The sequence below is a fragment of the Candoia aspera genome, chromosome 5 (genome assembly GCF_035149785.1).
Source record: "Candoia aspera isolate rCanAsp1 chromosome 5, rCanAsp1.hap2, whole genome shotgun sequence".
Taxonomy (NCBI): domain Eukaryota; kingdom Metazoa; phylum Chordata; class Lepidosauria; order Squamata; family Boidae; genus Candoia; species Candoia aspera.
Window position 1 is genome coordinate 48,383,424 of NC_086157.1, and position 111,693 is coordinate 48,495,116.

General features: G+C 37.8%; 1 protein-coding gene across 2 annotated transcripts; it reads right to left on the reverse strand.

Annotated features, from left to right (window-relative positions):
• Positions 1 to 1,935: 1,935 nt before the first annotated feature.
• RPS6KA3 (ribosomal protein S6 kinase A3) lies at positions 1,936 to 63,533 on the reverse strand. Of its 2 annotated transcripts, none has more exons than XM_063305166.1 (22): positions 63,169 to 63,533; positions 54,242 to 54,298; positions 39,364 to 39,480; positions 37,989 to 38,070; positions 36,750 to 36,830; positions 34,024 to 34,103; positions 33,454 to 33,560; positions 33,044 to 33,081; positions 32,727 to 32,869; positions 30,925 to 30,995; positions 28,478 to 28,566; positions 28,315 to 28,379; positions 28,132 to 28,234; positions 27,465 to 27,589; positions 26,541 to 26,663; positions 25,857 to 25,946; positions 23,971 to 24,129; positions 22,967 to 23,128; positions 19,729 to 19,805; positions 16,548 to 16,665; positions 11,269 to 11,409; positions 1,936 to 9,294 (listed from the first exon to the last, which is right to left on the reverse strand). In XM_063305166.1, exons 1-22 carry the CDS (start codon positions 63,244 to 63,246, stop codon positions 9,172 to 9,174), a joined length of 2,229 nt encoding a protein of 742 aa, XP_063161236.1. In that variant the 5' UTR covers positions 63,247 to 63,533; the 3' UTR covers positions 1,936 to 9,171. The 2 variants fall into 2 exon arrangements, with proteins under 2 accessions (XP_063161236.1, XP_063161235.1); XM_063305165.1 differs by having other exon boundaries at positions 26,541 to 26,666.
• Between the last annotated feature and the right edge of the window lie 48,160 nt (positions 63,534 to 111,693).

The following is a 111,693-nucleotide window of genomic DNA, read 5'->3' on the forward strand; positions in this document are numbered from 1 at the left end:
CACATATACATTTAACCTACCAATAATTGAAGAACAAATAAGATTGTTATCAGTGTTTAATCTAATGGATGTTGGTATTTTCTGGTTCTGGTATGGGGATTTAGGATTAGTGACGTTAGCAGTATAATACCACAACCCTCTCCCATAGAAATCTTTCCACACAGTAATTACATCTGGGAGAAACTCAGTGTGTAATGTGGATGGAAACATCCCCTCCCTGCCTGTATGCCCATCACATAACAATTAAACTTAGAAATGATTTCCACTAGCACCAGTTGTTCTCCCTGCCCCCTCCCCCACCTTCCTGCTACACAGACGGATCTGCAGATTGAAGCATGCTAGAACGGTATAATCTTGCCATCTCCAACTGCAATTTCATTTGAAATTCATCCCCTTACAATTAACATTAAGGAAATTCCACTAGCATCAATGGGCCCTAATACAGTTATAGTTCTGAGTTATGAATGAATGAACATATTTATTTATAAGATTGGTATACCACTTTGATTCAATAGGACTTTATTTGGTACAGTTATTTTGGAAAATGAGTAAGACAGCTTCTTCTATAATTTTGTGAATATTATGCAGAATATTGTGAGAGAAGCACTAACTGCAGAGTCTGGAGAATAACAGAATCAAACATATAAAACTTCCAGAAAAGAGGGCATTTGGCCAAATAGGCTATTGAAATAATCCAGGCACCAGGATAAGACATCCATGGCATTGCTTGATTTGCCAGGGGAGAGATGTATAATTGGGTATCATCAGCATACTGATGATACCCAATTATCAACAGATTAGCTCACCCAGCGGCCTCACGTAGATGTTGAATAGAAGCAGAGAGAGCACCGACCCCTGCGGCACCCCACACAGTAGAGGCTGAGGGCGGGATCTTTGCCCATTCACCACCAACTGGAATTGACCACGGAGAAAGGAGGTGAACCAGCACGACACTGTGCTGCCCACCTCCATCCTCTGAGTCAATCCAGAAGAATACCATGGTTGATAGTATCGAAAGCCTCTGAGAAGTCAAGTAGGGCAAGGATGGATGTACAAGCCCATCCCACCATTGCCAGCCATCATCTAAAAGTGCAACCAATGCCGTTTCTTTTCCATACCCGGGTCTGAATCCTGTCATGCAAGGTCCTCTGAAGCTGTTGCACAACCACCTTCTCAACCACCATCCCCCAAAAGGGGAGGTTAGACACTGGACAAAAATTGTCTAGTATAGTGGGTCTAGTAATGGCTTCTTGAGGAGGGGAGAACCAAGGCGTCGTTGAGAGGTAAAGGAACAACCCTCTCAGAGAAGAATTCACCACCGCAAGAACCCAGTCACACGACACCGCCTGGGCTGCTTTAACAAACCAGGAGGGGAATGGATCTAACGAGCAGGTGGCTGACCACACAATCCTAAGGACCCTGCCCACTTCCTCAGGCCCAGCAGGTTCAAATCATTCCCAGATAACCAGGCAAGACTCTTCCCCAGGCATCTGTTGTGTAAGAGGAGAGACATTGACCAAGAAAGTAGTATTCTATAAGTAACTTCACTTCCATTGGTCTGCTGACCAGAGACAGACCTCCCTGGCTTTCTCCTAAGGGCCTCTCCTTGGACTCTTTCTCTTGTGACATGGAGCAATGCTGCCTCTGCCTCCCTAGGAGGCTAGAGGAGGAGGAGCAGCAGCCCAACCTCAGGCATGCCTTCTGTCTGTTCTAAAGCATTTAGTCTTCTCTTTCTCCTCTTAACTTCTGTGTGTGATGACCTGTAATGGAAAGCCCTAAATAATGGTTGGCAACTGCATCAAACTCCAATTTGTAGATCTCTATAGTAACAAACATACTTTTTACAAATTTCTTGTAACTTCTATGAGACACAAATGGAGAAATACAACTATTTTGTAACAGACACCCAGAAGGAATAGGAACACGCTTCATAAATGCAGTATCTTTCAAAATTTATTTGCTTTATAAATTCAGTTTCTTCTGAAGACTACAAAACCTCTCTTTTGACAAGAATACAAGCAACAGTATCCTTCCAGGCTCATATGTGGTAATGTTTGGAAACATGATTACACATATACAGTATTTTAAAAACATAGATAGCTCTCAAAAGAACAATCAAAAGTATTCCATACTTTTTGCCTAGTTACCAGCATTTTAGTTGCAATGCCAATGCAAGCATCTGACAGATGCAATTTTAATGTTCTGTCTGAAAGATACAGTACAGTTAAATCTGTTACTATATTTTATATTTGCATGCTGTGCTTAGGAAATCAATATAAAGAATGATTGTACAGAACCATAGAAAAATATTTTCTGATATATATTTTAAAATTCCTTAAGTAGTTACCAGCCCCATCTTCATTAAAATGGTAAAATAATTATATCCCTTATGAATACACTTCTCCCCGGTTTAGGTCAGAAGTATCAAGATACATATACATCAGCGTCAAGATTAAAAGCTATTCATTACTGCCAATCAAGAATTTATATGTTGCAAAGCCTCCCTTTCATTACCATAAAAACAGTGCTTTAGTTGATCTACATTTACAAGAAACCTAAATAAAATCTCCCAGCATTTATGTCTTTATGTCCTGACTCTGCCCTTGTTTACCTTTGCTAGAAAATCTCAATTTTCTTCTGCCTGCTGGAAATGATTACTTCAGTAACAACAGCTAAGCTATTTTGTACTGTGTAGGAGAAGGCAATATTAAACCACTCCTGTATTTTACCAAGAAAAACACAAGGATAAAGTGATTGTTGATAAAATGCTAGATAATGGGCCCATCAGGTTGGATGGCGCTCAACATGCTACTGAGGAAAAGCTGATGATCTTTTGGAGTACTAATGGTATTTATGATGCAACTAGACTAAAGCCTTCTGGAAATGCTGATATTGCCATGTAGGAAAAGAAAATCTGAAGCTGCAAAGACAGAATTACAGTGGGAACATTGAACTTAAAAAGCACGAACATGGGAAAGTTCAAACACAGTAAAAGATGAAAAGAATAAACTACACATTGACATGTTAGGCATCAGCAAATTGAAATGGACTGGACATTGGGCACTTTCAGTCAGAAGATCATACTGTTTACTATTCAGGACATGAAATACTAAGAGGAAAGTGTTGCTTTCATGGTCAGGAAATATATAGCAAAGACAGTACTCAATGACTGAATATCAATTAGATTCCACAGACAATATAATATGATGGTTATTTAAGTTCCACTTATGCAGAAAAGGAAGAAGTTGATGAGTTCTACAGTCAAGTTCAATCCAAAATCGACAGAATGTCCAAACATGTTGCTTGTGGTTGGTGCCTGGAACGCCCAAGCTGGAAATTGTAAAGAAGGAAATGTAGTTCGACTGTGTGGCCTAGAGAACAGAAGCAGAACAACTTACCCATTTCTGCTAATTCAATGATTTCTTCATTGCTAACACATTCTTCAAACAACAAAAATAAGGGCTATATACATAGACATCACCAGATGAACACATAGAAAATAAATTGAGTATATTATTGGTACAAGGAAGTGGAAGAGCTCAGTTATAAAATGCAAAAATGTGGGCAGGGTCTGATTGTGGAACAGATCACAAACTGCTCATATGCAAATTTCAAATCAAGCTAAAGTGGAAGAACAAAGTTAACCAGTTTCTCTGTTGTGATCTTGAGCATATACCCACTGTTTTCAAGGGACATCAGGAATTGCTCTGAAATCCTGCACCTGATAGAAAGCCAGAATACTGTGCAATGAAATAAAAGAAGCTGTTGTTTCAAAGAATGTGAAAAGAGACTGCCAAAGACCAAGAAACAGAAGAAACTAAACTGGACTGATGTCAGTTCAGATGGTAGGTATTCCCGAGAATGGAAGAGAGAACAAAGCCAAGAAAGACAAAAGTCTTAGGAGGAATTTAACAAAGAATTTCACAGAGCTGTTAAAAGAAAAAAGGAACAGTATTTCAATGATATCTTCTAGACATCCAAGATGGAAACAGAGAAAATTAAGAAAAATCTTCCAAAAAATCTCCAAGCTCAGGAGGACATTCTATCCACAAATTGCTATGCTAAAGGATACCCATGGGCAGACAGTAATTGATTCCATGAAGATCAAACAGAGGTGGAAGGAGAATAATGAAAATTCTATACAGTAAGGATGTCAACATCTAAAATACCTTAGAAGATATACCCTGTTTACAAGAACTTCTAGTTCTAGAAGATGAAGTTAGATCAGCACTCCAGTCATTATAAAGTTGGAAGGTAGCAGGAATGGATGGAATATCTATAGAAATATGGCAAACTGTAGAAGAATATTCAATAACGTTTCTACCAAATAATGTCAGTAAATCTGGAGAACAATACAGTGGCCAATAGATTGGAAGAGATCAGTCTACATACCAATAATAAAGGAGATTTAGAGTGTGCAAACTGTTGTGCAATATCCTTGATTTCACATGCTGGTAAAATGATGTTTAGAATCATCCAATGCAGATTAGACTTGTACATGAAAATGAAAAAGTCAGATGTTCAAGCTGATTTTAGAAAAGACCATGGAATGAGATTGCACGCATGCTGGATAATTGAGAAAGCCAAAAATCAGTCAGTCTGTGCTTTGGCTATAGAAAGGTCTTTGACAATGCTGTCATGTCAAGCTATGAAATGTCCTTAGGACAACAGGAATCCCAGGGGATTCCCATTGGATTGACTATGACTAATAAACAAACCAGCAGTCAAGAAATACTTCACAGAGTAGCAGTTGGTAAGGCCTTGGAAAAGATATTCAGATGCTGTGAGGTATATATACTTATAAAGATTAGAATTGTACAAGCAATGGTTTTTCCAGTGATGCTGTATGGATAAGAAAGTTAGATTAGGACAGAAAAAATATTGATGCTTTTGAAATTTGGTGCTCAAAAGACTCGAGAATAACATGGATAGCCAGAAAAACAAACAAAATAGATCATAGAATAAATTAATTCAGAGTTTTCACTCAAGGCACAAATGACCAGGCTCAAACTATAGTATTTTGGACACATTATGTGAAGACCCAGTTCCTCTGAGAGGTCCATAATGTTGGGAAAAGTGAAAGAAAATAGAACAGGAGACCAGTAGCAAGGTAGATGGACTCAATTGCAGCAGCACTGAATGTACTACCGAGAGGCCTAAAAGGCCAGGCTGAGGACCAATCATCCTAGATAGAAAGTCTATCTATGCGGTTGCTAAGACTTGACACTAACTTGATGGCACTTAATCAACCAATTTTAAAAATCATGTCTAGATACCTGTATCAATCATTAGTATAGTATTTGTGCCAAATCATTAACGCTTGGTGATTCTTTATCATGGACTGCTTGTTTGGACAATTGGTTCCTAATAGTGGAGATAACAATATTGCTCATGAAATTCTCACTGCATGTATATTAAATGACCATAAATTCTAAACATCGTGTTTGTAGTGAGTGATAAGGAAATTTGAATATTTTTCATATGAAGTCCCTAAAGAATTTGAAAATTAAAAGTAGTAATCAATGAATCTTGTGGTTTATAGATACTAATCTTTCTCCCTCTTTCTTGTTATAAATACACAGAGAGTCTGGATTATCTGAACGCAAGAATTGAAAGGAGAAAGACTATTTTCCTACTCAGCTATTAAAGAATAGTATTTTAGAAAACATGAATCAGGACAGTCCTGAACACTGAACATCTTATTTAGGATTAACTAGTTTGGAAATCACCTCAAACTGATAAATAAATTTTGGTTGATACTAATATTCCAAGCCAGGGAAGGAAAGCTGCTGCAAGTACACACCACTTCATTTGGTAGTTCCTCTCAGACACTGAAATAATTTTCTTTTTCAATTCAAATTTATATATTTTCTGATATCCTGATTTAAAATGTACAGAATGCTTAAAGAAATCTATTTCTGAAGAATGATGACTAATGGAGCAGACTTTTTTTTACCAAGTTTAAAATACTTTAAAAAGGAACAAGTAAACACTGATATTTTTCTCAAGTAACTTGGAGCAATATGACTGAGCTACCGTAAATATATCAATGTTTAAGCGAACTGTTCTTTCTTAAATGAAAATATGATCTATCTAAAAGATTTCTATATATAAAGTAAAAACAGGAATGTATGATTTCTGCCTAAGAAAAGTAATTCATTTAATTTTTCCTAGGGGCAGATGGAAATTTTATTGTAAGATGAAATCTAAAATTACCAGTGCAACCCAACTGGAAAAACAACTGCATGTTTATTTAGAGGTAAATTCCAATGTGCTCACCAGCATGTATTCTCTAGCCATTGCATTTAAGATCACAAAGTGGCCTAGGACTATAAACTGATTATATGTGGAATATGACTATATATGCTTGAATCCAACTATCCAAAATTATTTTGTAAAGAAAACATTTTGTGTGTGGACACATACATTTATATATATAAATGTATGAATATAAATATACATTTATAAATATGTATATAGACATATGTATTTCTTGCAGAATAATGTTAAATGAAATAAGAATCTTCTGTCTACAGAAGCAGATATTGTTAATTATAAATCTAACTGCATGAGTCCAACATGAATAACATCTTATAAAATCCCCCCATTTGAAAGTGAGTTATTAAAAATTGTTCATGCACACTGAGACAGGAATATTTTTCATGCAAGACAATGAAATGTTAGCAAAGTGAAATTAAAAAAAAAAGTAGGGCAGCAGGCTACTGCAAAATAATTCATTCATTTTCCCAAGGTTGAGATATACAATATGCCTTATATGATATATCTCTGCTTTTGCTTATTAACAAAGAAGCAAAGATTTGTATCTTCTTCCAAAATGGATTAAGCATTTCTGAAGCTTTAGCAACAGCTACAAGCATTTCAGCATTCTTGTTAGATTTAAACCATGTTCAACAACTAGTACATATGTTTAAAGAAATCAAAATAAGGTATCCATTTGAAAAAGCTCAATATTATATCTTCTTTACAACTCCAAAAGCACCGCAGAACTTCTGTTTATGTAGTTGTGAAGTGCACCATAGATGCTTTATGGAAATCATGGCACTGATAAAGTAATTGCGATAAATATTTTAGTTAGGGTTGAAAACTATTGAAGTTCAAAGTGTTAAAAATAGGTTTCTGTTAGAAAACTGCAACAGATAAAATCATATATTTCCATCCATCCAAACTTAGGAAACAGCCCCTGCCCATGTATTTCATGTGGAACAATCCAAATCATATGACTAACTGCCCATGTTACTATGGCACTATGAAGTCACCAATAAATGTGATGAACAGCTATACTTTAACTTTATAAAATTCATGTCATAGTTAGGATATCACCAATTTAGGATCTGTCATTGCAATGAAGTCTTGAGGCAACATGTAGCAAAATTATTAACAAATATTTTCAAGCATGACAGAAGAAAATAGCATTTTAAAACATCAACATATAACCAACAGTAAGAAATAAAGGCCCCTTGGTGGCTAATTAGCAGCATCTATACAAGCAAAGACTTATTTGTGAACTAGTGTGTGAAAAGGATTTTAAAAGGATTACAGTATAAATAAAACTGTGGTAACCTGAAACAACTGCATGAGTTTGTAAGGCAGAAACATGAGGTGAAATCCTGGAAAGTAATACAAATTAATATGAACTAAAAGGAAGACAAGGAAACCACAGGACCCAGTGATTAAAGAGATCACGAGCATTTGATAGGAAAAAAAGATATATTTCATTGCCTACTTTGCTTATGTCTACCACACTGATCTGAGACTTAACTTACTGGCAAAATGCAAGACAATGGAGAAATATTACTACTGTATAAAGAGTAATTTCTTTGGCAGAATTCTGTTGATCCACCCAAAATTCTTCATTTCTTCAGCATACTGTATTTTGCAGTACATAAAAGTTTGATATTTCACAGAAGTATTCCAAGACAATTTGAAGAGGTGAAAGCTTTCCCCATTTTCCATGGAATTTATAAAAAAAGCTCAGAAGTAGTTTCCATTATGTTTAGTATGTGTGTTTAGGATTGCAACCTTAGCATCTTATTATACACCATTTTTCACCAAGGTTGTAATCTACAGACATGCCAAACTCTGAAGGCAGAACCACTAGAAACAGGTTGAAGACACTGGGGCACACGCCATTCAATTTGTATTCAACACTGCTTTTATCTATAGACAGAAAGTGGCACAAGTACAACAGACCTGCTGTTAGTAATTTTTTAGCCACAAAAATTTATCTAACATTATTATTGGACAATGCACTACTTCAGCTTAAACATTCCATTCCTGCCCTCCCCATTTTCTGATCAGCACTGTGCAATAAATACTCTTGCTGTTAAAGCAACGAAGAAGGACCAGTTACAATTAGCATCAGCTGAACCAAAGTTAAAACTATTTTGCCATGGTTTCTGAGGTCCATAAAAAAGACACTCATAATGAAGATATGAATACCCTTTTTGCTTCCATACATAGCAAACCACATACGTGATTAAAAGATGCCATTTATACCATTAAATGCTTTAACAGCTCTGTTCCCAAGATTTCTAACAATGTGTCCATGGGAAGACCCAGGCAGGGAAATACACATTCACAGAATTACATTCAATAGCTGTTTAACAGTCAAGCTGTTTTAGAGATGTCCAACCATACTGATTAACCTTTTAATCAGATTTAATTGTCAAATCAATTAGTCTAAAGAGAAGGAAACAGTACAGAAGTGTACTGTCAGGAGAAGTATACAAAACATATAAAACGCTGGATGGCACAAATTACACAGTGCTAATATAAACATATTTTAAGGTAAGTGCTTAACATAAACTGTCCATCCTTACATGTATCAAATAATTATTTTAAAGGGAGAAAAACATTCCCTATAAAAATAATGCTATATGGTGCAGAGTGCTTTCTTCAGTGTATCTATTGTAACAAGAGGTGTTCACAATTATTTCCATTAATAGTTCTTTTTCCATTGATTCCATTTTTTCCTCCACCTGAAGGAGAATATTTTGTCTTTAAGAGTTTTCAAAAGGTGAAAGCAGGAGCAGCAGCGTAACAGTACCAGCTGGGAGAGTGTGCTTTCAGGTAATTGGGGCATGTGCTACCTGTTGCCATAATTTGTGCTATCAACTCATTGTGGTACCAATTTTTTTAGAGGAGGTCATTTCACAGGGCAGTTGAGGTAATTTTTTTTACTCCTCTTCTTTGAGCAAGTGTAGAACGACCCACTGGCTCCAAAACTGGTGACTGATTGCGATTCAATGCTGAGTATGTAGCTGCCATGGCACCCTAAGAATAAAAAGATTTTAAAGATTGTGAATCATATGTTAAATGACCATATTATAGATTTTAAACAAGTAATAGGTTTTAATAATGTGGAGTTTTAATATTTAAAATGCACAAAATTATACTAATCTATACTGCAATACGTCTCTGCCTTTATGTTTTGCTCCCTATATCCATAATGGCAGAAACATGCATTAATGACATTGCCCAATTATTTAAATTATTAGTTGACAGAGAATGTCCAACATTCTACCATTGTATACTACTCTACTCTTATAAATGTGATTTGGACTTGCTCTTATTTAATGCTAACTGCAGTTCTCAAACAGGAAGAAAGGAGTATTTGTATCTCCTTTATATTATGATAAATACAATAATCTTGCAGAAGCTACAATTACCTATGTACAGTAAGATGATAAGGCACCAATTTATCTGTCTGGGATACCGTATTTGCCTTTGGTATCAATGGTTCCTAAATGTTCTAATTTCTATTAAGCATTTTACAGTTTTATCGTATCAGCTTAGATTTGAAAACAAAGATGTTAGATAAACTTTGTATGGTTTTATTAAACCCAAATGTAACAGCAATAAATTGCCTTTTGAAAAACACCGAAAGGACATATTTATTTATTTACTGGATTTATATGCTGTTCCAATTGTTGTCATCTCTGAATGGCGCATATATACTCTGTGTGTTTGTGTGTGTGAGACATCCATAAATGAGGTTATAAAAATAACAAAATTACAACAGAAATCAAAGTACATCACTCTATACATAACGCTGGGAACATCAATTATATTAGACAAATCCTCCAAAGCCAAAAGGAACTATATTAAAATGTCCTAACCCCCATGGCCTGCTGGAATAGCCAAGTTTCAACGGCCTTCTTATAAGCAGGGTAGGATTGACTTGCCTGGCAGATATAAGTAAACAATTAATTACTGATTTTGTTCCTTGATAATGGAAGTTTTATTATAGGGAAAATGCCTGTAAGGGATCATTAGACTAAGAAAAATACTGTACACAAATTTAAAAGCATTGTTAGAAATGGAAATGATAATAGTACAGGTAGTCCTTGCTTAACGATGGCAATTGGGAGTGGAATTTCAGTCACTAAATGATGTGGTCGTAAAGTGTGATGTCGTGTGCTTAGCAATGGCAGTTCTGGTAGTTCCCCAGTTACCATCGTTAAGCGAGGACAGTGCAGGTCATTAAGTGAAGACCTCACATGATTGTGACATGATTGTGACTTCCAACTTCCTGCCAGCTTCCCTGTTGACTTTGCATGTGGAAAGCCAGCAGGGAAGGCTGCAAATTGCGATCGCATGATCTTTAATGGTTGGAAATACAAGCCACTTGCTAAGCACCCGGATCACAATCACATAACCATGGGAGCGCTGCAATGGCTGGAACTTTGAGGACCGGTCATAAATACCACTTGTTCAGTGCCATCACAAGTTTGAATGGTCGCCAAACAAGTGGTTGTTAAACAAGTACCACCTGTAATAGAAAAAACAAGGGGGTGAACTGCAGATGAATATGCAGCAAATAGAATATTTATTTATTTAACAAGTTTTATAGCCCACTCCAATCATAAAGGATTCTACATAGCCTACAAATATGAAACCAAATTACAAAAGAGAAATACAATTGCAAATGAATTCCTCTAATATGTGCCACCATGCAGTTGCTTGTTGGGGTCAAAAGCATATTGAAATAAAGCAGATTTGTTTCCAGAAGGCTAACAGAGCAGGGTCTGCTATCTCTGGGGAAGAGTTCCACAGAGTAGGGGCTACAACCGAGAAGCCTGCCAACTAATCCACTTCCATGTATTCTCAGGAGGGTGGTATTAGCAGGCTTTCTCTAGATGTCCAGATGGGCATATTCAGTTCTGATAAGATGTTGTCTGGTATATGCCACTACTGTGCCATAAAGGGCTACTCTGAGGAATGGTATGTACAGAGGGTTTTTTTTACCTTCACAAGATGTGGAGCATCTTGCCTATTGAGTTGGTACTGAGGCAACTGATCACAGTGAACTATCCATGGGTGCCTTAGAACTTGGGCAGCAGTCAGTCTCTGATGAGGGTCAACATGAAGCATTTTTGAAACTAAGTCCTGTAAACAATTAATTAAATTGAATAAGCTTTATAAAGTTTACAACAGAAGAGGTTCTGAATCTTAAGCATCATCACACTATTTGTGCATACAGATGATAAAGTATTTCAAATCATTCATATTTCCAGTAATGTCTTCATGTATAAGGATAGATGAATACATTATATCAAGACACATAAGGAAGAAAAACAAAGCAAGGATAATTAAAATAATAAAAGGATGGATTTAATTCAGATATATTTAGCAACATTTCAGAATAGCAGGGATTCCTCAACCCTTGGGTTTGTCTTGGGTCACTGTGAAGACAACCTATGACATTCCCCCATCCCCAAGTGCTTTTTTTTTTTGCAGTGATATGGCTCCCAGTTTGCTTCCGGGTCCAATTCAAGGTGTTGGTCATCACCTTTAAAGCCGTACATGGCATGGGTCCAGGTTACCTGAGGGACCGTCTCATCCTCATCACATTGGTCTGTCCCACCCGGTCATGCAAAGAGAGCACGTTATGGACCCTATCTGTAAAAGAGTTCCATCTAGTGGGGTCTCAGAAGCGACCCTTCTCTGCAGTAGCTCCTGCCCTTTGGAACATCTTTACCCCAGAAGTGAGACAAGCCCCCTCGCTCCTAGACTTTCTTAAGGAATTAAAAACCTGGTTTTGTCATCATGCATGGAGCAGGAAGGGGAACAGTCATTCGTGGGGATGGCTAGTGCCCTAGAAGGGCCTTTTACATTCACGGACTTAAATACAAACTTAGCCATCAGGATTTTATTACATATTATATTCTATTGTCTAGTTATATTTATATATTTATATTCATTGTATTTATACGGACATTGAATTTTAAATTGTTTTGTTGTAAACTGCCCAGAGTCCCTCCTTGTGGGAGGAGATGGGTGGTGATAAAAATTTGATAAATAAATAAAATAAATAAAATATGAGCCCTCTCTGAACATTCTATAAAATCTGGCAACAGAACTGATAATTGGATAATTGGATATAAGATTTCCTTTGATGTAGATACCACCGCCAAGTAATTTCCTAATTTGGAAGTTTTTTAATTGTTTTAGTAAAATGACTTATTGGAACACAAGGATAGGCTAAGTATATGTTGTATATAATACCCCTTTCCTTGGGCATCAGAATAAGAGGTGATGTACTGGTTGAAAAGTTTCTGAGTGACATGTTCTATTTAACCAGTCATCACAAGAATTAACACAAAGAGTGTTTTTCACTATTTGGAAAACAGAAAATCTGTCAGTGTCTATTCCCTCTCCCTTCAAAAAAGAATGGCTTAATTATAATCTAATTAAACAGTAATTATTTCACTATATGTAATTATACTATAGAGCCAGTTTGGTGTAGTGATTAAGGCACTGGGCTAGAAACTGGGAGATTGTGAATTCTAGTTCTGCCTTGGGCACAAAGCCAGCAGGCGGCCTTGGGCCAGTTGTTCTCTCTCAGCCCTAGGAAGGAGGCAATGGCAAACCACTTCTCAAAAATCTTGCCAAGAAAACTGTAGGGACTTGTCCAGGCAGTCTCTGAGAATCAGACATCATTAATATATGAGAATCAGACATCATTAATATATATATATATATATATATATATATATATATATATATATATATATATATGTGGTGTTTATGAGTGGTGTTTGTTGTTTATTCGTTTAGTCGCTTCCGACTCTTCGTGACTTCATGGACCAGCCCACGCCAGAGCTTCCTGTCAGTCGTCAACACCCCCAGCTCCCCCAGGGACGAGTCCGTCACCTCTAGAATATCATCCATCCATCTTGCCCTTGGTCGGCCCCTCTTCCTTTTGCCCTCCACTCTCCCTAGCATCAGCATCTTCTCCAGGGTGTCCTGTCTTCTCATTATGTGGCCAAAGTATTTCAGTTTTGCCTTTAATATCATTCCCTCAAGTGAGCAGTCTGGCTTTATTTCCTGGAGGATGGACTGGTTTGATCTTCTTGCAGTCCAAGGCACTCTCAGAATTTTCCTCCAACACCACAGTTCAAAAGCATCGATCTTCCTTCGCTCAGCCTTCCTTATGGTCCAGCTCTCGCAGCCATATGTTACTACAGGGAACACCATTGCTTTAACTATGCGGGCCTTTGTTGTCAGTGTGATGTCTCTGCTCTTCACTATTTTATCGAGATTTGTCATTGCTCTTCTTCCAAGGATTAAGCGTCTTCTGATTTCCTGACTGCAGTCAGCATCTGCAGTAATCTTTGCACCTAGGAATACAAAGTCTTTCACTGCTTCTACATTTTCTCCCTCTATTTGCCAGTTATCAATCAAGCTGGTTGCCATAATCTTGGTTTTTTTGAGGTTTAGCTGCAAACCAGCTTTTGCACTTTCTTCTTTCACCTTCATCATAAGGCTCCTCAGTTCCTCTTCACTTTCAGCCATCAAAGTGGTATCATCTGCATATCTGAGATTGTTAATGTTTCTTCCAGAGATTTTAACTCCAGCCTTGGATTCCTCAAGGCCAGCTTGTTGCATGATGTGTTCTGCGTACAAGTTGAATAGGTAGGGTGAGAGTATACAGCCCTGCCGTACTCCTTTCCCAATCTTAAACCAGTCCGTTGTTCCGTGGTCTGTTCTTACTGTTGCTACTTGGTCGTTATACAGATTCTTCAGGAGGCATACAAGATGACTTGATATCCCCATACCACTAAGAACTTGCCACAATTTGTTATTGTCCACACAGTCAAAGGCTTTAGAATAGTCAATAAAACAGAAATAGATGTTTTTCTGAAACTCCCTGGCTTTTTCCATTATCCAGCGGATATTGGCAATTTGGTCTCTAGTTCCTCTGCCTTTTCTAAACCCAGCTTGTACATCTGGCAATTCTCGCTCCATGAATTGCTGAAGTCTACCTTGCAGGATCTTGAGCATTACCTTACTGGCATGTGAAATGAGTGCCACTGTTCGATAGTTTGAACATTCTTTAGTGTTTCCCTTTTTTGGTATGGGGATATAAGTTGATTTTTTCCAGTCTGATGGCCATTCCTGTGTTTTCCAAATTTGCTGGCATATAGCATGCATTACCTTGACAGCATCATCTTGCAAGATTTTGAACAGTTCAGCTGGGATGCCGTCGTCTCCTGTTGCCTTGTTATTAGCAATGCTTCTTAAGGCCCACTCAACCTCACTCTTCAGGATGTCTGGCTCTAGCTCACCGACCACACCGTCAAAGCTATCCCCGATATTGTTATCCTTCCTATACAGGTCTTCTGTATATTCTTGCCACCTTTTCTTGATCTCTTCTTCTTCTGCTAGGTCCTTGCCATCTTTGTTTTTGATCATACCCATTTTTGCCTGGAATTTACCTCCAATGTTTCTAATTTTCTGGAAGAGGTCTCTTGTCCTTCCTATTCTATTGTCTTCTTCCACTTCCGCGCATTGCTTGTTTAAAAATAATTCCTTATCTCTTCTGGCTAACCTCTGGAATTTTGCATTTAATTGGGCATATCTCCCCCTATCGCTGCTGCCTTTTGCTTTCCTTCTTTCTTGGGCTACTTCTAGTGTCTCAGCAGACAGCCATTTTGCCTTCTTGGTTTTCTCTTTCTTTGGGATGTATTTTGTTGCCGCCTCCTGAACAATGCTGCCAACTTCTGTCCAGAGTTCTTCCGGGACCCTATCTACTAAGTCCAGTCCCTTAAATCGATTCTTCACCTCCACTGCATATTCCTTAGGAATATTAGTGAGCTCATATCTAGCTGATCTGTGGGTCTTCCCTAATCTCTTTAGTCTGATCCTAAATTGTGCAAGAAGAAGTTCGTGATCTGAACTACAGTCAGCTCCAGGCCTTGTTTTTACCGACTGTACAGATGTCCGCCACCTTTGGCTGCAAAGGATGTAATCAATCTGATTTCGGTGTTGTCCATCTGGTGAAGTCCATGTATAAAGCCGTCTCTTAGGTTGTTGGAAGAGAGTGTTTGTTATGCAGAGTGAATTGTCTTGGCAAAATTCTATCAGCCTGTGTCCTGCTTCGTTTTGTTCTCCCAGGCCATACTTACCTGTAATTCGAGGTGTCATTTGACTGCCCACCTTAGCATTCCAGTCTCCTGTGATGAAAATAACATCTCTTTTAGGCGTGTTGTCCAGTAGGTGCTGCAGATCCTCATAGAACTGCTCTACTTCAGCTTCTTCAGCATTTGTGGTTGGGGCGTATATTTGGATCACTGTGATGTTAGATGGCTTGCCCTGAATTCGAATTGAGATCATTCTGTCGTTTTTTGGGTTGTATCCAAGCACTGCTTTAGCCACTTGACTATTAATTATGAAGGCTACTCCATTTCTTCTGTGGTCCTCTTGTCCGCAGTAGTAGATCTGGTGGTCATTTGATGTGAAGTGGCCCATTCCAGTCCATTTCAGTTCACTGACGCCCAGAATGTCTATCTTTAATCTTGACATCTCACCAATAACCACATCCAATTTGCCCTGGCTCATAGATCTTACATTCCAGGTTCCAATGGTGTGTTGATCCTTAGAACATCGGATTCGCCGTTCACCACCAGCACCGTCGGCCGCTAGCCGTCCTTTCGGCTTTGAGCTAGCTGCGTCATCACGTCTGGGGCTAGTTGAGCTCATCCTCTGTTCCTCCCCAGTAGCATTTTGACCATCTTTCGACCTGGGGGTCTCATCTTCCGATGGTATACCGACATATCTCTGGTTGTACTGATCCATTTAGTTTTCACGGCAAGAATACTGAGGTGGGTTGCCATTACCTTCCCCAGGGATCGCATTTAGTCTGACCTCTCTGTCATGACCTTCCCGTCTTGGGTGGCCCTTCACGGTTTAGCTCATGGCATCATTGAGGTGCTCAAGCTCCAGCACCACGACAAGGTAACGATCCTTTGCTGAAGATGAGTGGTGTACATTTCTCCAAACCTTTTAGCCTCATTCTAGTACTATGTTACTAAAGTGCTAATTGAGATTCAGCATGTTAAAAGATAAGTAGAGATAGATAAAATAATCTGGCCAAGAAAACTCCACAGACTAGTCTAGGCAATCACCAGGAGTCAATGCACACACACACAAAAGACATGATGCAACTTGCTATTAATAATATTTATTATTTGATTTATATCCTGTCCTACCTAATGGGCACTCAAGGACAATGAATAACATACCTTTGCTGTTTCTGAAACAGAATTCCAGTATCCACCACTGAGAGAGAACTTTCCGCTACCTATTCGTGCCAAAATTTCTTCTGGAGTATCATCAGGACCATTTGCAAAGGGAGTATAACTAAATAAAGACAATTTTAACATATCTTTGAAAACTCTTTGAATTTCCCTTATCAAAATTGACATGACACTAAAATAGTACTTAATATAAATTGTAGAAACAGTTTTACATGAGAATATGCAATTTCTTGCTAGTTAGTAACATGAAAAAGGCTTTTCAAAAAGACTTAGGAAACAAAAGTAATGTATTACATATAGCAGCACTAAACTTGTTCTGTACTGGAACACTTTAAAAGTGCTACACTTTGAGCTCTGGCAACTGAATTCTTTGAAAATGATTAGTTGTAGGTATATTTTTTCTCCATATGTGATGCAATTTTAATGCAAAATAAGTAGTAGCTTATGTGTTACTTTGTAACAAATCCAGTGGAAGGACATTTATTTTAATTCACACATTTCCTTAAAAAACATGTATGAAGTATAGACCGAAGAGTTAACATGTGTATCTGCAACACAGAAGCAATGATTTCTACATATTTAACTTAATAGGTGACCTAGAACCTAACAGAAGAGTATTTGCTAACAGAAATGTTAAGGCAAGAATAGAATGAATCTGAGGTTTATATAACCTATTTTTCACTGTAGTACAGCCTGTGAAGGAACTCTTGATTATGTGTCCAAGCAGAATTACAGATATTGTAAATATACTTGGCTATTTACCAATAATTTTGATTCTTCGAGTAGTCACCTGTGAATTAACACAATTGGACTTTATACACAAAACTTGTTCAGAACCTTCCAGAGATCAAGAATTTTGTTGGAGGTCCCTCTCCATTTACTCACATATTCTTGGTGCAGTTCCTACTCACCCTTTTGTTCCTGATACTTAAAACTCAATACAGATTAAAAGAAAAAGCTGCATGATCATTTGAGGTATCATAGTTAAAGTCAAATAATCTGTTGTTCCCTGCGGTCTTCATGGTTTTACACGAATGAGTAGTAGCATTTATCTGAAGCAGGCAGATGGTTACTAAATGATGGCTGACAGCACTGCTTTACCAAAGTCTGCCTCCTGTTGTACTCAAAGATACAATTGGTAATCCCTAATGAACATCAGTGGTTGTATCCATAGTGCAGCGATTAAGGTGTTCTAGGTTATCCTTAGCCTTAGTCATGGAAACTCTCTGGGTGACTTTAGGCCAGCTACTCTCTCTCACTCTCTTCACAGGTTTGTATAGGTAGAACAGTTGGAGGGAACACTATTATTTGATGCCCTGAGCATCTGGATGAAAGGTAGGATATAAATCTATTAAACGAACAAAGGCTCTGCAGGACAACCATCTATATAGCAACTGGCCTAGTCAAATATCCTTTACCAGTCAATGACAAGGCTGCTTTGCCCATCTGCAGTGCAGCCACATTGTTGTGGTGATTTATTTTGACTGTCCTGCTAAGTGAGGTCCATAAAGGAGTAGGAGAGATGATCTCTTTGAAACAGGCTACTTGGTGCAGACAGGAGGACAATATCTACATATGCTGAGAATGTGTCGCTAAGTACAGAACTACAGAGGTATTGATGGACTTGGGAAGAAAATAGGCATTATAGTGTTTTGAAACATACTTTAAAAAAAGCAACACTAGAATGCTGAATAAATTTATCCATATGGAGAATCAGGTAGGAAGGCTTGTAAGTCTCAGAAAATCCTGCATGCCTCACAAAAGATATAGCTCCCAGAAAGGTGTCTTTCATAAAGGCAGCTGAAACAAACATGTAGCCATCAGCTCTAACTGGGTTTCATCAACATAACCAGGCCTAAAAATAAACATATTCATACAAAAAATACACCCTCCAACCCTGTATGAAGTGCTCCAGGATAATTTTAACTAAGGTATGTGAGAAAATTGGTGTTATTCATGCAACACAGAAAATTGGGATGCCATCAGTATAGGCTGAGATAGTAGCAAAGTAGTCCTGCAGAAAGGGGGAAGACAAATTCCAATCCTTCCGCAGGAAAAAAAAGTGAAAATCCCAGAAGTGTCACAGTAAATGGGATCAAAGTACTTTTGTCTTATCTGCAAATAAGAGATATTTTAGTTTACAGCTCCCTTGCTATAAGGAATACCTATGCTATATGTACTATTAGGACTGTATCCTCCAGATAGTCGATTGAAGGAAGGTGAATAGGATAGTTCACCCCAAAAGCCAAGCAGACATACAACTGACAGGACAGAAGCCAAACATTCCATTGCATAGGACAGAGGACGGTGGGTAAATCATGACTGGAGGGTCTGTTGTAGTGTTACGAATCTTGGAACTGTACTTGATGTTTACTGCTGTAACTCAGTTCAGCAATTGGATCAGTGAGAGTATATAGAAAAGGTGGCCTGTCAAAAAAAAAAGTGTCACACTGAATCCCTGAATCCACACATTAGTCTCAGAGATGTAGAATAAGGCAGAATGAGAAGGATGTCATCTGGTTCTATTGTTTGTTGGTGTACAGATTATAATAGGATTGTCTGTTACAATGTACGTAAGTCTAGGCTTGAGCATGACCATAAAGGCAGAGAGTCTCTTGTACACTGCCAACAAAGCTAACACACAGATGTGATACTACTCTCACTACTGGAGACAAAGTTCTGGGAATCTGCAGAGATTAGCAGAGGACTTCCAGGTCAGTTGGGAAGACATCTGTGGTAACTACTGAAGTGGAGCAGGAGGAGCAAATGGTACACCAATAAACAGATTGCCTAAACAACTCTGCAATAGTAAACCTAAAGGGATACCATTTAGAAACTAGTACCAAGTTTAAGAAACATGAGAAGATAATAGCGAGAGCTTAACACAGCCTAACACAGGAGAATATTTGTGTCTCAGACAGATGCTAGGAAAACATAAGTCTGCAGGTGTAAACAACTGGGATGTGAAAAGTGCAGTAATATGAAAGTATGGTAGACTGGAATATAAGAAGAGAACACAAGCAGATGCTAACAAAGGACAGGTTGATATGTGTATGTAAGTAATGTTCCTGTGGCATACAGTTGTTCTAAAAATGCTCTTACTTACAAGAACTCTGATTTACTTTTATATATTAATACAGGACAAAATAAGTTGATACAAACATACCCAGTCAACATTGTATATAGAAGGACACCAAGGCTCCATATGTCACATGCCACATCATACCCTTGCCTTTTTAACACCTATGGAAAGCATATTATTAATTAAATTCTACAGAAAAATCAATTATCATAACTGTAAATATTACTTTTACTACAAAATCACTGAGAAACCGGTTGCCTTATCCATTACAAATTATGCAGTACAAATGTAATAAACAATATTTGAATTATTAAATCAATTTAAGCTCTGTCACTGCAGTAAAAATGTTTAAACTTCATTGCACAACCACTATAGGAGCAAAGAAAGAAAACAGAAACAGAAATAAATCATTCACATAAATAATGGGTAATCAATATAGTACTACCAAAATGAAACAAGAAATAGTTTAGATAAATTCATTTGCAGAGTTATTTCTCCACCTCATGTAATTTATTCAGCTCATATAGTTACATCTCATGTAATTCAAGGAGAAGTAGAAAACCACATATCCAATTTCTTGGTTTCTTTGGTGTATGACCAGCAGCCTCAAATTTTTTAAAAAGGAAAAGGTAGGAATGTTCCATGAACTTTGAGGCTTGGCCAATGCATGTATAGTTCCATATGTAGGATTAAGAAGTTACCTTAAATGGTCTTGGTAGGAATTACCCAACTGCAGACTTCCAGTGGCATGTAGTTCGAATGAAGGAGAGGGAAGTAGCTGCCTGTTTGACCACTTCCCTCTCCTTCATTCGAACTACTTTAGTCAGAGTGGTATTTCTTGAGCCTTTTTTACAGTTTTGTTTTGACTTAACTAAGTGGTTTTTTGTAATCTTTGAAAAGTTTTAATTATGCCTTGTAAAATGAAGGCGAAAAAGTCACAGAGAAAATTCCCAACCCCTCTTCCACTGAACAGTTAGCTTTGATATTCAAACCTCAAGATGACATAGTTCCCACTACTAAGATTCTTGTTATTCAAACTGAAACACCTCTTGTGCCTTCTGATATAATTCAATCGGGGGCTGAGAGTCCTTCTCAAGATTAATCAACTCCTCAGGTGATAGATAAATTGCAATGTGTAACCCTACAAAGGCTAATAATGGCAAATTATTTTCTGAGATGGCTAACGTTTGTAAAGACATTGGCATAGTGGATAAGAATATGTAACTACATGAGATGAATGAATTATAAGGCTTGTATGTGAGGTTATATGATAGGTAGTCCTCGCTTAAGGATGGTAATTGGGGCTGGAATTTCCATCGCTAAGTGATGCAATCCCAACAGTCCCCATTGCTGTTGTTAAGCGAGGATTGTGGATTAAGTGGGGACCTCCTTGCAACTTCCTGGCAGCTTCCAACAACCAAAGTCAGTGGGGAAGCCAGAAGGAAGTTGCAAGTCCCAGGTGGTTTGCAAGCAGGCCAACAGGCAGGTAAGTGGCTGCTGCCAGGTGAGGGAGGGTGTGCAGGTGGCTGCAGTAGCATGTATGAGTGATTTTGAGCCTGGGAGTGGCTGCTGCTGGGTGGGGGAGGGTGTGCAGGCAGCTGAAACAGCGCACACAAGTGATTTTGAGCCTGGGGTTGGCTGCAGCAGCATGCACAAGCGATTCCAGGTCCGGAGGAGGCTGCTGGGTGGGGTAGGGTGTGTGGCTGGCTGTAGTGGTGCGCGAGCAATTTCGGGCCTGGGGGTGGCTGCTGCTGGGTAGGGGAGACTTACCGAAGTGACTTGTGACCTTCCCTGCTGGCTTCCCCAATTACTTTGCTTGTGGGAAGCTATCAGGGAAGGTTGCAAATGGCAGTCACGTGACTGTGGGGTTGCAACCATCTTAAGTGCAAGCTGGCTGCCAAGTGTCCAGATCATGACCATGTGACCGGGGTGGTGGTGCGATGGTCAGAACTTGGAGGACCAGTCCTAAGTGCCACTCATTCAGTGCCATTGCAACTTCAAATGGTTGCTAAATGAGTGGCCACCAAGTGAGGACTACTGTATAGCTTATGTTTCTACGAGAAAGTGAAAAAAAAAACTTCTGCACCAACAGTTAGAAATTCTGGTTAAAGAGAAGTTGTAAGATTATATAAAAGAGTCCACAGAGCAGGCCTATAAAGCATTTCTGTTAGCTAAACTACAGTTAGGAGATTTTTATGCTAATTAAGGTAGAATTTCATTGAATGAAGTATTGGGAGTCTGGTGAAAAAGCCAGTAAGTTGCTGGTACATTGTTTGAAGCAACAAAATTAACAGAGCTGAATTTTTAAATAGTCATTGAGGATGGCCAGATTGTGTTTGATTCTGAAGCCATTAATAGTTAGTTTTTTTTTCTTTTCTATAAATCAATATATTTTGGATAATAAGGGGGACCAATATGAAGCTGATCAACTTTTGGGTCAGGTGGATATTTAGTTTATATCATCAGAAAATATTTGTGGAAAGCTCCCCTGTCACTTCAGGAACTACTGTATTCTGAACAGTTGTTGCAAAATGGTAATGCTTGTGGCCTGGATGGCTTTTCAGGGGAATGGTACAAGGCATTTGCAGATTTGCTGTGTCCTACCCTTTTGTATGTGAATAATGAATCTTTTCAGGATGTTAAATTGCCATCATTGTTTTATGGGGCATATGTAAGAGTGATTTTAAAATGAGGTAAAGATCTTAAATTTTGTGCTAGTTATAGGCCTATTTCATTAATCAAAGTGGATACTAAGATCTTAACTATTATGCTGGCTAGATGGTTGCAGAAGGTTTTACCACATATAATTCACCCTTCCAAATAGGGGTTTACAAAAAATCATCAGGCATCAGACAGTATATGTTTATTAATTGACATATTGGATGTAGCCAAGTATAGAATGGATTCTACTATACTAGTATCTTTAGATGCAGAAAAAGCCTTTGATAAGTTACATATTTCCAAAAGCCATTCCTTTAACATCTGGAACAATATCACTTTTCCAATTTCTCAATACAATTCTTTTAGCCCAATGATATAAACAGTCAGATTCCAAAACTTTGGTATATAATTCAACACTACATTGATGTTTTTAGTTTGGTTTTATTTCCCTTCTCTTTTCTTTTTCTGGTTTCTATCATATGTTTTTAAGTTTAAGGATTGTTTCATTTAGTTTTGTTTTTAGTGTATTTGTCTATATTTTGTATTTTTCTAAGTTAAATTACTAAATTTATTTAAAGAAAAGAGGGAAAAAAAGGAATCACCAGATTGCATGCTTTTTCCTCCAAAGGAAGGAAGGAAGGACAAGTAAACAGTATTTTACCTCTGGAGCAACAAAATTTGCTGTATAACAGGGTGTCATTAAGAGGCCATTTTCTGCTCTCAGCTGCTTTGCAAATCCAAAATCACAAATTCGAATAGATTCTGGATTGCCAGATTCATCAACATATAGGATATTACTAGGTTTCAAATCTCTGTGTACAACCTTAAGAAAAACAAAATGAAAGAAAAATTACCATGATTTCTATTAAAGGCATAGAATACTACCTTACTTACATTCTTGTTTATTTTTATATTTAAAAAGTGTTCAAAGGGATGTTTCCAATATCAGTTCCCTTTAGTTAGTTTGAGTGGTCCTATTTTCAGGTTCTGTGCATGCCAACATGACCATTCATTTTTTCAAATACTTAATATGCATAATTAATTTGACTTTTGTTTTCATCTTTTATCTTTTCAACTTAGACATATTAATTTTTAATTTTAGCAGGTGCAATCTTTTCACATAGATCTGCAAGTATTCTATAGAATTTCCATTAGTTTGGAAATTTTTCACAAATTACAGCTGATTACCATATGCCTAGAGAATACATGAAAGGCATCAGGGAGGGATAGGAAAGCAACTTTCCAGTGGATACAGCAGAAATGATGAAAGAATACACCTATTTTATCAGAGAAATGAATTAAAAAAACCTAATGGTTCATTCCTAAACTGATAAAGGTACTACAGTATAGGAGACCACTGCATAAAACTCAGCTGCAGGCTCCTTCATGACCATTGAAAACACCTGCCAGTTTGCAGATTTGCAGGAAAGCAAAGAAAAAAGAATAAAGTTGCCTCTGCCCTTCTTTGATACACATTGGTTTTAGATGGGAAACAGTTCAGTTGCTGGAGTTCTTGTAATCCCATCCCTTTCTTCTCAATAAATCTTGTTGAGAGACTTTGTGAGAATTCTTCTTAGAAGATAATCAACTTCAGTTTGAGGCAGATGCCAAAGAGCCTGACAGATGATGATTTTAAAAACAGATACCTGACAAAAATAGACTTACCCCTTGTGCATGAAGGTATTCAACAGTTTTTGTAATTGTCAACAAGACAGCACTAGCTTCTCTTTCAGAAAAAAATTTTTGCCTAAGGATTTTGTCTAGCAGTTCTCCACCTTTCATGAGTTCTGTTACCAGATACACATATTTTCCATCATCATATACCTGAAAATTAACATCATTTAAATATTCAATCATATCATGCAACTGAAAGTAATATACAAAATTATTTCACAAAGGAAATGGAACCTGCTGGATCAACCCCAAAATACTCTTTAAAAAACTGGCAATCACCACCTGAAAGACTGTATGATATCTGAAGAACCCAGAAAATATCCCAAGATAAAGAATTAATAACTCAGTTAAAAAAGTCACTAAAATTGAAATAAGACCAAATCATTACATAAAATATTATACAAACACAGAAGGAAGGAGAAAAATAAACAACAAAGTTTGATAGTTCAATCAATAATGTGAAAAGTCATTTTAAAATAATGTCTTCCAAAATGATAGCTGAGTGGAAAGAGATCCTCCCAGTATACAGTATAATGAATGAAAAATAAAAGAGTTCAGGTATCCACATTTATGCATGCGATACATATTTGTTTACTTATTTTAAAGCTTTAATTTCTCAGGAAGAACTGAATTCCATACCTTTAGCATCCATTTCTGCCAAAAAAGGTTTGCATCTGTGTTTTAAATGTACTTTCTGTTTGTGCATACATAAAATGCAGCAAGGTAAATACAAACATTTTAGAGTACAGTTTCCAAAGCTTACGCCAGCAGGTGCTGAAAAATTGGTAGGAGTACAAAGGAGGAGGAAGTCAGAAACTAAATATTTACCTGTAATATTTTTAGGGGTGTTTTGCTTTGTTGTTGTTGGAGCACCATAACGTGTCGTTTATGGTCTATGCAAGACTGTAACTATACATCCTATTCCTGGGGAACTCTGGGGGACAGAAGTGCAGAGATCTGCCAGTATGTCCTAGGCTGTCCCACTTGTGTAAGAACCATGGATATGCTTGGCAAACCTGTCAGTCTATTGATGCCACTACTCACTACCTTGGGTCCTTAGAAAGCCATCCTCATTGATTTTATTACAAATCCATCAATATGCTACAGTATGATCATATAACCATACTGACGATCGTGAGCCTATTTACTAAGATTGATCATTTCATTCCCTGATCTGTGCTTCTGTCAGCCAAGGAAACAGTCCACCTTTTTTGACCTATGTCTGCTAAATAAACAGCCTGCCAAAGTATTTGGGGTCAAAAAGGTTTGCAGTTCACAGCTCCAGAGATGGGCCAGGATATGGTCTAGTGGTTAAGGCATCAGCTAGAAACCAGGAGACTGTGAGTTCTAGTCCCGCCTTAGGTGTGAAAGCCGGCTGGGTGACCTTGGGCCAGTCACTCTCTCCCAGCCCAACTCACCTCACAGGGTGGTGGTTGTGGGGAAAACAGGAGGAAGGAGGAGTATTAGGTATGTTCGCCACTTTGAGATATTTATAAAAATAATAAAGGTGGGATATATATATAGTATGCTGGAGAAAATTAGCAACTTTTCTGACCTGATAGCTAACATAATGTAAAAAACACATTGATATTGATGACTGAATTTGTCATGAGTAAGGATGGCGAGCAGGGGGCTCCCATCCAGACTGTCAAGCGCATGCGTAGCACTGAGGAATTGGTCAGCCATTCAAAGAGACACAGATCGGGACCACCTTAACCTTTGGGGTTTATATGGCTGGGTTTTTCCCACGCTTCTTCGGTTTGTTAGGATTCCTGTTATGTACTAGCAATAAACATTAGAGACCAGTTCCTTGTCTCAGCGTGTTTCCTGGCTGTTAGGACAGAATTACAGTGAAGATGCTTATATTATCTACTCACATCTTTGAGAGTAATAATATTTGGATGCTGTCCATATCGTAGCAATATTTCTATTTCTTCTGTGGGGTCTCTCTTACTCTTGTCTATAATCTAAAGGAGCAAATATATATGGATCAACAATTTTATATTAACAACTAACATTTTAGGTCTTTCACAAAAATAAATAAATAAATAAATAAAATTTTGATAAGAACAACCAGCTTTAAAACAATTGTTTCCTCCTAAGTTTAAAGAGAGCCTTTGGTGTAGTGGTTAAGGCAACAGGCTCGAAACCTGAACAGTGTGCATTCTAGTCTCGCCTTAGGCTTGAAGCCAGCTGGGTGACCTTGGACCAGTCACTCTCTCTCAGCCCTAGCAAGCAGGCAATGGCAAACTACTTCTGAAATCTTGTCAAGAAAACTGCAGGGACTTGTCCAGGCAGTTGCCATGAGTCAAAAACTGACTTGAAGTCACCAAAAAAAAAAAAAAAAAAAAAGTTTAAAGAACTTCATTTTATTTTTACAGTTTTTTACTTCTGACCCTCAAAATCTTTCATCTACAGAAACCCCTAAGCTCCTAACTATCATTATTCTTAGGGTTAAAACTTCAAATATTCTTACAACCTCCTTAACCCAACCCATAATAACCACCTAAACAAAAACACAACCAATAATACTATTTCTGATACAGTCTGACAGGGATTACCTTTACAGCATACTCCATATTTGTGGTTTTATGTATACATCTCTTGCAAACAGAATAGGATCCAACTCCTATATCTTGTTTGACTTCATATCCGTCAGTAAACTGAATGCTGTTCCTGTGCAACTGCTACCAAAATAACATTATTAATTAATAAGTTCTCTTAGCTCTTTGTATTAAAATACCTTAAATGTACAGTATATTCACAAGTAATTTTGTAGTGAATTTAAAATAAAATGAATCTAACTTTTATTTTGTTGCTGGAATGCTCATGTTCAGGCATACTAAATAGTGCTGAAATACATACCAGGAGATAAATGATAAATTTTATGACAAAACGTTGAACGAAGTGATGTTAACCATAACAAAAAAGTGGCTAAATGTTCTGATAAAAAACAGCAGGGCAAAACATATGTCTATAATGAACATTTATAAATGATTTAAATGAATTTGAATCAACATATATCCACAGAGTAAAAAAGGTAGAAGTAGTGTGAGTCTTGGTTTGTTTTGCCAGGGAATGACTGAGATGCTAAAAGCAATTCCCCACTAGTGACTTAGAGCATCTTCACAGCATCACTCAGCTGTTGTGGAAATGATGCAAAGCAACTCCTCACTGCTATTATTTTGGCATAATGATGGCTGGATAACTTTAGAAGGCACTAGTGTGGAAATGATTAGGGCTTTTATGTTTCTTTCATGCTTGAGATTTTGTAAGCTATGATCAACATTGAAAAAATCATATCCACAGAACATCATTTTATCAAACTAGGTTGCTGCATAGTTTTTACTGTTCAAGTCAGCTGTGCAAATAACTGTTCAAGTCAGCTGTGCAAATAGCATTCAAAACTACACAACTGATATTTGTTCTGTGAATATTGGCCTCGATAACAGCCAATCTAAAAGTTCTTCATTAAGAACATTCACCTGAACAATTGAATGCCCACCAGATGTCTGCATTGCTTGATTTTCATCATCTGATGCAATAGCTACAAAACTGAAACCCCGGAAAAGTTGGTGAGCATTAGCACTTGGTGGAATACCAGGTGAATCTGAAAAGAACATATTGATAAGTATGGTTAATAAGTTTTGTAAATATTTAAGGCAGTTCACAATAAAAAATAAGCTATAACAGCAACAGAGATGTTGAAAATAAAGTGCAATAAATTTCAAACATGGAAAATTAAAATTTGGCTGATAGGTGAAATATCTGACGGAATAACCATGTCTTTCTGGAAGGCTAATAGCAAGAGAGAGAGATGGGACTTCCAAGAAAATAAATTCCAAAATCTGGCCAAATTGCAGTATACAAAACATAGCTTCTGCAAAAAAACTTGATGGCTGATGATACATTTAAACTTGATGGCTGATGATACAAGGAGAAATATCTCACATTTAACATAAAATCATGGAAGGGAAATTACAAAGCCAAGGTTATCAATTTCTTTCTATATGTAAGAACTGCATATGATAGCATGAACACTATGGCAAAGTTTTTTAAAAAAAACTTAGTACATCTTTGTGGCATAGAGAAAATTTGAAATCATGCATATGCTAAAGAACAAAAGCTTCCTTGACATAGTATATATCTTACCTTTTGGTGTTTTTGCTGTAAATTCAGGATCAAAATAAAAAGTGTCTTCAGGTCTACCAGTTGCAGGTTTAAATGGTGGATTAATTTCTCTTCTGTACAATTTCTAAAACAAATTTTAACACATTACAAATATATATTAAATGTATTTCTTATAATAATGCTTTTAGTAATTTGTGTACTTACGTTCCAGTCTATTGTGGCAAAAAATGGATGCCTCTTAATTTCCTCAACTCCATCAGGACCTGCTCCTATTAGAGGTTATTAATGAAAACAGTAGCAAAACAACCTTAGAGGACTATTTAATTTATCGTTGAAACCTTATTTAGATAACTATTTAATATTCTACCTAATCTATTTGCAGGATTTCTCTTGAAAAGCATTCGAAGAAGACTCTGAGCTTCAGGACTTAAAAATTGGGGCATTCCAAGTTTGGCTCTGTAAAAGAAAAACATATTGATAGTGTATGGACGTAAACAGTACCATTCCACATTCACCTGTTTTAGTATACAGTATTGTCTGGAGGTTAAATAATTGGTATTAATATTCACTGTTTCTATCACTGACTGGAATGATTTTTCACTGTTCTGAAGCCTGTCATCATATGAGCTTCAGGTCAGGTTGGGATGGTTCAAGGATCTTCCACAGCAGACTGGGAGAGGGGAATGAGAGACGTAAGAAGAGTGAAAGACAACATGGTGAGGAAATTTCTGCTGTTCTGATATTGGATGCTGCCTATTGTCCGAAAATAAATAGTTGAAAGCCTCATAGCAAGCCATAAAATGGCAGCATTAATCAATTTATATGGCTGCCCATCTTGTGAGCACAACTAAGCCACATCATACAAAGCACAGAAAGGGAGTAAGAAATAGTAAGCTAAAGAAATTAAAGGCATGAAATATGAAAACAAGAAATACAGCTACATCAAATTTATATCACTCACTACACTTCATGCTTTTCTATCCTTGTTTCCACCACATTCATAAACAACTTCAAACATTTACTTTAGCAATGTTTTTGTTTTTTAAATAAAAATTTATTATTAAGTTTTGTATTCATTCATTCAGCATCTGCTCATTCTTGTCCCTCTCGTCTTTTTTCCCACATTATATTCCTTAAATACGTTGTTTGCACTGCATTTGACTTATTTTGTTTCTCCTGATCTACCTCTTTCATATAATGTGAACAGAAACACGCTCTTACACACAGCATTTTCACTTCATTCCTTATCTCATACTATCCATTATCCTTCTCTCAGCATTTGCACAAGTTAAAATTTCTCCATCATTCTCCCATATTTACTAAATGGTCTAGCAAAGTGCACACACTTTGTATTTTATCTACTTGCTTTAGTCTTTTGCCATTTGATGATAATGTGCTCCCCTTCTGGCCACTTTTAGCAGCAACTGTGAGAGCAAGTCTTTTTCAATTACTGAACTTCAGCCAAATCCAACAGTTTCCATCTACTGACATTTCTAAGTTCAGGCTCTGGTGGTCTCTTGTCTGGACTACTACAACAGTCTACAAGCTTTTGTTCTCTCTGACATCAGTTCAGAAGTTTCAGTACACATTATTCTGGAACTCTCTAATTTTTCCTATATTTCCACCTACCTCAGAGTCTTAAACTGGTCCCCTATTAAGAAGAAAGCCCAATTTAAGCTCTTGATGGTAGTGTTTAAGGCTCTGCGGTTAGCCTTGCTCACCACCCCTCCCAGTTCCTGTCTTGGTAGGATCTTGTTTAGACAATACAGTCAGAGGTACAGCGGCTTTCTTCTATTACCTTTCTGCATGTTGCTACACCTTATTTGCATATGATTCAAAACCTGAGTCCATTATTAGGAAATTTTCTTCCCTCCTACTCTGGCTACATGCATCCATAGGATGCATTTAAGAAAGATTTGAAAACCTTTGTATTTAATAAAGCCAATTGGCAGATGTGGTTATGAGCCAATGCTGAGAATGTTAGTAGGGCTGTTTTTCTGTACATCTTATTAATAAAGTAAGATGGCCAGCAGGTGTAGAATTTTATAATTGTGTAAGTGCTATTTTTATTGTGATTATACCATGCAGTATAATTGATTTTATTGCTTTTGTGTAATTTTAACTGCTATTTAGGTTTTATTTGTGGTTGGACCATGCCCTGCTAGGATATCTGTTAAAAATAACATTCTCTTTGTTGATTTATATATAACTTGCAACTGAACATAGAGCATACTTTATCTTGCATACCATGCAGGTGCTTTGAAAAAATGTCGCCAAGACAACTGCATGATTTATCCAGGCAGTCACCAGGAGTCAACAAGATGGTGTGTGTATACATATATCATATAAGTTACCATATATTGAGCAAAAATTAGAAGTCAAATACAGATTTATCAAATGATCAGGTATATTTTAGAGTTAGGTTGGTATGTAAGAATCAGGAGAGGTTGTAGGAATAAGCACTGAAAAAAACCCTTGTTTCTTACCTATTCAGTGTTAACAAACTGAATACGTGAGAAAATTCTTCAAGGTTGGATTAAACCAGCAGTGTTTTGAAGACAACAACATGAACAAGAGATAGAATATAGCATGTTACATTTGGTGAGTTAAAAGGGCTAGATAGTTATGTCAAATCATAAAGCACTGGATTGACTGTCTTTACTCTTCCGATGGAGAAGGCAGGACATCTGAAATATGTATTTAGGATATATTAGTACCTTTCAAAATGAGGAAAGAGTGGACATTAGTTATTATAACCCAGAGGACACCCCAGTGGAATATCTGACTGAGACATATAAATAAGAGTGTACTCACTTCAGAATCATAGTCATGGTTTCTTTTCTGTCTTTTCCTTGGAAAGGTAGAGTACCAGTGAGCATTTCAAACTGTATAGAGTAAAACTTACATCAATTATATTAAAAGATATGGAGAAAACTTCGATTACTTAGCAGAACAGAGCTTTTTCATTTTTTCCTCTATAAATGCACATGTTAATTAGGAACTTTACACGCAATTTTCTCTAATAACAGCTTAAATTCTCAAGGGCCTAACTCACCTATATTTTATGCCTCTAATATGTTTATATTCCTGAAATATAAGATATTATTTCCCTAGAACTTGTTTTACTTTTAAGTACAGGTTTTCAATTCCATTCTGTTTTTGAAATTGTAAAATAAAAACAGATAACATTGCAACAGACTTCAAGATCAAAATGTTCTGACCTTAAAACATCCTATTCCATCAGAAGTTGACCAACCTTGAAACAGAAGTTGAACCATTTCTGATAAGTTCATAACAGGCTGTTCTAATGTAAGAACACATACAGTGAGGCTATAATGTGCCTTCTTTGAATTGAGATGTTTGTAACTCAAAAACTTTTGGCACATTTCCATTTTTAATGAAACAGTTCTAAAATATATTTGTATTTTCTTTTCTGCTCTTATACTTTAAGAAATTCAAATATCTAATAAAATGGTTTAGGAATAAACACTAATGGTAAACAAAATTAAGGTGGCTACCAATTTTCTTGGTCATTGCAATTACTCTTTTCCCCCCTCTGGAAAGTTCTTTAAAAACATTGCTTATAAGTTCTTTTGATTATTAGGTGATATCTCAAATCATTTTAAATCTAGGAGCTATTACCCCAAATACTGATTACTAGAAAGTAAAAACTAAAATTCAGTATAGCTGGATATTTGAGATCATTTCTCTGAGAAGTAAGATGAAAAAGCTGTACTTGAACCATTTTCTGTTGTTGCAAAGTATATTTCCCTTCCACTTACTCCATGCTAATCATCACATCTTTTAATGTACTTGTGACAGAAGTACACCAAGGTATGAAATTCTAGTCAGATCAAAAACATGTTAGAATCTCTTTTCTTTCATAAACTGCATAATTATTTTTTTTGTAAAAGCTAACACTTATTTTTTTTCTGTAATATATAAGTAATGTTAACCATGTAAAGAGCTGGTACAGGGGAGTTCAGAATCTACACACACATTTATATTACTTAAGCAAACCTATGGTGAAAAATCTTGCATTACCACATTTTAAAAATCTCAAAAAAGTTGTTTTATTTGCAATTTTTGATGATCAAGTAAATGCTACTGAAAGTCTTCATCAAAATTCAAAAGGACATTTTAATTATGTGTTAAAATAGTTTAAACATTTCAACTTCATTTAGATTTCATTATGGATATAACAAACATGATAAATACTATTTTTGTAATACTATTCCTATAATTCATTCTGTTTAGAATGATTTCCCTTTGTCCTGATTCAACTGATGCATATTGACAGGATTTAGTTGATCCTAAAGTTACTTTTTTTAACTTACAAAATAATAAAAATAGTGCCAAATTTATGGTTGACCTGAAATTGTTAAAAAGTGAGATAATGAGCTCAATTAGTTACACTGCCAGTTTATGTCCCTGGTATATATGCATAATATGTTCAAAATAAATTAATTACCTGCATGTGTATTTGACATTCACATATGGCTTAAGATGAAGATCCTTCTCTTATTTTTACAGAGCTTACTAAGTCAAATGTACTAAAACAAGGTGCTGACTATCAGGGATCCAAAGACTTTATCATCAATGTGTTAAAAACTTACCATTAGCACACCAAATGACCACCAGTCTGCACTCTGCATATGACCTCGCCGATTAACTACTTCTGGGGCCATGTATTCCACTGTTCCACAGAAGGAGTATGCCTTTTTCTCATGATCAATAGATTCTTTGCTTAAGCCAAAATCTGGAAGGAAAAAAGTACAACACATTCAGAAATATTTCTAATCAGAAAATTACTTATTTTTTAAAGTGGGCTATTGATTCTTAGCATATATTTTGCAATCACTCTGTCTTCTTATCAGGTAAAAAGCTAGGTGTCTACAAATCATTCATAGAAAGTAGATTTGTCCTTACATACCTGTTAATTTAATATGTCCTTCTTCATCAAGAAGTATGCTATAAAGAAAATAAAGTTTTAAACTGGTTATATAAATTTTATTGACAATTAAACATTTATTTCTAGGCTACTCATAGTCAGCTGTGATTAGAGTGGCCTATAAGTTCTCTAAAATAAATAATAAATAAAATTAATTTATCAAATTTATAAATGAAACATGGGTGCTTGCAAAGTTTGGTGCTTTTATCAGAAAGATGAAGATAGTGTTGTGCTATAAGTTCTTCCCTTTTTGTATGTCCATATGATGCCATGACACATATACGAAAGGGGAGGGGCTTATGACATGACACCACTGTTGTCATTACCCTTTCCCTCACCTCAAATCCATGGACACTGCTAGTTGAAGCCAATTTGAAATAACTAACTCTTACTTTTCTGGTTTTAGATCTCTGTATATTATTCCAAGACTATGCAGATGGTCTAAAGCAAGTGCTAATTCAGCCAAGTAAAATTTGACATCATCCTCTGTGAACATGACCTACAAAGGAAAACATAATATTTTCATAACTAAAACAGTAAGCAAGTTTTTCAAATTAAAATGTACCATAGTAAATTAAAAGTTGCATACAGATGTTTAGATATACTGTATAAATATGTTTATAAAAGCCGCTATATATAGCATTATTTAATGCTATTTTATAAACTCATTTATATATAAATAGCATTATTTAATGCTATTAAATAAGCATTAACACAAAGCATCTAAAATTCATACTAATATATAATCATGATTAGCTGTTAGAAGTTATTTCAAAGTATATTTATGATCCGTCTATAATAAGAAAATAAAAAGCAAGGAAATGCACAAGAAATGTTATATTAAATGATACATACAAAAATTAAGAAATTTGGAAAAAATCCTACATATTTAAGCACATTTTTAAAATGAAAGTTCTATTAAAAAGGTTCTCAGTCATAATTATAATACAAAGCTTGCTTACCTCTTTGGATAAGCGTGTAAACAAATCGCCTCCCCTGAGAAAGTCTAAAATAAGATATAGCTTCCCTTCTGTTTGAAAAGCTGGGGGAAAAGCAAACAATTGATTTCAGTAAAGTCAAGTCATACAATATCTCTAGCCATGGAGAGGGACTGTTTAACTATTCATATTATACTCCATAGGACACATCTAGATAGCCAAGCCACCATTAGCACCCATCAATTTTGGTGCCTACTGCTGATGTTTGTTACGGCTGCTACTGTACTCCAGTAAGTAACTAGCTGTACTACTGCTGCTGCTGCTGCTGTCCTCTCAATCCTTCCCAAAAATTACCTAGCTGGAGAACACTGAACACTGCCTGCCTACAGGGCCTCCCAGTGCAGGGCTGTAAAAAGCATCATGGCTTTTAGAACTGGCTTGCAGGGAAGCTGCTCCTTTGTCATATGAGGTATTCATATTACAAAATTGTTGTTTTAACATGCTTGGTTATTAATATTTTTTGGAAGTATTAAAATGAAATGGCTAAACTCCAGCACTTCCCATATGAAAATCAAATGTTATGATTTTCAAATAATCCAATAAAATCAATGACCAGTGCTCAAGTTCACTACAAAATTAAAGCCCTTGCCTGTTAATGCAATTAAACATTTATTGTAGATTTTAGTGTATCTGGAAGAGATGCTAGGGAAGCTCTTCTCTATTAAAACATCTCCAAGTTAAGTTGCTGGATCTCAGCCAGAGAGAAGAGAGAGAAATGCTTCTATGAAACATATTATATCTGGTGGAAAACATACATTTGGTTATTTAATCTTGGCAAGAAGGAATAAATTGGTCTGTTCTTGGCAAGGACAGCAATACTGCTCTACATGATGAGTCTATTTTGTTTCATAGCCTTATGAGTTGATATAATTGGGCAGAATTGGGATGGCATACCAAGACCTTGGAAATAGCAGGATGTTATATATCAATCTCCATGTCAATCGATAGTGCTGAGGCAAGTCTTTGATTATCACTATGTATCAGGCAGTATTAATAATACTTTTTAAAGCCACATTGATCTGCATGGTTATTTGGTATGAATGTAATAATACTATATTTTATCATGCTTGAAAAGCAAGAGAAAATGTTTCAGTGAGATATATAGCATCTTTAGGTGTTTCAGAACCTATTTAAACTAAGCTGTATTTATTTACTTTGTGCCTTCAAGTCAGTTTTTGACTCCTGGCGACTGCCTGGACAAGTCCTTGCAGATTTCTCGGCAAGGTTTTTCAGAAATGGTTTGCCATTGCCTCCTTCCTAGGGCTAAGAGAAAGTGACTGGCCCAAGGTTACCAGCTGGTTTTGTGCTCATGGTCTCCTGGTTTCTAGCCTGAAGCCTTAGCCACTACACCAAACGGATCTAAACTAAGCTATATATTGCAACATATTGTCAGTTTCATAAAGGTTTACACACAATGCCTCAGTATGCTCAGAAGCTCACTGTAGGAAAGCTCTGCTTTCCCCTATCAGAAAGGAGGGTGCCAGGTTTCTTGAACAAGGATTTGACAATAAATCTATGCACCTCAACTTTACCCAGCTTAATTTGGCTGCTAGGCTCAGACTCGGCTAAAGTCCTTCAACCCCATAACATAGCTTGGCTAAATAAGAATCTTTGCTGAAATTAGTATGAAGTCATAATGAACAGCTGACTGCCCTTTCAGTGTGAGTGTACAGTTCGTTTTGTGCCCAAAAGTATTTAAAACTGTTGAGTCTTCACATCTCTCCCACGTTTTAATCGACTTTTTGCCCTGTATTAACAGGCTAAGTAGTTCTTCAGACAATATGTTGCAGGTAAGAAGTTTCTATAATAGTACTGAAATATTCAAAAATTCTACAAATTTGCAATCTAAGGAAGACAAGCTATTATGAATGTACACACTGCAAATTCTCACATTCACAGCCAGCCAACCCACACGCCAGACAAGTTCAAGCAGTTCATATCTATGAGTGAGGCAGGCTCTTGGGCACACAGAGTTTAATTACCCCAGCCCTTCTGTTTCTAGACTGATTTTGGAATCCATTTATTTATTTGACTGATTGTTTAATGTCAATCAATTTGTTGATTTTTAGTCAGGATCAATATTCCTTACTAAGATGACACATATTTTTGATGCATTATAGATACAGATTATATAGACCTGTCCTTGGGGAAGGTACGAAAGAGCCATTAAGGAAGAACTTGGCAAAAGGTTACATAGTACAAAGATTGAAGGAAGCATGAGAAAGAAACTTAAAATAACACCACCTTGATTTTGTTTAGTATAACACAAGACAGAAAGAAACTTTGACAGGGTTTGAAAATTCTGTTGTTTATTTTATTTTTCATTTATTTATTTTCTATCCCACCTTTATTATTTTTATAAATACCTCAAGGCGGCCAACATAACAAATACTCCTGCCTCCTCCTATTTTCCCCACAACCACCACCCTGTGAGTTGAGTTGGGCCGAGGGAGAGGGACTGGCCCAAGGTCACCCAGCCGGCTTTCATGCCTAAGGAGGGACTAGAACTCACAGACTCCTGGTTTCTGGCCCGTTGCCTTAACCACTAGACCAAACTGGTTATACTCTACAACAATAAAGTAACATTCTTGGAACTTCAGCAGTGTCTGTTTTTTGACTTGGCCTACCTGAAAGGGTAAACACAGAATTCTAACCATATTGTATTGATTTGCGAAATTTATCAAACTTACCATAATGTAACTTGACAATAAAAGGATGGTTAACTTCTACTAAGATGTCACGTTCCATTTTTGTTCGAACACGATCACGAACTATAAAACATTTAGTTCAAATTAATAGCTACTAAGTGAATTTGGACTTGTTTTGATATATCTAGTTATATCAGCCTAAATGTTTTCCAGAGCCAACGTAATGTAAAAATATAGTAAATATGGTAGTGCAACCTTTAGTATTAGCTAGCCAATCAAATAATACTTGATAGTTAAAACAGACAACCTCTATTTCAGATAGCTAGTAGATAGACAAGTTGTGGCATAGTCAGAAGTATTTTTCAGGATTGTTCAAGAAGACTGGCCATCAACTAATCTAGTCTAACCTCTCCACAGAAGCACTGAATTACAAATCCAAAAAGGAGATCAAGGAGATACTTATTTTATTCATGTACATTCCTAGTATTCATAAATTTAACTAGGGGACATTCTTACAACATGCTAGGCAGGAACTTGTTCTAAACACGATCTTTTGGGCAAGCCCCAAAAGCTAAGTTTTAGTCTTACAGACAAAAAAAGTTAATTATGGCTCACATGAACAATTCTTGATTTGTTTTTTCCTTATTTTAGTTGTTCTTTCCTGATGCCTAACTAAATTATTCAGACATAAGAACTGTTAATGATGTGCAAATCCACCATCAAGATAATAAAGACTATAACACTATCTATAAACTGTGTTATACAGATTCTTACTAGATCACTGGACTATATATTACAAACAGGTTTGTAATATACTAAGAAGTGACACATTACTGATACCATTCACAAAAATGAATTTTCCCAAATAACATTTTAAAAAAGCTTAAATCACTAGCACTTACATTAGACTTTATGAATACTGAAAATTACATTCTCCATTTTAAATTTAAGTCCCTTAAATATATGAATTTTTAAAGGGGGTTAAACTCTTCTCATAGTATATAAATCTTATGCAACAACATCAGAAAAAGAAATTGCTTTGAAATCTCAAACTGTTCATGCCACAAGAACTAAAAAGTCATATTTACAAAGGAAAACTGATTTTAATTACTTTTAATTCTACTAAATTCTTAGACCACTTTTAACCTTGTTTTTTTAACAATAAGAGCCACAATCTGTGTGCAGATTATGAACCTCTTATTCCAAAGCCACTAGTTGCTTGCTGTAAAAATATTTCTGACTATTATTTCTTTAAAGTTATCTATAGGTTGCATAATTTACCTTTCAATGTTGCTTTTTTTAGCACTTTCATTGCATACAGCTGTTTGGCATCAGATCCTGAGATTTTTTTGACAAGGAATACCTGTATCAAGCACAAGTAAAGCCTTTTTAATGGCAAACACAACAATTTTATTATAAAAAATTAGGTGAATTGGCCAACGATATAAAAAGAAGGAATCTGCAAAGCTTTAAAGAATGTGTTTTACAGTGCATGGGAGTGTCTATGAAGTACCCCTTTCTGAATTGTTACAGTAAAGCCAGTCTTTTTCCAGCATCAAAAGCCGCTCCTAGCTGTCTTTACAGGTAAGTCTCGACTTACAACCATTCAACAATGGTCTGAAGTTACAACAGTCTCTGAATGGGTGCTTTATGGCCTGTAAAGCACTTCTGAGCATTGCAAAATGTTGCACCACCACCCCATGGTCACATGATTGCATTAGGGTGCTTGGCAACTGGCTCGCATTTATGACCAGTTGCAGCATCCCACAGTCACGTGATCGCATTTTGCAACTTTTTTGCCATTTTCCAGCAAAAAATTTCCATTGGGGAAGCTTGATTCGCTTAATGGCCATGGTGGTGTGCTTAACAACCTGAGGTTCACTTAACAACCATGGTGATTTGCTTAACTGCCATAAAAATGGTCATAAAATTGGATCTGGTCATGTGGTGACTCAACTTATGACTACAATGACTTATGACGGAAATTCTGGTCCTAATTGTGGTCGTAAGTCGAGGACTACCTGTACATGCCTATGCATGCATACCTACTATTCAAATGTAAAATTCTCCAAATGTTTGATATGTTTCTGGTCTAAAACAAGGTGCCACCTGTTACCTCAATGCTAGGCTATTTAGTACTTGGGATCAGATTCTGAAAAGGTCCTTTGAAAGATGTAGGAACACAAAAGTAGCCTTCTCTGTGACTTTTAAAGCAGCGGTATCTGTTTCCATGATCATATAGCAGCTGGATCTTGGGAAAAGATGAGGCTGCTTTGAGGAGCTGCAGATGGATGCTATATTCATGCTCCTGTATGAGCCAAAGCACTCTGAACTAGAATCCGAAGTACTGCACAGTTTTATTGATGATACATGTTTTATGTTAATTCAATCATTTAAGTGCAAAATTGTGAGGAAATTCACTATGATTTTAGGAAATGTATTAAGTTTATACTGTTCATCATTCATAATTTGCTAACGATCATTCCTAGATATTCAAAATTGAGCTTGGATAGCAAACTAGGAGACAATTAAGGAACTTATAGATAAGATTTGGTAGGTGGAATTTAAAAACTAGATATTCATTTAGGGAATTCTGGTTAGTACAGGCTGAGGCAAATACTGTGGTAGCTTCTACAGACAAAAATATCTTTCTTACCTTTCCAAAAGATCCCTGGCCTAGTACTTTAAGCAGTTCAAATTGTGAAGGATCTGCCTTTTCATGCCCTTCTTTGACATGATATGTTATTGCAATCTCTTTAATATTGCCTTCTTCCTAGAAAATAAAATAAAAATAAGTGGTTCAATTTAATGAATGGAATTCATGTCATTTTTTAAAATAATTTTTATTAAGAGATTTTATATAATAGTAAAAGCAAACATACAATATAAAGAAAAAGAAATAGAAAAGCAAGTGGATAAATAAAAAAAGTAAATAGAGGAAAAAAGAAGAGAAAAAGAAGAATAAAGAAAATATATAAAGGATCGGGTTCCAACAAATAAATTTATAATCAATCCTCCCTCCTTAAGGTTACATCATAATATCCTTCTCATGTTTTTCCCTTTCTAATGATCAAACCATAAATTACCAGTTCATTTTTTCTCGTTTTCAGCAAAAAGTCCACTAAGGGTTTCCAGTCACTAATAAATGTACTTGTTGTCTTCTCCCTAATCAAACAAGTCAATTCTGCCATTGAGTGGTGTTCATTTCAGAACATTTTTAAAAAAAAGATACACGTAATTATGAGAAAATAAACAAGACAAAAACAGATTTCATTGAATATAATTTTGATGCAACAGGGAAAACAGACAAGTGGTCATGATTGATATCACACTATGAAATGCATACTCAGTAAAAAGAAATGCAACAAAATAGAGGCAAGACTATGTAGTTGTGAACCTTTCCAATTTTGTTGTTGTTTATTCGTTTAGTCGCTTCCGACTCTTCGTGACTTCATGGACCAGCCCACGCCAGAGCTTCCTGTCGGTCGTCAACACCCCCAGCTCCCCCAGGGACGAGTCCGTCACCTCTAGAATATCATCCATCCATCTTGCCCTTGGTCGGCCCCTCTTCCTTTTGCCTTCCACTCACCCTAGCATCAGCATCTTCTCCAGGGTGTCCTGTCTTCTCATTATGTGGCCAAAGTATTTCAGTTTTGCCTTTAATATCATTCCCTCAAGTGAGCAGTCTGGCTTTATTTCCTGGAGGATGGACTGGTTTGATCTTCTTGCAGTCCAAGGCACTCTCAGAATTTTCCTCCAACACCACAGTTCAAAAGCATCGATCTTCCTTCGCTCAGCCTTCCCTATGGTCCAGCTCTCGCAGCCATATATTACTACGGGGAACACCATTGCTTTAACTATGCGGGCCTTTGTTGTCAGTGTGATGTCTCTGCTCTTCACTATATTATCGAGATTTGTCATTGCTCTTCTCCCAAGGATTAAGCGTCTTCTGATTTCCTGACTGCAGTCAGCATCTGCAGTAATCTTTGCACCTAGAAATATAAAGTCTTTCACTGCTTCTACATTTTCTCCCTCTATTTGCCAGTTATCAATCAAGTTGGTTGCCATAATCTTGGTTTTTTGGAGGTTTAGCTGCAAGCCAGCTTTTGCACTTTCTTCTTTCACCTTCCTCATAAGGCTCCTCAGTTCCTCTTCACTTTCAGCCATCAAAGTGGTATCATCTGCATATCTGAGATTGTTAATGTTTTTTCCAGCAATTTAAACTCCAGCCTTGGATTCCTCAAGGCCAGCTTGTCGCATGATGTGTTCTGCATACAAGTTGAATAGGTAGGGTGAGAGTATACAGCCCTGCCGTACTCCTTTCCCAATCTTAAACCAGTCCGTTGTTCCGTGGTCTGTTCTTACTGTTGCTACTTGGTTGTTATACAGATTCCTCAGGAGGCAGACAAGATGACTTGGTATCCCCATACCACTAAGAACTTGCCACAATTTGTTATGGTCCACACAGTCAAAGGCTTTAGAATAGTCAATAAAACAGAAATAGATGTTTTTCTGAAACTCCCTGGCTTTTTCCATTATCCATCGGATATTGGCAATTTGGTCCCTAGTTCCTCTGCCTTTTCTAAACCCAGCTTGCACATCTGGCAATTCTTGCTCCATGAACTGCTGAAGTCTACCTTGCAGAGTCTTGAGCATTACCTTACTGGCATGTGAAATGAGTGCCACTGTTCGATAGTTTGAACATTCTTTAGTGTTCCCCTTTTTTGGTATGGGGATATAAGTTGATTTTTTCCAATCTGATGGCCATTCTTGTGTTTTCCAAATTTGCTGGCATATAGCATGCATTACCTTGACAGCATCATCTTGCAAGATTTTGAACAGTTCAGCTGGGATGCTGTCGTCTCCTGCTGCCTTGTTATTAGCAATGCTTCTTAAGGCCCACTCAACCTCACTCTTCAGGATGTCCGGCTCTAGCTCACTGACCACACCGTCAAAGCTATCCCCGATATTGTTATCCTTCCTATACAGGTCTTCTGTATATTCTTGCCACCTTTTCTTGATCTCTTCTTCTTCTGTTAGGTCCTTGCCATCTTTGTTTTTGATCATACCCATTTTTGCCTGGAATTTACCTCCAATGTTTCTAATTTTCTGGAAGAGGTCTCTTGTCCTTCCTATTCTATTGTCTTCTTCCACTTCCGCACATTGCTTGTTTAAAAATAATTCCTTATCTCTTCTGGCTAACCTCTGGAATTTTGCATTTAATTGGGCATATCTCCCCCTATCGCTGCTGCCTTTTGCTTTCCTTCTTTTTTGGGCTACTTCTAGTGTCTCAGCAGACAGCCATTTTGCCTTCTTGGTTTTCTCTTTCTTTGGGATGTATTTTGTTGCCGCCTCCTGAACAATGCTGCCAACCTCTGTCCAGAGTTCTTCCGGGACCCTATCTACTAAGTCCAGTCCCTTAAATCGATTCTTCACCTCCACTGCATATTCCTTAGGAATATTAGTGAGCTCATATCTAGCTGATCTGTGGGTTTTCCCTAATCTCTTTAGTCTGATCCTAAATTGTGCAAGAAGAAGTTTGTGATCTGAACTACAGTCAGCTCCAGGCCTTGTTTTTACCGACTGTACAGATGTCCGCCACCTTTGGCTGCAAAGGATGTAATCAATCTGATTTCGGTGTTGTCCATCTGGTGAAGTCCATGTATAAAGCCGTCTCTTAGGTTGTTGGAAGAGAGTGTTTGTTATGCAGAGTGAATTGTCTTGGCAAAATTCTATCAGCCTATGTCCTGCTTCATTTTGTTCTCCCAGGCCATACTTACCTGTAATTCGAGGTGTCATTTGACTGCCCACCTTAGCATTCCAGTCTCCTGTGATGAAAATAACATCTCTTTTAGGCGTGTTGTCCAGTAGGTGCTGCAGATCCTCATAGAACTGCTCTACTTCAGCTTCTTCAGCATCTGTGGTTGGGGCGTATATTTGGATCACTGTGATGTTAGATGGCTTGCCCTGAATTCGAATTGAGATCATTCTGTCGTTTTTTGGGTTGTATCCAAGCACTGCTTTAGCCACTTGACTATTAATTATGAAGGCTACTCCATTTCTTCTGTGGTCTTCTTGTCCACAGTAGTAGATCTGGTGGTCATTTGATGTGAAGTGGCCCATTCCAGTCCATTCCAGTTCACTGACGCCCAAAATGTCTATCTTTAATCTTGACATCTCACCAATAACCACATCCAATTTGCCCTGGCTCATAGGTCTTACTTTCCAGCTTCCAATGGTGTGTTGATCCTTAGAACATCGGATTCGCCGTTCACCACCAGCACCGTCGGCCGCTAGCCGTCCTTTCGGCTTTGAGCTAGCTGCGTCATCACGTCTGGGGCTAGTTGAGCTCATCCTCTGTTCCTCCCCAGTAGCATTTTGACCATCTTTCGACCTGGGGGTCTCATCTTCTGATGGTATACCGACATATCTCTGGTTGTACTGATCCATTTAGTTTTCATGGCAAGAATACTGGGGTGGGTTGCCATTACCTTCCCCAGGGATTGCATTTAGTCTGACCTCTCTGTCATGACCTTCCTGTCTTGGGTGGCCCTTCACGGTTTAGCTCATGGCATCATTGAGGTGCTCAAGCTCCAGCACCACGACAAGGTAACGATCCTTTGCTGAAGCTTTCCAATTTAAATTAGTTAAAAAGGGAAATAGACATCTGGTATTATTATCAGCATTACAGAAATATTTATATCATTATCTCATGCTACTTCTCAAATGTTTTTTGAACAGTTTTTAATACTAGTAGTTCAAGAAGTTCCTCAATAATACCTGAGTTTTTAAGCTATAGTCCATACCTTATGTATTAAGTGGGTAAAGCAGAAGCAAAATTGCTTCACTTCCACTTTTGGTGCTGTAGAAGGGAGACTTCTGGATGTCATAGCATGAAATTTCAGAAATTCCCATTATGAACAACATGAGAAATGAGAAGCATTGACCTGGACTACTCCTTTCCCTATCTACATTTAGCAGAAAGTCACTGGAGTTTCATGTACTAAAGACGAAGAGTTTCTAGATGACTCTAGGTTCTGCCAAACTGCCTGAAAGCAGTGCTATTTGTAACAATACAAAATATGTAATTAATGCAAACCCACAAATCAAAAAATGTGTTCATGTCTCCCTTTATTCACTAAAAGTGGTCAAGTCTGCACCTCCTCCAAGTTCAAGCAGGGCAACATATATACAAGATGTTAATTTCATAATCTTTTGAAAATAAGATTTGGCTGACCCCAATCATGGCTCCCCACCCCTTCTCCAAAGACAAAATTGGTGCTTGGGAGTTAAAGTGGCTGGATATCACCGCTCTTCAAAATCCAGCTTTCCACTCCTGATTTAAGTAAATTGATGAGTAGCATATTTAGACACAAAGATAATTTATTTAAGCAGCTATAAAGAAACTAGAGGATATTAGCATGAATTAACTGTAATAGCTTAATATTGATACATTAGTTACTGAAACAAATAGCAGGCCTTTGCAGAAACATCCTGATGACTATGATGGTTACCCTTACATATACTGTGCTCTTCACCAGATTTGACTGTATGAGTTTTCTGGACTTTTCCCTCCTAATATTAAGCAAAAGCTTTTTAGACTTACCACATCCATTTTACTTTAAACACCCAGCTCCCAACAAGAGGGTCACAAAACCTCATTCCTACCCATTAGATGAAATCATTACATTTCTACAACTTTTGTGATCCTTGGAGATTTTTTTTTTTTTAAAAAAGAGGCTCCCATAAAGATTACCCAATTCTCTAGTACCAAATGGTGTGATAAAACAGATGTTTTCTTGAATTTTTCATATATAATTCTTCCATTACCACATCCTATGTATGATGAACATGGACATTTTGCTACTAAATTTAAATGAATTCTTCTACTGATATGTTGTTATATTTAGATAAGTCAGATAAATGAGTCAAAAGGCATATTACATCCACCCACAATTTAGACCCAGTTTGGTCACCGTTGCTGCCTAAATAAAAGAATGAGGGTACTGAACAGACAAGAATTTAGAAGATCAAACAGGGATGCCAAAGGAAGTATAACTATGAGAAGTGTAACTCTAGAGACGAAGTATGAAGTGTTCTGTCACAAATAGCCCAGTCATAGTTGTGAAATTTCTCATCCTTTTAGCAGGATGTTAAGAATTCAGATATATTGTCTTCTTGAATCTGTGAAATGATAAATTCAACACAGATGTAAATGGATTTTCTGGTTCTTTTCCATCCCACAGTGTTATATTAAAATGTTCTTGGCATATTAAAGTCTGTTGAGAGTCTAAAAAATTTTAATTTAAGTAATATTAAAGCACAGACTTCACAAAATTACCAGCACTGAGATTTTTATCACTTTATGAAACATCTTAAATGATTTGGGAAATTCTAGTCTAGTGCTGTACTAACTAGCTTGTTAAAAAATCTGGGAAAAAATAATAGAATTATTTAATACAAATATTCAACATCGTTGAAAAGCAACTTACTAAATATAATTTAAAATATTGTTAGCTTTACCAAATTATGTCACAAAATGTACATTTTTTATTTTAAAACATTTGTACTCTGCTTTGTAAAGGGTCAAATAAACTTCAAGAAAAACAAATATCAGCATGAGCAAGAATCCTTAAAAATTCACTTTATAGAAAAGGTAAGTAGACTGCGGGGTGACAGCTTTGTTGTTGTAAAATAATATTTGGAGATTCACAAGGTGCAGTCAGATGCCAAAAAACGTTTTGACTTGGATGGCAATGACACACAATGCAGGCAGCAAAGTACCTGCCATACCACAGTAATTATATGAGGAATTCCACTTTTTAATCTTAAAAAGTATTGAATAGCCAAAACTTTGTGACATGGGGTGTGTGATTGGTTACCATCTTGCAAAGTATCAGCTATTTTCATTTTATTTTTTTTGGCAGCTATGTCATTGTACTTGACCTAGCACTGGAAACTCAGTCTCTAAGTATTAAAGATGCTTCTGACTACTGTATATCCTTAGATCAATAGTTTGTAAACTTATATCAGATTAGATAAAAAAAATCAAGAAATAATATACGTAATGTATTTTTACAAGCTATTTTGTGGAGAGGTCCACAGTATTTTATAGACAAAGAGTATTGTTCAGATGAATACCAGTTATTTGGAAGAACTTTGAAATAAATGTTTGAACCCCTGTATTAAAAAAATCAGGGATTAAGGCTCCTGAAGAGTATTAAATATATTTTAATGCTCTTAAAATGATACTAATTGAACAAAATATTTTTTTCATGTTTACTGGCCATCTAAGAGAAGGTTTTAAAAGGTTTGGTGTTGATTACATTATGCTGGAAGTGTAAAATAATGGATCAGATACTTAAGCATATGATGTGGGCTTGCTCTACTATCTTCTTCCTTGGGTTTAATATCCATAAATTGGTTAATACAGTTTTGGAAAGAGTAATATGATTTAAATATGTGAATGTGATTCTGAATTATACACCAATAACTTGCAACTGACCATTATGTGAAGAACTAGTATGTATTCAGCCAGTGGACAGATACTGGATCCATCCAGTATCCACTATAAGTTACCTATCAAAATAATTTCAGTATCCCTTCTTGAGTGAAAGCCAGACTGAAATGAATAAACAGTACCTCAGCATCCTAAGATGTGCCAAAATAGCCTGATTCTGAATTAGATAGAAGTTTAAGGTCAGTTTACATTAGTGACTGTGGGAAAGTGGAGGATGGGGCTTTTGAAGGTTTATCTCACGGGATGCAACTCAGTCCAGATGTGAACACATGGAAAAAAGCATTTCAAAGAGACTACCTTAATTAATTCAATAACTGAGGCTGGGAATTTACCACTATAGTTTAAAATTCTGTATTTACCCCAAAGTAGCATTAAAGATACCTTCCTGAAATTGTGTTATTCTTGCTTCCAGCTACAGTCTATAGCAAATTACTATTTGAGGAGAATGGCAAAATTCCTTCACCACAACCACAGAGGTATGAGAATTGACTGAGTTAGCATTCAGTGTAATTGAAAGCAGCTAGCTACCAAGCTAGCAAAAGGGAAACATGTAGTATCCAGTACTTCATTATTGTTGTTCCCCACACCAAATATCTTGTCTCATTCCGTATTGTTAGGATAAGCCCTATAGAAGATTAGTGTCCAGTTCAATTTCAGGAAATTTCAGATGGACCAAAATGTTTAGCATGGTTTCAGTCCCATACTTGTTTACATTTGAGAAAGTTTATCAGAAACAGTAGACCTTTGAGTACAGTTCATGCTAATAGTTAAAATTATTTTGTTTCTCTAGACTGCTTATGGACAAGAACTGCCCATTTGGAATTTAATAAAGTCTAAGTCAGCTGGAGAAAAAGCCAAATCTACTCTTTCACTATTAAAAAATCTAACTCTATACAAATAAGTTCAGAAAATTATCAAAATTAGGTTACTAACTTAATTACTTATACTAAAAGCTGCCATAAAATTGTATGCATGAAGTACAGTAGTCATGCATAACTATCTATCAGTTTTATACATGAAGTCATTAAAAGCTACAGGAACACTTACTATCAATTTTAAGCACACAAGCTATTGTCAAATCACTGTGTAAAAAGTAACAGCATATAATCAGAAGTGTGGTTAAAGAAGTATATTTAATTTTTTCTTAATAAGCCATCAGGAACGCCCAAGACCTTAAGCCCTTACTGCTACAATGTTCCAGTAGTTAAATATTTCCTATTAGAACATCATCTATTTTTGTGCAAAGCAACAACAAATAAAAAGGGAAAGAGCTACATTCAGTGTAATGGAAGCAGACCAGCGAGAGCCGATTTGGAGAGTATATGAGAAACTAATGTGAAATTCATCACACTAACAGATGCTTTTTTCACTAATGAATGGGCACTGATACAACCAATAGCTGTTAATGAAGAGGAAACAGAAAAAGATAATTAACAATCTATTGCCTCATAAAGTTATTAAGCATTATTATTTAATTTCACTCAGTTCTCCTACTATGCATAAAGTAGCACAGTGTATAAGTTCCCCATATAACACATTCTGTCACAACCTTATAGTAGCTTTATAAGGAGGACCAGTATGATTTTTCCTAAGCTGCACACTGGGGAGGACAGGATGGAATAAATGGTTTGCCTTAAATTAACTATAGTATTCACAGCCAGGGTGAAATTCCAATCAGGATCTCCCTGATTTATAGCTCATTCTTAGTCATTATGGCTTAGTCATTTGTAGGTCATCCTTAGTCATTGTGAAACACCAACTGAATAGTTTTATATTCCTAGCTTTAAGCAGTTGACATGTTTCTTTCATGTATGTTATAATAATCAACTTTGTTGTTTACTCGTTCAGTAGCTTCCGACTCTTTGTGACTTCATGGATCACCCCACACCAGAGCTTCCTGTTGGTCAACACCCCCAGCTCCCCCAGGGATGAGTCCATCACCTCTAGAATATCATCTATCCATCGTGCCCTTGGTCGGACCCTCTTCTTTTTGCCTTCCACTTTCCCTAGCATCAGCATCTTCTCCAGGGTGTGCTGTCTTCTCATTATGTGGCCAAAGTATTTCAGTTTTGCTTTTAATATCACTCCCTCAAGTGAGCAGTCTGGCTTTATTTCCTGGAGGATGGACTGGTTTGATCTTCTTGCAGTCCAAGGCACTCTCAGAATTTTCCTCCAACACCACAGTTCAAAAGCATCGATCTTCCTTCTCTCAGCCTTCCTTATGGTCCAGCTTTCGCAGCCATATGTTACTACTGGGAATACCATTGCTTTAACTATGCGGACCTTTGTTGTCAGTGATGTCTCTGCTCTTAACTATTTTATCAAGATTTGTCATTGCTCTTCTCTCAAGGATTAAATGTCTTCTGATTTCCTGACTGCAGTCAGCATCTGCAGTAATCTTTGCACCTAGAAATATAAAGTCTTTCACTGCTTCTACGTTTTCTCCCTCTATTTGCCAGTTATCAATCAAGCTGGTTGCCATAATCTTGGTTTTTTGGAGGTTTAGCTGCAAGCCAGCTTTTGCACTTTCTTCTTTCACCTTCATCATAAGGCTCCTCAGTTCCTCTTCGTTTTCAGCCATCAAAGTGGTATCATCTGCATATCTGAGATTGTTAATGTTTCTTCCAGTGATTTTAACTCCAGCCTTGGATTCCTCAAGCCCAGCACGTCGCATGATGTGTTCTGAGTACAAGTTGAATAGGTAGGGTGAGAGTATACAGCCCTGCCGTACTCCTTTCCCAATCTTAAACCAGTCCGTTGTTCCGTGGTCTGTTCTTACTGTTGCTACTTGGTTGTTATACAGATTCTTCAGGAGGCATACAAGATGACTTGGTATCCCCATACCGCTAAGAACTTGCCACAATTTGTTATGGTCCACACAGTCAAAGGCTTTAGAATAGTCAATAAAACAGAAATAGATCTTTTTCTGAAACTCCCTGGCATCAGGTAGTCAGAGCTATTTAAGTTTTTGTGGTCAGTTCTCTGCAGGAATCCAAATTAATGCATCCCCAACAAATGTTTTCTCTAGTAAAGGGGCTGTAATTGGTTCTGAACTTTAAACTGGAATCTACATTCCTTAAGTATTATTTTGTGTTCTCCACTCTGGGATGCTAAGCAGGTAAGGAAGGAAAAGTTTATTTATGCTCAATGATCGCATGACATACATTATCCTATAAACTGCCATGTAAAATATAAATTTAAAATTCAATTCAGTACATCCTTCATAGACAGCAACACACAATGCAATAACAACACAAATCTGCACCAAATGTCAGTAGCAATTACCCAAATTTTTGCAACAAACCCAGATGTAATCACTAGGTTGTCCATTAAAAGAAGGAACACAACTTTTGTCCTTACGCCATAATGACCAGAAAAAGACAATTAAGAATATATCAACTGATTAGACTTTCTCTAACGAACAGGTATATAGACTGTTCGTTAGAGAAAGTCTAATCAGTTGATATATTCTTTGTAGATTGTACTTCCTACAAAGTAGTTCCATTGTATTTTCCTTCTAATAATGCTGATGGCAACATAACATATCTAGCCAGTATGAAACTCTGTTCTGGGTACAGGATGTTAATGTGATAGGAAGTCACCAAAAGGGATATGCTAAATAAGCAGAACAATTCAATTTTGGGACAGAATGTAGATCTTCCTGAAGACCTAAGTTAATGACCTGCTGTTTCACCTTCAACTGTGCTTTCTCAAAGCCTGTTGAGCTGAAAAATTGAATACAGAGGGCACAAAATATTAAATCCAAGTTTATTCTCTTTAACCATGAAAATACAAAACTATTTCAGGGGATCATAGAACCAATGTTTAAGATGGCAAAACCACATGAAAGCTTCCCACAGATATCAAGCCTGACTCCAACCTTGATAGGGAGTTGGATATTCAGCAGGATACACCTAAAAGAGCCCCTAACAATTTCACATGAACTATTTTAAAAGAAAACTCAGTACAATATTTACAGACTACATACTATTCATCAGACAGCTCATCACCATTGCTCTGTAGATATGAATAGCTGCCACAAAATGCTTATTACCACTGTTAACTTACAAATTTTTCTTTACAGTAGGGTCTATGAGCCCCAAAACATCTTCTCAAACCTGGCTGGGATATGGAGAGAATGGCTGTACCATTTGCATAAAGTAGAACCAAAACCAATCTAGGTCTTGACAAGACTTGCGCTAATAAATTTATAAATTGGTGAAAAGAACAGATGGCAGAATGCAGTCCAATTTCACCCACTTCCAAAAAGTTATGGGGTGGCAACTAGAAAGTATTTTTGAGGGCTACACAGATCTGTGCTGTATTTTCATTAAGTTTCATAATTAGCACAAGGAGAAATCAGTTAACGTAAGAAGAGAGCAATTTTTCCCATACTTTGTTTCTGGGAATTGGATGTTTGCCTTCATATCTAACATAACATTTCCCTGAAGATGGGCAGTGTATCCCTCAGCTAAATGTTGGAGGACTGAGCAATGATCTAATAGATTTACCTTATCTAAAACCAGATTGTTCTCTGCCAAGATGTTATCTTGCAGCATCCAGTCTACCAATTTAATATAAAGGAGTCTGGCATACAGCTTACTTATGATACTCAGCAGGCTGTTTGGGCAGTATTCTGATGGATTATTTTTGTCACTTTTTAAAAATAGCAGGATAGTAATAGATTTTCCAAAGTTTATTGTTATTTGAAATATTAAGTCAATAAATGTAAATAATTTAGCCAGTATTGGGGCCCACACCAGGACAACAAATAACTGGTCTAAACTTCCTCTGTGATAGTCTTCAGGGAGATGACAACTGCCATCACGTTTTTTATTACCATCTTTTTGACTTCCACTTAAGATGGCGACAGGTTAACAGCTCTTTAATGAGCTCCTGATTTTTTAATTCATGTAGTTCTTTTATTTAGTTTTACTTAAGTAGATTTAGTATTTCTCTTCATTTATTCAATTCTTTAGCTCCCATCTATTTTTATTTTTTAGTAAGTAGAGTTAATATCTAAATTATTTTTAATTTTTAGTAACTAGAAATAAGATTTTTTTAGAGTACCAGAATTTGTATACAATTTCAAATGCTAATCAAGGATGTGGAATTATAAGCAGAAACAAAAAAGAACCCGAAAAGGAAGATTAAAAGGAGGCACAAACAGGACATTCACTTGAGAGAAAATCCCAAACAAGACAAGGCTGCAATGACTTCTAGGCAACCACAGATAAAGGATTTATTCCAGTTTAAGAACACTGCATGTACTGTAAGTCTCCCTTTCCTTCTCCCTTCTCCCCTTGTAACCTCCATTAATAATCTTATTCCTTGTTAGACTGGGATGTGGATGATTGCCCTTCCTCTGAAAATGACGCTGTAATAGGAGATAGAGGGGAGGACATTGCTTATACCAGGATAAATTTCAAAGGAGACCTGGACTTCGTTGCAAAGAATTGCCTTTTAACAGCTCAAACAGTCATTGCTATTTTTGATCAGCTTTTGGATGCCAATAAAAAAATAGATGAATTAAAGACTTTAATGGAAAACTGTACTTCCAAATCAGTTAAGGAAACAGATAGCAACCCATATGTTTCAAAACTTACCTCTAATCTACGGACAGTACAGACTGTACAAAACTTTCCAGTTAAAGAAGAAATGGAGGAGAAGCTAATTTTGCAGAGACATAGAATTTTGCTTCAAGTTGCTGATATGCCTTTGAATAGGGGCAGGTGGCATAACAGACAAGCCATCTTTTCTCATGCTAAACTCACCCAGTTGCTTCAGTTTTTTCTGGTAAAGCTGAATGTCCTCATTGCTGTTTTCTATGACTGATGTAGTTCTTTGAATTTTTTTTTCTAAAAAAGTGTGCCCAGAACTGGATAAAGTATGCTAAATGGGGTCTAACCAATGCAGAATGTAATAGTATTGTATCATATGATTTGGAATAGATCGATGCAATTTCAAATTGTATTTCTGTTTTTAGCAACTATATCACAATGCAGATTCATATTCAGCTTGTGATCTACTAGAAGCACAAGATACGTTTCATGGATACTGCTATGAAACCAGCTTTAGTCCATCCTACATCTAGGTAATAGTTTTATTTCCCTCAGTGAAGCATTTGTCTCTATTACATTTCATTCTATTTCTTCCACTCTACTTCAATCTAAGAGGATAATTTCAAACTTTGTTTCTATTTTCTAGAGTATTTGTTATCCCAGCCAACTTTGTGTCATTTGATAAGCATTCCCCTACCAAGTCATTAATAAAAATGTTGAAGAGCACTGGGATCAGGACAAAACTATGTAACGTATCACTGATACCTCTCATTTTGATGATGAACCAGTGATACTTTTTGAATGTAGTTTTCAAGCCAATTGTGGGTCTACATAATAGTCAAATCATTCAGCTAAGACTTAACTACATTGCTAAACAGAGTATAGTGGAGTATTTGCCCAAATACGTTGCTCAAGTTAAACTAGGTTATGTTCATAAATTTATATTTAATATAAACCAGCTACTGCTGAAAAGCAGTATAAAACCTTACTACAAAGATGAGAAACATATAATAGGTAGCAGAAGCACATCTGATACTCCAAGCCTATTTACTATAATGAAGGAATCAAACTGAATTTACATCTTCCATACTAATATACCCTTCCCTTATTAATTTAACCATGGTTAAGAACAGAAGATTATTGTTGTTATCAGTGGTGAAGAGTTGAGCAAAATACCTTTTAACTATGAATTCAAGTCAGGTTTGATTATCTCTTTGGGGTAAGAGATCACATATATATATATATATTCCAAACAAACCCAAAGAAGAGAAAAATCACAGCTGTTCTTATATCTACAAAAATGGTCACTACCTTAGATGGCTTTAATTCACATATCAACTATCAGCTATTACAATTAAGTGGAGTTTTCACATTCAGAAATGGCTGCCATCGTAATCTGTAGGCTTACTAGAAATGTTCTGTTGATCACTGAAGAAAAGACACTATACCAACCAAAAATTGGGTATGATTCAACAAAGAATTGCTAAGTTTATATTGTTATGTTGAATATTGGAGAACTGGGAATGCAGAGGGTATTAGCACTTTCAGGAAGATACTAAGCTCAATACATAAATGAACTATCTGTAAGGATTTTCAAGGTGAGAAAATATGGAAAAATAAATTGCAGACTTTATTTAATATTTGCATGATGAAACATACTAAAAAGAGAATTTTAGCAACAGTCACATATTGATTAAAGATTAGTTACAGCACTTAGAAACTGTACTGCATTTTTTTTTAAATCAGATGTCTTATGGAGGTGTGCAAAACATTTTCAGATTGAAACATTCAAACCTCACCAGAAGTTTTCTGAGATTAAAATTAGTTATATTAATCCTATTTTTATTATTTTATTAGAATGTTTCAATACAATAATATATAAAATGAAAAAAATGAAAATGAAATGAAGAAAAAAAGAAAACATTAATCCCATTTTAATATAGTAAAATAATTTTAATCTTATTAAAAGCAACCTTTCACAGGTTTACCAGGGCAAAACACTGAAGTTCGACATTCTAAGAGATTGCATACATGTTAATTTCATCAACTACTACTGCTCTGGCTAAAGCGGACATGTATTAAAAATACATTAATCTATTTAGATTAAACCTTCTGACAGTAAAACATGTACAGAAGTATATTATTTTCTGCTTATCACGTTAATAATACTTTTAGAGGCCTCTCAATCAGTGTCCTACTATTGTTACACTTGGCATAAAAATGTGGAACAATTATATAAAGTTTTACCATCATGCTTAGTATATTAATGTATTTGTCTTATATTATTAAGAATTGAGCTAATCAAGATTTAAAACTAAATTTTACTAAAGTTCTGCACAAAATTATTACCCAAATAATTTACATAAGAATCCTTATTTTTAAGCCTTAGAAGTCACTCCCTATAACAGATTAAAATTATCCAAATAATGTACGAATCTTTATATTCTACTTACTGTTTGTGGATTTAGTTCTTCTTCTCCCATAGGCTCATCTATAATTTGTTGGCCATTCTGCAAAAATCATAATTTAAAAAAGAGTTACTAGAGGAACTTTTTTTATTAGAGTAACTGAAGTATTGTATAAATAATTATATTAATCTTTCCAAGGTTTAACCAAAACCAATTTTGTTTTAGAATTAAAAAATATAAAAGACAGTTACAACAACTGTCTTGCAGGACAATAATTATAAAAAAAAATAGTAAAAGTAGTTTTAGAGAAACTAGGCAATTGCAAGTCTCGCTTACTCCCAATGGTTTGAAATACTTATAGCTCAAGTACTGTAAGATGCAAACACTAAAAAACACTGCAAACACTAAAAAAGGACAAGAATCCACGTTTAAGAATAATCCTCTGAACAGAGAATGGGAGATTAACATGTAATATAAATAAATTAAAAAAAAAGTTGTATTAGTGTACAATAAGGGAAAACAAGATTATAGCTTTACAATGTTTATTCCTTTGAGAAATTAAAACCTGTTCCCTAAACTAAAGAATGGTTAATCAACTAGGCAGCAATTATTTAAAAAATATTTTTAAAAGCAGTCCTTATAAAATGCTTCAAACATTATGCAAAGTTTCAAATAACAGATACTACAACACATGTATAGAGCACCTAGGGAAAAAATGAATATACTTTATTAGCAATTATTTTTACCAATATTCAAATTGTAGCAATTTTTTTGTCAATCAGATACCAGGACAAAAAAGTGCTTATTCCCTTCTATAGTACTGCTTAAAAAATTTTGAATTTTCAATATTTCTGCATAAATATGACCTAACATATTATCTAAAGTCCTAAAATTAGATAAAGAGAACTCAGTTAAACTAATGAGTCCAAAACATTATACACGTTCATTTCTTTATTGAGGAAAATAATCCAAAGCTATGTATTTGTGTGCAGCAAAAATATGTGAACTTCTAGGATTAGCCAGGGCTGCAACTAGGGGGTGGGGGAGTGGGGCCTGTGTCCTGGGCGCTGCGCTGGGGGGGGGCACCAAAATGGGCACGGAATCCATGTCTGCCCCAGGTGACACAGACCCTAGTTGCGGGTCTGGGATTAGCAGTTCATTTGAAGGGAAATTAGAGCCAGGTTGTACTCAATGGGATGATAATTAGGTGTGTGTGTGAGGGAGGTTTTGCCTTTTTTAAAGAACAGAATTCTGGGTATTTACTATCAAAGTCTAACCTTCACAACTTAGGTATGTGGAAGTGTGTCATGGCTTGAACAAAGGAGATTTCTGAGGACCTCTGAAAATCAGTTGTTGATGCTCACCAGGCTGGAAAAAGTCACAAAATTATTTTCAAAGAGTTTGGACTCCATCAGTCCACTGTCCAGCAGATCATGTACAAATGGAGACAATTCAACACCATTGTTTCCCTCCCCAGGAGTGGCTGATCAACCATGATCACACCAAGAGCAAGATGTATAATCCTTTTGGACCTCTCAAAGAACCTCAGGTAATACCTAAGGAACTAAAGGCCTTTCTTGCATTGACGAATGTTAGTGCTCATGAGATCGCCATTAGGAGAACACTGTACAACAATGGTGTGCATGGCAGGGTTGCAAAAAGACAGGCAGTACTGCCCAAAAAAACAATGCTGTCCAGCTACAGTTTATGAAAGACCACATGGATAAGCCAGAAAGCTATTGGAAGAATGCTCTGTGGATGGATGAGATCAAAATAGAACTTTTTGGCTTGAATGAAAAGCACTATGTATGGTAAAAGGCAAACACTGCACTTCAGCATAAGAACCTTATCCCATCTGTGGAACATGGTAGTGGCAGTATAATGGTTTGGGCCTACTTTGCTGCCTCTGGACCAGGACGGCTTGCCATCATTGATAGAACTATGAATTCCGAATTGTACCAACAAATTCTATAGGAAAATGTCAGGGTATCTGTCCATGAACTGAAGCTCAAGAGAAAGTGGTTCACACAGCAAGACAATGACTCAAAACACACAAGTCATACTACCAAAGAATGGTTAAAGCAGAATAAAGTTAATATTTTGGAATGGCCAAGTCAAAGTCCTGATTTTAATCCTTACAGAAATGTTGTGGAAAGACCTGAAGGCAGGTCGTTCATGTTAGGAAGCTGACCAAGATCCTTGAGTTAAAGCTATTCTGTAAGGAGAAATGGGCTAAAAGTCCTCCAAGCCAATGTGCAGGACTATCAACAGTTATCAGAAATGTTTAGCTGCAGTTATTGCTGCCCATGGGGAGCACACCAGTTACTGAAAGGAAGGTTCACATATTTTGCCACACATAAATATGTAGCTTGTATCACTTGCATCAACGAATAAATGAAGAAGTGTAATGTTTTGGACTCATTTGTTTAATTGGCTTCTCTTTATCTACTTTTAGGACTTGTGTGGAGACATGTTTTAGATCATATATATGCAGAAATATTGAAAGTTCAAAAAGGTTCACAATTTTTTTTAAGCACCACTGTAAATCATTCTGGAGTCTGATCTACCACTATGATGTAGTTATAGGCACCTTAAAATTACTCAAAAGTGTTTCCTGTGAATGGCTAGTATTCAGAAGTTAAGAACTTCGACAAACTCGACTACCCGACAGAAGCACAGAAATATGAATATTCTGCTGCACAAAACTTGAAAAAGCCCACTGTGTGTACATATTTCAAAGTCCTTACTCTAGACTTGAAAACAAATCCATGAATTAACAAGGATATACAGCAAGAAAGGCCTGCTTGTGGTATACAGAAGAATGGGTACAATGGATGGCAAAGAAATCATGGCAAAGTGGATCAAAACATTGCCACCTGACAGAAGAACAGGAGGCAACATTAGTTTGTCAGAGCAGTAAGAAAGACTAAAGAACGCTCATCTAAGCAAGAGCACCTGATTTGTCAGCAAGCTTCTCAACTACATTTTTCTTCAAGCATCATGGCTATACAAAGTAAATAATTCCAACAGCCTTCCTAAACAAGGCATCAAGATGTATTTATTTCAAGATTAAACACTGCTTTGAGATATAATTGCAGTGTCAACATCATCCCAGAAAAATACTAGATTCCTCAGCATGGCTTCCTACTCACTTTAATCCTCTGCTTATTAATTCCACGTACTTATACCAACCTTCCTATGTATGTATGTATGTATGTATGTATGTATATATGTATATGTGTGTGTGTGTGTGTGTGTGTGTGTGTGTGTGTATATGAAAAATCTGATTTTTGCCACTTTTTGGAAGTAATACAAAGCAGAAAGGCATCAGATTTTTAGTGATTTTCATGAGTCCAAACTACAGAATTTCTGTTTTCCTGAACAAGATTTAATGTTAAACATACATGAAACAAATTAGAACAGGAAATGATGCTATATTACATATTCCAGGGATTATCTTATTAGGAATGTATACAAATTCTACTTTAGCAGCACAACGTTCTATCTGTTTATGTTAGACTTTGTATTCAATATTAATTTCAAAAGCACATTATTTTTCACTTATTTAGAATGCAGAATGGTCTATTAAAATGCCTAGCGTGGAAAGTCATTCATTACAATTATTTCCCTAACTTAAACATACCAATGTGACATAATACTAAAGGCCCTTTCTAGCATTCTGGCCTGCATACTGCTATAAAGCAGACTGTATAACTCAAGTGAAAAGACACAAATGAATATAAAGCTGGTTTGCATATATATGCATTATTGTACAGTATCTGGTTAAGTAAATATTATTTAATAAGTGAATAATATAAAATATACTTTTTATAAGTATATAAGTAAAATATACCCTTAAGTAAATGTTAAGTAAAATATACTTTTACTTATAGAAGTATAAATAAGTGAGTAAATATGATATTTTTGCAAAGTTAAAGTACCTAAACCAATTGGAATAGATGCTTCAGTGCAAAATAAATGACAAAATTGCAAGTATTAGAGTTACCAGTATAATAAACATTTCAAATTTCTCTGATCATATAGATATCTCTTCATTTTTTAAAATTTTAAATTTCTTAATTACTACAGCGACAGAACTTTGAATGGATTCTCCTTCATTATTACCAGAGTCATGTTTCTACAGCATACTTTTATTTCATTAAACCCAAATTTACAAGTATACTGAAGACTAAACCAGCAGATTAACATTTGGTGGATCTGAAAAAAGCAGACCCTGCACCTGTGGGAAAAACACTAAGAAGGAAAAAAAATGAAGACTAAACCTTATTTTTCTCTTTCATTCCTCTCATTTTCCCACATATAGCCACTATGACAATGAGAAAGGGAGAACAATTCTGGGTATAAGCAATAATAGTGTTTGCCAAGGATGAAAAAATACTAAAAAGTAGAATAACATAATTCTGATTGATGATTTATGTGCTGTCAAGTTGTTGTCAACTCTTAGCGACTACATAGACGGATTTTCTCCATGATGATACGTCCATAACCTGATCCTTCAGGTCTTCCAGTGGTGCACTTATTGCCACTGAGTCTATTCATCTCGCTGCTAGTCATCCTCTTCTCTTTCTTTCCACCTTTCACAGCATTAGAGCCTTCTCCAGAGAGCCAGGTCTTCAAATAACGTGTTCAGAGTAGGATAATTTGAGCCTGGTCATTTGTGCTGAGAGAAAACTCTGGGTTGATTTGTTTGATGATTCATTGATTTGTTTTATTTGCGTCCATGGTAGTCTTGGGGATATCCTCTAACACTAGCATTCAAAAGCGTCAATACTCTTCATATTGCTTCCATAGAATGCCACAGGGAATACCATTGCCTGCATGATTCTCATCTTTGTAAGTATAGACACATCCCAGCATTTGAATATCTTTTTCAAGTCCTTCCTGTCTGCTCTACCAAGTGCTAGTCTGCAGCATATTCCTTGACTGCTTGTTCTTTTACTCCTGATGGTTGATCCTAAAAAGCAAAAGCTATCCACCACTTCAATATACAGCCCATAACTGTAGTTCCAGTAATTATAAATTTTCATCTGAAACAAATAATTGCCTTTAAAAACTACGGGGCCTTTTCCTCTCATATACAATGCTTTTTCAAGTTCCAGGTTCAATACATTTAGAAAAGCTCTGACCCTCAGACTTCCTGTCTACCATTATTCTGCATTAAACTATCAGGTTTCTTCTACAAAGTTTGATAGTTAATACAAATGTTACCATTATGATAGCTTTAAACTTTTGAAAATATATATAATTAAATTTCAAAATGCAGTGATTTATTAACAGCCGACTTTTGTCCTTCAATCTGCAATACAGCCATGTATTAGTGTATCTTTTTCTTCTTGCTTACAACTCATTTTAATATTATGGAACCCAAGCATTTGGTATGAATGAATATCCCAGCATAAGCAAAAACAGGTTCAATTTCATTAGTATTTGCCACCAAGAACTTTGGGATTAATCACACTGAATCAAATGAGATCAGTTACATTTAAGATTAGCATTACTTTAATTAGACAATCTCTTGATACGATGGGAAATTTTTTTTTAATGTTTTGCAGCACTTTTTTTGAAGTAATAAAAGATATATTTCAAGGGTTATTTTAAATGAAATAATATCCATACAAGGGCTACGACTGTATGTTTAAAACCTCTTAAAATTGTACCAGGTCAGTAACGGGAAGTGCTCCTGCACCAAAGTCCAGTCATATTCAAGGATGCATGGAATTCACATTTAAATTAAAAGTTTAGATAGGCATTTCAAATATCTTGTCCAATCCCTACACAATGAAGTAAATCCACTCTTACACAGTCAAAGAAATGGTTTTCAATCTTTTGCTTAACAGTCTACTACCACTTTAGGCAGGCAGTTCCACTGCCAAACAGCCCATATGACTCAGAAGTACTTCTTAAAGTTTAGTGTAAGTTCTGTTCCTTTCATGAAACGTATCTGTTTGGGTTCCAGCCTCTAGAGCAACAACAAAATATTTCAAGATGGCGATACATCACACTATAAATTCATATTAAGTTTAACTTTTATTAAAACTAAACATGCTGAATATAAGCATGTTATATGTAAATGTCTTCAAATTAGCAAGTGGATGTGGTTTGGAAGATATTTATTCAACACAATTATTCAACACATTAAGAAGTGAATCTTAGATGAAAGCAAAAATGTGTTTAGAGTCTATGTTGAAAAAACTTCACTGATGGCCCGTGTTGTTGCCAACACAAAATACGGTAGAGTTTTCTAGCATATAAGATATGGGTCTGCCCTATTTTGCATCCTTTTGGTCACAGGTTTGAGTTAACCTTAAACTTGTCTAAGCATATGTGGTGTTTCTAAATCACATATTTGGGCTTCTGAACTATATGCCTATAACTGTTTAGCATTCTGATTTTGCTAGTCCAATGCCAAAAGTAGTTCTGTGCACTGGGAAAGGTGCAAGGAAAGAGAAAAAGAGAATGACCAGCAGCAAAGAGGATGGACTCAATTACAGCCACAATAGGTGCACTGGCGAAAATTCTGAAGGACAAGGTTGAGGACAGATCGTCCAGGAAAAAATGTGTGGTCGTTCAGAGTCAACACTGACTTGATGGCATATAATCAATCACATAGCTGGAATAAAACTAGTGTCCATCCTCTATACATCATCCTAGAGGAGATTTGAGTGATTCTGAGTGATCAAACTTAATTTCAAAAGATTTAATCACCAGATACATTTTTGAAAATTTGATTAAGATTTGCAGAAGCTATGCCTATTATCTGAATTGAGAAATCTGAATTAAATATTTGTAAATACTACATAATAATTTAATTCTGTGCTTCATCTAACAGTATGATTTCATCTGATTTTATTATTATTTTCTCAATTGTACCTTGCCCACCAGGTCCTTTTCTTTCTCCTTTTATTTAGTTACTGATACATTTATTTTAATAACTATTGTGAAAAAGTTGTCATAAACAAACATGGAGGAGTTGCGCTATCCACAGTGAGATTTTTATATATAAATATTTAAAATGGTAATCAGGTTGTAATCCATAGAGAAAAAAAAACTAAAATGTTTTTTCACTAATACATTAATGAGGCAAAACAGAAAACAGTTTAATATAAAATTAAATGAAATATTATGAGTGGGAAACAATAGAAATAAATTAAAACCTAATTATATAGATTTAAATAAGGCAGATGCTCACAATACTATTATCAAAAAAAAAGGAAGCGAATTGTTTAAGCATCTAATCTAAAGCTTCTCCTCAAGCCAAATTATCTAAACTTATCCAAAACTCTATTCTGCATAAACTATTTTAAATAAAGAGCATAGACTGCTTTTTGAAATATATGAACCATGAGAAAAATGTGGAAACAGATGATCACCAGTTCCTCTGCTTGTGTCTTCCTTACAGAGGAAACAGGATGTGCAGACTTTCCTTTTAAAAAAGAAGAAAAGAAAACTCTAGCCCTTGCTGCAAACTTCCTTCTCCCTTCTTAAGACTATGTGTGGAGGAAGTTAAGCATCTGGGCAAAATGAGAGGAAATGGAGGGAGGAATGATGTGAAAGTAACCAGACACCACCAAAGGGAACAAAAGCAGCAGGAGTCTTTCAACTGCGTATTACTAAGGCTGACAATCTGGCAGCCCCACCCCCACCCCAATACTATTACCTTCAGGAAGACAAAACGAGGAAGATATGTTCACACTGTCTATAGTTCTGCTTTAGCAAATTCATATGTAACCACCACTGAAAAATGCACACAGAAAGCCATCTGTGGCATTAAAGGTGGGTGCTAGCATTTCCCCCCATAAACTGCAACAACTACAAAGAGGAGAAGACATGGTTTTTCCACTGTCTCTATAAAAGAGACATATTACAAATCCCTATAAACAAAAAAAGGGCCCTTTATCACATAATAGAAAATAGACTAATTCTCACTGCCACGGACAACAGGGAAATGTCAAATAATCAAAACATATTTTGTTATTAGAAAATGAGCACGTGTGCATCTGAAGGCAGAGTGGAAACAAAAGCCACACAATCCAAATCATACTTTGTAACATAAAAGTGTTACTGGGTTCTTTTTTTGGGGGGGGGGGGTTGCCATATTCCATTATTTAGAAGGAACAGCATTCTGTAGCCCTACACACAAAAAAGTGTGTTGGGAAAACCAACCCATTTTCTACTTGTTTGTCAAGGAAAGCAATGGAAATCAGTGTACAAGCATGATAGGGTAAACACTTCCAAAGGAACAATGATGTTAGTTTGCTGCAAGGAAGAAAAGCAAAGGTGCGCGTTATATTTTAAAGTAAAACCAATAAATGTAATACAGAACAAAGCTTTTGTGAAGTTCATTTCTGGCAATGCATAAAGTTTTATCCTAACAGTCTGCTGTACATGTACCCTAGGGTTATAGGAAGGGGGACTGTAAGCAAACAGGTAAGAACCAAACAACTAATTTTGTCAGTCAGTGAAATGGGGGAAGTAAAAATAGAGAAAGCTGGTCACAAACTAGACCCAAGAGTGAATATGAGGTGGTCGCCAAGCTTGATGTCAACCAGCTTTGCTGGATAAATGGCTTCCATTATCTTCCACCACGCTGGTTGGGAGTAATAAGATTTGTAGTCCAACACACTTTGAAGGCACAGGATTAGGGGAGCCCGAACCGAAGAGGCGAAGCAAGCAGGAAGCCTTTACTTCCACGCTTCCGCCCAGCGCATCTAAAAGAAATAAAATGAGGAAATGGAGCGCGCGAGACTCTCTCCAAGCCTCTCAATGAAAGACGGAGGAAGAGGCGGCAACGGGGCAGTGACGCTCCCCTACTAAGGAGGTGAGCGAGCTTTTCCTCCTAGTTCTCCCACCCGTCCTCCTGGTCATGCCCGGCGGCAGGGGGGGCTGCAGGCGGGATTCCACGCGGCTGCTCAGCCGAGCCCCTCAAACCCGGGAATGTCCAGCGCGCTTACCTCGACGCTGCTACTGCTCTCGGCCGTACTCTCCACAGCCATTTTCTGCCAGGGGTCCGCCAACTGTGCCAACGGCATCTTTCTTTTTTAACTTCACGCTCCCGCCGCCGTTGCCTCCTGCCGCCCCTCAGGAACACCACTGAGACATAGGATCCCTCTTCTTTTTTTCCTCCTCCCCGGCAAGGGGAGGAGACTGCCGGAAACGTGGCTCCTACCGCTCCGGATGAGGCAAGGGTACCCACGCCGGCGGAGGAACAGACGTTCAGCTGGAAGCCTCCGCCGCTCGGTAATGTGACCTCAACGCCTGACTTGTCCCGCGGCTGGGGTTATTACTCACTCCACTTCCGCTCCCAATATGGCCGCGTCCGAGCCGTACCTGCCTGTCAAACGGAGGTTGACTGCGTCATTCCCGAGGGCGGGACTGACTCAGCCAATCACTTGCCGCCTCAGGTAGTAAAGGAACCCGACTCACGGCTGCGGGATGTTTTCATGGAGGGGAGGGGGCGCGAGAGTAGGCTTGCTGGTGGGGGACTCCGGCTACGTGGAGGTTGTGTCACGTACCCTTGAGCGAGACAGGCTGCAGGTACGAATGCTGTCCTCTGCTGCGTTTACTAAAGGCGCGTCATCCCTCACTCTGCGCGTGAGGTCACACTCGTTCTTTTCCTCCGTGGCCGTTTCCTCCGAGCGGCGGTAACCTGATCCGGCATAATTGCCACTCCCTTAAAGGATGACAGCAAAAAACGCGGTTGAGGATTCTTCAGAACGCATCCTCACAACAACCCGTATTGTAAATTGGACTGAAAGACAGCAACTGATTTTCAGATCAGTTGTGCGAATTTAAATCTTAATCTCCCCCATCGTTATTAACGTTCTAATTACTGCTTTATTTACCGTGGCAAGAGTCCTACCAAAAAATCGTTAATTATTTTTTCAGAACAGAAACCACAACTGTGCTATACTTGGAAACATGCTTACTACAATCTAGACTTTGTAACATTGTTACCAAATAATACAATATTCTACAGTACTGTCAAAGCTTATCTGAGCTTTTAAAGAAAGTTTTGTTGTTTGTTAGTGTTTGGGATACACTACTCCCCTTTTTAATTGACATAAACATAATACATCTATTTGGATTATGGAAGTAGTTTTTTTCTTCAACTGTGTGTATTGTGAAAAAAGAAAGCTTACTGTCAATCCACTTACATGGAACTCAGCTATATTTAAATCAAGTTTGACTTTCAGACAGCTTATGACAAGTGTTAAACTGAAAAGGTTGCATCAGTTCTTACCCTGTTTTTTTAATCTGAGCTAAACTCACAATAAATGAACTTTGTCAAGTGTAATTATTTAAGAAATTTGTGATAGAAGGAAGAACTCATTTTTTTTTTACTGAATCCTGCAAATAAAGAATATAAAAATAGGGATTGACTATGATATCTCATTTACAATTTACACAGTCATTTTAGCATGTGAGTGGTTTCCTCTGTTCTTGGCTCCTTGAAGTATAATTGACATCCACCAGGAATTTAGAATTTCTGCCAGGATGTTCTGATGTAATTTAGAGAATGTGGATGTGGGTGGGATTGTTCAGCCACAAATGGGAGAGTTAGAATAAAGGTCATTTGAATAAACAAGGCTGTTCTACTCTTATTACTCATTTGAGAAAAACATGAAGTACTATGTTGTATTAAACCAGTTGTAAATTCCTTAAATGCCAGAATAAATGTGACCCATCTATTTTATTTTGCTTGAATGGGGATTAATTCTTTGTGTTTGGATGTCAGAGTTTCAGAAGACCAGATAAATAGAATAGGAATAGATACTCTTTGATAGCTGAGAAGACACAATGTTTTTGTAGAGGATTAATTGGGGTCACATATGTGGTAAGGCCAAGACTTTTTGTGTTTTCCCAAATGCAGGGAATTGGGTTGGATTTGTTTGCTTTTTAAATCACATTTAGACTTACGTCATTTAGATTGCAGATTTTGTTGATTTCCTGCCTCAAAATGGTAGAAAATTATGTTCCTATCTTTGACAAATGTGCCACCAGAATTTAGCGCTTCAGGAAGAATGTTCCGTGGGCTGCAGTAAAGAAGCAGGTCAAGGATACCTGGAACTCTGCGATCTCAGTTTATTTTAGAACTGGGCAATGTTTGAGGGGTTGGGTCTTTGCAACCATCTAAAGGGCCATTGGAAGCTGCAGAGTTATGTGATGTCATAAAGAATGGGGAAACCATACACTTCTTTTTAGGTTTTTTGGGGGGGATGTTAATGGGAGCAGAACATCTCCAGAAGGCAAATCTTTCCCATTCCCACCCTTAAATCTCATCCAGAACTAAAAGCATTGCTGTGGGCTTTTTCGCCAACCTAGGCTGTTTTTCAGGAGGTTTTAAGGATGGGGATTGGAGTGGTTTGGCTCATTTGGACCTCCTATTCCATCCCCATGCTTTTAAAGAATTGCATTGCCAAAATATAGCCATTTTGCCATGGAATTTCTATGGCATAATCGTGGAGTGCTGGAGGCAGGGGCACACTGCCATGGCTTACCCATCCCTCTTTTAGAAGTTGTCTAATATTAATAAATTCCCCTGTGCCTCTCCTCTTTCATCCAAGATGATATATCAGTGATCCTCTCCTCATCTCTATCTTATTTTTTCTCGCATGTGGGATACTCTTTGTTAAGCTGAAAAGTAAGCTACTGGCTAAATAGCTTTGGATGTGTATATCCTTCTGACTTGTTTTCTATTATGTCCTTTATGCATCTTCATAGGAGACGTATCATATAGAGTAAAGTTGCCTTTGAATTGAGCTTGACTCCTGGACTTACATGAAACATCCATACAAAAATTGCCATTTTTCCAAGATGTCTTTTCGATTTCTCTTTTTCTAACTGGGTTCGTTATCAAGTGTGGCAGTGAAAATAACATTCAGACATGTGATTTTATATTTCATGGTCAGTGAATATGTTTTTACTAGTTTTGTCTGCAAACTAGCTTTGCTCATTTATGTAAGGTATTTTAAAAAAAAATTTACACCAATTTTTTTGTGATAAGTGCTGTTAATAATCAGTGATGAAGAGTGCAAATTTTACCCTTACTAGCCATATTTTGATCATATTTTAATAGCAATTTTGTGACCTGGAAGTAAGTTCTAATTACTAGTTTAGAAAGGAAGTCACAATAGCAGGAAATATCTCTTTAAAGACTTGAATCACTGGCATGTTTAGACTGATGGTGTTCGTCAGTAATGTGCAAACTCTCAACAATTATAATTGCAGATGAGTCTATTTGTGGAATCAAGAAGCATATAAGCTTGAGTTATATCAGCCACTGTGGAGTTTTTTTGTCCATTTTGTTAAAATGTTAGCAGAGAAACTTTCTGAAAGTTACCAATGCTGGCTGGGGAATTCTGGGAGTTGAAGTCCACACATCTTAAAGCTGCCAAGGTTGAAAAACACTGGTCTAATAACTGTGCCAATCCTTTGCAGATCCTTAAATGTCTAGAATTCATTACTATAATATGGATTCTATATAGCACTGTCTTTGAAAATTTCAGGTAATACAAAATACAATGTGAAGATGTTGATTGGAATAGTTAAATCATAGTGAACCATTATTGTACATATAATCATGCAGACCAGATCAGATCTGTGCTTGCTAGCTTCTCTCAGCCCTCTATTGCTACTTCTGATGTCTGCCTTGACAGAATATCTTTAATAAGGATGACTGTTATGCAAATATAAATAAAACTACATACATAGTTTTAAAACTTAGCAAGAGCTTGCATATGTACAGCAAGTTTTCCAATTAGAGATTTTCCTCAGGATTTGAACTCAAACCTGTTTGGTGACAGGGCAGGATTAGCAGATATTGCACTCCTTTCTTCACTGTGCAGAATAATGACTGAGCATGTGAGAAAAAATTACATAATACTTAATACTAAAAGAGCTTTAACTTGCTTATAGACAGAATTCACAATATGATGTTTATTTCTGAAGCTTACTTTAGAGCCTTAAACACGTATTCTGTAGACCATTGATTTCTATATGAACTCCATGTTCACTATTAGAAGCCCAATTATTACCACTTCAAAAATGAAACAAGTGGCTTTTAGAGACAGACTATTCTTGCCTTTTCAATTTACTTGGTGCCGGAAACTATTTTAAGCACTGAATTATAAGAAATTTGTTTTTTAAAAAATTATATATCTTGTTCATAGCAACTTCAAATGCCTGATATATTTAACTGATGTTTCATATATCCTGTTGTAATTGTTAATTACATTTTGGTAAGATGATTTGGAAATCCTGCATTGGAAGATGGATGAATGAATGTACAGCAACAACAGATCATTAAGTTAAACTTGCTAGCCAGTTTCAGCTGTCAGCAGTTAGTGGAGCTGAAATAACACAATGTCACTAGATTGGAAAAGCCTACGTTACAAATATGTATGAATATCCTAAGAAAACAAAATAACCAATATTGAGTGCTTGCAGAAAATGCCAAATTAAAGGAGCAACCCTGTCAGCTAATCATTGGAGTTGATCTTTTCAATTGCATCAACTCCAAGCAGTGGCTGTTCCTCCTCCACAGATTCATGTAGCCATTTTATAAAATTTGATGAAATTTTAGACTGGTTTCCAGCCTTCCTGACACTTCCTGAAAAGTGAATCCTTTTTATGAGTCGTCATCCTGAAGAATTTCCAGCTGACCGTTCAGAATCATCAGTTTAATTAATCTTCTGTCTTGGTCTGCAGCAAAATGGGCTATGCTGCTGCAATGGAGCCCTCTGCCGGTCAGGTTTGATTAATTCATCAGACAGCTAAAAATAATGTTTGAAGACCCCATCAAGTCCCTCACACCTAACCACAGTAGCAAGGAGCTATATCAGGGGTATTGCCCAATGGCAGATTATGTGAATTCAGCTTTTAGCCTAAGACCTGAACTGGTTCCAGGAAGGACTAGCTGCTGAAATGCTAGACAAACTGCCAGAGTTGAATGTCCATCCATACTGCAGGGCCTGATCCACCTCTGCTGATCTGTGGATCAATTAGCAACTGAAGCAACATTGACCAAGGTCCTGCTATGATTTCCAAGAACCATGGCAAGCCCGTGATGGGCACTTGTGAGACCATGGAGGAAATTGCAACCCCTTCTGAGGAACCCCTGCAGTTGGGGGAGCCCAACTTTTTTTGACCCTTGAAGAAAAAGCCCATCACAGACAAGCATACCTATGTTTATACAGGGTCATCTGACATGTGCTCAGCTAAGAAGCTATATCCCACACTCTTGGGAAATAGCTTCTGTCCTATCTAGATGGGCTACTAGATCAAGAGAGCAGTTTTGGCCAGCTAGGCCAAATGTAGGGGCCAGTGCCCAACTAGCAGCTAGTAGTCCCTGTGACTGCAGATCCCAAGTCAGGCAGGCATCGAAATCATGAATATGGTGGATTCTGAGTAGCCACCAATTTCATGGGCATAAAGTTTGTGGAAGCCCAGAGATCCCTAGACATTCTATTAAGCCTCCTTTGATGGTAGAAACCATTGATGGTTGGCCATTATGGTCAGGTCTGGTGGTTTGAACCAGAGGCCTGTTGAACATGGACTTGGCAAACCATTCTGAACAATTGGTTCAGAATTGCTGCTGCTTCCCACTTCCCTCTATTGCTGTGACTTTCCAGGATCAAATCTATGTTCTTCAGATTACATGGTATATCGAAACAATAAACTTCAAGTCCTCCCATTGCAAGGAATACAGCTCAGTTATATTTCCTGAAGTCTTGGCAGTTGGAAGGGAGAAACAGCTTCTACAAAATCTGTCTCAAAAATTTACTGAGTTTCATGAGGTCTTCGGTGAAGTTGGCTGACCAACTTCCACCTCACTATCCCTATGACTACCCAATTGACTTCATTCCTGGAAAATCAGGATTCCAGTTGGAAGGATTTACTACCTGTCCAAGCCCAAGATGGTGGGCCTTTAGGGAGTTCATTGTCAAGAACCCATAAATAGGGTTCCAGTAATACTTATGAAAAGGGAGTCAGTAATCTCTGCAGTAATCCTCAAGTAGATCACCATCCCAAACCAGTACCCTTTGCCCCTGATCTTAGAATTCTTCAACTGCCTGCAGAATGCTCAGATATTTACCAAGCAAAACCTGAGGGGCATATAATCTTGTGCGTATTTGAGAGGGCAAGAGTTAGGAAATGAGTTTTAATATCACATATGGTCACTTAGAGTATGCCATAATGCCATTCCAGCATCAGATGAATCCAGCATCCAGTCTTTCAGCATCTGATGAATGACATCTTCCAAGACCTCCTGGATCAGTTGGTCATCAGATACTATCTTAATTTTTTTTGCTCTCCCTGAAGGAACATGTAAACCATGTCTCAGCTATCCTTTAGCATCTATAGGAGAATTGGCTGTATGCTAAAGTAGAGGAGGATGAATTTAAGATCATTATCAACTTCTTGGGCCACCACAATTCCCCTGAGGGACTTCAAATGGACAAGCCGAGGTGAGACCCTATTATCTTGACAATCTCATTGGAGGGTCAAAGACACCCAACCCTCACCAATTATTATTACACCTTTATTGCTGGCTTTTCAGAACTCACAACACCCTGATCAATCTGCTATGCAAACAAAATACATTTGTTTGGGATAGCACTGTTGAATGCCACTGAAAAATTACGAGGTGCATTCCCCCTAAGCCAATTCTATAGCATCCTGAATTCACACTTGCATCAGATGCATCAGATGTATGTAGCAATAGAAGCCATGTTGTTACACACCAGAGTGTCCTAACAGCCAGGAACCACGCTGAGACAAGAATAGGTCTCTAGTGTTTTATTGTTGCTACATGACAGAAAATCCTAACAAACTGAAGAAGCGTGGGAAAAACCCAGACATATAAACCCCAAAGGCTAAGGTGGGCCTGATCTGTGTCTCTTTGAATGGCTACCTAATTCCTCAGTACTACGCATGCGCTTTACAGCCTGGATGGGAGCCCCCTGCTCGCCATCCTTACTCATGACATCACCCTCCCCTCCAGATTCACATTCCATTTCAGCCCCTTCCCTTCCAGAGGCTTGATAAGAGTCGACGTCTCCTTCTAAGGTCCCATGGGAACTGGGCAACGATGGAAACTTGTCAAAGGAAAACTCCAAGGACGAATCAGTGCTGCTCTCCAGGTCTGATAACGCTTCTGGCCCAGGTGGCCGCTGCTGGAAAATACCTAGATAATTAGAAGAGTCGTCCCCCCTCCCCCCTGGGAAATGCACGCCTGAGGTGGAGGGCTGTGGGTCCCCCCCCTCCTCTGTAACTGGAGTCAAGGCTTCAGGCGGGGGGAGGTGCAAACTTACGAATTCCTCTGCTTGCTCATCCAAGTGAGGAATCTCTGGTAGAGTGCGAGGCTTGGGTTTGTGAGGGAAAAGCTGATGGAATCGATGAACCAGTGCTGGAGCATGTACATCTCTGCCATTCTCCCACGTGCGCTCTTCCTCAGGGTACCCTTTCCAGTGTATGAAATATTGGATGCCCCTTCCCCTCCTCCTAGAGTCCAGAATGTCCTCAACTTCGTACTCCTCCTCCCCCTCCACAATTACTGGAGGTGGGGGGGCAGTTGCGATCGCAAGGCACTTGGGGGAGGGTCTTTGGCTAGCAAGGCTCTGTGAAACACTGGATGGACTTTCATGGATGCTGGGAGCTGTAAACGATAAGCCACTGGATTTATCTGCTGCGCCACAGTGAAAGGGCCCACAAACTTAGAGTCCAATTTCTTGGAGGGTCTGGTAGAGTTCAAAAACTTGTTAGAGAGCCACACTCTGTCTCCTACTGCAATCGCTGGCCCCTCTTGTCTGTGAGCATCTGCAGCTCTCTTGTAAGCACTCTTTGCCCTGTTCAGCTGCTCCTTTAACAACTCCTGTGCAGCTTGTTGCTCTTTAAGAAAATCAGCTGTGGCTGGAACAGTTCCCTGCTGGGAGGAGGTGGGCAACACCTGAGGGTTAACCCCGTAGAGTGCCTGGAAAGGGGACATCTTGGTAGAGGACTGTACAGAATTATTATATGTAAATTCTGCCATGGGGAGTAGGGCTGGCCAATTGTCTTGCTGATAAGTGGTGTAACACCTGAGATACTGCTGTAACCATTGGTTAATTTTCTTGGCTTGCCCATTACTAGCAGGATGATGCGATGATGACAGGTGGATCTGGACCCCTAATGACTGGAAAAGGGCCCTCCAGAACCTGGAAGTGAACTGTGGGCCTCTGTCACTCACCAAGTGATTCACCATGCCTCTATACCTAAAAACGTGGTCCATGAACAACTGCGCTGTGGCTTGTGCAGATGGGAGGCCCTTGCAAGGAATAAAATGCGCCATTTTTGTGAAAAGGTCCACCACCACTAGTATGGAAGTCAGCCCCTGGACCGGGGGTAAATCAGTGATGAAATCCATGGAGATTGTATCCCAAGGCCTACTGAGGGTGGGTAGGGGTTGCAAGAGTCCTGTGGGCTTCCCTGGGAGAGGCTTGGCTCGTCTGCAGGTGTGATAAGAAGCAACGTAACCCTTTATGTTTGCAGTCATCTTAGGCCACCAGTAGTCTCTCACAGCTCTATGGAGAGTTTTGAAAACACCTCCGTGGCCTGCCGTTTGATGGTCATGGCAAAGTCTCAGTACTTCTTCCCTCAATGAAGGGGGAATATATAATCGCCCACTATGCCAGAGGATTCCTGCCTCCACATTGAATGGGGGGGGGGTGTCTTGCGGACCCCTCTGGAGGTCATCCATCCTGGCCCTGGCATACGGGTCCTGTTGCTGCTGAGCTCTGACTCTTGTAAATAGGTCCTCTGCTTGTCTGCCTGCTGCTAAAATCTCTGTTTGGTTCCCCCTCATAGACTGATCAAAGTTGTGAGGTTGTAATATAGTAGCCTGTACCTCCTGGTGAGTGGTGGGGGTTGCCTGAAAGGATCGAGACAGGGCGTCTGCCAAGCAGTTTTGCGCCCCGGGCACATAAGAAATAACAAAATTGAAACGGGAGAAAAACTGGCTCCATCTGATTTGGCGTGGGGTGAGGGATCTGGTGTTTTGTAGAAGCTGTAAATTTTTGTGATCGGTGCAAACTTTCACAGGAAAGGTTGCACCTTCTAGCCAGTGCCTCCACTCTTGGAATGCTGCTTTAATTGCCAGCAACTCCTTGTTAAAAACATCATAGTTTCTCTCTGCTGGTGAGAGCATGCGTGAAAAAAAGGCACACGGAAGCAATGTATTCTCGGTTTTGTTTGTATATTGCAATAACACTGCCCCAATGGCAATATCGGAAGCATCTGAATACATTATGAATTGCTTCGTGGGATCAGGGTGTCTTAACAGCGGCTGGGATGCAAAGCATTGCTTAAATTCTTGGAAGGCTGCTTGCTCTCTCTCCCCCCAAATGAATTTTGATCCTTTCTTCAAAAGCTGTGTGAGGGGTCTAGCCCTGTCACTAAAGTTTTTTATGAACCGCCTGTAGAAATGGCAAAATCCTAGATATCTTTGTACTTCTTTAACATTTCGGGGAGATGGCCAAGAGAGAATTGCCTGGACCTTAGAAGGATCCATGGATATGCCTTCTGTTGATACCTTATAGCCCAGGAAATGTAATTCAGTTAAATCAAAGGCACACTTCTCTAGCTTGGCGAATAGCTTGTTCTCTCTCAGTCTTTGTAAGACATTACGTACATGGGTTACATGAGTTGTAGCATCCTCAGAGAAAATTAATACGTCATCTAGATAAATGACCAGATACTTATCTAGTAAATCAGAGAAAATTTGATTCATAAATCAGGAAAATATGGCTCCTGCACTAGACAAACCAAAGGGCAAAACAAGGTACTCAAATTTACCAAACCTGGTGTCGAAGACAGTTAGATATTCGTGCCCCTCTTTCATCCGGATCAGATTCTACGCATTCCTGAGATCCAATCTGGTAAAAATGCATGCTTTCTGTAAGCGATCCAGCAGATCAGATATTAGAGGCAGCAGGTAAGTTTCTTTTTTTGTGAGTTTATTTAAAAAACTGAAATCATGGACCACTCTCATGGGTGTCTCCTGGTTTGCAGGTGCCAACGGGTCAGGCTTCATTGGTACGAAGAAGGTAGGAGCAGACACTGGGGAAGTAGATGGTCGGATGAACTCCTTTTGGAGATTAGAGTCCAAGTAATCCTTTAAGGTGGCTAGTTCCTTGGGAGACATGGGATATTGTTTCCTTGCTGGAATCCTGGCTCCTGGTATCAACTCAATGGTGCAATCACAGTCCCTATGGGGGGGTAGTGCTGTGGCCTCTTGTTCGCTGAAAACGTCTGCAAAATCTGAATACTTGGCTGGCAACTGGACCCCCCCTGCTTCCGTGACTGCATTGGCTGCTGGAGAGCAGAGAGCGGCTTGAATCTTGTGGTGCTGGCATTTCTTAGCTGGGAAGGAGATTGCTCCCGTAGTCCAGTTCAGCAATGGGTTGTGGATCCTCAGCCAAGGCGTGCCTAGGATTACAGGCACATTAAGCGATGCAGTAACAAAAAGCTGGATCCACTCAGTGTGGTCTCCCGTTGTCAGTTGCACCGGTTCTGTGAACCTTCTAATCGGCCCTGCCTTGAGGGGCTGGCCGTCAATGGTCTCCACTTCTACGGGACATGGCAATTCTGTGGTCGGGATGTTCAAGTCTTGTACGGTCTGCACATCAATAAAATTGGTTGAAGCTCCGGAATCCACGATGGCCTCTAGCTTGACCTGGTGCTCTGGGTTGACGTGCATTATTACTGGTAAGTAGTAAAAGGATTGCCTGGAATCCTCGGAATGAGGCCTCCTTAATTGATTGATGGTCTCCCTGCTGAGCTCTGTGGAGGGAGACCGACGGAGTTTCCCTGGTTGGATGCAGAGGTGGAGATGGCTCTTGTTTCAGCTGCTTGCCCTGGGGGTCTTACTGAAGTTGCTTGGCTTCTCGCTGGGCAAGCTCTCACCATGTGCCCCTGGGCTCCGCAGTAAAAACAAAGGGCTCTCTCTCTCCTTCTCTGCCTCTCAGCCTCGGAAAAAAGCCTCCTGCTCGCCCCGATCTGCATCGGCTCCTCTGGTCCTGAGTGAGTAGATGCTACGGAGAGAGCTGGAAATTCTGGAAGTGCTCTGAGGGCCCTGTTTCTCCCCGGCTGCATCTGTCTGAGCTCTTCTAGCCTGGCATCTATGACCACAGACAACTGATATAAGGCTTCTAGGTTAGCTGGTGTTCCCTGGCGCACTAATTCATTCTTAATTTCTTCATCCAGCCCCTGTTTGAATTGGTCTTTTAATGCACTCTCATTCCAGTCCAGATCTCCTGCTAACAACTTGAAATCAGCAATGTAGATTCCCACCCTCTTGTTACCTTGCTTGGGTTTTCGAATTTCCCAGCTGGCAGTGACCTCTCTGATTGGGTCGTCAAAGTGTGCTCGGAACCCTGCCAAAAAGTTCTGGTAGTCGTTGAGAATCGGGTCGTTGTTCTCCACCATGGGAATAGCCCATTTGGCTGCTGGTCCCTTTAGCAGACTTAGGATGAAGGTGACTCTGGTTCTGTCTGTGGGAAACTGCCGGTCTGCTGTCGAAAAACATTGTGCACTGTGTGAGAAAGGTTCTCAACTGCCCTGCTTCTCCTCCAAACTTCTCTGGTAGACTGCCCTGGGATCTCAAGACTACTGGCGGAGCTGCTGCTGCTGCTGCTGCTGCTGCTGCTGCTGCTGCTGGCGCCGGTTGTGGGTTAATCGGAGGTGGTTGTTGTAACTGCTGTAGCATGGCAGCTTGTAATGTGTTTACCTGTAGATCTACCTGTTGTTGGTGTTGTTGCAGGGCTGCTGCCAATTGTTGGATGGCAAGCCGAATTTCTTGGTTTTCTGAAGACATTTCCAAATGTCTCCCCTTTAATTTCTTTGTTCCTCCCTCTTTCGATGGGAGTAGGAGTTTGTTAGGAATGATGTCCTAACAGCCAGGAACCACGCTGAGACAAGAATAGGTCTCTAGTGTTTTATTACTGCTACATGACAGAAAATCCTAACAAACTGAAGAAGCGTGGGAAAAACCCAGACATATAAACCCCAAAGGCTAAGGCAGGCCCGATCTGTGTCTCTTTGAATGGCTACCTAATTCCTCAGTACTACGCATGTGCTTTACAGCCTGGATGGGAGCCCCCTGCTCGCCATCCTTACTCATGACACAGAGATTATCCCCAACCCTATTAGCCTTTTGCATGGCCCTGAAGACATGGCTGTGCTCCTGGGTTTGGGCATTGAGATGTCTGTTGGAGCCTGTGAATTAGTTTTGTTGAAAATTTGTATTGTATCTGTATTAGTTTTTTTAAAAATCTTGACTGCTAATTGTCTATTTATTTTGTATTCTATAGCCACCCAGAGTCACTTGTTCGAGATGGGCGGCAATATAAATTGAATGAATGAATGAAAATATTTGCAATGTTTTCAACTTTGAACAAGTAACTGGCTAAAGTTTTTACATCTAATGGAATTTGCATGTAATGTCTTAGAACATGCATCTATCCAGATGACAGTGTTTTTCACAAACTTAGGATACTACCCCCAGTTCTTTCCCTCCACGAACCCTGCATCATTAATTCCTGCAACAGACCACTTTCTTTGAGAACTGGAGGGTCTGCATCAAGACCAGCTCATGCAAGCCAAGGAAGTCTACAAATGTCTTGCAGACTGTCACCAGTGAAATCTGACACTTGGTTGCTGGCTAATCGAGACAAAGTTTCCTTCAAGGATGATCTCACATGGGTCGGCCACCGCCTTTATGTGCCTGAAACTTTGCGTGCTTCGGTGTTGCACTGCTCCCATGACGATAAATTGGCGGGCCATTTTGGTTTAATCAAAATCCTACATTTGGTCCGCCGCCAATTTTGGTGGCCCTCGCTGCAGCGGGATGTTAAAGACTATGTTGCTTCTTGCCCTGTCTGTGCCATGTCAAAACAAAAAGTGGGGAAACCACAAGGGCTTTTCCAGCCTGTTGCCAACTCGTCTCGTCTCTGGGCCGAGATCTCTATGGACTTTATCGTTGACCTCCCACCCAGTCAAAAGAAAACTGTCATTTGGGTTGTAAAAGATTTCTTCTCCAAACAAGCCCATTTTATCCCGTGCGCCTCGCTGCCGTCTGCTCAGCAGCTGGCTCGCCTCTTTCTGTTCCACATCTACTGTCTCCATGGCTGCCCCTCCGATTTGGTGACTGACCGCGGCACACAGTTCACCTCCCAATTTTGGCGGTCCTTTTTAAAATTAATTGGCACCGAACAAGCCTTGTCAATGGTGTTGCATCCAGAGACGGACGGATCTACTGAGATTCTCAATTCAACCCTGGAGCAATTTATTCGCTCCTACACCAATTACCATCAGGACAATTGGGTCGAACTGTTGCCCTTTGCTGAAGTGGCTTACAATGACGACGTTCATCAGAGTACTGGGCAGACCCCTTTCCGGGTTGTTTTTGGCCAGGACTTTGTTCCCATCCCTGAATTGCCCCAGCCCCCTTCTGCCTCCTGCTCGGCTCACGATAGGGCTGCGTAGCTGGCTGATTCCTGGCTGGTAATCCGGCAGGCTCTGAGCGATGCTCAGGCCACCTACAAACCCCACGCTGATAAACACCGTTCTCTGCAGCACACCTTCAAAATTGGGGATCAGGTTTATCTTTCCACTAAGTTCATAAAGTCTCCGCAACCTTCAAAGAAGCTTGCCGCAAATTCATTGGGCCATTCCCCATTGTTGCTCTTATCAATCCTGTTACTGTCAAGCTAGACTTGCCCCACAATTTGAAATGCTTACACCCTGTTTTCCATTGCAGCTTACTCAAGCCGGTCCACCACTCCACTCACTGGCACCCCCACCCTCCTCCGCCTACTCCTATCATGATCGATGGCCACCAGCACTTTGAAATCTAAGTGCTGCCAAACTGTATGCCAAGCTGTCCAAATGTGAATTTCACGAAGCCCAACTTGACTATTTGGGCTATCGAGTCTCTGACAAGGGGATCGAGATAGACCCTGAAAAGATTAGGGCCATCTTAACTTGGGAACGCCCTCACACCCGACGGCAGTTGCAAAGTTTTCTGAGGTTCAGCAACTATTACTGCCAGTTCATCCAAGGGTTTGCTGAAATTGCCTTGCCCCTCACTGACCTCCTTCGCACGAAAGGGGTGGGAGAGGCACGCAAGGTAAAACACCCTGGGGCAGTGTTGAATTGGACACCAGAATGCCAGGCTGCATTCGAGAAACTAAAAACTTTCTTTACTGCAGAACCTATCTTGAGGCACCCTGATCCTGAACGCCCCTTCGTTGTACAAGTAGACGCCTCTGACTTTTCTATTGGGGCTATATTGTTGCAAAAAGACTCTGACAACGTCCTGAAACCCTGCGCTTATCTGTCCAGGAATACTTGCCAAGTGGGTAACTTGGTATGGGTCTTGATGTGTTGCTTATCCTCTGAGAGAACTGAGTGTTAGAGCATTGGTTTATTGGACACTTTCCATCATCAAACCTCTGACCTTTGGTGTAATACTCCTGCTAACCCTCAAGATTCACTCTGTGTTTCATTTGGTCCCTGCTGATTCTGATACCTCTTTTACTAAATTTATCTGTCACCCAACTCCATTAGGACTCTGGCCAGCATACAATATACAACATTTAAAATAAAACAATCCACACAATATAATAACACAAAAAGAATGTCCAAAGAAAACAACCATCATCTCACAGATCACACAACCCACAAGGGGCTCACCACGCTTTCTAACCTGGGAAAACAGGCAGGTCATAAGGTATTGTTTTAACATGGTCAGAACGGGGGCTGTGCACATCTCTGGGGAGATATTCTAGAGTGCAGGTGCTATGACAGAGAAGGCCGGCTTCCTGGTCCCATCAGATGGAACTGCTTAATCGGTGAGACCCAGAGCTTGCTAACTCTGCCAGGTTATATAGGGCAGGCAGCAACTACAGACCCTTGGTATGCAACACACTGGATTGAATATTTGAGTCTTTGAAAAGGCCACACAGATCCTGACTGTTCTGGGAGGCAGTGGGTGATGTACATATAGCTTGCTTCCTTCCCACTGTTGTTTAAAATACCATTACAAGCTGTCTGGTTGCAAGATAAAGCTTCTGCTAGGAATTCTGACATTGAAGAGGACAAAGATTTGCTAAAGTGATATAATTTGCATAATTATATCATTATGCAATGGAATTTCATCCAATGCATGCAAAATCTATTACACTGAGGTCTGGAAAACCAAGGCCTCAAGTTTCACTGTATAATAGCATTTGTGGCTGCCTAGCCAAAGTAAAGGTTATGATAGTGTACAATATCGGAGTGTGACATTTGGAAGTATTTGTATTTCTTTCTTGACTTGTGCCGTTAGCTTCTGGTGTTAAAATATTTCCCGTTTTCATTGTCTTTACCACATCTAGTTGTATCAACAATTACAAAAGGATTCTGAGAGATTTTTGAATAAAGCAAAAAACCTAGATGGTTTTTATCCATTGTTTCAAGTCTTTGTTTCATCTCCTTTAGCAATTTAGAAGTCTTGTTCATAGGAATCACATGGACTGCTGCTTTGGGATTATTATTCTTGGGGAGTGAACAGAAACATTGCTTCATGCAACCATTTTGACTTCCAGCTAGACACACACATGCAATCTTAAAGTATTGATGAAATTGTATATAGCATGCACATGCAACCTTTGCCAGCCTTTTAGCCAAAATGGAACATTTCCCTTTGGAATTTAAAGGTACCTATAGATATTACTTAACTCCAATCTATATACTACTGGAACTCTCATTGTGTGTGTTTGTATCCTCAAGTTAGCCCAAACAGTGCACAATACTGCAGCAAGATTCCTAAAATCTGCTGACTCAGAGAATGCATAAAAAATCCAGGACTCATTAGTCCTGTGGAATTGAAATTTCCACGATGTTCAGACCAGTTTTATTTGCAAAGTTGTGGCCGTTGAAGCATCCCTGTGCTCACATGATTGTGATTTCTGATGCTCCCTGCCAGCTTCCCACAAGCAAAGTCAATGAGGAAGCCAGCAGGAAGTCGGAAGTCACTCCCACTCCTGCTGCTTTTTTGCCTGGCTGTGGTCATTCTGTTTATCTGTGTAGGTAAGTAAATACTGACTGAATATTGAAGTTCATTTGCCACTACAGTTATTTTTCTATTTGTGATATATACTCTTCTTAGATGATCACAGGACCGTCTAGCATTGGGGTAAAAAAAAAAAAAGGTCAGCCTAAAATTTATCGTTCATTCTGGTGACATCAGACTGCACTACCTTTTTCTCAAAGGTTGTACCCAATGGGTCACAGGGTTGTCTAGTTTTTTATATATATAAATCAGCACACACAAAGTCTTCTGGCCCCAGATCCGCATAGCCTAAAATAAATAAAACAATACATTCATTGCAGCTTTTTTTTTCTTTTGCTGCTTTTGCTCCAACTGTTCTAGAACAAGCACCTGCTGATCTGATCTGATTAAAGTAATCTGATGGGAGGAAGCTTAACCATTACCCTCTTCCCCAAGTCCCTCATTTGTCAAAATTTGCCCACCCCATTTTTTTAAAAATTGATGGCTATTAGAGGTATAGTTAAACCCATGTCCTATGTATATATGTGTGTTGTTTGGAAGCAAGAGACCTAGGAAACCCCTTTCCCTTGAATAGCATCCGTCAGCTGCATGTTGTTTGTTAAACAGATTTATTTTATCTCTAAGCATTGTATGTGAGTGCCTGGGCATACAAGAGTGTTAACCTGAATTAACTCTTAATGTGGAAGATGCCTCTAATACAAAGATTATCTATTGCTGGAAAGGGAATGAGGTGGTGGAAGAAATGGTTTTCTTTGATGCTTTTGAGAGAATGTTGTTATATTTAAAATGAAATATTAGTAGATGTAAACCAATGTTCTGTATAGCTAATCCTATTTTATTTATAGGACAAATTGTCTGTGAATGACCAAACAAAAGGCACTAAACTCACAAAGCAGCTCTATTTATTACAACTTCAAGGAGAAAAAAATGAGACTCAACAAATTAATAAAGATGATGAAAAACAAAATACATTGCAGCTATGTAATCTTCCAGAGACTGGCTTAATAACCTTCTGTCCTTTAGAGGCAGTTTATTTTTGTCATCCTTTAGAAGTTATGAATCTATATTTATTTTAGTTTGTGAGATCCACATCTTGCTGTGTAACACAGTGATGTTTGGATAAAATGTATGAATGTAAGCCTATTTATGTATTTATTTAGCAAATGTATACTGTTGCCCATCTTAATAACTTTGGGTGTGTAACAAAAGATGTGGATAAAATAACACAATATACAGTCCTTGCTTAATGACCACAATGGAGACCAGAATTTCAGTTGCTAAGTGTAATGGTCATTAAGTGAATCTGACCCAATTTTATGACTTTCTTTGCGGCAGTCGTTAAGTGAATCACCACAGGGGTTAAGTGAACCACATGGTCGTTAAGCAAATCATGCGGTTCCCCATTGATTTTGCTTTCCAGAAGCCCACTGGGAAGGTTGAAAATAGTGTTCACGTGACCATGGGATGCTGCAATGGTTGTTTGTTTTTTAATCATATGGCATAGCAGTTTGGTGTTCATGCTGCTTTTTCTTGCTGGGAAATCCTTGTGATGTCCAGCAGCCAGATGTGTCATAAATGCAAATTGGTTGCCAAGCGTCCAAATCATGATCATGTGACTGTGGGGACACTGTGACAGTCATAAGTGTGAATACTGGCTGTCAGTCGGTTTTTTCAGCACCATCATAAGTCCTAACCATCACTAAACAAATGGTTGTTAAATGAGGACTACCTGTAAAATCCATAATGCAGTACAAAGAAGAATACCAATAGACTGACTGCATTCTCACAACACTTCTGAACCAAAAACTAGCCAACTATACAATTAGTTAAATATGTTGTGCAACCCAGAAAATTGGGTTAAATGGATTGTGCCACTGATATTCTTCCTAGACTGAATTAACAATCTTGTGTACATTAGCCTGTATGTTATCTTCATTTGTTTATCACCACAACTGTGATAACATTCTAATCTCAAAGCATTTGTAACTTTTCACTATCAAATTACAGTTCACAGGCTTCTCTTGGAGGTGAGTTGTGAGTATTTAAAACTAGTCTAGACATATAATATAGATATACTTAGTGGCTATACTTGTGATTGGTTCAGGAGAAATAAAGATAAGAACTAGTGACCACAACTGATACAATCCTATGAGACAGGTAGATAAATACTGTACAGCATCATTATAATTTTTAGCACTTTGGAAAGAAAAATAAATAAAAAATAATGAGGAGGTTCAGAAGTCAGAGGAGAAAGTCACTTCTTCAAACAGTTTATAATTTTGGCAGTGAACACATTGAAAGAGCTCATCTTAAATTTTGAGTGAAAAGACCAGAATGTAAAGGCAGCATACAATTGGTGTGAGCAAACAGTTCTATTGTGCATATAGTTTTCACTGGGGAAGAATTCATCTCGCAGCATGAATTTTATTTAATCTGAACAAATGCCTGTTCAATTGCCCTACTTTTGTGTCTCTCAAATGCATGGCCCTACTTCTGAAAGGGGAAAGAATGTTAATGAAAATATCATAATTAATTAATTTCTTTTTTATTATTTCAGTGAAATAAATAAGTCACCCGCTGGTGACTTTTATTACTCCAAATTGAAGTCTATTCTGCCTAGGTTTTATGATTTATTGGCCTTAATCCAAAAACTTTATAATTTTTGCCCCCCCACGGAAGGAAAAACTTAATTCCAAAAGGCACAGATAAATTTAATTTGTGAAGATCTGACTATACTTTTAGTGACATAGCACATACACATCTAGCTTTGTGATCCAAGATTGCAGATCAGTTCTAAATTCTGTGGTAGTAATAAAACAGCCATACCCACCAACCCACCCGCATTATTTGTGTGTCAAATTCACAGCTAAAGTAGAAGACACAAGTACCTATATATGCATTTACATAGGCGTGGTTCACACAACATAAATCATATTTTTGGTTTAATGTGTCAAAAGAATTGAGCCTCTGTTTTGTAAGTCCTGGTTTATGATTTAGGCACCGTGGGCTTTAAAATAAGCCAACAGAGTATATTGTTTTCTATTTCTTTAGTCGCCACAAAATATAGACACAACTTTTACTAGCTTTTAAATGCTATAATTGGGGGGAGGACTTTCCCTAAAGAAATCTGATTGCTCTGGTCTCTCCAGCAGCCAAAGCTGAAGTGGTCAGAGACTCATGTCCAGAAGAGAGAAGAAGTGGAGCCCTGCTGGTTGCTGATCTCCTTTAGGCTCCTTCTTCACACAATACAGAATTTTTGCACGGGGGCTTTAATGTATTTTCCAATGGAAGACATAACTTTCTTGCCAACTTTCTTTGATCTGGCATTAATAGCCCTAAAGAGTGTGTGGATGAGCTCTTAATTATGGAAGTGGAAGTAGGAGAAATATTGGAGGAAAGTGACTATGTAATGCTGGAGTTTTTGATTTTAAGATAAATTAATACCAGGGGTAGTCAAGCATGTAGCTTAGTCCTAAAAAGCAGATTTAATAATCTCAGAGCAATGAAAAGTACAGCAGTAGAAGCTAACGAGAAAAGGAGCACAGAATGGGAGTTCCTAAAGAAGAAAATATTAAAGTTGCAAATAATTCCAGTGAGAAGAAAAAATGGAGGGCAGCAGTATTAGCCTATGTGGCTGTGCAAAAATCTTGAAGATCTGAAAAGGAGAAAGGAGCACATACAGGAGAGAACCACACTGCAAAGTAAGCATTTGTAGACCAATGGCCCAGAGTTATATAGATCATGCTAATCCCCAAAACTTTATGCTGTAATAAATCTATTAGCCTTTAAACAGCCACAAGATCCTTTTTGAAAAACAGAAGCAATCATGGTCAAACACTATGAAAAATTAGCTGACTTGTTACCAGTTTGATATGTGTTGTGACCACACTTCGAAATAAACTTTTATTTTCAACCATTTCCAGAAGCAGAGTCATGAGTGCAGCTTTACAGTGTCTTTGATTATAGGAATCTAAGTTCACGTATTTTAAAATGACATGCTTGTTTCATTTACTCTAATTTACATTCTACCTTTTTATTTTGATAAATACAAACATGGCTTTCCAGGCAACTGTAAAATTGTTATGAAATGCAGGATTAGAAAACAGCATTTCTTTTATATTGTAGCACTTTGTGACGTCAAGTACAGGAAGACTGAGACATCTCATTTTAAGTTACTTAGCTGTGCTCTGCTTCAGATGTAAATAATCCAGTCTGTGTCACCCAGGGCAAACATGGATTCCGCACCCATTTTGGTGCCCCCCAGCACTCATTTTGGTGCCCTCCCAGTGTGGTGCCAGGGGCACATGCCCCGGTTGCCCCCCTTAGTTGTGGCCCTGTCTATGGGTATACTGTATGCTGTTTTCTGAATTTATCTTCATGATCTGTGATTTTGGTTGTTTTTTTTTATTTTTAGGGGATATTACAGAGTTCTATAACAACAACTTAACATTCTGGCTAGTGATGGTTAGGACTTTGTTCAAAAATAGCAGAAAGTAAACCACATTCTTTCTTTTTCCTCACTGCTGGAGAAGGATGTTTACTGAGAAATCCATGGAGCTAGGATGAAATTATATTAACCACAAGTCAAAGAGTTCAGCATAAATCTTTTATACTTTGGCTGTTTGAAGAAGAGGGAGGAATACTGAACTTTCTTGAATGTCAGTGATGCCCTGGAGCTGTGTATTGGTTAACTAGGTCATTCCAATTAACAGAGGAAGAAAATGTGGAAAGTGGGGTGGACTTAGTGTTAATTATCTGTTTGCATTCTGGCTGATTAGTACATGTCCTTTTATTTGTCAACTTGAGCCTTTCAGTTGCCAAAACAGGCAAGCCCTGTATTAATTGCATTGCCATTCTCCCATTTCTGAAAACCTAAGATATATACTGAGTAAAAGCTTTTTCCACCAACTGGCTCTGCTCCTTGTTTTTAACAGCAGCATGACAGGTCAAAGTTCCTTATGCGAAGCTTTACCCCATCCAATAAATACAATGGGGAAATGGCTTAATGCAGTCTGTACACGGTGCCTGATAATATACCCATAATGACTAGAAATATAAGTACTCCTGCATCAGTGCGTAATGCCAGTAACTGATTTATTTTTGCAACTATTTTCTTGAGCAGTTTAAACTCACAGGAAAAAAACAAAAAGGTTTCAAAGAAAGATGCTGAAAGGGCTCTGACTGATCATAATGACACTTGTGTGCTTACAGCTTGATGTATGATTAACATATTTTGCAATACATTCACAGCACTAAAGAATACTGCTTTAGTTTTAAAAATGCATTAGCTTTTTCAGTTCAGTTTTCTAGGGTCAACTGTGAAATAAACAGAGAAACTACAGTTCCATGCAAAAGTTTAGGTGCCCCTGCGCAAATTTCTCTGAACCTCCAAGTAGACAGAAGGTGACACAATCTTTGCATGGTATAAACTTAAACACAACATCTTTCTGCAAAATTGAATGCATAAATCCATGAATTTGAAATATTATGGAATATATTACATAGGGGCCTGGGTCATACTTTTTGAATTACTGTATTGCTAGTCTTTCAACTCTGAGAGACAGTGAAACTGAGATAATACTGATGATAAAAAAATAACAAGATAGCACAGTATGATTTACAATTATCAAATTATTCTGTAACATGATGCCTTTAATCCACTTGTTGGTATTACATGCATTATGACCTCAGTTTAAGGGCCTTTCCCTGCTGCACAGTACAAATATGCCCTGGCAATCTTTTCTTTCTGTCATATTCTCATGATGTTGCTTTCATCTCATCCTGAATCTATGAAAGACATAGGCTTCAATCATCCTGATATTCAAGTAGTGTTTTTCTTCTTAAGCTGGTTGCATGGTGTATTAAATATGCTGTGGGGAAAATAGGATGAGGAAGGAGTATTAGGTATGTTCACCGCCTTGAGTTATTTAAAAAATAATAAAGGCGGGATAAAAATAAAAATAGAAAAATAAATAATATCCTTCAGCATCCATTATGTTGGAGGCTAAGTCAGATGATCAATAGTGGGTAGGATAAGAGCCGATTCAAGCCTGAGTCATCCCAACCTCTCCCCTCCAATCTTCCTTTTCTGCTGCTATTCTGCTGTTACTTCCCTAAAGAGCTGGAGCCAGCTCAGAACTGTGTACTCAGCTGAAATGGTGTAAACAGTTGGAACTCCCCACCATTCTCTCTGAACAACACACAGAGTCAAGGCCACAACTGGGGGGGGGGCAAGTGGGGCATGTGCCCTGGGCGCCGCACTGGGGGGGCACCAAAATGAGTACGGGGGGGCGCCAAAATGGGCGTGGAATCCATGTTTGCCCCGGGTGACACAGACTCTAGTTTGGGGCCTGCACAGAGGAAACTGGAAGTCAGCATTATAAAGAAAGGAAAGAAGGAGGAGAAAAATCCTAAGTACACATGCTGCTTATGATCTATCTTCCATCCATTTGGGCCTCTCAGTTCTTGATCCATTTATCAGATGCTTCAAATAGCCCTATTGTGTTCTGCTGAAAACAGAAGGTTGTCACACCTTCAGAATAGATAGACCAGCCATTGTTATATTGGTTGAGAATAATGAAATTTGAAGTATAGCACCAAACTGGGAGAACATGTGGGATTGCTAGCCTTACAAGTACTTTGAATAACTAGAACCATCATTAAAGAAAGCCTCATTGGTTCAGCGTGTAAGAAAAATGAAACCATAATTATATAACACCATTTTTAGACCAAACAAATGTGAAAAAAAGCTAATGAGCTTTCAAATTTCCCAAACTCCTCATCAAAATGAAGTGATATTAAAAGTGTGTGGTGGTTTTCTGCTTCTGCTCAATTTCCTGCTTTTTGTATTACCTTATCTGATGTGCAGTTATGAAAAACTCAAAAGGTTATTCACACTTTGATGCAATTTTGGTCCATCGCTTCTAATAAAGATGTTACCCAAGTATTGATTTTGGACGGACTTGAATTAAATCAAGGAAATTTTTCTCATTCCTCAGTAGCAGGATCTTGCTATGAGCAGTTCTCTATCCTTATTCCAGAAGTGTTAGCTAATATGATCCAGTGCTATTAGATTCTTGTACTAGGTATTCTTATAATATTTTGGTTACTAAAATCTGAAACTACATTGATAATTCCTTCCAATGTAAACAAATATGTTTCTAATATATGGTAAGCTGCTCTGATGAACTAACACATAAGATCTATTCTTGCACAGGAAGCACTTTTTCATTTAATTGTCAATAAAATACAAATACATTTATTGAAAATGAAGACATGCCAATTGATTGAGCAAAGCTGTAATTATTGTCAGAAGGGCTACATATGTTGACTAATCCAAAGCAGAACTACTCTGCAGCACCATCTGGTGAGAAAACAAAATCTCCTGTGCATTAAAAGCGGTGATAGCAATGTTTGTCCATGAAAAAAAAAAAACCGTAGCGAGACAATTCCTCAGCAGGACAAACTGAAATCATCCAAAAGTATAGTTTTTAATGGTTTGCTAGGTAAACATTAAGCCAAATTATGTAGTATTATCTACAGTTTGGAGGGGATTGAACCCTCATAAGGTAAACCCCTTTTTCCTATGCTATCTTAATATAAATTTATGAAAACCCATTGTGTTCAAAGTACCCATCCATTCTGATAAATGTAGTAGATAGTGGTATTCTAAATGACATATATGAGTCCAATGCAAGTTGAATATTATTACAAGGTTAGAATATCATATTGCAAACAGAGATTAAATTAATAATTCTGTCTAACAATACAGTAGGCACTAGGGAATTATCTTCCTGTCAACTGGTGCTCAAATCATAAAATAATACATATGTCTTTATAGTTAATTTAAGAATCCTAGATGTTGTTATTACTCTGTTAGTACTCTTAGATGGATTGATCTGTTGTACTGTGTAAATCCCAGAAAGTCATTGTTAGTTGATCGTATTTTTGTTATTGGAAACCAGATTCACAGAGCATTCCTAATACCTTCCAAGACTGTTCATTTCTCTTTGTATTTTCCCTTAAACAATGGAATTTCCATTTTATACCTGATATGCATGCCTTATCCTAGGTTTGCAGAATGGGAAAGCAAAGAATCTAATTGATTTAGGAATATTCAGTATGGGATTAGATGAATGTGAGAAATGTCAGCATAAACTATAGGCTTGAATGCTAGTAGCTAAAGCCGATTTGAGTAATATATTGCTATGTCCAAACACATAAAGTGTATTTGCTATTTCTCATGCCTAGAATAAACAACGTCTTTCACATTGGGTCCATATTCTTCCCAATGCAGAGAGTTGTAAATAGATATATTACCCTGAGCTATGGAGCCAATTATGCAATAGGAAGGTTGACACAAACACGGACACATACTTGAACAATATTTTAGGGTATTTTGAGGGATTCTACTTAACATTATAAAGCATATGAAGATCCTTCCAGTAAGACAAAAATGCAAATAATGAAGGACCTACCCAAATGGCCCCCAGTTTCTGTGCTTGGAATCAAATTTCTCATTGACGAACTTAAGATAGGGAAGGCACCGGGAGCGGATTTTACTCCTGAAGAACTGCTGAAGAATAATAAGGAGTGGTGGGTCCCAGTCCTGGCATCGCTATTCACCTACATTGACTCTACTGGGTATATTCTGGAGGATTGAGGTCTGGCGATTGTGGTCCCCGTATATAAGAAGGGGAAGAGAGATGACCCAGCCAATTATAGACCAATAAGCCTGCTTAATATACTTAGCAAACTCCATGCTAAATACCTACAAGACAAACTTAAGGATCGGCTGGACTGTGATAACTCGATAGCAGAAGAAGAAGCCGGCTTCAGAGAGGGGAGAGGCACCATCGATAAATGTCTGGTTCTGTAGCATTTGACTGAAAAATACATGATCAGCAGAGTGACATCACTATATGCTGCAGAACCAGACCTAAATAGACCTAAAGGCAGCTTTTGATTCCGTTACCAGGACCAAACTATGGGAGAAACTGGAAGCCGCCGCAATTGATTGTAGGCTTCTCCATTTATTATATGCCCTACATTCCAACACAACCATAATGGTCAGGTGTAATATGCAAGGGTCTCTCTCGATGCCAGTCCAAACCTGAAAGGGGGTGAAACAGGGGTGTATCTTGGCCCCCATTCTTTTTAACTTTTATATAAATGATATGGTAAAATGGATAAACAAACCAAATTACCACCCCAACAAAATAGGAGATTGCAGTATTGGCCTGCTGTTCTACGCAGATGATGCAGTAATCCTCTCTAGGACACCGATAGGTCTTACTGGAAATAAATAATCAGAAAACAAAAATGATGGCCTTTGCTAAAAGGCCAAGACTTCGCCCATGGTATCTCAATGAACACAACATAGAACAAGTGACCACCTTTAAGTATCTAGGTGTGATCATACATGCCACCGACTCAAGGAAAGTGCATTGTGAATATGCAGCTGCCTCTTATCAAAGATCAGCTAACACCATCCTCAAATTCTTCTGCTCTAAAGGAGGATACTATGTCCCTGCCGCAATTAAGCTTTTTCAGGCCGAATTGCTAGCACAGCTTCTTTATGGGACCCAGCTTGGACCCTCAGCTTCTTGTTTTACACCTTTAGAAAGAACACAATCTATATTTATTAGAGCAATTCTCCAGATGCCTCATTGTGTTTCAAATGCACATCTATGCCTGGAGACAGGATTGACAAAAGTTGTATCAAGAATCCTTATAGCTTCCTTAAACCTTTGGCTAAAACTTAATTTTTTTCCCTCAAGGCCTTGCACCATTAATTCTCCAAGATAATTTCTCTTCTTCATGGATTAAGGCTATTGAGTCCAACCTTGCAAAATTAGGTTTTTCTTCATCTGCAATACTTGAGTTAGACTACGACAAGGCAAAACAAAACCTGAGACAAAGGATAGAGGACATGGAGAGGCAAGTGGACTTAGAGAAAGCTCCATCATTCTTGGCTCCAGACTTTATTAGATACACTGTCACCCCTGCTAGATATCTTAGCCAGCTAGACTAGAGGCAGTGAATCATCAGAAAGCTTTTTTGCTTGCACGATGTCATGCGCTCCCTCAGCTGTCCTAGAGGGCAAATATAAAAAGATACCATTGGCTGAAAGGCTCTGTCTGTGTGATTCCGGAGAGGTAGAAATCACTGCACATATCCTTCTTTGATGCTTATTCTATAGAGACATTCGAACAAAATTTATCTTCCTGATGACTATTAGATACCCTATGTAAAGTTCTGACACAGTTGACTCAATAAAATTCTGACTCATGAGTCCAGGTGAAATGCAGATTTCATATTTATTGATGATGTGTACAGATGTTAAGCAAAAAGCCACGACTAAAAAAGTTCTCACACAGCTACCTGATAAAAGGCACATAGACACGTCAAAACCTCCTCCACACTCCCCCACTTTTCCCTTAACAGGCCAGCATTCCACTCCTGGCTGGCTAGTACGACCTTGGGTTTCTTCTCACTCTCAACAACTTTCCCCCTGCCCCATCTGGAGCTTGAAATTTGTTGCTTCAATGGCAGAGAACACGATCAACAGATCTAACAACTCTTTGATTGTGGGTTCTGACACCCTGGCGGCTCCGACACTGAATATCTCCAGTTTCTGCTTAAAGATGAGTGGCCTGCAGTTACAGTGCAGGTAGCTAGATTCAGGGCAGCAGATTTAAAGTTTCATTGAAACTTGGTGAATAACTAATTGTAAACATTTTAAAATAATCTAATGCATTCAAACCTCAGATATTATCATTTATTATATTTAAGTAGTTAATAATAATTATAGGATGTCTTAATCAAATAAGTATTAATACACTGTAACATAGGCTGCTCCTTTGATTTTATGTATAATGACAGCAAGCTTGCTAAATTTCAACTACGATATGGATTGTACTTTTATCATGTCTGAGAATTTTATCAGACACTTTTGAGTACTTTTAATTGTACTGGTCAATGACTGTAATAAAGAATGATGATGATGAGTGGGTAGTAAGCAAAAGAAATTAAAGGCAGTAAAGAAGAGAAAAGAAGGAAACCTAACTACATCTGTATCCTGAGAGATTGGTAGTCCTATGAAACCATTTAAAAGATACTGCCTTCTAAACTGTTTCAGGTTCCAATCTGAAGTAATCTGGATGAGCTCTAGGTGGCACATTGATTAAATTGAGTGAGATAAATAGTCTTATTAGAGAAATAGAAGATCAATTTATCTGTTCAACCCCTCCTCCCAAAAAAAGTCTGCCTGAGGAATTAGAAGAGCTGATTTGAAATAGAAAACAGAGAAGCCCAAACCAAGGGGCTCTCCATGCTGAATCTTTCTTTTCCTTCTCCCTTCAATTTCCCCCACAAGTTGTTTTTGGTTAGGCAAAGAGTTGCATCTCTCTCCAACCTCCATTCTCCACTTGTGTGCATGTGTTATGCATTTTCCCTACTTTCAAACTCTCCAACACACCAATATAAGATGTATATACATACTAAATATTATTCCTGGCTCACATATCTTTTTGTCTCTGGAAGGTTTGTTATTCCAGTGTAAAAAGAAAAAGACCAGGTCTCTGGTCTCTTTTGCAGCTAAAACCAATATAGGCATAAAAGGGGACATTTTTTCAGCAGAATTGCTGGACAAGATGAAGCTGAGCAGATCGCTGTCCTTGATAACATCATCCCCACATTCATCCCTGAGGCACCCTAGATTGTGCACATGGAAGTTTTTTGTTAGAAGAATAAGGAAAACACCACTTTCAAACTGGAACAACTAAAGATGGGTCTTGGCTGTCTCATCTGTGGGTTGGGGATGAGATGGAGCTGATGTCATGAGGACATATTTCTCAGAATGGATAGTAAAGCATCTTTGTGCTGTGGCAAACAGAGTAAGTCCTCAGAATCCAGTTTTCTCCCAAAAGTATGCATGATTTTTTCATTATCACCATATACTTGTGTCCATATCCATAATGATCTAGAAGCTGCCTATCCATGCTTTCTGACATAAATTTTAACCCTTCCATTCATAATTAAACCTCTTATTCCCTGTCCATATTAATCCACTCCACAGGATCAGGCCATCTTTATTCAGAGTAATCACATCCTTTTCTTTTAGTTTCATAGGCACATAATATATTTATTTTGCTTCCTTTTATTTCATTAGTTGCTTTATCCTATCACTTCAAAGGTCCATACAGTGCAGGTAGTCCTTGTTTAGTGACCACAATTGGGACTAGCAACTTTGTCCTGAAATGACATGGTCACTAAGTGGAAAATCATATGACCACAACTGTGCTTATGATTTTATTTCAGCTTTCCTTTTCCCCCACTCTTCTGCCCTTTGGACTGCTCACCCCAGAGCTGGGATAATTAGCAAGAAAGGAATTACTGTTTGTATAGGTAGTCCTCACTTAATGACTGAAATTGGGACTGGCAACTCACTTAGTGACATGGTCATTAAGAGAAATATCTGATGACCATGCCCAACCTATGACATCAATTCCACTGTGGTCGTTAAGCGAATCAGCCATGGTCATTAAGCGCAATGTCACATGACCAAGACTTGCAATTTACTGCCAGCTTCCCACTGACTTTGCTTGTTGAAAGCCAGCTGTGAAACTTGCAAATAGTGATCACATGGCCATGGGACACTGCAGCCATCGTAAATGCGTGCTGGTTGTCAACTGCCCAAATTGTGATCACATGACCGTGGGGATGCTGCAATGGTCATAAGTTTGAGGACCAGTGATAAAGCTACTTTTTCAGGGTAGTTGTTAACCAATGAATGTAAATACAGGTAGTCCTCAGAGAGGAAGTGATTACAAGAAAGTAAGCAGGCACACAATGCAGAATACACTTAGAATACACATAGAAAGGAATGTATTAGCACCAGCTATTTACCTAGCGTGTTTGTGGCTCAGAGCTCCCCGCTGCCTAAGAGACAAACAAAAGCTGAAGATGTGAAAGTGATTACAGGTAGTCCTCATTTAGAGACTGCCTTGTTTAGCAACCACTTGAAGTTATGATGGTGATGAAAAAGTAACTTTATGACCAATTCTCGCATGTGTGACCTTCACTGGTCTGTAAAGCAAAAGAAAGCTGAAGTAAGATCCTAAGCACAGTTGCGGTTTCACTTAGCAACCAGTTCACTGAACAACTGAGTTGCTGCTCTCAAGTGTGGTCGCTAAACAAGGACTACCTGTAAAGTCTTGTTCATTACAGGCAGCAGCTGGGAGCTGGTTAATTAAGGTCAGAGACCTTGCAGTTAGTACCTTTTGGGGAAGTGCTGCACTGTGGAGAAAAGCAACTCAGAAAGAGATTGCTTGTTTAGGCAACCTCTCTGCTCTTCAAGGGGTGGGGAAAGAAAAAAAAATGGGCCAGGCACAGAAGGAATTGCCTAAACAAATGATTTCTTTAGGCAATATCTCTCGTGTCTGACCCATTTTTTTTCTTCCCCCCTTTGCAGAGCAGAGAGATTGGAGAGGAAGGGGTTATAAGAGTAAGCAGGCACACAATGGGGAATACACATCAAAAGGAATGCACTAGTATTTTAAATACAATAAAATTGAATGCAATATAGAAAATGCTATGCTGCAGCATAACAAGTGAATTCACACTTGGCAATACAAATGAACTGATGAATCCTTTAATAATGCTGTTTGCTTACTTTTATTTTAAAAATGCAAGGTTTAGAAGCTCTGAATTTGTTAGTATACCTGAGAAGCTATTAGGGGATTACCGTGTGTGAGAACTTGATCCAGAGCTCTGTTTTAGAGCATTTACAGAGATCTCTTCCCATACTGTGTCTGTTTGCCTTGATGCAATAACCAAGAAGACAACGCCTTGCATTCATCCTGGTCCTACTTGGAGCAGAAATAGTTTTAACCAATGAATGCCTGATTTTCCAACTCTTAAATTTCTGTTTGTGTAGAGGAAGAAGTGTCATGACCCCAAAGCTGACAGAAAGCTAGCAAGTACTTATTTTTTTTGACATCAGTTTCACCACCTTGCATCTGATGAAGTGAGCTCTGGTTGCAGAAGCTGGTGCCTTTTAATAACTGGTTAGTCTGAAAAAGTGCTTCCACATAGCTCCTCATTTCTTCTGAAATGCAACCATATATATACATTTGGTAATTTTTGTAAAAATTTTCCAGGTTAGCTTTAGAATAATGAGTGCATTATAGATTAAGGATAATCTCCCTTTAGGAGCAAATCAGGTAGTTTATTTTTATCTATTTTATTTATGGTCAAAGACACACACTAGCTAGTGAATTAAAAAATAACATTAAAAAATCCCCTACTAAAAGTACAACTCTAAGCATGTGAAGAAAAAAATGTTGGTGTCAACTGAGATTGTGGAAGGAAGGAAGGACCTGAGGAGATCAGAAGTTGGGCAGACTGGAACTACCAAGCAAGCCTATGACATCATAATGTGTCAGCTGACACCCCATTCCAGAAAAAGGGGAAAATGGGTCACAGATGAAAGGAAGGAACTGCCTTGCTCAAGCTCCTCTTAGTTTATAGCAGGGTTTCTTAACCAGGATTCTGTGGAAACCTAGGGTTCCATGAGAAGTGACTAGGGGTTCCCTGGGAGATCATGATTTATTTAAAAAAACATTTCAAATTTGGGCAACTTCACATTGAAGAGGTTTCATTCTTTATTTTTAGTGTATATATACAGGCCTACACATGAAACAAATATAATGATTTTGTAACTTCTGGCCTATATTTGAACCTGAATGTGTAGAGGTTCTCTGAGGTTTGAAAAATATTTCAAGGGTTCCTCCAGGGTCAAAAAATTGAGAAAGGCTGGTTTATAGTAAGTATTCTCGAAAAGGAAGGATGGAAAAATCAGGTTGGGAAATAAGACTATCCCTTTTTCTCCAGGAATGCTGCTCTAAAATACTATATAGAATGATAGAATAATAGAGTTGTAAGAGGCCTTAAAGGTCATGCATTCCAGCTTCCTGCTCAGTGCAGGGTCCATTAGAGCATCTCTGACAGATGACCATCCAGCCTCTAGCATCCTATAGCACAACAGAGGAGAGCTTAGAAAATATATCCTTTGTGCTTTCCCATTCCTGAAAGACATCCCCCACTTAATCTGACCATAGTAAAAATCTACCATTTATGCATTCCAGACCCAGTTCATAATAGTCTGAAGTCACAGACAAAGAGAAATAATCCACTATATCACTCATCCTAGATCTTTTTTAAAAAAGAAAATATTTATTCTTTTGACTATTGTTTAGAACAACTAGAAAATAGATAAAATATGCAAAACAAGCTAGTATACAATAAGGTACTGAAAAGATATCACCTATTTATTGACCTGACCATTATAAGTATATTAAGTATTAGATTCAGTCAAATACAACTAAATATCCAGTATATTATTCAGTTACAAGTTCCCTTTTTCATGCTATTGTAGCAACCAGAGCAAACCTAGTAATGTTATTCTAGTCTTAGTTCATTTAAAAATACTTTTTTCTGAATCTAGCTAACTCTCTCTTCTTCCTGCAGAGGGGATAGAAACTTTATACAGATAGATCTTAAACTAGGACAATAGAACTATAAAAATGACTGTAGATAGTTCCAGAAAAGAAAAATACTCCAGAGTGAACCCATATTACTGGATCTGGAGCATCAATCTTTGGAACTAATAGGTCTCCCTTGGAATCCTATTCTAGATGTGAATTTAGACTCTGATTCTTGTCTAAGCCATAGGATGCTGGGGAATAGAATAGAAAAATGGAGATTTAATAGAGCTTTAAAGTTTAACTCTTAGAATAGCCTGTAGATATCCTGATCTAAGAATCCTCATCTTAGCCTTCCTGGTTAAGGTCGATAGAAATTGTGGTCCAAAATGTCTGGAAGACCTCTGGTTGGGGAATGCTGTGAACTTCATAGCTAATTCTTTATAGCTTATAAAATACATGCTGCTTTACTTTAACTGACTGTGGCCCAAGGATATTTTCGAGTGTTGCAGCCTCTTAGAAAAAATATTGTTTGAACTCTAAAGGCCCTGGCTGGAATGGATCTTACAATGAAAACAAAGAGATGAATCAAATGAGTAACCATTCAGAGCCAGAAGTGATCTGAACCATTTTGAAATGTAAGTGCTGCTACTTTTCAGAAGATGAAGAATGGACTCAGTTACAGTGGTGATAAGTACACAATTAGAAGACCTGAAAGACTAGGTTAGGGACAGATCGTCATGGAGAAAATCTACCTATGGGATTGCTAGGAGTTGACAACAATTTGATGGCACATAGTCAATCACTAAAGCCTGCTGTTTGAAGTCTCCAGGGACCATCCTGTTGAAGCTCAGTAAGGCCACCCTGAAGGTCTTTCTGCATCATCTGAGAATGAGCATGCACCCAGAGACAATAGCTCAACTGGAATTGCTGCCAGAGCAAAATATTGTGATGTGGTTCACACTCTCCTACTCTTTATGTCCAAGGAATATCTAATGATCTGTGTCATTTGTGCTCTGACAGAGATCTAGAGCAGCATTTCTCAACCTTGGCAACTTTAAGATGTGTGGACTTCAACTTCCAGAATTCCCAGCCAGCATGCTAGAGCTTTACTTGTGCTTCAGAGAGGTAATGTGTTGCATTTTTTGACAGAAACAAAATGTATTTTGTAAAATACAATTGAAAATGATTACTCTTACAATGGAAACACAGCTGGTAAATAGAACCTGTAAAGAACAAATGAATTCCAAAATTAACTGTCCCCCCAAACCACATACTTTGATTCAACAATTGTATCGTTCAGATGATTGGCATAATTCATGTTTGCTGCTTATCCAGAATTAAGAGGCATATAATGCAATGAATATTGACTGCAAAACTCATACTGCAGTCACGAGGAAACTTCTCTGTTCACTTGCATTGGAGATACAGTAAAAAACATTTTTTACAGTTTTCTAAATTAATCCAAAAGGTTGCATGCAAAATAATTGCAGATACTTCTGGGCTGTTGAATTAATCAAAGCTCCTATTTTTAATAACCATTTCTAATAACCTGCAATAGAAGGTTATAATAAGTATAGTACCCAGGATATGTTTAATAATATCTTCGAATATGAGATGAGAAGAGCATATTGTATCATCCTGTTTACTGAATCATTGATGAAAATCAATGTTTTCTTTTAGAGTGTAGGAGTTGAATATGGTATGATAAGGCTATAGCAGTTGCACTCTTATTAAAATACTCTGTTTTTTGTCTTATTTAGGGCCATTATTTTTAATTAGCTTTCCATGCAAAGTAAAATAAAGTATTGGTAATGATTCTCATACTTCAATGCATTTCCATAGGAAATTCATGTATTTTCTTTCTCTTTACTATTGCAATACTGAATTTTCTGTTGTTAGTTGAATTCGGTGGAGTTAAATGGTAAGGATAATAGAGCTGGGTATTATCAATTTATTGATGGCGCCCCACTTCAAATCTCTGAGTGCCATCCCCCAGCAGTTTCATATTGATGTCATATAGTATAGGACATAAGTTAGAATCCTGTAAGCATAATAGTCAACAATTTAGCCTTCAACCAATAGTTCCCCAGCACTACCTTCTGAATCTGACTGATAGGAAGGACTGGAACCACTGCAAAACAATATCCCCAAGCCAAAATCATGCCAGATGGTCCAGAAAAGTATTATGACTGAAGATATCAAAAGTTATGGCCCTGCTGGACATGTCTTCAAGAACAGGAGGAGGAGGAAGAGGAGGAGGAAGACCCAAGGACATTTAGTGACAATAGTCCTGAATGATTGCAACTGTAAAGGGACCAGTGATTTTACTCTAGCTGAGGCAAATCCAGCAGGCCTCAGGGCTCCTTGCCTGCACCCACTGACAGCCTCAGCCTTTGAAGTTCAGCCACCCAGTCCGAAGCAGGGGCATGCTTTAAAGACAGAACAGCAAAAGGCTGACTCTGCAGGTCAGACTGACTGGCCAAAAAGCAGGCCAGCAGGAGAGTAGACTCCAATGAGTAACATGCCTCATCTGTGCATTTGGGTAGAGGCTCAGCATGGCTGATTTATTGACCTCAGTCCCTGGGAGAAAACACTGAGAACAACTTTTCAAGCCTCAGCTATGTCATGTTTACCTTGCTGTGCCATGCTTAGAACTCTGGATTCCACCCATTGCATCCCCTGTCTCTCCCCTTAGATGTGTTGCTTGACTACTGGATCCATCCTAAGGCTATGGACTATGTTTACAGTTGCCATCCTAAGACTGGTAAAAAGGACTTTTTCTTCCAAAAGACCATTCTGCCTGAGCTCCTATATCACTGGACAGTGCTGGCACAGGAAAAATGCTTTTTGAGAGGCCCAAGGGAACTAGTAGGGTTGCATCCGCTCCATTTAGTCTTCTGCATAAGTTATCCACCAAAATGGCCAAAGCGGTCTCCGTACAACTGATTCCTCTAGCTTACTTTGGTACTTTTACCAGGCAGGTAAACAGTGGGTTAGGGAAGATGCTGTGAGATTTAGAAATGTGCAAATATTCTCAACATGTTGTTATTTATACAATAGACTCATAAAATTAAGGTTTTTCATGTTGATTTTCAAAACCGTTCTACTGCAATCTCATATCTGCATATTCCATAATCCATATTGCAGAGCAACTTTCCCTTTGCCCCTTGTTATCCTGCCACTACTTTCTAAAAAATCAAAACAACACATAACAACCCAAAATAATTTTTTAAACAATAAAACATATTGTGCCTGAGGCAATTTCATCCAGCCCCAAACAGTTAAAAGTAATCAGGATGGGTATAAAACCTTGCATCCCACTAAGGAAAAGCTAGGTTTTAAGAGCCTTCCAAAAGGCAGGTAAGGTTGGACCATCCGGATCTTGGGTGGGTGGGTAGAATGCTGTTCCACTGTGCAGGAAACAGAGAAGGCATGTCTCCTGGGTCCCATCAGGACACTGGTTAAATGGCAGGACGCAGAGCCTGTCCACCCTGTTAGATCTTGCCAGATGGGCAAAAGCAAAAAGGCAGTCCAGCAAATAACAAGGCCCTGTGCCATGAAGATGCCATAGATCAAAACCATCTTAAATCACACCCTGAAGTATAGTGATAACTAGTGAAGTTCATGGAGTAGCAATATTTCATGGGTCTATTGAGTTAACTACTACTGCAGTTGCATTTTAGACCAGCTGTAGTTTCCTTGTAGAGTGCACTGAAGTAATCCTGATAGAGTCATGAGTGAAGTGAATGTGAGTGGGGCCTCCCAGTCCAGCAATGGGTACAATTGACTCACAAGATGGATTGATGCAAGCCACTGCTACAACCTGCTCTTCAAGTAGCAGCTATATACCAGTACGCCCAAATTGTCCACTGGTCTGTCTGGAACCCCGTCCAGAACTAAGGATGGAAATTCCCTGGATCCATGTAGCCTCAGACTCTAGGTATAGCTAGGGTTGAGCCTGAGTTTGTTTTCCCCATCCAAATCCCCACAGCCTCTGGACCTTGAGACAGGACTTCAGCAGCTTTGCTTCGAAGCCAAGGGCTGAGATGTATGACTAGGCATTTTGTCTCTTAAACAATTATATTACTTCATCATTTATATTTATACACCATCCTTGTCTTGCAAAGTCAAGCACTTAGATTTCTAAATGAATTCCCAAGAGTGTCACTTCATTATTTCACAATTACACAAAAGGTATTGCTAAAATTGCCTCGTGTTATTTTATTAGAAGCAAAATTTAAACACAGGGATCCATTTGCAGAATTATATCCTGAATCATTATAGACAATTGAATGGTAAGCATTTTAATAAGATGGGGATTATGAAGCAAAGCAAATTAGATGGTTCAAGAGGTTTCATAACTGACAGCTAAGAATATTCTCTCATATGCTTGAAAGATGCAAAGTCAAAAGTATAGTGCAAACTTCAGATATTACAATTTTGTCAAGGATTTACATTTTTTCATACCTATGACATAGTTCTGATTTGGAAGTACTTTTCCATTGAAGGTCCATTAGAATTAACATATGTGGAACCAAATAAATGTTCCATTCTGATATGTATGTTTCTTGGCTATCACTGAAAATATGCTTACTCTTGCTGACCTTCACTTGAAACAATGGGGAAATTGCTTCTTTGATACAGAAGAGTGCAGATGTTCTGGACATGTAATATTTTGTCAACCACTATCCTCTTGCCCAGGCTTTAAGAATCCATTACACTAACCATCTTGTCTTCTGCCAGCCCGTTTTTCTATTGCTTTCAGTTTTTCCAAGCATTAGAAGTCTTCACCAAGGTTTCTTGCTTCTGCCACACAACTTTGGCCTGCTACTATCATCACTGCTGGCACTGCTAGCTGCTCTTCTGCCATCACTCTCATTTTTTTATTATGTCTCCTGCTGCCTTCAGGAGCAGTGTAGAAGTACCATCTGCGAGGCACTTCTCCTCCTACTGAGAGGTTCTTCTGAGCTAATTCTACAGTCTTGTCTGGGTGTTTTTTGCTGTTATAGCCTGGTCATCTGACTTCCCTGAACATAGGAGCTAAGAGATAATAGAAAGGGATAAGTAGAACTACTCAGATCCATTGAACATCTGAAAGTGGTACTAGATGGATCATGGATCAGTGTCCCAGACAACCTGATAAAGTTATGGTATGGGATCAGCATCCCAGATCTTGAATTTAATTTACTTTTCCTGATAACCTACTGAGAAGCACCTCGTTCTCCTCAGCTTGCTGTCATAGAAAAGGGTTTTCTAACAAAAGCAGTACACAAGCTATGCTCAGATGAGACAATAAACCTGGAATAATGTAACAATATTAAGTTACATGATATTATGCATGGAGATGTGGTTATCATAAAAAATATGCTACCTCAGTGTGGTATAAAAATCAACATGGGAGCCCTAAATACAATACACAGGCATTTTATAGTCAACCCATAATAATCACAGTAATTGGAATTGTCTTGTTATTAAGACCATAACTTATTTCAATTTGCTTCAAGAACACAAACATGGTAACTAAATAAAAACAACTTTCTTGGCTAAACTTCCAAAAACTCTATTGGTGTCTTAGAGCTCAGCTGTGCCCTCACAATCCAAGTAAGAACAAACAGAAATAGCACTCATTTATAATTTTAAAACTGTGCTTATTTTTTGTAGCTCTTTCTAAGTTTTAGCTTAGAAGATATTCTAAACAAACATGTAAGAGGCTAGTTTGGGAAACATATGGGCTAGAGGTGACATATTGACTTGTATGCAACTGGTGTGTTATATGTACCTTTTTTCTCCTATTTCTGCTTATCAGATAGCTGGCAGATGCTCCAAAAGTAAATGGTTAATATAAATTGAAAACTAAAAATAGTTTAGAGAAAGATATTATGCCTGTATATTGAAGTATGAATGTCTGCAGTGGGGAGACAGGTATCCAAAAAATGCCAGGCACCATCCTGACTTTTTTGAGCTTCCTCTCCCTGGATGCCCTATATGGAAGCTTGATGTACTGAGTATAAGTGTTGATATTTATAGAGTATAAGCACCTTTGATTTCATTAATCTTGGGTCCATGCTTTATTGTGGCAATAGATAGTATAAATACTGGAATGTGTTCATACATGTTCTGTTTTGATGTATAATAGTTACATCAGTTATACACATAACTTAGTTCTGTTGTGTATAATCTTGTGTGACTTCAGAAAGATCAATACTTTTTGAAATTTCAAGATTATCCTTCCACAATTAGAGGCAGGTTTGGTGGGAATGAAGAAGGAGAGGGCTTCCTCAGTGGTTGCTCCTAAACTGCTGTTAAGTTGCTCTCTGTTGTCTTCCATTCCAGCTTTTTAAAAAAAAAAATTACTTTTGACAGGCCATTAATATATAAGCTGGTTGCTGGGTGTGTGCTTTTTTTTTAAGAATGTGTTTTTAGTTATTAATGCTTTTCATGATAATTAAATGATTACCATTCTTAGCTGCCTTGAATTCCATTTTTAGGTGAAAAGATGGGATAGTAAACCAAAAAATAATGATCAATTGATTTATAGTGTTCATTTATTTACTTATTTATTTAACTTATAAAATAAATACATAAATAATTGATAAATAATTAAAGACTATTAATATAAATAAAACAAATAATGATCAGTTGATTTGTTGTGTTGATTGTTTGGCAGCTCTTCTCTAAACATAATGGAAAAGTGTTCTTGTTAGATAAGACAAGCTTCAGTCCTTTGAAATTTTCAGCCAAAAACTAGCCTAACAATACCTCAAATGACTTTTTAGATAAAAATAAAAAGCAAATAGTATCTGAAAAGAAAAATAGTAAGATGATTGGCAATAATAAAAATAAAACTATCCCAGTACTTTGAACTTCCATTGTTTAATTCATCTGGGGAAGTACAATTTTTTTCCCCTCTTTCTGATCCTTGTGCTAAAGGTGGCAGAGCTATATACTATCTCCCCCAGAAAGTTCCTGGAATGGAATTCTATAGGACAGTAATGGTAAATCAGCTGCAGCAAAACATTACAGAAGTTTAAAAAAAAAAAGACCATTTACGTATAGCCAAGCTGACAACAGGAATCACATATTATACAGAAATCATTATTCCTGAAATTCTGCTCATCATTTTGGAAGTTTATAATGGAACTAAGAAGAAAGGCCCTAAAACAGATAGCACCATTCCTTAAGAAATTAAGATTTCTCCACTGCTGAAGAAAAATTCATATTAAGAAACCAATATTATTTTGTGTCATGTCCCAAAGGAGAAAGAAGTGATCCTTGGTTGAGTTTCTCTCAATTGCCAATCACTTCTCATTATCTTTGCACAGTGGGAACATCTCTGCCAAACTTTCTTGGTAGATTTAGGGTTGATTATTCATTGTTGCCATGGAATTAAAAATAGAACTTATTTAAATAGATGATAACATATAAACAGGTAGTTTGATCTGAGAAAAAATGTGTCTTGAAAAAATAGCAAGTAATGCACTTATTACATTTTAGAATACAACAGCTTTTCAACTGATAAATATAGCCCTTTTATTACCCTTCAAATATTCTGCTTTACTTCGTTTTCCTCTGGAAACTTTGAACATTCTTTCTTTTATAAACAAGTACAGGTGTTTCTGACTCAGAAGCTCAAATTGTCATCAAGTTTTAGCCTTTTAACAATGATTACTAATTTCTTTTGCCCTTTTAATTTATTTGTGGAACAGTTTTTCCACACATATAAATAATACTAGAAAAATCCTTGAAGAAAATGTTTTGGTAATACTGATGTCCAAGAGAAGGGTATTGAAGTTACAAACTGGCAAAGTCTAGGGATCTTCTCAAGGTATGAGAGCTCTAAAATGTGCTGAGATTCTGCCCCAGAATGATTTTGTTAATTATTTCAGTCTGCAGACACATCTCTCTATTTGTGCATTTTTCTAATGAGATGACTAGAGAGGCAGACAAATAAGCTGTTAAAACAGAGAGATAGCCAGGCTTGGGTGACTATTATTGAAGAATTTTATATTTATATTTCCAGTTTTGCTCACAGTTACTCTTATGTTGGCCTCCACCAACCAATGTAACCCTATATAAATATCTGATAAATTCTTTCACCCCCTTTTAAAGAAAATAAATTATGGAAGCATACTTTTTATACTCATGAATTCATTAAACAATGGTTGTACATATCTTTTAAATTTCCTTTCCTGTTTCAGGTAACCTGATGATTTACCTGCATTGAGGGTGACAGATGAATGGTTTTCCGAATAGTGTTTGATCTTCAAAAATCCCATTCAGAAAGGAGGTAATATAGCATTAGTGGTAGCACTACCAGTTCTAGGCTGCAAAAATCTAGATGGCTACAAAGAGAATTTCTGCACCTCTTTGCTGCCATCTGGATTTATGCAACCCAGATCTGATAATCCCAAAAAATGGATTTGAAGAATTGGAGACAATGGTATGGATAACCTCAGTCATTGATTCTTCTCAAGGTAAACTGTAACACTGCTTTACTGTTAGTTAATTCTGGAACAGATGGCTTGTTGAAGATGATCTTTGGCTGTCCCTCAGAAAGTATATACTTCCTGTGGTCCCACTGTGACCTGAAGTCCCAGAACAGCCTTGTTCTTCAGAGAATTAGGTAGGTCAAAACATCTCCTCAGCAAGCACCAGCAATACTGAAGCTGGACCAAGGAAATGTTTCTACAGCAGCTTTTGACTGGTAGATTGTCAGATGGAGATCACAGATGTGAACTACAATGAAGTTATGCTCAAACAGCAACATTGCTCATTTGTATGCCTCATAAATACTTAGCGCATAGAATTTATAGAGCAATAAATTAAGATACAGTAATTGGTTGTCTTCTTTATTTATTTGTGACATAACTGTATCCTTCATTTCTGAATAGTTTGTGCATACAGTTTTATCAATAATAAATATCAGTACTAGAAAGGCTTTATTATTGTTGTGAAGGAGTTTGAGCTGCCTAATTCATAAACATATTTTGAGAGGGAAAGCTCTGAAATAATTATACGTTTGTTACGGACCACTCAGCATTATATTGCTAAAAACAGTTTATGCTTCACAGTAGAACTGCTTGTTAAGCACATCTCTCTATTCAGGAAGATCAGCACAATATTCCAGAATAATTTTCTTAAGGAAGTGAATTATTTTAGCAACCTTATATCTAGGTGATCAGAAAAAAATCTGCCTTTTCAAGGAAGCCTTCATAATGCAAGCAAATCATGCTATTTGTTTGCTAATTTTTTATGGGGAAAAAGATAATCAGACATACACTGCTAAATAATACTTTTGTTTATTTATGTGAGGTTTGAGCCCGCTTCTGATTCTGAAAACGAAACCTATCTGGAGTCAGAAGAGGAAAACAAAACTTATCAGGAGGGACTTGGAGAATCTAAACCAGGAAGTGACTCAGCAGATTCAAGCAAACCCACCCGTGTTCTATATTTTTCCTTTGAAAACCACCATTCTCCCTTCCTAAACCACGTCTTCCCCCTTGCTTCCTGCCAAAATGCTTCCCCAAACCAGGTAAGAGGAGGGAAACCCCAGGGTAAAAGACTAAGAATAGATCACAATAGAATAATAGGAGCATGAGCCATAAGGAAACCTTCCAATAATCTGATCAGATTCGCTGTAAGCCATCAGAGCTGCCCGGTAACCTAATCAAATTCAACATAAACCGATTGGGTAAGGAAACTGAGAAAACAATGGCATGAGTAAAGAAAAGGGGCTTCCTTTTAGAGTAACAGTAATCAAAACCCAATAGACAAAATCCATAGAACTTAATTGGCTAAAGGACCAGAAACCACAAAACAATAGGGGGCATGACCACAGGAATGCATCTAATCTTTGTTCAATTAATGTTCTCTTAGAATTCTCAGAAAACCTATTTCAGGAACTGATTAAGAGCAATCTAGCTAAAACAAACACCATCTTTTGCGCTCCTCTTTTCTAACAAAGATCTACGTCTCTATGTAAGGGGCTAGTGGAGAAATATATGTGTGGCCACCTCCAACCAGTGTACTCTCTACATGCTCTTGGACAATAAAGCAATTATCTCTGTTCAAGCAATTGCCAGTGTTTCTTCATTCCGGGCTTGGAACAGACCTTTGGTAAGATTTCCTTCCAACAGTAGCTAATTTAATCTGCAGCAAGAACAAAGGATTTTGTAGAGTCTCAAAGGCTTACATTTTCATGCAGCTGTCTATTTCATCAAATGCATAAATCTTACTCTGAAAGAAGAGTAAAATTACAACTACTGTATGTTTACCGAAGGAATAGTAAAGGTGAAGGAATAGTAAACAATACACAAAATGAATGTAATCTATTAAGTGAAAGGAAATCTAGTCTCCTTTCTTTAAATTGTCCAATTCAAATGGTAGTCAAACTCTGTAACAGACAAAATATTCTGTATTTTCGATATTTATTGAAGAATATGGTCCCAACTGCACTTTCTTTCTGTTGTCCAAAGCAAGAGCTGTCACCAGAATTGTTTAAAATGCAAACACTTCCCTGTCAGTTTTGCCTACAGATAACAGACTGATGTTGCTCATTCTGTTGCCATAGTTACTAGGACACGGCAGCTCATTAGCTTCATTTAAAAAGTTTGAATGTGCTCTGACATGAACCTACAATTCAAGAGAGAGCAACCTGGACTGTTTGAAATAAAAGCCATCCTTGGAGTTTTATCACTTATTCTTTCCAGGTTATCATATCAAATACATTCTAAAATTAATGCATTTGAAATGTTTGTCTGGAAATTGTGTGGTTGCTAACTGGCATGGAAACAAGAAATTAGGAGGTTGTTTGATTCTCACTTAGTAATGAATCCACATGTATGTCATTTTATATATTTATATAATATATAAAATGGAGATCTTTACCATTTTGGCTTTATGCCCTAATTTTTAATAGATTTGTTCTGTGTCCTTGGATATAAGTACACTGGATGCTTCTCAGTTTTTTAGTTTCAATTTTTTTCATTAAACATTTATAATTTCATTGATCCTTTAGTATGTGACACAATCAATGAGTGTTCCAGTCTGAATATGGCATTTTAAAGTCCTTTCACTGTACACAGGAAACAGTTTCAAAAATGTTTCTATCTTATTTTAAATTGTTGGAAATAGTAGTAATAGTTTAAGAAGATAAATCCTATTATCTATTGTACACAAAAAGTAGAGTTCTTAAAGCTATCCAGAACATCAGAGCTAAATTTATTCAATTTAATTAGCCAGGATGCAAAACACAGTGTAGGAGTAGTATTTTCTTTAGGTACTTGTAAGATAACCAAATGTGAATTGGGAAAAAAAAAAACCTCAGTCAGGGAAAGCACACCATTTGTAATTCTGCTAAATATATTTGTCTATATGTGTTATTAAGCTGACCCCAAGATTAATTTAACAATCTTAAATTAGAAGGTTGTTTACCAAACATTAAAGAATATATTTTTAAAAAATTGTCCCAATTTCCCAGCAAGAAATTATCAGATTTCAGAACTCTAGTTTGGATACTTCTAGAAATATGTTTGTAAAAGATTTATGTAGTTTCCAGAAATATTAGTGGTGCTAACGGAGATTTTTATTATTTTATTATATTATGTATTATAGTGTTTACAGTTTTATATTTTTATTTATGTTTTATTGTAAACCGCCCAGAGTCCCTTTTGGGAGATGGGCAGTGATAAATTTGATTAATAAATAAATATCTCCCTCTAAAAACAGAACTTTCAGGAAGCAAACTTTTATACCAGGGGTGAAGAGATAAACTCTCCTCCGCTGCTTGCAGTCTGCCTATTGCTCATCTTTCCTGAAACAACTTTGGTCCAGCAAAGTAAAACATTTCAGTAAAACAAATAACACTGACTTTGGTGTCTGACAATTACACAGGGTACATGTATATACTATTTGCTTCTTCCTCCTTTAAAATATGCATGAATTAAAGCTTAGAAATATATATCTTTGTTTCTCTGATTTTGAAAGGATAAGAATTATATAAACACAGAAGTTAAGGTGTTCTTGTAGGTCAAGCTTGACTCCTGCTATCAATATAGATACATCTTGATTGATTGATTGCAATGATAATTGTCTTCTTCTGGGATATTGCTTCTCAATTTCCCAATCTAGTCTACTGCCTGGAATTTCCTGGTGGTTTCCCATCCAAGCACAAACCAAGTCTGACCCTGCTTAACTTTTTTGAGATTATACAGTTTACAAATGAAGTCAAATATATGTATTCCATACTCAGCGGTACCAGACTGTGTGAAAAGTCACCTTTAAGAATCAGAACCAGATTCCGGCAATTTCATCTTCAAAGTAAACAAATGACCAGCATTATCCTGAGAGAACAGGGGTAGGATAGAAAAAAGAATGGGGAAAGAGAAAAATAAAAACAAATGAAATATATGCTGCTGCTAAAATGGTCTTTAGTCCAGGAAAGCTTATGCTATAATACATTTGGTAGCAAAGATGCAGACTCCTGGATTATTCACTTGACTACTGCTAATGAGAAAGGCAACCAGACCTCGGCTGCAAAATTCTGGATGAGCACTAGATGGCATCATCAGAGACACAGAAAACTTCAAAACAGATGGTGGAGTTGACTTGCCAGCAGCTTCTGGGTCATCTGCCAAGGCAGCCCCACATAAAGCACATTGCAGTAGCCCAGCTGAGAGGTGATTAAGACATGGCTTATGGTCACCAGAGCATCAGGTTCCAAATAGGGCCACAATTACTTTTAAAAAATTAATATGACTGGACGTGCCAGAGGGGGAGAGGATGGGAAAAAAATGGGAAGGCAAACTGAGAATTAGGTCTTTCATTATGTTAGCACACTGGTTTATTAGTACACTGGACTTTCAGGATAAACTTATACTGTCCATGCCTTTGCTTGCTTTTATTTTCAATTAAAGCAAGCAAAGGCATGGACAGTATAATTTTTTACCTAGTCCATGAATTTGGAAGAAAGGTATGTATTTTGCAGTCTAACACAATCTTTTCCAACAAGGAAATCTGCGTATCAAATGTCTCTAAAAAAGTCACCACAATTTCTTTTAAGAGCTCAGACTATACATCAGGTTAGATTATTTCTCCGTTTGTCATAATGTAGCTTATTCTGATTTATAGTAGCTTTCCACAGTTTTGAGAGGTTTTCCTGTATGACACTTGATCCTTTCATGTGGAAATGTCAGACTGAAACTTTCCTCATGCTCTATCACTAAGCTATGTTCCTTACCTAAAACTGGTCTCTCTTAGTCCCTATCTTCAGTTTCTGCATGTTATATTTCTCTTTTAAATAAAATTACTTGCCATTTATATATTTAGGTTAAACTACTGTTTTGTTAATGTTGTGTAAGTATGAAATATTTCTTAATATACAGCCAAGAAGAAAATGTTTCATCAGCAGCATATTTTACTTCCAGAGAAACTATTCAAGTGTTTTGCAAAGTTGTCTACTGGGAAGAGCCTCGTGTGGCGCAGAGTGTTAGGCGGCAGTATTGCAACCAAAACTCTCCCCGTGACCCGAGTTCGATCCCAGTGGAAGCTGGATTCTCTCTTGGGTAGCCAGCTCAGGTCGACTCAGCCTTCCATCCTTCCGAGGTCGGTAAAATGAGTACCCAACTTGCTGGGGAAGGTGACGACTGGGGAAGGCAATGGCAAACCACTCTGCTATAGTCTGCCAAGAAAACTTCACAAAAGCGGCGTCCCCCCAGAGGGTCAGACATGACTCGGTGCTTGCACAGGGGACCTTTCACCTTTTTCACTCTATCTATATTGCTGCTGCTAAAGTTGACAGCCCCAGCAAGCAAGGCATCAATGATTCATGGGTGTATTGTCTTATTTCTGGATAACCCGTATTGTACTACATAAACTGATTTATACGTTGAATGGGCCATAGGTAAAACATTTATCTATATAAAAATAATTTGTCCTGTCATATTTACCAGATATCTCTGTCAACTCCTAGCAGTTTTGATGGACATGCTGCGGACATGCTAACACAATAAATAATAGGCGGAATTGTGGTGAATGATTTAAATACTGTATGTTGGCTTGCACATGCAAAATTTATATGGGCAAATACTTCACTTTTGGCTTCAGTAAATAAACTGTGAGCCTCTTTTTCAGGGTGGTACTGCATGTACTAGATGTAAAATGCAAAATCAGCACTTTTTTTTTTTTGAGATCAAACTGAGAGGGGAAAGGAAACTACATACAATGAATATGGCTATTGGCTGTCAGATTTCTCAAACTGGTCTTGGCAGCAAATTAAATATCTCCTAATGACTGGCGAAGGCAGTGGCAGACCACCCTGCTATAGTCTGCCAAGAAAACATTGCGAAAGTGGTGTACCCCCAAAGCGTCAGACAAGACTTGGTGCTTGCACAGGGGACCTTTCACCTTTCACCTTTTTTCACTCTACTGGGAAATGGATATGAAATGGAAGTATTAATCTTCCACTCTGACCAACTAGTCAGGTATCTTATTGAAAATTAAGGACAATCTATAGAAATCGATCTCTCCTGTTATTTGGAGTTGGGTAGAGATAATAAATCTAAAATGGCTTTTCCTCTGAAACTATAATGGGGGAAAACGTTACTGTTTGTTAAAAGCTCCTGCATTATGTGCTGCAGCATATTAATATCTTGCTATTTACTGTGGTGACAACCATATTGGAAGTTCAGTTTTGCTGGTTTCCTCTTTATGCTGATTGTGTAACTTGCCAGTAAAATGCAGTAAGATTATTCCTCTGAGAAATGAATCATTTTAGATAAACTCAGGTTTCTACATATACTTCTTAGATGTTTATTGTTATCAAGATAACAGCCTTTACAAACTGAAAATTTAGAACACTTTTCTATTAAAAACCTTGTCTGTCAATGACTGGTGCCCATGATGGTACCTTACTATGTCCAAAGAAGTAACAAAAAAAACCCCTGTGGGTATGTCATATCTGGGAACTTTCCAGAAGCATCTGGGTAGGCATTGTGGGAAGCATTTTGATTTATAATCTTAATTTATAGCAGTCCTTTTTAATTTACCTAAACCCAGTTCATTTACTTTAAATACATTTTAAAATTGAACCATGAATGTAATTCATACCATAGTTTCTTTTGCTGGCCATCCCCATACCTCCCGCTCACCAAATTGGATCCAGTTCTGTTCTGTTTTAGGAGAGTGATCCTGTTAGTGAACTGACAGACAAGAGTCCAGAGCCCTCATACATGATTTCTTTCCAGTATTCCATTGGGTTGGAAAGAAGAAAAAGGGGCAAAGCAAGGAAAAAAACAAATGTTAATTTAATTAAAATTAAAATGACATTTAATTATACTCAGTCAATAGAATGTCTCCTCATGTACTTAATCATCTCCCATTGTGTCATATTAAAAAAATGTAGGCAGAGATCCAGGATGAAGAGGCAAAGTATTATTCAGAACACATCTAGGTATGTGCATAGTATCTGTTGGGAACACCTTGAAATAAAAACTTATTTTCCTAGGATCACACAGCAGCTGTGGAGTGTTGCTGCTCAATCTTAGAAAAAGACACAGTGATCTTGACATGTTCTCAGCAAGTACTACATATGTGCCCATACATGCTCCATACCAGTTTTTGCTCTTTGAAGTATCTCTGCATAACCCTAAAGATTATAATTCAGCAGCAACTTCTGGAGGGTCTCTGATAAGGCCATCAGATCTGGACTGCAAAAATCCAGATGGTGCCTAGATGGCAGCAAAATGTCTCATTCTATCTCTTTGCTGCCTGCATCTAGTAGACTTGATAGTCTCTCAGGACCATACATAAAGTGATCCTTAGTTTATCCTTGGTTTAAATGCTAAGGGCTGGGATGGAAGAAAAGCTTTTATTTGGTAATACTATTCTAACTTATGATGGAGGAGGAGTTTTTCTTAAGTTTGCAATTCTGTTTTTTAATCTTCAATGTTATTAGGCTTCCTAATGACCAGATATTAACTCTCAAAAGCTCATTTGAATAGATCTGTTTGACAGTTCTCCTGAATCTCAGGAGTGGAGGTACCATCAAGATCTCTGATTTACTGGTTGATGCCAACAACAAAAAAGCACAGATTTCTTGTTCTTCTGCTGACTATCCAGTGGAGAAGTATTCTCAACAAACCTACCTAGGATGTGCATATTATAAAGGTAAGTTCCACTTGAAGCAGATGGCCCTGGGTGGCAAGCCAAATAGAGCTTTCTAAATAAAAAACTGCACTTTGAATTGTACCAGGAAACCTAGTGGCCACTAATGCAAAGCCTGTTATACTAGTGTTATATGTGTATAGTAGCTCTTACCCATCAACAGGCTGGTTTCTGTGTTTTGTACCAATTGTAGCTTCTGTGTAGTCTTCAAAGGCAGTCTCATGTACATAACATTGATGTAATCTATATTAGTGGTAAGAGTATAAATCACTGTTACCACAATGCCACAATAGGTGCACCAGCTGGGCAAAGAACCCTCAGCCAAGGTCTCTACTTTTCTACTTAATAGTCACTGTAAGTCTAGGAAAACCCCCAAGTTGTGGACCTTCTCCTTCAGCAGGAGTACTACCACATCCTAAGTAACAAGTAGAGCAGATAGAGTGGCTGGAGTCTGATATAACTACTATTTCATTATTATTGGTATGCATCAGCATATCTGGGGGTGATAGGTTGGGAAAGGCTGTTTCTGAAGGACAAATACTTCTATGGATTATTTAGTTCCTTCAAAACTCTTAAAAGGTATAGAAGTCTGATCCCACCCTGATTTTTTTTTTTAGGAACAGAAGACATGTTCATTCATCACAATCTCTATTTTTGAATCAATCAAAAAAGTGTCATTTCCTGTATTGTCCTTCAGCCTCCAACATCCTGATTGTACTGGAGATGATCCTTAGAAA

Bases quoted from the DNA above. Each gene is read 5' to 3' on its own strand.
- RPS6KA3 (XM_063305165.1), bottom strand. From the start codon at position 63,246: ATGCCGTTGGCACAGTTGGCGGACCCCTGGCAGAAAATGGCTGTGGAG. The intron at 36,831-37,988 runs GTAAATTATGCA...AATGTTTTATAG, and splicing joins AAAAAAAGCAACATTGAAAG to TTCGTGATCGTGTTCGAACA. The intron at 32,870-33,043 runs GTATGTAAGGAC...TTTTCCTTCCAG, and splicing joins AGGACATATTAAATTAACAG to ATTTTGGCTTAAGCAAAGAA.